General features: G+C 42.6%; 1 protein-coding gene across 10 annotated transcripts; it reads left to right on the forward strand.

The window, feature by feature from the left end:
- Nucleotides 1–522: 522 nt before the first annotated feature.
- Nucleotides 523–86,740, forward strand: Gpatch2l (G-patch domain containing 2 like). Of its 10 annotated transcripts, none has more exons than XM_090344545.1 (10): nt 523–687; nt 36,547–37,218; nt 50,171–50,235; nt 57,470–57,646; nt 60,173–60,252; nt 62,550–62,617; nt 63,855–63,909; nt 65,893–65,978; nt 77,825–77,919; nt 85,322–86,740. In XM_090344545.1, exons 2-10 carry the CDS (start codon nt 36,557–36,559, stop codon nt 85,489–85,491), a joined length of 1,458 nt encoding a protein of 485 aa, XP_090200671.1. In that variant the 5' UTR covers nt 523–687; nt 36,547–36,556; the 3' UTR covers nt 85,492–86,740. The 10 variants fall into 10 exon arrangements, 7 of the variants coding, with proteins under 7 accessions (XP_090200671.1, XP_090200674.1, XP_090200670.1 ...); XR_016537577.1 differs by lacking the exons at nt 523–687; nt 63,855–63,909 and adding exons at nt 34,010–34,097; nt 63,759–63,798 and having other exon boundaries at nt 65,952–65,978; nt 85,322–85,408; XR_016537575.1 differs by lacking the exon at nt 523–687 and adding an exon at nt 34,010–34,097 and having other exon boundaries at nt 65,952–65,978; nt 85,322–85,408.
- Nucleotides 86,741–144,179: the final 57,439 nt, after the last annotated feature.

Raw genomic sequence — 144,179 nt, forward strand, 5'->3', positions numbered from 1 at the left:
CTTGACTAAAGCCAAGGGAATGCAGGATTCTGCCTGTCTTGGTCCTTGGACTCCTAGTTTCTAGAATCTTAGCTTAAATATAGTAAGTACTCAGGACATACTTACCCAGAGGAAGAAGCTGAAAGGTCTTAGAAAGTCGACCGTTAGTGTTTTCCTACTTTATAAGCAATGAAGTTAGGGAGAATAGAGTTTGAAAGAATCTTACAGGACGGTGGTAGCTAAGCCAGAAAGATGGCCCTAAGTGCATCTTACTGCAGGACTGCGGTCTTTCCCCTTTTACCCTTTGCTGCCCTCGCCTTGATATTATATGAGGTGGTGTGCACAGTGAGGCAGAGGCAGAAAGGAGTACTGAGTGAGTACCGAGACCTCTCTCTGTGGCTATGGAGACTAGCAGACACCTCACCTGGAGAAATAGAAAAAGCCCATAGGAAGGGTTCAAGTTTTTTTTTTTTTTTTCCAGATGAGAATCTCAGCAGTGGCCACATTTTTATATCTCTGCTCCCAGCAGACACCTTCCCTGCCATGCTGGATGAGTGGCAAGCATCCAGTCCATGTGGGAGGCACTTGTGCCCAGACCTGGGGCAGCCAGCCTCTCTCAGCCTGCACCGATGACTGCCACCAATAGACTTCTGGGACTCTAGGATGCCTGGGAAATGTAAACTATTCAGCCTGGTTACATATCAGAAGGTAAGAGTCAGAGTTAAACCCAGCCTAATTTTGTATTCCCTCAAATTCACAAATATTAGATAAGTTCTGCCTGTCGTCCCCCAGCCCCTCCCCCATATCCTGCTACAATCCCACTTTACCCAAACACAGTCTTCATTGCTTTGCCCACTCTCCTCTGCCCTTGGAATGGATCCTGGCCTGTACTCTGCTGGACTTGGGGAGATGGCTGACTGCAGCTGGAAAGACTACTGGTGCTCACAGCTCATGGAATCCGGCTGTTCCTAGTAGTTGGAGCAGAAAGAAAGGTGGTTATTTCCTGGGGGCCTCCTGGCATCCGAGGATTTGGAACTAAGTACACCAATCATAAGACTTCCAAAGGGTGTGAGGATCAAGTTCACTGGGGGACCCTGCTTGTTAACAAACATAGAGCTCACTCTGCCTTGTTTTGAGACTAAGCATATGAGCACTAAGTGCTAAACTAAGTTTTTCCCTGTCCCTGTATGACTTTGGGCTAGTCCCTTACCTAATAGAAAAACTGAATGGGTAGAGTATGAATAGTGGACATAATAGAAATGATATTGCCTTTGTAAGTATTTCTGCTGCAATGAGAATCAGTAATGAGTTAGTGAATACGAATAAACCTAGCAGACTGTGAAGTTGCAGTGGAGGGCCAGCTTTTCCTTGTGTTTTCTGTTTCCATCAAGCCTACTGAAGCCACTGGGTCAGACAGATTTCACCACGCAAGTGGTGGCTTTTGGCCTTAATATTATGGTATGCATTGTGTCCCATTCCTCTCTCTTTGTCAGTGTATCGGTCAGCTTTTGTTACTGTTAATAACTACCTGAGGATAGTCATGTTATAAAGAAGAAAGGTTTTGGCTCATGGATTCAGACATTCCTGTCTGTAGTTGGTTGACCCCTCTGCTTTTAGGTCTCTGGTGAGGCACTCCACCATGACAGAACATATGGCAAAGCAAAACCACGCACCTCATGACAAGGCATGGAAAAGGAGGGAACTGGGGTCCTGCAGTCACCTTCAAGGAATACCCCACAGTGATCTGAGGGCCCCCCCACTAGGCCTGCCCTCTTGAAGTTCACCCCCTCCCAATGACAGCACCATTCTGGGAACCAAACCTTATCAGGCAAACCTGTGGAAGACAGGCAAAGGGTAATGTCTGGCATATGGTAGATGATCTTTCTCTGCCCACTTGAAGTGAGGCAGGTTCCTGTCACTAGTGTTGACCAGTAGGTTAAGGGTGGAAGTGACATGTCATACTTCCGGGCTGGAATCTATACTCACTGATACGATGTGAGACCTCATCCTATTCTACACAGGCCAGGCTATCACAGCAACATGGTGGAGAAGGAGTTCTGCCTGCTTGGGTCTGAGTGACTTCTCTGTGAGCAGAGGCTCTCTACCAACTTGCCCTGGAGATGTATCACAGGCAAGAAATAACTCCTCACCTAGATAGTGTTCTCTGGGCCATGTTTCTCAGTTCTGAGATTTTCAGGGGCTGCCTGCCTCTGCATCCCATAGAGCAGGCTTGTATAGAATGCAGATTCTCAGCCCTAGGCTTGATGTACTGCTTCAGGAGTACAATGGCGAGACCCTGGGAGCTTCAAGTCTAATAGCTACAGTGGAATCCCTAGAGACAGCCAGCACAGACCTCAGGCCTGGAGGGTTTGGGGGAGGTCTTTGCCCCTTCTTCCTCTGCATCTATTGCTGTAGAGCTGCTCCATGCTATAGCCTGGGCTCTTCAGCTGCAGGAGAGCTCAGTGCCTGAGAGGTCTCTGCCCCTGGTTTACTGTCACGACTGAGTACCTTTTCCTCCTCTTCCCTTCTACCTGGAGATGCAGCAGATCCCCTGGGCTGGGGTTGGGGGCAGGGCTCACCCAGTAGTGTTGGAGCAAAAGGCATAGAAACCCTGTGTGATGGATTGAAGGAGACGAGACCATTCCCCACTGATGGCTGATGTGTGGCGACAGTGACAGGCGGCGATGTTTGTGCTCTGAACCTGCAATCTCAGTTAATGGGAGAGATTGAGGGGTTCGGAATGCGATGCGTCATGTGCCGCAGCCTCTTGGGCAGACACCAGTGCAGAGAAGCGCGTAGACTCACAGCTTCCTCAGGGTGGGGCGGAGGGTCCAGGCTGCCAGCGTTTGTGCAGGGGGACAGTGAATGCTTCTTCTTGAGGCTTGGGGTGACTCAGAAGGCTCCAAGGGATGCCTCAGCTGTCTGTAGAGCTGACCATGCTGGCAGCTGTGGAGCAGGCCACAGAATGGGCTCCCAGTAGGCACTGTAGCAGGGGCTCTTGCTGCGCCTCCAGAATCTGCCAGACGCTGGCACTGTCCCCGAGTACCCCAATCAAGATCTCCCACTTCACTCTTACTGTGTATCCTCCTTCAAGAGAACCTCGGGGGTTCTCTTAAGAATCAGAATCTGAGACTCAAGATAGGCACTGGAAGCTCACCCCTAAAATCCTAGCTTCTCAAGAGGCTGATATCTAAGGATGACGGTTCAAAGCCATTCCAGGTAGAAAAGTCCATGCGACTTTTAACTGCATAGCTAAAAGTAGTGCTGTGGCTTAAAGGGTAGTGTGCTAGTCTGGAGCAAAGAAACTCAGGGACAGTGTTCAAACCCTGAGTTCAAATCCAAGCTCCAGGATCAGCACCAAAAACAACAAACAAAACAAAAACCCCGAGATTCAGAGAAATGGCTCACAAACCCTCCCATCACTTCCTTTCGGAATTTGAAACCACACCCACCCAGGAATTGAGATCACTGGTGCCATTTTCTACCTGTGTCCCTCCACACGCCACTTGGCCTCTCTACGACTCAGTGCCCTTGCCCGTAAAATCTAGAGGGCATCTTACTTCAAGCGGTAAAGCAGTGCGTCTTGAACCTTATGCTGCCTGTTGATTTCCCAGAAGCTAAAATATAGGGCCTCAAGTCCCATCCCAAGACCTTCTAAGGTTCTTCTGTATCACTACCAAGCTTTCAACAACAGATGCTGCTAGTACAAGGACAGCAGATTTAGTACAAAAGAAGTAGAATATTCTGGCACTTGCCAAGTTCATAGTGTGCACTCAGTGAACCCTACTGTCACGTGATGTTGTCATCATCATCACTATCATCCTCACCATTATCACCACCACCACCATCATTATCATCATCACTTTATTGTCAGTGTACTGCAGATGGCAGACATCTTTCCTTTCCCAGCTATGGTCCTATTCACAGTTTCCCTTGAAAGCCACCTGAACACAAATATTAGAAGGTTCCAAAGTGGGATTCATCCTAAGCCTCATCCCCTAGGGATAACTTAGGGTCCATCACAAAGGACCCATCTGGGAATCTCTAGAGGTTACTCTTGTGGAGTTGGAAATGGCTTCCTGTGGGAGCACTCTCCCCGTCACTGTGAACAAGTCGGCGATGTGTAGAAACCACACTGTGCGCTGTGGAAGACTGGGCAGGACCTTGTTCTGAAAAGGCTTCGGTGTTCCTATGGGCAGGATGGGCTATGGGGAGACCAAGTCAAGGACAAAGAAGACAGGTCCACTGGGCACCTCTGTTCCCTTTGCTTCAGCTAGGCTCTCTTGAGTTCTTGCAAACCACCTTTCTCTCACTTTTCCAGGAAACCCACAACTTAAAAGTAAAGCTCATGCCTGAAATACTAGTTACTCAGGAGGCTAATGTGACAGTCCCTGGTTTGAAGTCAGCCTGAGCAGACATGTCTGTAAGATTCTGCCCTCCAATTTGCCAATAGCTAGAAGTGTCGCTAGTTGTCTCAAGAGGTAGAGTACCTCTTGAGAGGAAAAAAAAAAGATACCTGGTGGTCCTGAGTTCAAGTCCTGTCATAGGAAGGAGAGAGAGAAAGAGAGAGAGAGAGAGAGAGAGAGAGAGAGAGAGAGAGAGAGAGAGAGAGAGAGAGAGAGAGAGAGAGAGAGAGAGAGAGGAATCAAGAAAGGCATGAATTTCAGTATGGAGGGAAAAGAAGGGGGGAAAAGAGGGGAGATAGGGAGGGGAGGAGAAGTGGGGAAGAGAGGAGAGGGAAGGACATGTTGATATGAGGGGCTTATTCAACTCTTGTTGCTTTAGAAAAAATATATCAGGCACACATATGTTTATCTGAGGGCTTTTGTCTGTCTAGGACTATGAGTGAGTGTGTGTGTGTGTGTGTGTGTGTGTGTGTGTGTGTGTGGTATACTCCTTGGAAACACGACAATGTACTTCTTAGTTTGATGTCTGGGGACACTGGGTCCCTCTGAAAGAGGTGTATCTCCAGGTGTGTGGGGTTTGTCGCTGAGCTTGGTGGGGTTTGGCTCCAGACCCCCCCCCACGCACACCCCATGTTGTCCTGCCAGTAATTACAGCAGATAAACTGCTCTAGTTGAGGGCTACTGTCCCCGGCTGGCAGCCATCCGCGCAGCCTGGGGCTGCGCCCTGGGAGTCCATTCATTTTAATAAGAGGTACACCCTGTGTTATTAAGAAGAGTGTTTATTACTGTCGCCACGCGCTGACAGCAACCTCCATCATCGTTAACCGGCAGATGCGGGGAGAGGCGGGGGCTGCGCGCTGCAGCTTTTCAGAGGCGCCAGCCCAGCTGGTGAGGCTGGGGAGGGAGCATCCCTCTCCCTCTCTAACCCCAGCCCAGGATTGTGTGGCAACCCCTTCTCAAGCCCGCCCCTGCTCCTGGCCCCTGCCCCGGCTGGGGTGAGGCGTGCGCTGGTAGAGGAGGGCCGCTCATTCTCCCTTGGGTTTGAGCCTGCTTCCCTGATCCTGTGCGCCTCTTACCCGAGTCCTCTTGGCTTCACCAAGACCAGTGCGACTGGAATTCTGTCTAGAATGTTCCACCCCAGGGATTGCCTGACAGTTCCTTAACATCTTCCAGTTCCAACTGAGTCGAATGTAGCCCAGTGCCTACCCTATCCTGCCTCAGTTGTTCTCACCTCACTGTCTCAGTGGTGGAAGGTTAGGGAGCTGCACCTCTTCTGGTTCATTAACTGCCTGGTCCTCAGCACCCAGAACAGGACCTGTGCCTCCGAGGCATCCACAGATGGTGACTGTGTAAATGCAACCTTCTCACACTCCTTCCCTTCCTGCTCTCTGTAGGCACGTTTGGGTAATGACAAGGGTTGCATGCAATAAGGAAAAAGGTGCTGGAATAGAAGAAAGAGCAGAGGGCTCCAGACTATCTCAGTTATTAGGGTCTTAATAATCTCCTTCCCTCCTTCCTCCCTTCCTTCCTTCCTTCCTTCCTTCCTTCCTTCCTTCCTTCCTTTCTTCCTTCCTCCCTCCCTCCCTCCCTTCCTTCCTTCCATCCCTCTTTCCCTCCCTCCTTCCTTCCCTTTCCCTCCCTCCCACCTTCATTGGTGGTACTGGGTTCGAACTCAGGGCCTTGAAGACTCTACCACTTGAGCCATGCCCCCAGTCTTTTTTATATTTCATATAGGATCTCAAGTTTTAGCCCAAGGTTTGCTCAGATGGAGACCCTTGCACCTCCATCTCCTGCATAGCTGGGGTTTCAGGCATGCACAACCATGTACAGCAGATCTCAGTCATTTTTCATGATGCCTGAGTCTAAAGAAACCGAGCTGAGAGTTTGGCTTAGTGGTAGAGTGCTTGCCTAGCATGCACGAAGACCCAGGTTCGATTCCCTGGTGCCGAAAGCCCAAGAACAGTGCTCAGGCTCTGAGTTCAAGCTCTAGTACTGGCAGAAAAGAGATGACCAGCCCCTGTACTGGCAAAAAGAAAAGAAAAGAAAAAAGAAACACCAATAAGTTGTTTCTATAAGTAACCAGACCTAAACAACTTTAGTATGCATGTCAGAAGAGCAATAAACACATACTTTAAAATATTTTCATGGCAGCTCTGGCTTCAGTTTCACACTAGCGGCATGGTAGAAACCTGTTGGGCATAGCATAGCTTTGCATACCTTGGGTATTGGACACTGTGACAAAATACCTGAGATAATAACCTGAAAGGGGGAAAAGTTCATTTTAGCTTATATTGGAGGTTTCGGCCTTTGATCATTTGGGTCTGACACTGCGGGCCTGTGGCAGGGCAGTGCTCATAACAGGAGCATGTATGTATGTAGTAGAGGAGTCAAAAATAGAGAGAGGGGAAATGAAACAAAACAGGGTTCCAATAACTGCCACAAGGGCATGACCACACTAACCTAACTTCCTCCGTCTATATCCCACCTCTTAAAGGTTTCACCACCTCCTGATAATGCCAAAGGCTGGTGACCATGCATTCAACACATGGCCTTTGGGGGACATTTTACATCTAAACTATAGAAGACTCTCACTCTCACCTCCAGTTCTATTTTAGTTTATTCTTTAACAGAAAACTCTGTTTCTCAAAGATATACTGTCATTGAAAGGGATGCAGCAAGTTCTCCTGTTAAACTTGCAATCTGCCTCAAGGTGGAGGCTCCTGATATATTGATGTATATTGAGATTTGCTTCAATTTTTTTTTGGTTGATGGTGGTGGTTGAACTCTGAGTCTGGGCACTGTCCCTGAGCTTTTCGGCTCAAGGCTATGGCTCTACCACTTGAGCCACAGGTCCACTTTCAGTTTTCTGGTGGATAACTGGAGATAAGAGTCTCACAGATTTTAGTGTCCAGGCTGGCTTTGAACTGCAGTCTTCAGATCTCAGCTTCCTAAGTAGCTGGGATCACAGGCGTGAGCCACTGGCTCTCAGCTTTGCCTCAAATTTTTAAAATGTCCCATGGTACTTCTCTGTGTGGGTTACAGCAGCACCTTGGTCACAGTTGGGAAACTACGACATAGAAAAGCTGGGCTCAACTCTATCTGTTTTCTTGTTTACTTTTTTGTGGTATTAAGGATTCCTCTCAGACCTCAACTTTGCTAGGTGGGCATTCTGCCACTTGAGCCAGGCCTCTAGCCCTTTTTGCATAGTTATTTTTGCCTCAGATCTACTCTGCATCTCCATCTCCATACGTGGAGCCCTCAGTGTAGTTCAGATGTCAGGAAGGTACTACCATTCCCAGCTTATTGGTTAAGATGGAAGTCTCAGTAACTTTTGGCTGGGCTGATCTTGAATCTTGAGCCTCCCAATTTCTTTCACATAGCTCGAATTTTAGATAAATGTCACAGCCACTGGTCATATACACACACACACACATTTGTCAGCAAATACAGTCATGGTACTGACTATGTGCCAGCCTCTGCTCTGAGAGCTTTAAGAAGCAGTATTTAATCATCATAACAAGCTCATGAGACACTTATTCTGTGGTGGTTATTTTTATGTCCTGACTTGGCCAGGCTGTTGTATCTGGTCAAGCAGCAGCAGTCTGGAAGTTACAGTGAAGGTAATTTTAGATGTGATTGACATTTCCATCAGTAGAGTCTGGATAAAGAAGATTGCCATCCAGTGTGCATGGGCTTTGTCTAATCAGAGAAAGGTCTTAAGACTAAGGTTTCAAAAAGAAGAGGAAGAAGAAATTCTCAAGACTAATATGGAGTTCCTGCCACCTGAGCGTCCAGCCTGCTGCCATGGCTTAGGTTAGTGAGTGATCTAGGGCAGGGTTCTGACCTTGGGATTAGAGCACTTGGGCTCCAGTGAAATCTGAGTCCAGGATCACTAAAGCCATCATATGTGAGATGACTCTGAGGGGATGGAAGGAGGCAGCTAAGACTAACTGGCTAAAGTCCAATAGAATTCCATACGAAGCTACCCACCTTTGTTGAAGGTGGGTGTATAGACTCAGAAAGGGGGTGTAGATGGCTAACGGCAGCCCAAGTGATGGAAGATGGGCATGTCAGCTGCCAGTAGCCTAGGGGACCCCAGCTAACATGTGTTGACACAATATCAGGTGGAACCCTTGTTTCTGTGAGGAAAGTAGGGCACCCAGGAATGGAGTGTGTCAACCTGGGCTGACTCTCCACCAGTGAGGAATGTGATTTGGGCTCTATCCCCTGACCCACACCCCCCCATCCCCAAAGAACTTGCACCCCTGGAGGTGGTCAGAAAGAATGATCAGGATGGGCAAGCCTTCAAAACCATGCAACTACAATGTCAGTTCTAGAAACAGAGCAATGATCTCCTCTGAGGAGTATTCTACTCTTCGTGGAAAGATATGATCAGATATAACAGGTGTGTTCAGCCCCTCATGTAGGGGGGAGCTGGCAGTTTAATGATGATGTCATCCTGGCCATAGGGACTGGTTCAAGGGCATACATGAGACCTAAGCCAAGGTAATGGCAGCCCGGTGTATGACTTCTGCTATAGTTACAGGGAAAGAACTATTTCTGTTGTGCACGTGCTGAGCTGGGGACTTAGGCTGGAATTGCCAAGGACCACAGTAGTGGGCATGCATGCCTGCAATTTGGGTGGATGTAGAGAAAGGCAGAACAAAGACAAGAAAGATGTTTGGACTTGTGGCTGCTATACTTCTTAAATCTTGAGCCATGAAATTCTCTTTTGAATTGGATCTTTGCTCCTTGTGATTCTGATACTGAGCCTGGCAAAGGGGCTTCAAATTTTCAAAGTAAAGTGACGATCTCACAAGGATGAAAAACTCTTATCTCTCATCAGCAGAAAGATCAATGGTGGTGGTAAGGGGATCCATATATCTGGGCTCTGGGAGATGAGAAGGACTTCCCTGAGGAGCAAAGGTGCCTGAGAGGCTGTGGCACTCATCTGCGTAGAGGGCACCGTGAAGATTGTTTGTGCATAGTGTGAGAATTGGAACTGAACTAGGAATGTGGCTTAGTGTTAGTGTGCTTGCATCCACCAAAGTACCACATAAACAGAAAAGGCCAGAAGTGTCACTGTGGCTCAAGTGGTAGAATGCTAGCCTTGAGCAAAAGAAAGCTCAGGGACAAAAGAAAGTTCAGGGAGCAAAAGAAAGCTCAGGGACAGAGCCCAAGCCCTGGATTCAAGACCCAGGACTAGCATTAAAAAAAGAAGAATTAGAACTGAACAGGCTCTGGATTGGAGATGGGCTGATTCAACTATAAATTTGTAGTTGCATTTGGTGGGAAGCAAGCATCCAGTAGAATAGCCTGGTGGAAACGAATCTGGAATCAAAATCTCTGGTCCTGCCTCTTACCAGCCAGCCATGAGGACTAGAGTAAGCAGTCAACCCCTCAGGCTTGCATTCTGTCTGCCCAAGTTACGGTTTGCTGTCTGGGGCGGGGTTGTTGGGAGTCTCAAATTAGTAAAAAGTTATGCAGTGTGGGGTTTGGGGAAGTTCACACACCTTCTGGATAGGAGCAGCTGTCTATGGGGTGTGACTGTCAAGACAGAGGGATGCTCAGAAGTGACATCTGGGCGGCAGGTAATCCTGTGTGAGTGTGAGTGTGGGTGTAGATGGATGACATTTTCTATGGAGAAGAGGTAGGGGGTGTCAATGATAGATTGTGAGTCCCCAGAGAGCAGGTGTCTGTGTATAAAACATCGTACAAAGCTTGCCCTGTGCAAGTCTTGCACATCTGAATTTGAGGAAATTCACTTGAGGAAATACAACCAAAAAAGATACCAAGTTGTACCTGTGAGGGTTCATGACCCACGGAACCCTGTGTAGCCGCTGGCCTAAACTCAAGGAGGAGGTAAGGAAGGACTTGGGGGGAGGCTGGTGTTTTATGAGTAAGTGTATTTCAGAATTACCAAGTCATCCAAACTTAACGGTCCACCATGGAAGGGAGATCAGGCTGTATGGAGTTTGGTTCCATTTCTTTTTAAATACCCTAGCTAGCAAAGGACAGGGGACTGACTGGATGGTCATCAGAAACACCAAGAAAGGCCCAGATGTGCCCTACACACACCTGTGAAGCCATCCCCATCAGTATTCTGTCTAGGCAGCCTGTCACCGTGTGTGTGATCCCCTCTGCTTTCCTGTAGAGGGTCCAGAAGGCGCCAGGCCTGCCAGTGCTTGTACCCTGATCTTGTGTAGAAGAAGTTCCCAAGGAAGCTTCTCAGAGAACGTCATCCAGGAGAGGCTAGACCAGGCTTGCTGTGTGCTTCAGGCTGGTCCTCCTCCCTTCTTCCTCCTTCCATTGGTGCTACACAAGCCAGCATCCATGGCCTACCTCCTACCTCCTACCTCCTACCCTCTCCAGGGACATCAGGATATGACATTGGGCTTCCTGCAGAGGTTGCCAGCTTTGGCAAGGTTGATTGGGACCCACATGTCAGCCTGGGCCACTTCCTCATCACCGTAACTCTAAGGCAAATAACAAGACCACAGGAATCTGCTAGCACAGGCCGAAGGAGCACACTCCATTACTCTGTTTTATTCACTCTGGAGATTTATGTGGCCTATCTCCCTTCCCTTTGTCCACCTGCGAGGGCCTATAAGTCATGTCCCTGGGTTGACAGGTCACAGGGCCTGTGCTGCTGGTCTGTCACAGTGAGTGATGCTAAGGGGTGATTAAAAGAGAGGAAGGGTGAGAGGTCAGCAGCAGACGGCATGATGGGAGTTTGGAATGTAATTATCACTCCGGTGACATACTGCTGGGTTGCTTCTCCCCTGTCTCATAACAGACATACACACTTGAGTGCCACTCGCAGAGAGGAGGCTATGGCAGAGGGATGGGAAAGACCTGTGAGAACCGGCTTTGTGTAATGGGCCTCCTAGGTGAGCCTGGGGTACCAGGTACCAAGCGGCCTCCAGATCTCACCTTCCCCAGGACCCAGGAAATGCTAGATGCTATTGTTATTGTCATTAGCCCAGGGGGGGAGCTGGGTGGGCTAGTGGGTTACATGGATCACTCAGGTTTCATACACAAATTGAACATGAACTGGTTGGTAACTGGAAGCCACAGTGAAGTTGCACAAGATGTAAACCTAGGACTTATCCACTTTGGTTGTCTTATTAGAGTTCTAAGCCACCATGGAAAGAAGTCCTGGTTGCTCTGCTAGAGAAATGACATGGGAACAAAAAGGCTCTGGGGAATGACAACTGTGAGAGAAGATAGACTGACAGACAGACAGACAGACAGACACAGAGACAGAAATTCCAGTGTTCCAATCTTCCAGGAGTCAGGCAGGACAGAGCTCATTTTAGATCCTCAATTGCAGAGCGCCTGAGCCCAGTCAAAACACCTGGATCAAAGATGACCCGTCCTAGCCAAGTCAAGCCTCAGAATCATAAGCTACAGCATGATAGTGGTTTGAAATTGTATTGTTTTGTTACCAATAAATCCAGTTCATGGTGCTGGGAGGGAAAATGTGGGAGAGAGTGAAGGAAGAGATGACAATGTCCAAAGAAAAATGAACTACTTGCATGACTTATATAACTGTGACCCCTCTGTACATCACCATTATATAATAATTCTTTAATCCAGCTCATCCTTAGGTTCTTTTGCTCAGTTTAAGGTAGTGATCACACAGCAACAAGAAGTAACATTCAAATTAAACTGTATTGGGGATTATGCTAGAGTATAAGGGATACAGCACACAGGACAGTCTCCCTGAATGCTCGCCAAGAAAGCAAAGAAGGAAACTTAATGTGGTATGAAATGTTCTCTGTGGCCACTCCAGAACGGGGATGGGGTTAGGACATTCTGTTCAGGCACAGGCTGTAGAGTTAGGACATTCTGTTCAGGCACAGGCTGTAACTTAAAGGAGTTAGGTGGTATAAATAGGGATAAACTAGCTTCTCATTAAAGCAAGACAACTTTGTTGAGAAATCAGGCCTTTCACTGTTTGTTGTGCAGGAATAGATGAGTCTAACCTGGGGTTCTGGAGGCCATCCCTCCTCTGGTCTTTGCCTCCTGCTGAGGGGCCAGGTCCAAGCATGGGCTCTTGGGCTTGAATTCAGGACTGCATACTGTTGCTTAGCTTTTTGTGCTCAAGGTTGGCATTCTACCACTTGAACCACTCCTCCATTTCCTGCTTTTTGCAAGTTAACTGGAAATAAGAGTCTCTTGGATTTGTCTTCTAGAACTGACTTCAAATGGGGTTTTCAAGTGCCAGCCTCCTAAATAGCCATGATTACAATGGTGAGCAACAGGGATACCAAATCGAGTGTCTACCCAGTAGTGTAGCAAGGGTGGAATGGAGAATGCCTCTCCCTAACTACAGACATTTAAATCTGAGACTGAAAATCTTGATCAAGGAATTGTATTTTATCACTGGCGTGGTCTACAATAGCCAAAGTGTAATGGTGTAAAAAGCAGATTGATGCTCAGTCACGCTTATGATTGTTTCTAAATTCTTTAAAATGATGCAGGTAATCACCTATGCCTAGTATTGGATTTCTGCTGCTCTTAGTTCTTCTTCATGGAAATAAGAGCTTTGGGAAGAGGTCAAAGATGAGAGCAATACAGAGGCCCCAGCCCTAGGCAGGCAGGACAGAAAGAGTCCAGGGACCTCTGTGATAGATAGAGCTCTTGCAGACAAGATTGTGTTTAATTCTCAGAGGCTCCTGAAAAGGGAAGCAAGGGAGGAGCTCTAGGCCTTACAGCAAGGCAGGGGTGGAACTGGAGTGTAAATACATAGCTTTTGGACTCTGGACTCCAGAATTAAGAAGGCTGGAGGGCAGATGCCTCCCAGCCCCAAAGGCTGGGATACCCTACATAAAGCTGGAGCAGTCTCCACAGAAGCCATGGTAGCCTCTTCCTTAAAGGACTTCAAACGAGATGCAGCTGGGGCTGGGAGTTTGGCCTAGTGGTAAAGTGCTTACCTAGTGTGCACGAAAACCAGGGTTCGATTCCTTGGTGCCACATACATAGAAAAGCCAGAAGTGGTGCTGTAGCTCAAGTGGTAGAGCTCTGGCCTTGAGGAAAGCCCAGGGACAGTGCTCAGGCCTTGAGTTCAGTCCCCAGGACTGGTTAAAAAAAAAAAAAAGAGCTGCAGTTGGGAATTTCATCCCACGGATATGGCTATCCCAAGAGGGAAATATAGCTCCTTCTTGCTCTCCACATTCACCCTCCCCTTTAGCTCTCCCTCCTCCCACTAGTGCCCTCTCACATAAATGTTTGGCATTCCTGTTGGTCCAGTTTTTAGGTATATGTTAATTACTCAAAGAAGTTTCACTGTGATCATTTCACAAATCTTTTGTGTCACTATGACAGATCCCTTTGATTAAATTCTTTTCCTTTCCCATTCACCCGCATTATTCAAGTCTTGAGTGAGTTTCCCTATACCATCTAGATACACAGATACAATATATGTTGCTGTTCCATACCCTCTAACAGTCTCTTTTCCTCTGTCCCTGCCTCCAGTCTTCTCAATTTCACAGTTGCAAGCAGCTTCTCTCTATGTATGTGAATACATTTCTGTATATATGTATACGTTTCTGTATATTTTTATATTGGTAGTGAGGCTTGAACTCAGGGGTCCTTGGGGCAGTCTTTTAACTTTTTTGGCTCAAGGCTGGTATTCTAGCCATAACTCCACTTCTGGTTTTCTTGTTGCAGTTCAGTGGAGAGAACAGTCTCATGGACTTTCCTACCCAGACTGGCTTCTAACCTTGATCCGCAGATGTCAGTGTCATGAGTAGCTAGGTTTACAGGTAGGAGCCATCAGCACCCAGTTATATGTTTGCATTTTAGGCTTAACTTCCACATAGGAGAGAAAACATGTGGCTTTTTCTCTGAGTCTGGCTTACTTCATGTAACCTGATGATCTCCAGTTCGGTCCACTTACTGGCAAACAACATCATTTTGTTGTTCTTTATATGGGAGTAATACTCCATTACGAATATATGCAACTTTGCTTCATTCATTTATCAGTCATAGGGTGTCTGGGATGTTTCCATAGTTTGTCTATCATGACTAATGCTGAAATGAACATGGGTGTGAAAATGCCTCTGTTGTATCTAAACTTACTTTCTCTGAGCTATATTCCCAAGAATGGTATCACTGGGGCTGGGAGTTTGGCCTAGTGGTTAAAGTGCTTGCCTAGCATGCTTGAAGACCCGGGTTCGATTCCCTCGGTACCACATACATAGATAAAAGCCAGAAGTGGTGCTGAGGCTCAAGTGGTAGAGCTCTAGCCTTGAGAAAGTCCAAGGACAGTGCTCAGGCCCTGAGCTCAAGCCCAGGACTGGCAAAAAAAAAAAAAAAAAAAAAAAAAAAAAAAGAATGGTATCACTGGACTATATGATAGTTCTAGGTTTTTGAGGAATCTCTATACTGATTTCCATAGGAGTTACACTAATTTACATTCCTATCTACAATGTATGAGGGTTCCTCTCCTCCCGCCCCCATCCTCACCAGCATTTGAGGTTGCTCGGCAATGGGCAATCTAACTGGAGTGAGATAGAATTTCAGTGTAGTTTTGATTTGCAGTTCCTTTATGGGCAGATATGCTGAGCATTTCTTCATGTATTTTTGGCTGTTTTTTCCTTCCTTCCTTCCTTCCTTCCTTCCTTCCTTCCTTCCTTCCTTCCTTCCTTCCTTCCTTCCTTCCTTCCTTCCTTGCTTTTCTTCTTTTTAAAATTTTAGGTCTGAGACCAAGACTCAAACTTGTTACTTCATACTTTTTCTCAGGCTGTACCCATTGAGCCAGGCTTTCAACCCCTATACTTCTTTTTTAAATTATCTGTTCAAATATAATTGCCCTCATCAATTGAATTATTGATTCTTGGGGGCTTTAATTTTTTTATGCCAGTCCTTGGGCTTGAACTCAAGGCCTGGGCATTGACTCTGAGATTTTTTGCTCAACGCTAATGCTCTACCACCTGAGCCTCAGCTCTACTTTCACATCTTTTTTTTTAGTGATTAATTGGAGCCAAGAGTATCATGATTTTCCTGCCCATGCTGGCTTCGAACCACAGTCCTCAAATCTCAGCCTCCTGATTAACTAGAATTATAGGCACGAGCCACCTGCATCTGGCTGGGGGTTTAATGTTTTAAGCTCTCTGTATATTCTGATTATTAATCCTTTGTCAGATGAATAGCTGGCAGTGATTTCCTCCCATTCTGTAGGCTGTCTTTTCAATCTTGTGACTACTTCCTTTGTAGTGCAGAAGCCTTTAGTATAATGCAATCCCATTCGTCAATCCTTGCTTTTATTTACTGAGCTATTAAAGTTTTATTTTTGCTTTCTTTTTTAAAGAAATTACTGCCTGTTCCTAGATCTTCCAATGTCTAGAAAAGGGTGTTTTTTCATTCAAAGAACTCACTCCCTCAGTAAAAAGAGCTGAGCACCAGTGGCTCATGCCTGTAATCTTAGCTATCTTACCTACTCTGGAGGCTGAGACCTGAGGATTGTGGTTTGAAGCTAACCTAGTTAAGCACACTGCAGTCAGAAGTGGAGCTATAGCTCAAGTGGTACAGCACTATCCTGGAGAATAAATGCTCAGGGACAGTTCCCAGGCCCAGAGTTTAAGCCCCAGGTCCAACACAAAAAAAGAAAAAAAGAAAGAAGATGTAGGGCTGGGTAAGATGGTACAAATGTATAATCCAGGCAGAAAAAAAAATGCAAATTCCAGCCAACTTTGGCTACAACACAGGGAGACCTTATTTTAGAAAGCAAGACTCTGGGATCTCTAGACTCCCAATTTCATGTCACTAAAATTATTTATTCTGAAGAGGTAGGTACATAGCCCTGTGAAAGACTACTTGCTTAGCATACATGAGACCTTAGGTTCCCTTCTCAGCACTATATAGCACACACAATTATTTACTGTCTGCTTTGTTCCTCTAAGTTCTGTGAAGGTAAGAGCCACAGGCGCTCAACACCTAGTAATTAATGGTTGTATCAAAAAAGAATTTCCGTGAGGCAAATGAAATTGGAGCATTCTAAGAGTGTTGCCATCTGTGATCTGCTTAGGTCCATGAGGTATCTACCTTTGGAACCTGTGCATCTTAGACAGTGTGTGTGTGTGTGTGTGTGTGTGCATGTGTGTGTATGCACTGATCCTGGAGCTTGAACTCAGAGCCTGAGCACTGTCCCTAAGTTTTTTTGCTCAGGAATTGTTCTCTATTATTTGCATTACAGCTTTACTTCTGGCTTCTGGGTAGTTTATTGAAAAAAAGAGTCTCCTGGACTTTCTGGCCCACATTGGCTTAGAACCATGTCCCAGAGTTTGAGGATCTCACCCTTCTGAGTAGCTAGGATTACAGGCATGGACATTCAGCTTGGGTAATATAGCTTCTTATTCCCATTGCCTATCATATTTGGAAATACTAGCTCTTTTTTCAGTGTATGTCCCCACCTTGACCCCTGACAAAATTAACTACTATTTGTATTTCTGTTTCCCTCTGACTCTACAGAGCACTTAGCCCTGGTGAACAGAGGCTGTGGGCCATGTCAGTTTTCTCAGTAGGACTAAGGTTTGCTTAAGAAGGATCATATTTTATTGGCGACTGCTTCAGTAAGATGTGGTACTTTCAACCACTGAACTCTGACAAAAGTCTGTGAAATAAACTTTAAGAGTAACCAGAGACATTGGTGGCTTATTCCTAGCTACTCAGAAGGCTAAGATCTGAAGATAAAAATTCACAGCCAGTCTGGGTAGACAAATCCAAGAGACTCTTCTCTCTAATTAATCATCAAAAAGCCAAGCTAGGGGCCGGGAGTTTGGCCTAGTGGTAGAGTGCTTGCCTAGCATGCACGAAGACCCGGGTTCGATTCCTCGGTACCCCACACACATAGCAAAAAGCTGGAAGTGGTGCTGAGGCTCAAGTAGTAGAGTGCTAGCCTTGAAAAAGTCCAAGGAGAGTGCTCAAACCCTGAGCTCAAGCCCAGGACTGGCAAAAAAAAAAGCCAAGCTAGAGGAATGGCTCAAATGGTAGGGCACCAATCATTTATCTTCAAAAAAAAAATCTAAGCAAGAACTCAAGGCCTTGAGTTCAAGCCCCCATACTAGCACAAAAAAAAATATAAAAGAGCGGGGCATAGTGGCTCACGCTTGTAATCCTAGCTACTCAGGAGGCTGAGATCTGAGGATTGAGGTTCAAAGCCAGCCTGGGCACTAAAATCTGTGAGACTCTTAGCTCCAATTAACCACTAGAAAAATGGAAGTGGCACTATGGCTCAAGGGGTAAGGCGGTAGCCTTGAGTTGAAGAGCTCAGGGACAACGACCAGGCCCAGAGTTCAAGTCCCAGGACCGACTAAATAAATAAATAAATAAGAAAGAAAGAAAGAAAGAAAGACTAGCACAAGAAAGAGGGATGGGGAGGGAGAATAAACTACCTCCGAGGACAAGGCCACCCATTATGGTGGCTTCAGAAACAGGAAAAGCAAGTTAGATGTGAGTTTCGGGGGTTGACCAAGCAGCCTTTCTACCCCTTTCCTCCCTTTGCACCCAACTACTCTAAAGCAGAGTAGGTAGCTAGGGATACTGGGTACCAGGTCAGGAGCTGTTCTGCATGCTGGCCGCCCTTTGTCAGGGATGCTGCCCCTGGAATCCAGCACAGAGGCCCTCTCCTCATACACAGCCTGCTTCATTCTTTTGTTGTTGAACTTTTAAAAAAAATATAAGTTTCTTGTTAAGGTGTTTTGCAGAGAGGTTACAATTCCATGAGTCAGGTAATGAGTATGATTTCTTCTTGGTCAATGTCATGCCTGCCTTTGCTTTCCCTCTTCATTCACATTCTAGATCCTTTTTTTTTTAACTTAAAATTTTAATTATCTTTAAGTAGTTGTACAAAAGGATTTCAATTCAGCATGTCAGTTTATGAGTATAATTCATCAATCTCATCCCTCTCATCATTCCCTACGGTCTGTCCCAACCCTCTTCGAGATTCTTTTGCATCTCTCAGCGTCTTCTGTCTAATCCAGGTCTTCCTTGGAGGAGAGTTTTTATTCTCAAACGTCCCTTTGCCTGGAAGGGACAAAGGCAGGCAGTTGGGTGCGAGGCGTCTTCTCTATCTTGAGGGAGGTGGTGGGATGGGGCAGGATACATAAACTGTCACTGAGCTGCAGACCTAAGAACTGGCTGCATTGAAATGAAAAAACGGAAACAAACAAAATGCAAAAAAGACGGTGCCAGTGAGTATCCCTCTGGCTCCTGCAGGCATCCTCAGCCAGCGACCAGTGGGTATGAGGGCTGGCAGAGGCTGGCTAAACCACAACAGAGGGAAGAGGGAGGACTTGGGGAGAGAATCCTCTGAAGCTCCCTGGGAAAACAGAGAGAGGGAGAAGACATGGAGGGAGAAAGAGGCTCAGGCCGGAGGAAGGCGCTGAGCATTGAGAAAACTTTTGCCAAGGCCAGGGATGGAAAGGAGCTGGGCAGAAGCGCCTTGAACTCAGCATCCAGACAGGCAGTGGGTGAGCCAGGCAAGGGCTGAGCCTGGGAGGAGGGGCGGGAAGACAGCGTGACTGCGTCTGATCTACAGTGACGAGTACCAATGTTAACTGTCACCTCTCATCTCCAAACTAAATCACACCTGGAATTGGAGCCACGGAGGAGCTGATAGAGTCAGCCTCGAAGAGGCGACAAGTCAATCAGCGAGGAGATGCACGGGAGACGAGGGCTTCACCAGGCCGGGCGCCTTCATTCATTGTGGGATTTACACTTGTCAGGCTGCTGCCTGGGGGTGGGCAGGAAGGGGGGTGGGCAGGAGTGTGGGGGGGAGATGGGCAGAGGGGCTGGTCTCACTTCAGCTCCACTTAAAATGCTGTGACTGGCAGCTTCTCCCTGGGGCCCTTTCTGCAGGCTGCTGTCCACTTGCACTTGTAGGGCCCTTTCTGGGGCCAGCAGTCAGTGGACTCAAGGGGCAGGAAGAACTTCCTCAGTGGAATGATAAAGATGGGCCATCTCAGGGCTCCAACAGCCCTTGCCCTGGTGGGAATCTGTGGGGACAGGAAGAATCCCATTTGGGGGTAGCAAGTTAAGTGCTTGTAGGAACAGTGGGGGGCATTGTGAGAGACAGATTCAAGTTGATAGGTCTTGATCAGTTCTATTATGATGATATCAACTGCAAAAGATTTTTTCACTCTCATTGCTTTCCTCATTTAAGGAATGATACTCAATCTGGTATTGGGTCAAGTTTATCAGCACAGAGCCCCACCCACTGAAAGCAAGAGAAATGCAGATGTGAAAAAGGTCTCCAGTTACCACCTACTACTGCTTTAGAATTAGTGACTGAGCCCACAGAGTACCTGCCACCCTCCATCTCTCACCAAGTCATCATAATCCTCAGCCCAGCCATTTATAAAAGTGCTTTTCACCTATAAACACAACTGTGCTAAGTGTCATGCCAAGGAAAATGTCCAGAGGTATAAATCCCAGATGGAGGGAGGGGGGAGGAAACTCGAGGTTCCATTGCTGTTTGAACATCTATTTTATTTTTGTCACCACGAAAGCAATAAAGCTTCATTACAGAAAATTTGGAGCAACTGAGAGGGAGAAAGTCACCTACATACCAAGTTAGCATTTTGATGTGTGGTTTTCTTCTGGTGTATTTTTCTTATGCCCTTTTTTCCTTTTTACCATATCTTTCTTGAACTCCTGGAGCACATCCTATGTCAATGAACACAGAGGTGGGTGAAAGCTTTATTTTCTCTTCTGATCCCTCTTCAGACTGGCCCCAAAGGACAAGGCTTCATTCTGCCTGGTGCCTGGGCACAGACATGGTGATACAGGCATTTGGCAGGCTGATCTCTTAATCCAGATTGGTGTAGTCATTTGAAACTGAAAGTAGCTCCTTTTTATGTTGCCTGCTTCTCAGCATTAACTTCTCTTTGATGTAATTTTTGTTTCTGATGCTCTCTCTCTTCATGGGTTAGATTAGTGTGAAATTGGCCTGGCTCCTCTAGAGACTGCAGTGCTAAGCTTCAAATATTTGGTCCTTATTGGAAATCCTTAACCCACATCAGGGGAGAAAAGTGGCTATGTTACTTGGGAGTGTGTGTGTGTGTACGTGTGCTCATTCACGCCTGAATCACCCATGTGCAAGATTTGTTTGACATAGGGAAAGAGGGAGGAGAAAAATGCATCGAGTAAGGGGACAGTGTGTAAATTAAGACAATTCTCTATGTATTAATCAACAACTAGGGAAGATCTGCTAGTCTTACTCTTGGAACAAGGAATCGGAATGCGTTTTACAGAACTTGAAAACTTCCTAAGGGAAGACAGGATTAGTTTGCTAAACCTCCCATTGGAGCTGTCCAAGAGCCTTGGTGCTGAAGAAAAGTTAGAAAAATAACTGCCAGGGAGGGTGACTGAGTTATGTACCTCTGCCTGTACTGCTGGAATTATGCCTATTCCAGATGTGATGTATACACACACACACACACACACACACACACACACACACACACACACACAGAAGATATGGGTACCAACCTTCTGAAATGACTGGAAGAGTAGGTTCCTATGAATAGTTCTGCCTTTCTAGTTTGCTGCCTCCTATGTGGTAAAGAATGATACAGCTAGATACTGGTAACTCACATGTATAATTCTAGCTATTCAGAGGCTGAGAGCTGAGGATCATAGTTCAAAATCAGCCAAGGCAGAAAAGTCCATGAGAATCTGATCTCTAATTAACCACCAAAAAAAAAAAAAAAAAAAAAAAGCCAGGAGTAGACTCCAGTGGTAGTGTACCAGCCTTACGTGAAAAGTAACAAATGAGAGTTTGAAGCTCTGAGTTCACCCTCCTAAGAAAAAGAGAGAGAGAGAGAGGAGAGAAACTTTGTTGGATCAGGTTGCTGAAGAGGTGCTTGTCTGCAGGGAACTCGTTTGAGCACTTGGCTCAGGACAATGAGGAGACCTGCGGAGCCTCCTTCAGTAAATGACTCAGATGGATTACTTGTATTCACTTGCCATCTGAGAACACCCCTGGGGAACAGTCACTATCAAAGGCCATCATGTCTGCCAGGTACCCCAAGCTCTGCATAGCAGAAGTCGTCTCCAGCTCTTCTGGTGGCTTCAGACTCTCTGCTGATGCTTATCCACCAGCCATCATACATGCTCTCCTCATGATTTTCTTTGCATTCTTTCTCCTCACAACTATTTGGTGCCCTCACTTTCCTTCCCACTCCTTGTCTTTGGCTTTCCCATCCCCCATCTCACCCCTTCCTTCCTTCCTTTCTTCCTTCCTTCCTTCCTTCCTTCCTTCCTTCCTTCCTTCCTTCCTTCCTTCCTTCCTTCCTACCTTCCTTCCTTCTCTAGCCTGGGGAAAGCTAGGGAATAGTTCTTCTCCCTTCTGGAAGGGTCCTGGCCCACTTGGACTCAGGCTTGTGTCTCCTTCCTTGTGCTTGGACCCTCCTCTCCCCTTCTAGAGTTCGCAAATCACTCCCTCCAGTGTCAGCCGGCAAATTGGTTTATCCTCCCCCCAACCCGGCTTTCATTACCTAGCCGAAATGAAGCGATATCTCCTCGGTGGAGGCTTCCCGTCCGTGCCGCCGCTGGCATAATAAATGAAGACAAAGTGCCGGCGGCAGAGACCATCTCCCCACCGCACCACCAGCCGCTGCCAGCTTCATTATTCGCTTAAGTTGCCGGAGAGAATTACTTAACCCTGACCCGTGTATTAGGGGCCTGTATTAATGCCTCGACAGGCGCCTCTTACGGCAGAGAACAATTTATTAGTGCCGAAACAGGCTGCTTTTCTCTGTCATTTTTCCAATCTGAGCTTTGAACACACATCATTAAACTTGTCTGACTCTCTCCCCTTCTCCATCATTCCTTTTTTTCATTTTTTTTTAAAACAGAAAGCACGGTAGAGAATGGAGATTGTGCTGAAAAATCTGTTCAGTTCCTTTCGCTCTCTTTTCTCTCTGCCTTCCCCTCTTTGCCTCTTTTCTATTCTTTTCTTTGGGATCTCTGTGTTGGTCTTGGTTACTCTCCTATTTTTGGAGTCAGCATATGTTGGGAGTGAGTTGTTCTTTGGATGTGGGGCTTGCGGGGGACAGACATGCTGGAACCCCTAGCCCTTGAGCCCTGCCTGTAGCAGCTGCGGTCTCTCAGATGCCTTCCCTTCTGCCTCTTTTTATGTCTCCACTTGAAGTGAGGTTGGCAGGCTATGCCACCACCAGGCTGCATAGATATTCACATACATGCCTCTCTTTCACTGGGGCATGCAATGTCACAGGCTAGCTATTCTACTCTCTGGCTCCTCATGTGGCTTTTAGTCCCTGAGTTCACCTGTAGCTCTCACATCTTCCTTAGCTCCTGATCCTGGTTTTCCTGCCCCTGAAAGTGCCCTTGGCTCAGAACAGCACAGAACCATGCCTGGATACTGTTATTCTCCCTGGTGGCCCCTTCTGTGTTCTGTAGTGGGGACACATATGGCCACTGTTTTCACTTATGTTCCCCTGAAGGCAGATTTTGAACAGGCATAGGTAAAGATAGTTTAGGGAGGATGTGACACCAGAAAACAGGAGTGAAAGGTGGGGAAAGTGAGGCCAATAAGGAGGAAAAACAATACAAGACTCTGAGAGCTGGGGTTCAATGCCAGTAGGCCCTTTGAACTGGGTCCAGAACCTTGGAGATTTAGTCATTAACTCTTCCCCTCCCTGCATTGGCTAAGGGGGCATAAATTCTCCTATACTTCTCCCTGTGCTGTGTGTGTAGTGTGCTGAGCACCTTCTCCTTGGAGAAGGTTCTGGGCAAGAGACAGAGATAAGGCTCCTGCCTAAAGCTGTTTGGAGTAGGACATCATGTATATTATGCTTGTCACCAGCACAGCTATAGGTGACAAGAAGTGAGGCCCTCACTGGCACCCACTCCCTCATGCGCCACCTTCTCTCACCATCCCTTCCTCCAACCCCAGCCCCCCACCTTCAGGGCCAGCAGTTTTCAGCTGTGTAGCCCCTGTCTGACTGCAAGCCTATAAATGAGTGAGGTAGGATAGAGGTTGTTTGTTAGTGAGGGGGTCAGAAACTTTGTCCTGCAGACTACTATTTTCATACCAGGGTAGTATCTTTAGAGTGCTGTGACTTTTAGTAAAGTTTCCACTCACTTTTGTGCATTATTCCCAACTCTAGTTAATAGCTTTGGGGATATCTGGACAGTCGGGAGGCTGCGGAAGAGGGGCTGAAGTGGGGAACAGAGAGCAAAGTCAATCTAAAAGGCCAGTGGCTTTTCCCTCAGCACATCTCCTCCCAAATTCCCTGGGCCTCCAGCTGCCTGCAGCCCTCCCTCCCTTAGCCAGATAGCTCTTGAAAAGTTCTCTAATCACCTCTGCTTCCTGCATTAATGAGCCTCTCATCTCACTGATGGCAATCAGAATATTTGCTTATGAAAGGGACACGGTTAATAACACGATTGCTTCCCTCCGCCTCTTTCCTTCCTCTCCTCCCTCTTCTCCCTCCCTCCCCCTGCACACAATTCTCTCAATTAACGATAGGCAGAAATTAATTTTTCCCCTAGATCGAAACAATTGCAGGGAAGCGGATTGCCAGCGTGGCTTTAGATAGGGACTGCTCCCAGCAGAGTGGAGAGAAAGGAGTAGAGATGGAGGAGATAAGCAGGCTCTATCTGCAGGCACAGGACAGAGTAATACAAATGTTATCCTTAGAAATGTACTTAAAGAGGATATGTTTATAATTCGGAGGGGATTTTCAGAGGCACCGCAGTCTCCCTCCCACTCTATACCCTACTCCTCTCCCTTCTGCTTGGCAGAACCCAGAGTTTGTTGGGAATTTTGCTGCTGCTGCCTCAGTGAGTGGTGTGAACCCAGGGTGCGGAGAGAGACCCTGGGGCTTAGGCCCCTACTAACTGCTTTCTTTGTGGCCCAGTGCCAGACATCAGACATGGGGACTGACTGTTGTGTGGCTTTGTAAGTGAAAGTGTGTCACCACCCGTTCTGCACCCATTGGGACTTTCGATGTGATCTTTCCTCCCAATTGAAGTTGAGAGGCAAGGGCCTACAAGGAAGCTGAGATCATCTCAGCAAAGTAGCTTTAGGAATGCAGACTCTGTGGTCTGTGTTTGAATCTCAGCGCAGCTACTGAAGCTCTCTGTGGTTCATCTGTGAAAGGTGGATGGCACCTACCTCATTGGGTTGTAATGAGGATTAAATGGAAATTAACGTGTGTGTCAGCTTTACATGACTGTCATGAAAGACCCATGGTTCGAGGTTTATTTTGACTCATGGTTTTGGAGGCTCCAGTCTGAGATCAGTCAGCCTCATTGATGTGGGCCTCTGGCAGGCACGAATGTGAGAACGATTGCTCACTTGGTGAGCTAGGAAGGAAAGTGTGTGAGAGAGGTGCAGGGAGAGAACCAACTAGGATCTCACAATCCCTCAAGGGCACAAGAAACTTAGGACCCCAGTGACCTGTTATGCCCCACCTCCCAAAGGGTCCTCTGCCTCCCAGCATGCCATCCTGGGGAGCGCACCTGCACACATAGTCCTTGGAGGATATCCAGTATCCAAACTTTGAGTGCTTTAAGGAGTATGTGGCAATTTAGCAAGCATTATTTAAAGGTTTGGCCAAAAAAGAATTGTTTGCAGCAGCCAGAAAGCCGTCACTTCGTCTATTTAAGAAATAGTCACCGTACAACCATCTTGTGAAGGAAGGAGACTTTGTAAGTTACTGGGATTTGAACTTGGGGTCCTGTGCTTGCAACACTGCCCCAATAAATCTCTTTATTTTTTTCAGCTAGGGTCTTGTCTTTTTGCCTAATGACAGCCTCAAACCATGATCCTCTTACCCACAGCTTCCTAAATAGCTAGGATAATAGGCATGTGCCGCCACTCCCAGCTTATTGGATGAAATAAACGCAGATGACTGACTGCTGACCTTACACTGTAGCTTCCAAAAGGATAGGATTACAGCACAAGCTAGCACAGACATTCTAAAGGTCAGATGATGGGCTCCACACTTAGAGTTATACCCAACTAAAAGGTGTGCAGAATTCATTGTATTAACATCGTTGTGTGAAAAATGCTGTGAGATTCCAGCAGGAGGAAGTGGAGAGATCCAGCCAGGCCAATCAGGGTTGGCTTCACAGAGGAGGTGGCTTGTCAGCAGACCATTGAAGTATGTACCAAGTTTTTAGTCCACTGGGGAAAGGCTTCTGCTGGGCAGAGGGGTGGGAAGATGAGAGGATCTCATTGAAATGCCAAGAGGTCGTCTATAAATTTGGAGCAATCGTGGCGGAGCAGAAAGGTTAGACTAGTCCCATCTTCTCCATCCTTCTGTGTCTACCACACCCCCACTCTGCCCAGTTCTCCCCAGTCTCACCATTTCCAAGAAAGATGAACTTCTCTCAGTGCGTGAGAGAAAGTTATCATTAGCCGAGAATTAAAGGAGTGATTAATAATGCACACCTCCTCCCCCTCCATCCTTATCTAGCGGTGGAGAGATGGACAATGGGTGGGTGGGGAGGGGCAAGAGCAGGAGAGGGAAAATGGAAAACAATAAATATTAAGTATAGGAAGAAAGGGAGCGCAGTGCTGTTCCCACTTGTTAGATCGAAGGCGCCTCTCCAGAGGGGCCAAGGCTCCAAATTGCTAATTAGTGCCTCTGAAAAGGCCTGGCTCTGATATGCACTAGGCTGAAAGGCCACGTTAATGAAGGCACTGTGCCCGCTTCTCTTTGACGGCCTGCATCCCTCCTCCATTCCCTCCTCCAAGCCCCAGGCTTCTGGAACAATGCAGCGGGAGCGCTGGCTCCCCCAGGCCTCCCCGGGATAGCAGGGGCAGTGCACAGGCAATGTGGAGGGGGAGATAAGGCCGAGCTGAGGGAAGAGCTCCCTCCCAGGGGCCCAGGGAAAATTTGCAGTTATTATGAAGGCGATGAGACAGATTAAAAGCCCTTGTGTTCACTGCTTTGCCCCTTTATTTAGTGGCTTCATCTTGGAGATGAAAGAAGTTGGAAATGACTTTCTCTGCTTTGCACTGCAAGAAGCTTCATGGCACATTTCTTGACTTTATTCATTCTTTTGTTTCTCTCTTCCTTGCTTTTAACCCCTGAAAGGCGTTTACTTGTGTGACCACAGACACTTGAGAGGTGCAGAAATATGCACTATATAGGAATCTCTCTTGACCAGGACAGCCAGATCAGGGAGGATGAGTTATCTATTTCCAAGGACAGTGACTAGACCAAGGAAATGATGAGCTTACCTGCTTTGGAGGGCTGCAAGAGGAGGCTGGAGGACCCATTATCCCAATATTGGGGGCTCCCAGGATGTGAAAGTGGGAGCAGGGAAGCACAGGGGAGCTATTGCCAGGAAGGGGGTTCCTGTGTTGTGCTCAAGACTCTGATTATTTGCCAATTTACCTATGCTCAAGCCAGACCTCTACCACACTGCAGCACATAACCTTGGGCAAGAGGCTTAATTTCTCTATGCCTCCGTTTCCTGTCTGTAAAATGCGGGCAGATATAATATAGTCTGAATACTACTCCATTTATGTATGTATGTATGTACATATGTATGTATGTATGTGCTGGTTCAGGGGCTTGAATTAGGATGGGAGTATTATCCCTTAGCTTTTTTGTTCAAAGTTGGTGTTCTTGAGCTACACCTCCACTTTTGGCTTTTGGGTAATTAGAGATTTGAGACACATGAACTTTCCTGCCTGGGTTGGCTTCAAATCTTAGATCTGAGCTAGCTTCTCAGATCTCAGCTTCTTGAGTAGTTAGGGTTAGAGTTGTGAACCCCTGGAACTGGCCCAAATACCTGCTTTATAAGTAAGGTGAATTGATTGAGTAGTGCTTCCAGTTTTTTCAGTCTCTGTGTATCTACAGCCTTTGACAATGTCTTTCCATACTCATTCTGGACTTAGCCACATGGTCTGTTGTGGCCAATATGTCAGTTACAACCTTGAGTCAAACACAGTTTTGAAGAAGTGTAAGTGCTGTATGTTTCTGCCTCCTCCTTAACATCCAACCATGTTGTGAGGACACTCCAGGGCTAACTTCTGATCAAGAGAACAGGACTATGGCAGCCTGCTAGAGGCCTGAGGGTAGCATAGGGTTGTAAGCTATCACAGATAAGAACAGTCTAGATCCATCCCCATTCATCCAGTCCCCAGCTGATGAAGAGTTACCTGCAAGTCCAGCCCAAATCAGCCACATCCAGAGCAGAACTCTACAGCTAGCTAATGGACTTGTGAGAAACAACGAATGAAGGTGATTCATCATGAAACATTATTGTGACAATAAGTACTTGATACAAAAATAGATGCTGAGAAATCAGAAGCTGTCATAAACCAATTCACACTAAAACTGCCTAGCATACAAATGTTGGCTTTGGGACTAGAATTAAGTGGAGGCTAAATATGGCAAAGAAACTACTGTAGAAGGGTGAAAAGAAGGTGACCTAGATGATGTCTGGTGAAATAATAATAATTGGCAAAACTGTGTTCTGAGGTAATTTGGAAAAGGAAGGTACTTAATGAACTGATGGTTTTGAGTAATGAGATTTCCAGGTAGCATGTTGAAAGGGTCAGATGTCTCTTGCAAACTAAATTTGATGAGGTATTTGAGAGATGAGCTAAAGATGGAAATGGCCAGTTTGTTAACATGATTTAAAAGGATATTAAAGGGCTCAGAACTTGCCAGATTGGCAAAAATGACTTCGTGTCTTCAGCTGTCTATGCCAGTAAAAGAAAGATATTCAATGGAACCCAAACCTTAAGATGTTCATTTCTGGCATTGCTATGATTTGGACCTGAAATATACTTTCCAGACTCATGTAATGAAAACTTGGCCTACAGTTTGAAAGTGTTCCGAGGTGGACTTGTGGGAAGTGATTGGATTGTGAGGGCTCCTGCCCCATCAATAGGTTAATCCATGGATGACATTATCATTTGATGGGTTACTGGGAAATGATGGAAACGGAAGAGGTGGGGTCGTTATCCCTGAGGAGTATATCTGGTCCCCACCCTCCTCCCCCCTCAATCTCTGCTCCCTAGCCATCATGGGGCTAGCAGCTTTGCAGTACTTTGTGCATCCACTGTGATGCTGTGCCTCCCCACAGCCTCAGAAATAATGGAGCCAAGCCAAACAGGCCTTCAAACTATGAAGTAAAGTAAAATTTCCTTCTTTGCCTTTCTCAGTCATAGTGACAGAAAGCCTGACCGACATAACACTGGTGGAATAACAGCTCATGAATGTGCCTGCCCTACTTCCTATCTTAAGCAATGAAAGGAATACAAACATTTTCAGTCTTAAAGTAAAATTAGCAGTGTCTGGAAAAATAGTAAAAGAGAGAGATAGAGATAGGCAGACAGAGAAATATGGAAGTATAATTGCAATGATACAGACTCAACCAATAAAAATCCAGAAATAACACAGATGAATTAATAAACAAGAATAATAGTGTACCAGTAGGATAGTAGAAAATGGGCTTACAGAAATAAAACAGCCAGGGCTGGGAGTTTGGCCTAGTGGTAGAGTGCTTGCCTAGCATGCATGAAGACCTGGGTTTGATTCCTCAGTACCACATACATAGAAAAAAGCCAGAAGTGGTGCTGAGGCTCAAGTGGTAGAATGCTAGCCTTGAGAAAGCCCAAGGACAGTGCTCAGGCCCTGAGCTCAAGCCTAGGACTGGCAAAAGAAAAAAAAAAAAGAAAGAAAATAGCCATTATAACTCTATTTTGTATGTTTAACAAGAAAACCTGAACATTTAAAGAGAAATATGGAAGATGTAAAAAGAAAAAAAACTCCATATCTAACATTAATACCAATACAATGTCTGGGATTTAAAAAAATTGAATTCATCAAGATGCATTATACTCACAATGTGAGTTATGAGTATGGAATTGAAACTCCTTTATATAACCATATAATAAAAACGTATTGAACATGATAGCAGATTAGATGTTGTAGAAGGTTAGTGGCTCTGAAAACACAGTAATATAAACTAAAATAAATTAAGAAGAAAATACAAGAAGAGGAGAAGGAGGAGGAAGAAAAGGAAATGAGGAGACGGCAGAAGACAGAAAAGAGGATGGAAATAATGGAAATTAAAAAAAAATTTAGAACCACCCAATATATGTGAACAGATGCTCATTGACATGGTGGAGTATATCCCAATAGACTCATTGTGTTTTAGATGCATATAGTACCCTCAGTCTGCTGAATATTATTGATGAGCCTATCTTACCTGAAACACTTACATTAACTTACAGTGGGCACTTACATTAGCTTACAGTGGGCAAAGTCATCTGATACTCTTAAGACTATTTTATAATATACTATTGAAAACATCAGATAATTTATTGAATACTCAACTTTGTGAATACTCAACTTTGTGAAGACAAAGGCAATGTGATATATCTTTGAGCCAATGGGCAGCAAGGACTGATGGCCGAGAGAAACTAGGAGGCAGCAAGGAATGATCCTTTTCTGGAGCCTTTGGAGGGAGAATGAACTGAAAGGGAACAAATGTATAAAAAATATACATTTTTTACATCATATTTCAAATGTCATGCTTAACAAACAAGTATTCAAGAAGGGAAACTCTATATGCAATCACTGGCACATAAATTTTAGAACATAATTAAAATGAAGCTGAGAGTTGATATGTCATAGATACATATCGGTCTATGTAACATTATGTCTATAGAGTATATATCCCATCATAGATTTTCATGGCTATGTAGCTATATTTGTATCTCCAAGACTGTGCCAATAACCTTGGGTACCCGAATATTAGTCATCACTCTTGTAGTGTTTGGATCTAATATCCACATATTAAGAAGACCATGCAGCTTTTATTCCTTTGGTCTTATCTTACTCAACATGATTTGCTCTAGTTTCATCCACTTCCCAGCAAATGCCATTATTTTATCTTGCCTAGTGGCTATGTAGAATTCCATTGTATATATGTACCACATATTTTGTATCCATTCATCTGTAGTGGGGCATCTGGGTTGTTTCCATTACTTGGCTATTGTGAATAGTGCAGAGACGAACATGGCTGTGCAGGTGTCCTTATCTTATCCTCAGTTATGATGCTCAGGGTAGATGCCCAGGAGTGGTATGGCTGGATCGTAGGGAAGTTCTATTTTTAGATTTTTGAGAAACCTCCAAACTGCCTTCCAGAGTGACTGACCTAGCTTACATTCCCACCAGCAATGCAGTAGGGTTCCTCTTTTCTCCACATCCCCGCCAGCATTTGCTGTTGTCTGAGTTCAGAGTATTGGTCATTCTGACTGGGGTAAGGTGGTATCTTAGGATTGTTTTTGTAAGGTTTGCTGAGAAAAAAACAAAACTCCACGCAGTCCAGAAGAAGGGGTTTATTGTGTGAGGAAAGAGCAGACCTCCTGCAGCCCAAGATAGAGTCAGGCAGAGCAAAAGGGCTTAAGGCGGGAAGTGAGGGACTATATAGGTGGAGGGGTGTGGCCACAGCAGAAGTGGATGTGATCTCAGAGAATGGGGAAATACCTCAGACTGGGGGACCTCCCACTGCCCCCAGGCATGCCAGTTACCAGGGTTCCAGGGTGCAGGGGGAAAGAGCCACGGGAAGAAGTTATTTCTTCCAGGTGGACCTAACAGTTTTTAGTTGCATTTCCTTTATGACCATGGATGATGAGCATTTTCCCATGTTTCTTTGCCATTTTAACCCCTTCTTTTGATAAGTCTCTCTTTAGTTCCCTTGCCCGTTTAGTGATTGGTTTGTTGGGTTTGGTGGGGGAGATTAGTTTCTTGAGTTCCCTGTAGATATTGGATATTAAGCATTTGTCTGCTATATTATTGGTAAATATCTTTTCCCAGTTGGTTGGCTGTCTTTCTACTTTAGTAGCTATGCCTTTGTCTGTGCAGAAACTTTTTATTTTTAGGTAGTACCATTTGTTGAGTCTCTCTCCAATCTGTTGTGACCCTAGGACTGTTCAAGAAGTTTTTGCCTATGCCTATGAGTTCCAGTGTCTCTCCTACTCTATTGTGTAGAAGTTTCAGGGAAATTTATATTTCTTAAAGTCAACTGGTTTAGAGAAACTAACATTTCTCTTCTCCTAGAATGTTTGTCCTTGAAATGGATGAACAAAACACTATATACCTTCCTTTGAAGGTCTGCCCAAATAGTCACCAGAGATGCCATAAATAGCAGTAAGTTTCCTTCCAAACATTTTTATGGGTCATGCCTTATTATTCAACCACCTGACATTTTATATATTGGCCCACTTGACTCCTTCCTCTGAAGTCTCTTTCAAGAAGTGGGAAGTCAGGAACTTTTGCCTCTTTGTGGGTGCACCTTTTATATTTAAAATATGGCAGGTATGGATCATATATGTCTTAACTGAGTTAATGTATGGATGTTAATGTAGGAATTTCTTTCCAAAAACATCCAGAAAGAGGAGCAAAACATGTAGTACTGGGTCCAGGAGTTTGGCCTAGTGGTAGAATGCTTGCATAGCATGGTATTCGTATACCTGGGTTCGATTCCTCGGTATCACATACATAGAAAAAAGCCCGAAGTGGTGCTGAGGCTCAACTGGTAGAGTGCTAGCCTTGAGAAAGTCGAAGGACAGTGCTCAGGCCCTGAGCCCAAGCCCAGGACTGGCAAAAAACAAAACAAAACATGTAGTGCAGAGTAGCTTCTGGGAATCAGAGGTCTAGTTCAGATCTAAGGTAATTCATTACCTATTGCTGTACAACCCTATTTTAACCTCCCTGCATTTCAGTTACTGTGTCTGTATAAGGATGATAGCATTTTATTAAAGGATTGATAATTAGTAAGATAGGCTCACCAATAAGTAAATGGTATGGTTTTCTTTGCATAATAGTATATACATAACAATAAATATCTCCTATGTGTGCTATGCAAAGCTGGTAGGCATATACTCTCAATTTGGAGCCATTATAGCTTTCCGAGAGTGTAGGGCTCCTAGAGTCAGTCTTCCTGATTAAATGCTAACTAGTTTTATTTCTTAGTAGGCTATTTAATCCTTCTGTACCTTAGTTTTCTTACCTATGAAATAGACGTTAATACTATTTAGTCACAGAATTTTTCTCTGGAATAATTAACCCATGTCAACATTTAAAATAGTGTGTGATAACTATTGAGTGTTCAAAAAGATGCTAAACACTATTGCCATCATGCATCCCAAAATGATGCTTTGAGCCAGGTGCTGGGGGCTCACCCCTCTAATTCTCACATTTAGGAACCTGAGATCTGAGGATTTCAGTTCAGAACCGGCCTGGGCAGACAAATCTAAGATACTCCTATCTCCAGTTAGCAACCAGAAAAGCCAGAACTAGAAATGTGACTCAAATGGAAAGTGTGGGCCATGGGCCTGAAAGAGCTGAGGCAGATCCTGAGGTCTGAGTTCAAGCCCTTGTATTGGCATACACACACAAATAATGTTTTGGTCCACAGAGAAGCATTTACAAGGTTGTAGCCGTAAGATGAAAATGAAGTTGAAAAATCCTTCATGTGGTTGACATCATAAAGTACAGTACAACAGATTATTCATATGTTTGAGGTGATACTAGCCATATGAAAGTATATCATATCCAATTTTATATGGAACACAATTCTTGATAATGACAGCAAGTAATTGTGTTTATTGTACTGTACCTTTTGTTCTTAGCATTCACTACCCTCTATTTAGAGCAAAGGTTATGTTAAAGGGTATGGCCAGTTATACTGACAGCAGCTTTGTACATCTTCTGTTTACCACATCTCTTGCTTGAGTCATGGGGCCACAAGGAGTGATTGCCCACTTGATTGTGTCAGGGAATTATACAATGTTTATAGAATGGTGACATGCAATTGCTTAAAGACAGCTCTCGGAACACATCCTTGTTGAGAAGCAATACATGGCTGTATTTCATATTATCACCTAACTTAAATCTTTTGTGTATTTCTGGGGCAGGGCTTTGCCTGCCACTCTGGTGTTCCACGAAAGCTAATTTACCTGCCCTTATCTGCTTCTGGTCACCTGCAAAATTAGGTCCAGATACTCTTTTTATGTTCTCCAAAGAATTCCATCATAAAGTCTTGGTCCAGACCTCTGAACTTCACTATTAATTACTTCATTTCCTGTGAAGTCCCAAAACCAAACTCTTCCACCCAGCAGAGAAGGTTAAGTGATCTTGGCTTGGTTACTTTAGGACAGCATTACTTTGTGCCTCTGGGGTACTGGAGGAAGCTCTGTTTTATTAGCATAGTCTTGTCTTTGGGGAGGAAAACTCACCCCTACCCACCTCTCACTGGCAGCTGAAGAAAACGCTGTAATCAGGATCCCAGGAAGTGTTGGAAGAGTGCCAAAGGAGTGGGCAAACAAGGAGAACATCTGACACTGATCACCCCAACTCCCAATAGTTGAACTTTTTTGAGACGCTCCCCAGGAAAGTCCTCTACTGGCACGGGGGTCCGGGATCAGCGTCCCCCAGGGGAGCGCCTGTCTGCCGCCTGGCTCACCCGGCCTCTGGGCAGTTTTCCCCCCCCCCGTGGCTCCGCCCACCACGGGGGCGGAAGTTGGTGGTCTGCGGGGACGGAAGCGCTGGGTGTGGGCGGGCTTTCAGCGTACTCAGCCCCACCTACTCCACCCACGCCCCGCCCCTCCGGCCCAGACCGGAAATGAGGTCAGACAGGGAAACTCCGGCGGGGAGACTCGGCCCCCAAAGCGGCGCCCGTTGGAGCTGGCGGCGGCAACGGGTGAGGGGGAGGAGTGGGTTGAAGGGGCCGGGGGTCCCAGGCTCGTGGCAGAGGGCATGGGGGTCGTGGGCTGAGGTTGGGTGGCAGAGGGAAGGGCGGCGCCGCGGGCGGGAGCGGCGAGCGTGGCGGGGCCTCGCGTTTCAGGGCCCGTCCCTCATCCCGGGCTGTGAGGTCGCCTCCGGGCCAACGGTCCCCTGGCCTGCCCCGCTCTCCGCCCTTCTGGCAGGCGGCCGCTGAGGGCCGGAGGGCCCGAGCGGAGGTCCTCCGAGCCCTCGGGGACCGGCCAGGCCAGGGCCGGGCAGATGAGAGTCTTTGGCGACACGGTTTTCCTCCCTCAGTGGCCATGTTGCCGGGACTTGATTTTAGGCGGTTTCTGCCCCGGTGGCGCTCACCCCCTGCGCCGAGTGAACCCCGACTCCCCAGCTCCCAGCTCTCCCACCCTGCGACTCTCTGAACTTGCTTCCACTGCGTGACTCGGCCTTACCCCTCAGCCGGGGCCTGGCGGGAGGGAGTCCGGGGAGCCCCGAGCGAGGCCGGAGGTGTGGCAGGCCGAGGGTTCGTCTGTGACTTCCTTTCCAGTAGCAGCCTTAGACACCAGAAAAGATGCCGCCGACTTCCTTCGACGTTCAAGTTTGTGCAGTTGGGCCTGAGGTTTTGGGTGTAGTGAGGCTTAATCATGCTGCTCCCACTTGTTTACTGTGGTCGAATCAGCTACTGTAAACTACTACTTATGGCTTAAAGGGTTGTGGCATTGTGTGTGTGTGTGTGTGTGTGTGTACGTTATGAGTAGTTTTGTTTGGTAGTTTTGGAGCTAGGTGTGCCCACCAGTGTCACATAAACGGGAAGACTGTGTGTCTGCCTTTGAATTGAGTGACATAGGAACAGTGTAAGGAGGTTTCAGGAATGACTTTTGAACAGGATGCCAGTAATCGTAGCTACTTCAAAGGCAAAGACCTGGAGAGTAGTAATTTGTAGATTTGGGGCAAAAGTCCTGGAGTCTCCATCTCTAGTTAACCAGCAAAACCAGACTCGAGGCATGGCTCAGGTAGTAGAAGGCCAGCAAGCAAGCAGGGTGGCAGGCCCTGAGTTCAACCCCCAGTACTGCACACATGAAAGAACCTTTTATGATGTTTAAGCTGTATAGTGTCACATAGAACTTTAAGCTCTCATTAGGGTCCTAAATACGGTTCAGGTTCAACAGGGTTTTAGAAAAGTACTAATTAGTATACATTTTGTTAGCTGTGGTACAGACTATATTACGTATAATGAAAACTGCCTCTACTATTTGTGTGTGTGTGTGTGTGTGTGTGTGTGTGTGTGTGTGTGAGATGGGGCTTGAACTTGGCCTGAGTGCTATCCCTGAGCTCTTCAGCTCAAGGCTACCTACCACCCTGCCCCTGAGCCATGTCCCACTTCCTGTTTTCTAGAGGTTAATTGGAGATCTCAGGTCCTTTTGTGCCTAGGCTGACTTTGAACCTTGATCCTCAGATCTCAGCCTCCTGACTAGCTAGGATTACTGGCATGAGCCACCTACCCGGCTTTGCCTCTACTATTCTTATTCCTTGAAATTTTTGTCACTGAATTATAATAGTTTGAGAAGAATTTTTGTAGGAGATGAGTAGGATATTTTAGAAAGCAACTAAGCCAAAAGTCTTAGACTTCCCACGTCTCTGTCATTATTTTTGTGTGATTGTGGAACCCTAATGCACATAATTAATAATTGGAGTGACCGAAAGAGACCAAAAATGGCTAATTATTGACATTATGTAGGGTTCTAATCTACTAGGGTGTTATCAAACTTGGGTTTTTTTTCTGTTCTATATACAAGCTTGGGTCACAAAAGAACTTGAATCACTAATACTTCAAGCCACCTTCCCCAAAATGTATCACTGAGTTCTTTTTCTCTTCTCTGCTGTGTATGTTTCCACTAGTTAACCTTGACACCAGAGCAGTGTTTCATCAATGGATGGATCCCACCCAGTTATCCCAGCTTTCCTATGGTTTTAGAGCTGTGTGATTTCCTGTTCCTGTCTCAGCATTTCCTCATCTTTTTTTTTTTTTTTTTTTTTTTTTAGCATCAGCTAATTCACTGACAAATTTAATTGGAGGAAAGAGAAAAATCTATTCCCTTGAGTTTGTTTTTGCTAATATTGTGGTTATCTATTAAGTGATTGACTTTGTGTACTTCAAAGCATGTTGACTTCAGGCATTTAATAAGAGCCAGAACCTATTTTTAGTGGCTTAAGAGAATGTAAGTGGTAGGAAGAGTGTGTTAAGTGTAGTCAGATGAAAGGTGTCTATTTTCTGTATACTAGGAGGACTCTGCAATGCCATGATTGTTTTTATAAAATTATTGGAAAACACAAAATCCTATTCGGGGTTTCTTCTTCACCTACGAACTTTCCATTTATTTATTTATTTATTTATTTATTTATTTATTTATTGGCAGATGTGGCCTCATGGATGAGCTGGTACATGATCTAGCCTCAGCCTTAGAGCAGACATCTGAACAGCATAAGCTTGGTGAGCTGTGGGAGGAAATGACCCTGAGCCCCCGGCAGCAGAGGCGGCAGCTTCGGAAACGTAGAGGCCGGAAACGCAGGTCTGACTTTACTCACCTGGCAGAGCACACCTGCTGCTACAGTGAGGCCTCTGAATCAAGTCTGGATGAGACCATCAAGGACTGTCGCGAAGTGGCCCCAGTTACCAATTTCAGTGACTCAGATGATACCATGGTGGTCAAACGACACCCAGCTCTCAATGCCCTAGTTAAGAGTAAGCAACATTCTTGGCATGAATCTGACTCCTTTACTGAAAATGCACCTTGTCGACCACTCAGACGCCGGCGGAAAGTGAAGCGAGTGACATCAGAAGTGGCTGCCAGCCTTCAGCAGAAGTTGAAGGTGTCTGATTGGAGCTATGAGAGAGGCTGCAGGTTCAAGTCTGCTAAGAAGCAGCGTCTGTCCCGCTGGAAGGAGAATACTCCCTGGACCTCATCAGGCCATGGGTTATGTGAATCAGCAGAAAGCAGGACTTTCCTAAGCAAAACAGGAAGGAAAGAAAGAATGGAGTGTGAAGCAGAAGAACAGAAACAGGGCTCTGATGAAAACATGTCAGAATGGTGAGATCTCCCTTCCTAGGTCAAAAGTTTTCTTACATAGTTTTACAAAATGTATAGTTTTGTAATGAGTCCCACTTGATTCCAAAGCATTCACTCTAGTATTACTTTTGTAGCTGCCTTTAGTCAGTCTCTTCTAGAATTGATTTCACTATGTGTACTAGGAACAATTTGATTCTAAAAATGACTTGAGTATGTACTTCAAATGTATAACCAAGAATTTTATTTATTTTATTTTATTTTTGCCAATCCTGGGCTTGAACTCGGCATGAGCACTATCCTTGGGCTTTCCTCAAGGCTAGTGCTCTGCCACTTGAGCCACAGCACCACTTCTAACTTTTTCTATGTATGTGGTACTGAGGAATTGAACCCGGGTCTTCGTACATGCTAGGCATGCACTCTACCACTAGGCCAAACTCTGGGCCCAAGAATTTTATTTTAAGGAAGAGTTTACTGCTGTTTATTCTATATAGTTCATTCTTACCTATGATGCTATTCTTTAGAACCAGGGAGAAATGCATACGTGCCAGGTCTGGCAGTTTATAAATAAAACCATCTTGGTAAGCTGCCTTTGCCCTTTAAGAATGAGTCATGGCTTTAGATATTTTTGGGCTTCAGTTCTGTTCTCTTAATACGTGTAATTTGACTATATTGAGTGTATTTCTTTTTTGTTGTTATTATAAAGGTGATACATAAAGAAGTTCCAGTTACATAAGCCAGTTTGAGTACATTTCTTTTTGGAAAATGTCTCCTTTTCCCTCTCTCCCAATCTTTACCTTCTGTCCCCACCCACAGGTTGTATATAGTTCATTTTCAACATAGTGTGTACTGAGTACCACTTTATTGAGTGTTACTTCTTATGGTAGGCATTTAGATTGTCTAAACACATGATGGACACTGAAGATAACTATGTTGAGTCTTGTTAGTCTTAAACCAAATGTAATCAAGTCAGAAAAATGTTGTCTCTAGTGGATGTATATTTAAAATGTTGGTGTAGTTTAAAAAAGTATTGGTTTAGTTTTTTCCCTCTTGGATAGTCCTAGGAATATTGGTAGTTTCCAGCTTCATACTTTGGTATTAATTAATATTAATATGTGGTGTCTCTTTCTCAAAGGATGTTGCTGGTATTTGGGACAGCTCTTTGTGGGTCAATCACTACAGGATATTTAGCATCTCTGCTTTGTTCCCCTTTCATTGTTTCAACCCAAATGCCTCTAGAGGTAGCCTCTAAATAAGTTTTGAGTGTTTCTGGTTGAGACTATTGTAATCTATTATTTTTAATAGTAGTAGGTGTTTGTTAAGCACTATGTGAGGTTTGTATATGTGTGGCAGGCACTGTTTTGAGTTATACTTAATAATCTTTTTTTTTTTTTTCCAGTCTTTGTGGGCTTGAGCTCAGGGCCTGAGCACTGTCCTTGGACTTTCTCAAGGTTAGAGCTCTACCACTTGAGCCTCAGCACCATTTCTGGCTTTTTTTTTTTATATATGTGGTACTGAGGAATCGAACCTGGGTCTTCGTGCATGCTAGGCAAGCACTCTACCACTAGGCCAAACTCCCGGCCCCTTAGTGAATAATCTTACTTAATATTTACAGATCCACTATTTATATTTTATATAAGAGGAAACTGAAGTTAAGAGAATTTAGACAGGCTGGGAGCATAGTCTGGTGGTAGAGTGCTTGACTAGCATGCATGAAGCCCTGGGTTCGATTCTTCTGTACCACATACACAGAAAAAAACAGAAATGGCTCTGTGGCTCAAGTGGCAGAGTCCTAGCCTTGAGTAAAAAGTGTTCAAGAACAATGCCCATGCCCCGAGTTCAAGCCCCAGGACTGGCAAAACACACACACACACACACACACACGAGAATTTAGACAAGTTATCCAGTGACCATATCAAGACTCAAATCTGATTTCAAAGATAATATTTTATTGTGTTTTGCTCCTCATGCTTTTCCTTGACCCTTTTCTGTCTTACCTTTTTTTTTTTTTTTTTTTTTTTTTTGGTCAGTCCTGGGCTTAAGCTTAGGGCCAGAGAACTGTCCTTGGATTTTTCTCAAGGCTAGAACTCTACCACTTGAGCCTCAGCACCACTTCTGGCTTTTTCTAAGTATGTGGTACCAAGGAATCAAACCGGGGTCTTCGTGCATGCTAGGCATGTACTCTACCACTAGGCCAAACTCCAGGCCCTGTCTTACCTTTTTTTTATGTTTATTTTACAAAACAAAAACACGTGAATTTCTTTTTGCTTTCTATTTTGTTCTTCAGTTCTTTACCAACCAATCCCTCATGAGTTCTGAAGAACCAAAAGTGTGTATGATAGAATAGTTTTTTAAATATCTGCATAAAGATCAAACTATTTAATCTTTTTCTGTATATGTGAATACTCTGATGGTACTTTGTAAAATTAGTATTGGTTAGAAAATGTAATCAAATTTTTCTGACTTGTGGCTGTTGACTAGGTGATCATAGCCTGATCATAGCTCTGTTCTTCTCTAAAAAAACTGCCCTAGTAAAATGTAGTTCTGGGATTTTTTCTTTTGTGAGTGAATTGGTTGGATGCTTGGCCTGAAAAGCCACATCTAGGAGCCTTCCTAAGGTGATGTATTGGAGGCTGATGGCACAGGAAAGAAACTATTCCCTTCTCTTGGAAGGCAAGTGACAGAGATAGAGTGCTAAACCTCCCCCCTCCTTCTCTAGCCCAGGCTGACCTTCTGCGGCCCCTTGGTGCCTCTTGTTTTCTTATTTTTATAGAAAATCAATGTCCCTTCTGACACAAACAATAGCTCAGATGCAAGAATAAATGGGAGATTGCTGAGATCTCTGTCCATCACCTCTCACTTTAACTCCCCCAAACTCTTTAATTATGAGTGTGCTTGCTTCAGGTGTTTGTGACAGTGAGATTTCTAAATGAGGACCATTTTAACCAAAGATTGGGTAATCAATAACATTCTATAACAGTAGCTTGTTGGATCAATAACATTCATTATTTCATGGTTAAGGTAAGTAGCCTCCTTTGCAAGTGGAGGTCATTAATCAGGGGTTACTGGAGCTGTAGAGAAGAATATATGTGGTAAGTAGAGCTGTTGACTCAGAGTGTATTTCCTATTATTGCAATTTGGTAGTATTCATTTAAGAGCATTGGGAGGTAGCATAGTGTGCTTTTATATATACATTTTCCAAGTTCTGCTCATATATCCTTAAGTACACTGAGTGATGAATACCCTATTTGAAAGTCTCTCTTGCAAAACTTGTCCACCATTTGAAAGTTTCCTCTTTTTTTCCCTTTATTCTTTTTTTCTTTTTGTGCCAGTACATTGGTTTGAAGTATGGGCTTTATGCTTTCACTCGACTTTTTTCACTCATGACTGATATTCTACTTGAGCCACACCTCTACTTCTAGCTTTTTACTGATAAATTGTAATAACAATTTCTTGGATTTGTCTGCCTGAGCTGGCTTCAAATTTAGATCCTTGATCTCAGCCTCCTGAGTTTATAGTTATGAGCAGGAGTGACCCACAGTAGTCTTCCTCTTAAATGTTAGGATTATTCTATGGCTTCAGAAGAAGAAGAACCTAGGACCCAGATAAAAAGTACAGAGAATCCAGTGGTGCTTTGAAATAAAAATCTAACATTATAAAAACTAGAACTCGTAAGAACTGGAGTGAATGTGATGACTTTAAGGTGATCACTGAAGGGATTCAAGCTTGAGCCTGAAAACACTGACCATTTTATAAAGAGTTGATAAGGGTGAACTAAAACCATTTTAAGGATTCTTGCAACATGAGATCTTCTTGCTTCTTAACAGTTAAAACCTTTCTCCAACTGGATGACATCTTATGTTAAAAGACATTTGATAAGCAGCTTTACCTACCCACTAGAAAACTTTGGAAAAACTAAACATTTGCATATTCACGTCACCAGAGACTAGGACTGGGTTGGCCTGTTGCCAAGATCGCCTTACACCACAAGGCTGATAGTGCTGAGTTGTCAATTGCAATTGGAGGCTGATGTTGGCAGGGCTGATCCTACCCCAAAGGGCCCAGGCCTCATATCCTTTCTTCACAGGCAGTTTTTGGTTCAGGCCTGTCAGAAAATTGCATAGCTTAGCTCCACTCTGTGTAGAATGTTGTTCCATCTTTCACTTCCTATGTGGAGGTCATGATTCCCAATATATTCTTGGATAGAGAGGGATAGTGTTTCTTTGTGTTTGGAAATAGTAGGCAGTTATGGGATATTGAGTCCTGGAAAGTAGAATGAGTCTTACTATTAGGGTGACCAGTAGACTGTTTTATATGTCTCTATTTACTGTTGACTCTTAGAATGAGGTCAGAATCAGGCCATAAGGATTAGGGGGGATGATCTGATCTCAGTCTCAAACCTATATGAAATAAGAGCCTTCCAGCAATACGGACAATTACTTTATGACTCTGCATGTCCTTTTGGCCATTTGTAGCTCTGAGAAGACCATGCTCCCCTTATCCATGGGTGCAGAGAATAGAACCAAAGGTTCTAACCTGTATACCCTTTCCATTGACAAATATGAACAAGAGACCTCAACATATTCTGCAAAAGCAAGTGGAAGGGAATGTCCTGAAAGTTGAGAGGAAGAACAAACTTAAGAAGATGATTGGAAAAAAAAAAAAAAAAAGATGATTGTCACAGGAAACAGAAAGTGTATTCTAGGCCGGCAGTGGTGACTCACACCTGTAATCCTAGCTACTCAGGAGGCTGAGATCTGAGGATCCCTCTGTTCAGTCAGCCCCAGCACTAAAAAGAAGTATGTGAGACTCTTATCTCCAATTAACCACCAGAAAGCCAGAAATGGTGCTGTGGCTAAGGGGTTAGGGCAGTAGCCTTAAGAGTTCAGGGACAGCACCCAGGTCAAGAGGTAGGGCTGGTAGCTTTGAGCTGAAGAGCTCAGGAACAATACCCAGGTCAAGCTGAAGAGCTCAGAGAACAGTGCTCAGGCCTAGATTTTAAGTCCCACAACTGACCAAAAAAAACCCAAAACTGTATTTTAGGAAATCGTCGTCAGGATATAAAAAAGCCAGTCATGATAAGACTCCTAGCACTTGGGAGTCTAGAGCAAGAGGATTTCAAGCTCAAGAAAAAAAAATGATGAGAAAATGTAAGATGTGATTAAAATAGTAAAACAAAGGATAATTCCTTCTGTAGAAAACTTGGTTGATGATGTGGTAAAATTTGGAAGCTTTCCCAAGAAGCAGGGAAAAAACAAGTGGGAGAGAAGATTAGGTATGTATTACAGAGACTAGAGGCCCACTTTGTGAGTAAATATCCCAAGGAAGAAGCCAAAGTGTTGGAAAAACAGAATTTAAAAAGATAAAACTGAGCCCCATGCAGTGGCTCTCACTCCTATAATCCTAGCTGCTCTTGAGGCTGAGATCTGAGGAGTGCAATTCAAAGCCACCCAGGCACTAAAGTCTGTGACACTCTCATCTCCAATTAACCAGCAGAAAACTGGAAGTGGCGCTGTAGCTCAAGGGGTAAAGGTAGTAGCCTTGAGCTGAAGAACTCAAGGACAACGCCCAGGCCCGGGGGTAGAGTGGTAGCCTTGAGCTAAAGGGCTCAGGGACAGTATATAGGCCCAGAGCTCAAGCTTCGTGACCGACCAAAAAAAAAAAAAAAAAAAAGATAAAACAAAAGAGGGGGAGTGGGAGGGAGATGGAGTGAGCGTGAGCACCCCAAGCGCCTAAATATTGGGATGGAGGGTCAGGTTAGAGCAAGTTTGAAGAATAGTCTGAGCAGATAAATACAACTATAAATACAACTAGCATCCAGTATTAAGGGTGAGGGGTTACATTTGAGGGTTGCTTCCTCCCTCATCCTGAATTTTACATGTAGTAAGATGTACTTCATGTGTAGAGGCATGAGGAAGACATTCTCAGAGATGCAGGGCTTAGAATACATGCTCATCCACCTGAGGTGAATGATCTTTAGCTCCAACAATAGGTAAGTCTTAAATGGATTGGTGGACTTCTCTGAGTTGAGTCCTCAGTTCAGAGACAGAGACCTGAAGAAGATCTTAATATTGGTAAAGTATGCCTGGCTGTATTAGTCACGTTGTTGAACCTGTAAACTAGAGAAACTTCTACCTTTGTTCATGGTATCATCTGAATGAAATGAAAAAGGAAATTTTCTTTATCTGTTCTCTTACCAAATGGGAATAATTTTGGAATTGAAGGAGAAATTTCTCTGAATGACTAATTGGTCTTGTGTACTATTTGATATGTACTATTAGAACTTTGATTATATATGGTTACAAAGGTTTTACTTACATTCTGCAAAAAAAGATTAGGAAAACAGAGCAGAGATATCTGTAGATTGTAACTTTAGGGTGATATTTTACCTTTTGTTTTTCTGAATTCTAAACAGTTTTTAATTTTGTTATATTTTATGTATTTGTATGTATTTGTTTAGGCAGGGTCTTGCTGTATAGCAGGCTGGCCTCCAAGTTTTAATTTTCCTGCTTCAGTCTCTTGAATACTAGGATTCAAGTGTGTCACCAGTCTGTGTCACACACACACACACACACACACACACACACACACACACACGATAGACGTAGATATAAATATATGTAAAAGATACCTTTTATTAAGCTCCTTAGTTAATAAAATTTAACGTGTGAAGAGAAACAAACCAGGGCAGTAGCTTTCTAATACCAACTTTTGATTAGAAGTGGTAAATGAATTCTCTGCCTCTTTTTTGTAATTGAGGCAGAATAAACTATCCTTACTCAATTCTAAATAATGTACATTGACTGCTGTGGTTTGGAGTAAAAAATGTTTAGTTAGCTTTGGGGTCAGAGGAGGAGCTGAGCTTTCCTTCCAACTGTGGGAATTTGGAGGGATTTGTCTTGTTGAAACTAGAAGCTACTGTGTAGAAGTAGAAAGGAAGGAATTATTTTCAGAGTTATTATTTTCAAAAGTTCTGAAAGACACTGTATTACCTATTGTTGAGAAAACTCGTGCCCCAAAATGTCATTGCTCTGAACAGTACCTGTTTATTATCTTCTGCTACTTGAGGTCAGGTGTCTCAGAGTGGTTGTCTGGGTGGTTCTATTGTCTGATGAAGTTACAGTTCCACAGTTGAGGGTAAGGGATAAGGAGATGTAGTTCTTTCAAGCTCAGCTAGTGTTGAAGACTGTTCCAAGATAACTCAACCTGCTGTTGGCAGATCTTAGTTCCTCACAAGGTTGTGGGACTGAGAATCTCAACTCCTGTTTACTTAGGTCCCTTCACAGGATTGCCAGTGTTCTTTTTTTTTTTTTTTGCCAGTCCTGGGCTTGAGCTCAGGGCCTGAGCACTGTCCTTGGACTTTCTCAAGGCTAGAGCTCTACCACTTGAGCCTCAGCACCACTTCCGGCTTTTTTCTATATGTGGTACCGAGGAATCAAACCCGGGTCTTCATGCATGCTAGGCAAGCACTTTAACCACTAGGCCAAACTCCTGGCCTGGATTGCCAGTGTTCTTAAGACATGTTAATTGACTCTCCTTGAGAAAATATGTGAAGAGGAAGTATGTGAGAGGTATGTGTACAGGGGTGGTAACATACTAAATGGAAGTCACTAAATTTCACAAGTTTCATGCAGTTACTTCTGTCCTTTGGCACCATGTTAGAAGGACTGCAACACATAAAATAACTGCAGGTTAGAGGCTGGAGACAAGAGGTTAGTTACCACCAGCTATTAGCTGTCTGAATTTTTTTTTCCCTTACTACATTTAGTAATAGAACAGTAGTTCCTTGTCCCACCTCTATCTTCATTTTTGATGATACATTTTCAAAACTCTTGGATGATATATTATACTGAACTCTACATACATGTTCCCACTGTGGTTTTTTTCTGTACATTGGTACTTATGATAAATTTTGTTTTGTTTTCATTACTCTAGGTCGGTTTCTCAAGTTGGATAGCACTATTGACATTGGGTGTAGGTAATTCTCTGAAGTATTTAGCAACATCTCCAGTTTCTGTTCATTAGATGCTGGTAGTTTTTATTAATTCCTCCTTAACCTATTCAAGTCATGACTATCAAAAATGTTTCCAAGGGCTTGTGTGATGCCCTAGGTTCAATTTCTTACACTTCAAGGAAAGCAAAACAAAAAAATAAGCAAAAAATAACTATTTTCTAGATATTACCAAATGACCTCAAGAAGACTATGGGAAATTGCCTCCAAATCACTGTCACTGAATTTTACTTCCTTGTCCGAGTTTCAGATTGAGAAAACTTAGATTACAATATTGATCTTTTCTTTTTTTTCTAAATATTGATCTTTTCTATAGAACAAATACACATATTGTTAAAACAGATGTTTTTGTTTATTTGGAAATGATAACCTTCTACTATCCCTGAAAAGAGAAAACAGTTCATTTCAGATCTTGAAAAGATAATCTTAGAGATGAAAGCATTTCAAGTCAGTACCAGAGTTTGTAATGTTTGGTTAACAGTGTTTGTCCTGAATTAGTTCAGTGGAGGGGTTTGAGTCATTTTATTAGGCTCAGTTCCTAATGTACTTATGTGCAGATGAATACAGTGCCCAATCATCTGGTCCACTGAGAGTTCCTGTGATGACAAAGATGCTCTGGTGGGTAGATGTATGCTAAAACAAAGGAAGCAGATGTTACTGGCAGAATGTAAGTGATGGGGGTGTGGTGTTAACTTCTTTAAACTGTTTGCTGTGTTTGAACATTTTTCATAATGAACCATTGGCAGGAGGATCAGTCTATAAAACTGCTAGTGGAGTTTACTTTCTTTACTTTTCTGTTACTTTAATTACATATAATTCAGTTGCTTTTCTAACAGTATTGGAAATAGATAATATAATTAATAAATCAAAATTGACTCTAATTTTGTGTTTTATTTAAAAGTTTTTGGTTTTTTTTTTTTGCCAGTACTGGGGCTTGAACGGAGGGCCTGGGCATTATCCTTGGACTTTCTCAAGACTAGAGCTCTACCACGTGAGCCACAGCACCACTTCTGGCTTTTTTTGTGTGTATGTGGTCCCTAGGAATGGAACCCAGGGCTTCCTGCGTGCTAGGCCAGCACTCTACCATTAGACCATGCTCCTGGCCCTAAATGCTTTTTTTTGGGTCATGGGACTTGAACTCTGGGTCTGGGTGCTGGCCCTGACCTCTTCAGCCTAAGGCTACCACCCTACCCCTTGAGCTACAGTGCCACTTCCCGTTTTCTGGTGGCTTGGACTTTTTAGTGCTCGGGCTGGCTTTGAACCATGATCTTCAGATCTCAACTTTCTGAGTAGCTAGGATTACAGGCATGAGCCACTGCGCCCAGCCTGTCTTATAACTCTTAACATATCCCTCCCTCCTTCTCTCCCTCCTTCCCTCTCTCTCTTCTTCTCCTTCCCTTCCTTCCTTGCTTGTAAGGGAAGACATTTCTTTTTTTTTTTTTTTTGCCAGTCCTGGGCTTGAGCTCAGGGCCTGAGCACTGTCCTTGGATTTTCTCAAGGCTAGAGCTCTACCACTTGAGCCTCAGCACCACTTCCGGCTTTTTTCTATGTATGTGGTACCGAGGAATCGAACCCGGGTCATCATGCATGCTAGGCAAGCACTTTAACCACTAGGCCAAACTCCCGGCCCCTGGAAGACATTTCTTTGTTTTTTAAAAAACTATCATAAAGGTGATATACAAAGGGGTAGGGATTCCAGTTACATACATCAAGTAAAGAGTACATTTCTTTTTGGACAGTGTAACCTTGTTCTCTAAGTTTTCCTTCTCATCCCCACTCACAAGTTGTATAGTTCGTTTTCAACATAGTGTCCGGTCATTACCACTGCTAACAAATGCTTCTTATATGACTAAACGAAGGTCTAGGAGGAATAGTGGGAGAGATCATTTCTCCTAATAAAGACTTCAAATCCTCCCAATCTGAGATCAGATTTTCTGTTTTTTTTTGGGGGGGGGCAGTCCTGAGTCTTGAACTCAGGGCCTGAATGCTATCCCTGTGTGTGCTTTTTTTTTTTTTTTTTGCTTAACACTAGCACTCTATCACTTGAGCCACTGCTCCACTTCCTACTTTTTGGTGGTTAATTGGAGATAAGAGTCTCAGGGACTTTGCTACCCAAGGCTGACTTTGGAACTGGGATCCTCAGATACCAGCTTCCTGAGTAGCTATGATTATAGGCATGCGTATCATGCCCAGCAGGATTGAATTAAAAAAATAATAATGGATAAGTTATTTGCAAAGTTGGTAGTTTTTTTCCATGACAGTGTAGAAATAGTGTAGGAAGATTTTTTTTTTTTTTGCTCAGTTGTGGGGTTTGAACTTTGGGCTGGGGTGCTGTCACTGAGCTCAAGGCTTGTACTCTACCACTTGAGCCACAGAGTGTTGCTTCCGGTTTTCCAGTGTTAAAACAAAATGGTCTTCATTGAAAAGTTTGAGCTTATTGTGAACAGAATATTGAATTAGTTAAATTAACATTTTTATACTGTCTAAATTATTTTTTAAATTCTAAGACATTCTGAGACAGAAATGAAAAAAAGCTAGAAACCTGTAGCTAGATCAAGTTGTACCTACTATTTGTAGGCAGGCATTCCATAAAGCTCCCACTTTTGTGTGCTACATGTGATCACGTTTAAAAAATTTTTTATTTTATTGTGGGGATAATGTATAGATGTTACATTAGGTAGTAGGTACATTACTTCTCACACATTGATACATTTTTAAAATGAAATTTATATTCTGAGGAAATAGGATTAACAAATGACTTAAGAATGCATTTGTTTCTTCATTTAGAAACAATGGCGTTTGTGTTTTTATGATGAAAATACATACCTTCCTAGCTGTGTCTTAAAGTTTTTCTGTGATATCATTGACATTACTTTAATTAACTGTATGTAGGTACAGGTTCAACCTAACATGTTTTAAGAACTCTGAATTCTCTCGAAATGCCACGAATAAAACAATATAAAAATTACATTGACAGAGTGCTTGCTTCACCCAACTGATATTCTTTGATCCTGTCCATTTTATGAATTCCAAATTTAAAAAAAGAAAGAAAAGGTAAAAGGGACATCAGTGGTTCATGCTTGTAACTAGCTACTCAGGAGACTGAGATCTGGTCATGCTTCAAAGCCAGCCTGGGCAGGAAAGTCCATGAGACCACCAATTGCCAAAGAAGTGGCATTGTAGCTCAAAGTGGTAGAATGCTAGCCTTTAGTGAAAAAGGGGGTACAGCATCTGGGCCTGGAGTTCAAGCCTCAAAAAATAATGAAGTAATAGTTGTAGACTGTTTGCTTAGTATGTACAAGGCTGTGTTTGATCAACATGATAAAATGATATAAACTTTTTAAAAAATTAAGAAAAAGTAATGAACAGTAGTACTGTGTGAGTAAGACTTGGTAAAGTTAGGCCACTTTCTTCAGATTTGCAAAAAATACAAAACATCATCATTGAGTTTAGCAGCTCAATGAACACAGCACCTTGAATTCAGAAGCAGAAGAATATAGTTCTCGGTGAGGATGTCTTCTGAATTCCATTGAAGAGCTCTTTGAAGATTCTAGTAGTGTAGCCGAGAAATGACCTTTTGAGAATCTTCTGATGAGAAGCAGGGAATGTGGCTTAGGGGTACAGTGGTTGCCTAGCATGCATGAAGCCCTGGGTTCAATCCCTCAGTACCACATAAACAGAAAGAGCTGGAAGTAGTGCTGTGGCTCATGTGGTAAAGTGCTAGCCTTGAGCAAAAGAAGCTCAGGGACGATGCCCAGACCCTGAGTTCAAGCCCCAGGACTGGCAGAAAAGAAAAGAAAAGGACCTACACAGACATAGTGTATAAAAATAAAAATCTTGTTGTGTCGGTTTTCTTGTATCTGTTACCTAAAGACAAACTTAAATGAGGAAAGCACTGTGATTAACTTCAGCAGCTCTTAAGGACTACTTAGTGTTGGCAAACTATTTGGAAATGTTGCAAAATATAGTATGTTTTTAGGTTTTTGATCCAGGAATGTAAATTAGGATTTTGCCAAGCTCGTTCCTTCTGTGGAAGCGTGAAGATGCTTTTTTATCCCTTTGTATTCTTTCATCTTCAAAGAAATTGACTAGCTTAGAAGGAAACATTCCCAGTCATGGATAATTACTAATATCATAAAAGTTAGAGAAAATTTTCTTGAACCAAACAAATGAGATCCAATGACAATTGGGTATAAAAGAACAATGTAAGAAGAAGCAGGATCAATTATTAGAACAAAAGTTTTAGTTCAGTGAATCAAAATGAAGTTTATTTGTTTGTTTCTGAGACCAGGACTTGAATGTAGTACCTGATGCTTTCATTCATTGGCTAGTGCTGTACCAACTGAGCCATGCCTTTTTCATAATGAGTCTTGTATATATGTTTGATATTAAGATGTAGAATTTTAGAAAATAGAACTTTTATCATTTTTCTTGTCTTTATGAATTTATTTGCTGCTTTGTAAGTAGAAGAAAACGAGGTACTCGGTATTTTTGAGGTCAGGGGTTTGAAATCTATTCTCTCTCACAACCTATGCTTGCTAAACATGCCTTTCATCACTTGAGCCATACCCCCACTCAAAGTGCTACATGTCTTGTGGTTATATAACCTTATTTGAAAGTGATTCTTGGCAATATTTAGGAATACAGTTGTTTCATAAATTTGTTAATCAAATCAGGTTGAGATTACTTATATTTAATATCTTATTCTAAACTAATAGGGTAACTTTAGATCTTTTTAAGTACATTGAAATATACTGAAGTAAAACTTTTAGATTTTTCGTCTTACATTTCTTTGATGTGAGGGGAAATAAGCTTTATTCAGTTTCCCTGTGAAATCTCCTGAGTGACTAGCATGCTGGATTGAAATTAAAGAAGCTTGGGCTCTTTCCACTTGAAAAACAGAAGAGTATATAGTGGTTTTTGACTGGAGTTGATACATTTTCTTGTGTCTTACTCTTTTTTCAGTGAAACCAGCAGTGTGTGTAGCAGCAGTGACACTGGGCTCTTTACCAATGATGAAGGCCGGCAAGGTAATCTTGACCCCAGCATTGGGACACTGATTCTAGTGACTACAGCAGTGACTTACTGAGAATACGATGGCCATCTGTAGCATTGAGGCATATGAGAGCCACTTGGGCATTGTTAAAACTACAAATTCCTGAACTCCTAGCAGTCAAACTTCCTTTGGAGTCTGCAGTTTTATATGCACCTGAAGTGGTAGCTCAGCTTCTGAGAATTGTTGGTCTAGAGTGTCTAGGTTAGTACTTGGAGAAGTTCTTCTTCTTTCTTCTTTCTTCTTCTTTTTTAAAGAACCAAATATCCTCATGCATTACTCTTCTTTCTCTTCTTTGCTGGTGGGGACAGAGGGTGGTAGTGGTGGGGGTGGTGGTTATGTTCTTTTACCAAGGGAGAATTTTACCTTATTTGTAAGTGATTATACTGTTTTGGTAAATATATTAAGTAAATGTCTTCTTTCTTAAAACTTTTTTTTAGGAGGAGGGGCATTACTGAAGTTTGAATTCAGGGCTTGTCATTTGATAAGCAAGTCTCTCTACTGCTACACTATGCTTCCAGCATGCTTTTGTTTCTTTCTCTAGTGCTGGTGATTGAGCTTAGGGCCTTGAACATATGAGGCAAGTTGCTCTACCAACTTCGCCACGTCTCTAGCCTGAACATTAGAGAGTCTGTGAGTAAGACATGTATGTGCTGATTACCAGTTCTTTATTTTTACTACCTAAATAGTAATTTGAAACTTTGTATTAGTGTATATAAGGGCATTTAACAAAATTATTATCCTCTATATTTGTTCAAGGTCATAATACTTGGTACCAATAAGAATTTCCTAAGTTCTCTTAGCCTACGTGAGAAATTCAGACACCTCTAAAATCCTTTTATTTTTGTTATGGGAGAATTTTACTTATATGTAAGTGATTATAGTATTCTAGGTGGGTGTATTATATAAAATTGCCTTTTTTTTCTTTTTTTTTTTGCCAGTCCTGGTCCTTGAACTCAGGGCCTGAGCATTGTCTTGGGCTTTCTCAAGGCTAGAGCTCTACCACTTGAGCCACAGCACCATTTTTGGCTTTTTTCTATGTAGGTGGTACTGAGGAATCGAACCAAGCTCTTCGTGCATACTAGGCAAGCACTCTGCCACTAGGCTAAACTCCTGGCCCCTAAGATTCCCTTCTTTCTTAAGTTAAAACTTGGTTGTTGCTGTAATTTTTCTCCAAAAGTTAAGAGATTACACGGACAGAGGAGGCAGTGGTCCTATGTCTAGAATGATCCAGTTAAGTTCCTCAGAACCTGAGTATTCAAATCCTGAGGGACTGGTTGGAGGGTGCTCATGTATACCATAGCATTGAAGCCAAGGAGACAACTTAATCCCTATAGAGTGGTCGAGCTTCCTAGTACAATGGTGGTTGTTTTGTATTGGAAACAAGTGTACAAGTAGGTTCTATCTCAAGTTCTTTTCTTTTGTCTTTCCTTTTGAGATAGAGTCCTGCTATGTATTCTAGGCTGGTCTGGAATTCTCTACTCTTCTGCCTCTTGCCTCTGGAGTGTTGGAATTGTGGATATGCACTCTTATGCCTGGCTTCTAGTTATCATCTTGATTCTGTTATTTCATGCCAAGAAAGTCTAATTGTCTTCCATGAAGACTCTAGTAAATACCATTCAGAATTACTGATGTTTACCTCTTTCCTTGATTTTACTATAGTGCTGTGTCACCTTTTAAAGGTTGTGGTGCACAATTGCATAGAAGTTTAAGAAAGTCTATACCTATTCCAGCAAATCAAGTTTTTAACCTTTGGAAGCTGTAATAATGGTATCTTCATTTATCGTGAAAAAGTATAGAATACTCTGTAGCCTCAGCTCTTCTCTTTTTGTTTCAGTTTTATACATTTAGATGATATTGAGATGATAAGAATTTTCTGCACAAAGCTGTTATTTCCTGCTTCGGTTCCTTTGTTCATGTTGGTCTCTAGGTGAAATCTCATCTATGCCTTTTTTAGGGTGGGTTGTCCCATTCTCCAGCAGTCCCTTGTCCCTTTTGCACAGGGCATGATTATGATCTACCAATGTGTTTTCTTACACTCTATTTCATACTGGGTTTGGCCCATAGGAGGCAGCAATAAAATTGGAGAGAAATTAATTTGATTTTTATGAGTCTCACGTTTTTATTGTAATAGTACTGCTTAAAACCCTCAGATTTGCAGCGGTTTAACTACATTTGTTTCTTACTGTGAAGGTTTGCATTGACTTGTAGACTTCTAGTTGCATCAAGTTATTATATTTTATGTTGGCTAAAGGAGTAATGTTTACACACAACATGGACTTTTTTTTTCTTTTTTCTTTTTTTTTTTTTGTTGGTTGTGGGGCTGAACTCTGGGCCTGAGCGCTGTCCCTGAACTCTTCAGTTCAAGGCTAGTAGTGTTATACCACTTGAGCCACAGTGCCACTTCTGGTTTTCTGGTAGTTAATTGGAGGCAAGAGTCTCATGGACATTTGTGCCCTGGCTAGCTTTGAACCACAATCCTCAGATCTCAGCTTTCTTAGTAGCTAGGATTACAGGCGTGAGCCACCAGTGCCCAGCTAACATGGACTTCTTATGGCAGAAACATAAATGCCAAATTATCAAACCAGACCCTGCATGTATATTTAAAAACTTTTGCCTAAGTCACAACTGCTAATATTCTGCCACCTACATACAGCAAGTCATACAGACAGGCCCAGTGTCAGTAGCATGAAGAAGTGTGATTTGCCTAAGGGGGAAGGTGCTATGGAATTGAATAGCAGAAAGCAAAGTGTGGATGAATCATTCTAGTATAGAGAGATGATAATGGAATAATAAAGCAATCTACCACATTGGATTAAAGCTCTCTCTGAGTCCCCCCCCCTTTTTTTTTTTTGGCCAGTCCTGGGCTTGAGCTCAGGGTCTGAGCACTGTTGTTGGGCTTTCCTCAAGGCTAGTGTTCTACCCTGAGCCACAGCACCACTTCTGGCTTTTTTTTTCTATGTATGTGGTACCGAGGAATCGAACCCAGGTCTTCTATGTGGTACCGAGGAATCGAACCCAGGTCTTCGTGCATGCTAGGCAAACACTGTACCACTAGGCCAAACTCCCAGCCCCAGAGTCCCTTTCTTTTAAATTTTGCTCTTCTGTTGAAGACCACCTATAGCCTTAGCCTAAAATTGTAGTTGCTTCCTTGGCTCTAATAACCATTCTTTCCTTTTTTCCGGGTGTAATAATGGTAAAAACTCAGTGCTGTGCTGACTCTGGGCTTCTGCCTCCTTTGGTAGTTTCCTTGTTCTCTACACCTGTACCTTTATAAGTAGTCACATCATTAAAGTGTCCTTGTATCCCATTTAAGTGCATTTTTCGTGAGAGACATTTTGACTGACAGTCCCTACCGTGTGTGAGAGTGTGTGTGTGTGTGTGTGTGTGTGTGTGCGTGTGTGTGCGCGCGCGCGCATGCTTTGTGGTCTCTTGTATCTATTGAGTCTTTTTTTCCCCTTAAACTATCTATCATATTATAGGTATTGTTTAGTGTTTTCCACTGAAACTTTCCAAAGGGAGGAATTATTTTATAACTATGATACCTAAGATATTACCTGCTTTCTAACAAGCTCCTAATAAACAGTGAGAAACCACAGTAGGAAGAACACTGTTCTTTTCTCTCCAGACAAAAATTGTACATAGAATCCCAAATTATAAGGACAACTGAATATCTGGTTACATCAAAATGATAGAGGAACTAAAGGTGGAGGGCCTTTTTCCTTATTTTCTGGCAACACTCTTTTTAAGGAGTTCCTGCATCAGGCATTGTAGGGAATTCATGTTCAAAACTACTGGTCTTAGATCTCACAATGTTACCTCCCCCTCCCCCTTTTTAATAGTTGATACTAGATTATAAAGAGGAAGGATTTAATTTCTACATTTATAATGTCTCCCAATGAGTTTCACTCCCTATTTATCTCTCTCCTTTTCCAGAACAATTAAAATAAATTTCATTAGTCTATTTCCTTTTCTTCTTCTTTATTTCATCTTTTCTTTCCTCCCTCCCTCCCTCCATCCCTCCCTCCATCCTTCCCTCCCTCCATCCTTCTCTCCCTCCCTTCCTTCCTTTCTTCCCTCCCTGCCCTTTTTGTTCTTTTTTTTGGGGGGGGGGTTATGGGGCTTGAATTTAGGATCTGGGTATTGTTCCTGAGCCTCAAGACTAGTTTACACTCAACACTAGTGCTCTACCACTTTGAGCCACAGCACTACTTCTGGTTTTCTGGTAGTTAATTGGAGATCAGAGTCTCACTAACTTTATTGTGTGGACTGGCTCTGAAGTAGATTCCTTAGATTTCAGTTCCTGAGTAGTTAGGATTATTAGTCTTATTTTCTTTGTTGCAAATATCTTGACTCATTGAGTCCTTTTTCTACTATTGGATATCATGAATGGATACTTGAGAACTAAAAAAAATCCAAATATAGTTTGTCATTTGTCATCAGAAAATATGATCTAAGTAGTCTGTTTCAAGAAATGGCCTCAGGAGAGTTTCTGCATAAGAAATGAATGAACATGAGTTGGGAGCGTAGCCCTGGTAGAATGTTTGCCTAGCATGCACAAAGCCCTGAGTTTGATTCCACATACACAGAAAAAGCCCTAAGTGGTGCTGTAGCTCAAGTGGTACGATGCTAGCCTTGAAAAAGCCCCAAGGACAGTGCCCATGCCCTGAGTTCAAGCCCTAGGACTGTCTTAAAAAAAAAAAAAAAAAACCCAACATGGAAGTGCAGAGAAAGAGAAAGTGATGGTGATTCATCAGTAGTTAATGAGATGTTTTTAGGCTAGTGGGTTTACGGCTGGGAGTGTAGCCTAGTGGTAGAATGCTTGCCTAGCATGCATGAAACCCTGTGTTCAATTCCCCGGTACCACATACACAGAAAAAGCCGGAAGTGGTGCTGTTACTCAAGTGGTAGAGCACTAGCCTTGAGAAAAGCTTGAGGACAGTGCTCAGGCCCTTCCTGAGGTCAAGCTCCACGAGTGGCAAAAAAAGAGAAAGAAAAAAAAGAAAGAAAAAGAAAGAAAGAGAAAAGTATAGAATAGTGGATTTAATCATTGTCTCCAGATCAGCTTAGTTTAATGAGAAAGCTTGTTTAAAATGCACATTTTTGATCTTACCCAATCCCAAATCAGAAATGGGGGTAGTGCTCAGTAGTCTATATATTCTGTACCATGTGTTGCAACCCTTTTCTGTCTCCCTCTCATTTTCCCCTCTGTTTTAATGAGCCCTCTTGGTGTTTCTGGTACAAGGTAAAATTTGAGGTATTTTCTGGAGAGATAGTTGTTGGTAGTTTGTGTTTATATTGGACCACTTTGAATAACTTGTTCAGTGACAATATCTGCTGCTGTTCACCAGATTGCTTCTTTTACTACCCCTTTTGGAGGTTTTCATGCTGATTTAAGACTTTGCCTATCCTGGGTTCGAGTGGCTTTGTGTGACTGTCATGTCCTGAGGGGTTTCTTTGGGGTCCAGTATATATTAGAGAATGAATGTACTGTGGGTTTCTTTATATGTTCTTGTAATTTCCTTCATCCTTGCCCTTTGAAAGGGTGATGAGGCAGTCCTAGGCCTTGAAATCATTGCCTGAACACTTTCCATGGGCTTTCTCCAGGCTAGAGCTCTACCACTAGAGCCACAGCACCACTTCCTGCTTTTTCTTCATCTTTGGGATTTTGAAAGGGTGATGAGCCAGTCCTGGGTCTTGAATCAGGGCTTGAGCACTATCCTTGGGCTTTCTCCAGGATAGAGCTCTACCACTTGAGTCACAGCACCACTTCTGGCTTTTTCTATGTATGTGATACTGAGGAATAGAACCCCGGTCTTCGTGCATGCTAGGCAAGCACTCTACCACTAGGCCAAACTCCTGGCCCCACCTTCCTTATTCTTACCTCTCTTATTGGTAGGAATAAATCCTAATGGAAACTGAGAAGCTGTTAATGTAGCTAGTAGGAAGACGTTTGAACCAAGAGTCTAGATACATGGGTCTAGTTGTAAGTTTATCATGAACAGTGTAACTTTGGGCAACATGGCATACGTTTTTGAAAATCCTAAGGTAATTATATTGTTAATTTAATGAGATAACAAGGATTAAACAAGGTAAGGCAAACATTATGATAAATGCAACTAAGAAAAAAAAGCACACAACACTGAAAGACAAGTCACCTTCAGCAGGAATAGCTAATTTTGGACAAGAGTGAACTTGTGGTTGTGAACCCCTAAATTTGTATTTACCATGGACAATTGTAAGGAAGACATTTTATTTTTCATGGAAAAGATTCAAGCTTTGTTAACCTGGCTTTGGGTTCAAATTCTGGTGTTATCTTTTACTAACCTAACCTTGACTTCTCAATGGACATTAGAAACTGTTACAAGTTGGAATTAATATAAGGATTTGAAGATAATATATATTTACAGATTTTTAGAAAGGGCTAAGTGAGAGCCTTTCTAGTTTTCACTATTAGAGCAGTCCAGTCTAACACAGAATAGCATTCATGTGAAACTAATTGAGTGTCTCAGTTTTCATTAAAATATTTATCAAGAAGAGGGACAGTTCAAAATCTAAATTTAGTTTGAAAATCTAATCAAACCAGGTGCCAGTGGCTCATTCCTATAACTCTAGCTATTCAGGAGGCTGAGATTTGAGGATTACATTTTGAAGCCAGTGCAGGCAGGAAAAGCCCACTAGACTCTTATCTCCAATAAATTACTCAGAAAAAGTAGAAAATGGCAATATGGCTTAAGGAGTAGAGTGCTATCTTTGAGCACAAAGAGGCTCAGGGATAGCACCTCTGTCCTGAGTTCAAGTCCCAAGACAGTCAAAAACAAAACAACAACAACAACGAAATTGAAATCTAATCAAAACTGTTATACTGATGCTGGTGGCTCATGCTTGTAATTCTAGCTACTCAGGAGGCTGAGATCTGAGAATCAAGGTGCAAAGCCAGCCTGGCACAAAAGGACCTTGAGACTCGTATCTCCAATTAACCTCTAGAAAATGGGAAGTGGGGCTTGGCTCAATAGCAGGGCTGTGGCCTTGAGGTGAAGAGCTCAGGGACAGCTCCCAGGCCGAGTTCAAGCCCCATGACACACACACACACACACACAAAACAACAACAACAACAACAAAAAAAAAAAACCCAAAACTGTTGCACTGAGAAGACATCCTCCTATTGAAATGTTGAAATTCTAGCTTATGACATGACCTGTTTGCTTTAGGGGATGATGAGCAGAGTGATTGGTTCTATGAAGGAGAATGTGTCCCAGGATTCACTCTCCCTAATCTTCTACCCAAGTGGGCTCCAGATCACTGCCCTGAAGTAGAAAGAATGGACTCTGGACTGGATAAACTTTCAGATCCCACATTCCTTTTACCTTCCCGGCCAGCTCAAAGAGGTAAGTTTGAAGGAGACTAAAATACAAAATATAGGGCTGGGAGTTTGGCCTAGTGGTTAAAGTGCTTGCCTAGCATGCACGAAGACCCGGGTTCGATTCCTCGGTACCACATACATAGAAAAAAGCCGGAAGTGGTGCTGAGGCTCAAGTGGTAGAGCTCTAGCCTTGAGAAAGTCCAAGGACAGTGCTCAGGCCCTGAGCTCAAGCCCAGGACTGGCAAAATAAATAAATAAATAAATAAAATACAAAATATAGTTTATACAAAATATAGTTTATGCTTTTATGATTGTCTTTGGCAAAAACTGTCATCCCATACTCAAACATGTCTCTAAGCATACATCAATATCTGAATTGTGTTGCTATGATAGGGATTTTCTAGAGGATTCTTGAGTTTCAAAGCTTAATTTCCAGTCTTAGCTAATTCAATCTATAGAGATTCTTGAGACATTTATTAGCAGGGTATTCCTTAGTCTATTGCCAATTTGTGGCAGATTTAGGAAGCCTAACATGTCGTGGCTTTTCATCTTTCTGTATAGATGATAGATTATTGAGAACTCATTGAAAGCTCAATGAAAGATTGCTTCTTGTAAAGGAATAGATTATCATAAGAAAATTCACATACAAGGTATAATGGTATTTTTAAATGGAAAAATTAAAAACAATACTTTTTTGTTTTTTTGGTCAGTTGTAGGACTTGAACTTTGGGCTTGGGCGTTGTCCCTGAGCTCTTCAGCTCAAGACTATCAACCTACCCCTTGAGCCACAGCACCACTTCTGGTTTTCTAGTGATTAATTGGAAATAAGAGTCTCATGGACTTCAGTGCCCAGGCTGGCTTTGAAATGTGATCCTCAGATCTCAGCCTCCTGAGTAGCTATGATTACAGGTGTGAGCCACTGCACCTGCCTAAGGACAGTACTTTTAAAATCATATTAATGATCCTTTTGTCATACACTTTGACACAAGTGAATATCTTTCCTTTTTGCCTTGTTCTTTAATTGTAATGTAGCAAAAAAAAATGGTAAAAGAGCCTAAGGAGAAGTAATGGTCTCCTAATACAGTCTATTAGCTCTGTGGTTGGACCAAGTAACTTCATTCTCTAGGGATGTCAGGGTCATTGCTTAAGACATATGACATTGAACAAGACTATTTTACACATTTCTTTAGCTTAGTAAATTTATAATTCTAGGAGTCTCTGTAATCAGTAATCAGCCAGTTATTCAATTACCAAGTATTTGTTGAACATTATAGATAGAATTATACTTAAACTTCTATATAGGATTTAATTTTTATTAATTTGGATTGATAGGCTTTAATGCAGTTGGTTCTTGGTAAAGACTACTGTTGTCTGAGACATACTGTTGGCTACCTTAGTAAATTTTATTTTATTTTTTCCAGTCTGGGGCTTGAACTCTGGTCCTGGGTGCTATTCCTTAGCTTTTTTGCTGAATTCTATTTCTACCACTTGAGCTATAGCTCTACTTCCAGATTTTTTGGGGTGGTTAATTGTTGATAAGTGCCTCATAGACTTTCCTGCTTGGACTGGCTTTGATAAGTCTTGATCCTCAGGTCTCAGCCTATGAGTAGCTAGGATTACAGGTGTGAGCCACCAGTACCTGGCAATAACTTTCATTCATTCATTCATTCATTCATTCATTCACTTGCCAGTCCTGGGGCTTGAACTCAGGGCCTGGGCACTGTCCTTGGGCTTTCTAAAGGCTAGCGCTCTACTATGTGAGCCTGTGCATCACTTCCAGCCTTTTCTGTATATGTGGTACTGAGGAATTGAATCCAGGGCTTTGTGCATGTTAGGCAAACACTCTACCACTAGTCTATTTTATTTATTTATTGAACATTTCAATAAATATTTCTGTAAGTTCTTTATAGACCATTTAAACACAGAAAAGCAAGAGCGTCAAGAGGAAACTGGGAGTGACTATAATCTCAGTTTCAAAGATCAAATTATTAATAGTTTTTTTATGTCTCTTGTTCTTTCTCTGTGGAACATACATAACAGAAAATGGTAACATTCTGTTTTCCACTATTATTTCATGAACTAGAACATTTTTGAGATAATAACTAGCATTTAAAGGTAAAAATTGTTAATTATACCTTATAAATTTGCTGACGTCAAAGGCAAATGGCATGCCTAATATTGTAGTGTTAGTAACATATATGGGAACAATAATAGATAGTGCAAATGGTTTTGCAAAGAGCCTGGGGTAAGGGCTCCAGTAGACTAGAAGAATCTGACTGCTTATGAACATTTGTTTTTCTCTCCCCTCCCCTCTTCTCGCTTTTCTCTTTCTTCACCCCTCTTTCCCATCTCCCCTCTCCATCCCTCCTTTATCCCTCTTCTGTTTCTCTCTCCCTCCTTTCCTCTCTCCTCCCCCCTTCCTCTCTCCCTTCTTCTTCCCTCTTCCTTTTCCTGCTTTCTTTTGAAACAGGAACACTCATACAGGCATTGGCCACTGTGCTGCTTATTGATTTTGTGTGTTTGGTAACTGAGACATTTCTTCTTTTTTTAGGGTACCATGCTCGTTTGAACCGCCTGCCAGGAGCTGCAGCTCGATGCCTTAGGAAGGGGCGAAGAAGACTGGTTGGGAAGGTGACAGCTTTCATGGTTTCCTAGGTGCTATGTGAAGGTGGCATTCCCTATGGAATTTGTGTGCCCTGTGAACAGTTAAAGGTGCCACAGAATGCCTAGAGTTAATGAAACCAATTGAATGGTTGGGGGAATGTATGTATAAACAGCAATATATAGGACTTGAGAGCCTTCTACTTCTGTGAAAGTGAGTCAGTTCCTTTTGAAGGCTCCCTTTAGCATGTCTGCAAGGATCTAGAATATATTGGACATGCCTGTAATGATTTCAAATAAATAGGATAATGTTTACTTGTTTAATTCATCTTCATCACCTTAAAGGAATATTTGTCATTTCTAGCAGAGGTCACTGCTCTTCTCCCTGCTTTCCCTCTCCCCTATTTTTCTTCTCTTTTTCTAAATTGTAATAATAAATAATGAGTTTCATTCACAGCTCCCTGCCAGTGAACTGCTAATTACGCAAAGTACTGCTTGTAATTTGCACAGTAATAAACTGTAAATTTAAACATTACAGCATTTTAAGTTAATAATTTTTCTGCTGTAACAAATAGCTCATTTTTCACCCATCTTTCCCCTTGGCTCCTCTACTGTTCTATGTCTGTGACCAGGAACTACATCCATGAGGGATAAGAAATATGAAGAATATAGCGTGTGAGCCCTTTTTATTTAGCTCCATTTCCTTCCAGAATCTGATCTCCAATTATTTTGTCTATACTGGTAGTTCTGTTAAAATGTGTATCCTAATGTTTAGGCTAATCCATACACATAGATGAATACGGTTAAGAACATTTGCCCCAAAACAAATGAGTTTTACTAACAGTCTTGACTTGCTTGACATTTATGCCCATAATTTACATTCTTTTGTTGTTATACTTCCTCATATGTGCATAACTCTTATTTATATATGGGTTGGGATGTATTCTTAGGTACTGTGATAGATATTCATTATAAATGTGATCAAGTTAAATGAAGGGTGAGTGTCTTCTGGCACTTTCCAAATTTCCCTTCTTCCCCTCCCCCCCCAGGTCATGGGGCTTGAACTCTGGTCTGGGTGCTGTCCCTAAGCTCTTCAGCTCAAGGCTACTGCCTTACCTTTGAGCCATAGCCCCACTTCTGCCCTACCTTTGAGCCATAGCCGCACTTCCGTTTTCTAGTGATTAATTGGAGATAAGAGTCTCAGGACTTTATATTGCCTAGGCTGGCTTTGAACCTTGATCCTCAGATCTCAACCTCCTCAGTAGCTAGGATTATAGTCTTGAGCCACCTCACCACCTTGCTACCTTGCCACCTTGCCACCATGCCCGTCTGGCTTCAATTCTTTTGGAGATTATTATTATTATTTCTGAATTGCTTATGGTATTATGGGTAAGCTTTCATATTACAGTCTTGAGAACCCTGAATTTACGAATCACTTATATAAGCTTTTATTTTTATTTTCAGGTGATGTATAAGGTACAGAATGTAGAGTGATAATTTTTTGTAGATCACAAATGTCCTTCCATGTATATACATTTATTCAACAGATACCCAGTGTTTTTATACAGCATAAAACACATATAAAGGTATTCTTAATAAAAGTGACCTAAATAGGTAAGACCTCATAGAAAGGCTGTGAGAGCTATACTCACATAGCTGATGAGTCTTGATATGCTGGCCTGTTTAAAATTGGCTACTGTGGGTATAGACAGATGTACTGTATCCCAGCACTTAGGAAGCTGAGGCAGGACGATTCTACTTCTGCATACATACGCACACACATACACAAGCATGCACCTTCACATATATGCATGTGCTGTTGGTTTTAAAATTGACATTTGACATAAAGGGAGCAAAGTTTCAGCCCAAGCTGCTTGTGTCCAGAGACCAAGCATTTCATTCCAGACTATGAGTTGGTAGGGAAAACTGAGTGTTCTGGGGAAATAAGAGCCAGAAGCTCACAGGTGGGGCCTGTTTTCTTTGTTAATGTTGGCAGGGTATTGTTGAGATCATATAAAGGGGGACATTTTATACTGTCTCTATAAGGACTCCTCAGGTGAAATTCTCTTAAGATCTTATTGAAAAAATTATACCTCTTAAAGCAACCAAAAAAAAATAAAATTTACATTTGACATAGTCATTTGAAGTCTGCACAGCTGGCATAATTACTGGAAGTGTGAGCTGAGGGCATGTATATGTATGTGTGTGTATGTTCCGTATATATGCACGCGTGTGCGTGCGTGTATGCGTGTGTGTGTGTGTGTCCATGTCCCGTATATATTTGCTTCTGCAGTTGGCTAATATTCTTGCCCTTCTCTTAATTTTAGGAGACCAGCATTAGCACGCTGAGTACTGAGAGGATAAGCCATATCATCAGTGACCCCCAACAGAAAGAGTAAGTCCTTAAGTAATTCTGGCTGTCCTAACCTGTACCTTGAGGGAAGGAGGCAGAGGAGACTTTTATGAAGTCTTAGAAACTGAACTTCAGAGCTGAAAGAGAACTTAAAGACTTAAAGATTTTTACTTTGTGCTGGTTAAGATAGCTAATGTCCTAAAATCATGGCAACAATTTTCCTTTCCAAACTAGTTTTTATTTTCTTTACTTTTTTTTTAAATCTCTAGGTGCTATGTTAGTACAAATCACTAAGGATGTTATATTTTAAACTAATTCCTTTTGCTCTCTTGTGTGATTGTGTGCCAGTCCTGGGGCTTGAACCCACAGCTTAGGGCTCTGTCTCCAAGCTTTTTTGCTTAACTCTGTTACTCATCACTTGAGCCATGGCTCTACTTCTGGCTTTTTGCCAGTTAATTGGACATTCACCTGAATCCCAGCCTCCTGAATTGCTAGGATTACAGACATGATTGTTCAAGATAGGTGGTTGCCTATAATTCCTATTGTTTCCCATTTGTAGGCCTCTTTGTAGAGAAATCTTTCTACCTTATTATGTGAGGACAATGGCAAACCTTAAATAACTGCAGAAGAATCATCTGCTCCTTGTTATGACAGCTTGTCCCTACATGACTGGCTTTCTGATTATTGTCCAGCAATCTTAGACAAGTCCTCACTGGGAAAAACCTAATTGCCTGCTAAATAAATACATATGTCAAAGTAATTCTGTGACTTACAAAAATTGTTAGCTTGTATTTTGTCACGTATATAAATGATGGAGATAACCCAATCTTGTACTCACCTAATCCAGTGTAATTTAAAATTTTCCAACTAAACAAGATGTGCATGTCATTTATGCACTTGTGGAGATAGTCTTCTTGTCACTACACAGCTGGAAGTATGCTGCTTTCATACTGTAATCTTGAGTTCATTTTAGCTGGTCCAATTATTTACACTCAGTTGCAAGGCTTTCTCCTTTAAAGAACTACTTTTAGTGCAGATTATACATAGTATTTCTATCCTTTTCTAGTTGCATCTTTTCCTATTTTCTTCTATCTTTACTCCATTATTCTTTTTATCTTTTCCCCTCCATGAACTTCCTACCCTTTTATTGCTTTCTTTCCTGTTATTCTCTCCCTTTCCTTAGCTTCTGGTTACTATCAGCTGGGAAAAGAGAAAGAAATCAGGTAAGATCACTTTTCTTTGTCATCTTTATTTTATCGTTTGGTTTCCTTTTCTTTAGAAAGAATAAAGCGTTGGCTTCTGATTTTCCTCACATTTCTGCCTGTACACATGAGGTAAGGGTGTCTTCTCCCCAAGTTAATCTGATATTCTTGGAGGACCACTTTCCAAGAATATTCCTTACTGATAAGAACTGAACCCAGTTCCCCTCATTGGGTTCAACTGTGATAATCAGTTTCTTGCTTACATATTCAAGAAAATCCTTTTTTATTTTTAGTTTTGACCTTTGCATCAAGAAAGCAATCTACCTTCTTACCTGCAATATGCCTATCATTTAGTTCAACACTAGAATTGTGTGCTGAGAGCTACTTTTAAAAAAACTTTTTTTTTTTGGCATTTGTGGGGCTTGAACTTAGAACTCTGTTCCTGAGCTCTTTTTTCAAGGCTAGTGCTCTACCAGTTTGAGCCATAGCTCTACTTCTGGAACTGTGATCTTCTAATCTCAGCCTCCTGAGTAGCCAGGTGTGAGCCACCAGTACCTGGCAGTTACCTTTCAAAAGTTCCTTTAGTCTTAAGATAAATAAACTGGGGCCGGGAGTTTGGCCTAGTGGTTAAAGTGCTTGCCTAGCATGCATGAAGGCCCGGGTTCGATTCCTCGGTACCACATACTTAGAAAAAAATCCAGAAGTGGTTGCTGAGGCTCAAGTGGTAGAGCTCTAGCCTTGAGAAAGCCCAAGGACAGTGCTCAGGCCCTGAGCTCAAGCCCAGGACTGGCAAAAAAAAAAAAAAAAGATAAATAAACTGATAAATTTTTAGAAAAGACTTTATATTGGGAAAAGCCAAAGCTAGGAAACATAAAGTGGAATGCGCATATATATATTTAATGTGTATATGTACATATATATATATGTACATACATACTTGATCTTTATGGTCTTTTTTTTTTTATTCTTTTGGTGCTGAATATTGAGCCCAGGGTTTCCTGCATGCCAAGCATCAAGTCTACCACTGTACTGTACTCTTACTCACAACCTTCTTTTGAAGTTAATAGATGACTTACAGATGAGAAACTGAACTTACTTAATAACTTGATAGCAGTATGTCAGTCAATGACTTATAAAAGAGGGAGGACTCTGTAGATAAGTAGAGTAAAGCTCAGATGTATAAGTTTAAACATATGACAGTCCTGTGATAAATTGGGATTCAAATATATAGGTATTCTAATTCTCATTGTTTTGTTTTTTGTTTTTTTTTTCTTTTTCTTATGCCAATCCTGGGGCATGAACTCAGGGCCTAAGCACTATCCTTGAGCTTTTTCAAGGCTAGAGCTCTACCAGTTGAGCCACAGCCTACTTCCAGCTTTTTCTATGTATATAGTACTGAGGAATTGAACCCGGGTCTTTGTGCATGCTAGGCAAGCACTCTATCACTAGGCCAAACTTCCCACCCTCTTGTCTAGTTTTGATTTTACTGTATGCTATGTCATTGGATTGTGCTAGCCAGTTCTTAGAAATATTTGCCAGGATAAAGGAATGAAAAAGTAATTTTGTTCTTAGCTTTTTAGGAGAAGGGTTTGATAATCATTAAATATAAGTTTCTATCGTATCAGTTGGGAGAGTATTGTCTTTCGTCATTTAAGTCATTTTTGTATTTTAGGAGTTTTTGGAGTTCTTGTTATTTAACAAGAAATGGGCTTGGGCACTGTCTCTGAACTCTTCAGCTCAAGGCCAGCACTCTACCCCTGAGCCACAACACCACAGCGCCACTTCTGGTTTTCTGGTGATTTCAGGGTCTTTTGTGCCTCAACTGGCTTTGAACCATGATCCTTATATCCCTGCCTCCTGAGTAGCTAGGATTTCAGGCGTGAGCCATTGGCACCCAGCCCAAGGAATAGTTTTTTTGTTTGTTTTTTTAATTTGTAGTGTGCCATATTCATGGTCACAATAAAAAAGTACAGCTTTATTGAATGGTATATATGTGTTTAGTACAGAAGAACAGAACAGCTAAAGAGAAAAGTAGGCAAATAGTAGGCTACCCTTTGTTTGGGAGCATGTCTGGTCCTTTAAACTTTATTAAAATAATCTTATTTATTCCCACAGTCTAATCCTCTCTCTCCCCTTTACTCCCTGGATGTTCTTACTGATGCTTCTCATCGAAGATGCTCACCAGCACGCTGCTCTGCCAGGTAATACTTCCAATTTATGATGTGTGTACAGGATCCAGTATGATCCTTACCATCAAAGGTAAATAGATGTTGTGCAGATGGAGAAACAGGCTTAGTGCTGAGTAGTTTCCTATGGTCACACAGCTACTGTGTGATTGTCTCAAATGTGGCCTAAGTCTTCTGGCTCATATTTCATATTATTTCTGCTGCTGAAAGCCCATTTTCAAAGAACATTATTAATGTCCCTTGCCATGACCTGTAAAACCCTGCATAATCTGATTTTCTGCCTACATGGCCAGCTTCCTTTTATATTTCTTCCCCCTTCTCTGAGGGAGAGATCCAGCTCCTTTAAGGAGTACCATTTTGTTCTTCAAAAATAGCCATTTTTTTTTTCCTGCCTTGGACTTTCACTTTACATCCTTTGCCTAGAAACTTTGTAAGCTGCTGCTCACTTCAATTTAAGTGTTACCTTCTTGTTGGAGGACAGCTTTGACCATTCCATCTAAACTGCCATCTGCAGTACTCCTGGCTCACACGGTTCATAATAAATTTGTATATTTCTTTGTCTCCCATGTCTCTGTCACCAAAATATAAACTTCAAAGTGCAGGGGCCTTGAATCAGGAGCATAGCCTAGTGGTAGAGTGCTCGCCTAGTGTGCATGAAGCCCTGGGTTCCATTCCTTGGTACCACATACACTGAAAAAAAGCCGGAAGTGATGCTGAGGCTCAAGTGGTAGAGCACTAGCCTTGAGTAAGTCCAAGGACAGTGCCCAGGCCCTGAATTCAACCCCCAGGACTGACAAAAAAAGTACCGGGGCCTTGTCTTATTCCCCAGTAAATCACTAATATGTAGACTGGCATTTCTTAATGCATTTACTATCTTTCAAATAAATGAAATTTAGGTGATAAGTAAATATGGTTTTAATAACAGCATTCTTTTTTTGTTGGTTGGTTGTGGGGTTTGAACTCTGGGCCTGGGTTCTGTCCCTGAGCTCTTCAGCTCAAGGCTAGTGCTCCATCATTTGAGTTACAGCATCACTTCTAATTTTCTGGTGGTTAACTGGAGTCTCATGGACTTTTGTGCCCAGATTGGCTTTAAACTAAGATCCCCAAATCTCAGCCTCCTGAGTGGCTGGCAATGACAGCAGTCTTTAGCAAGGCTGTAGTGTACAAAAGAATAGTTAATAGAAGGGCTGGGAGCATGGCCTAGTGGTAGAATGCTTGCCTAGCATGCATGAAGCCCCTGGGTTACAATTTCCTGGTATCACATACATAGAAAAAGCCAGAAGTGGTGCTGTGGCTTAAGTGGTAGAGTGCTAGCCTTGAGAAAGCCCAAGGACAGTGCTCAGGCCCTGAGTTCAAGCCCCAAGACGGGGGTGGGGGGGGGAAAGGAGGGGGAAGAAGAGCTAATAGGCTGAACAATAGAACTGTTCTGGGGTCTGGATGGGTGAATAATGAGACTACTTGAGTCATAATCAAAAATGGAAAAGATGTTTTATTGAGTGAGAAATGGCTGATGCATCAGGATGACACCCAAGGTGGGGACCTCAGAATGCCATGCAAGGCTGTCTCTTTGGGCTCCTTTTAACCCTGAAAACCACAAGAATTTTCCCTCCTGCCTAATTAGAGTATTTGAGTGTTTTACTTATTTCTTGGAAAACTGGAAAACAAGGCAGGAAACAGGTCAGAAACTATTTGGTAGCACAGTAGAAGTTGCCTCCTGCCCCCCACTCCCCACACCCCTGCTTCAGGTATGAGCGAGGCAAGATAAGTTCAGCCACTACAATCACTACAGGCCAGGCTGCATGAAATCATAGAACAGTAAAACAATACTAACTTTTTCTGGTAAAGGGTATGACTCATTACCTTCTGAAAAATACCTAGTCATATACAGCCAATACGGGTCATACAGAGCAAAAAATTGAGAACCAGTTCAAACCAAGTTTAACAAAGATAGCTACAGAGCTTTATGGTAGTGGCTAGCTGGAAAACCTGTAGCTTCCATCAATAAAATATTATTGGCATTACAAATAATATTGGCAATACTAAAAACTGGAACAAATTAAAACTAACTTGTTTACTCCATTTCAGAACTGTAATTATTTCTTGTAGGGAAAAGAATTTCTGAGGTTCTAATAATTTTTTTTCTTCCTAATAAGTAGATGCATTCATAGATTGGGGGTACAGGCTATCCAAAGAAGTTTTCTTTTTATGGATACATTTAGTACCACAACCTACTGCCATATGTGTCTACAAGACAAGTAGTATTTCAGTAAAGTAGTTTTCTGGAAGAAAAAAAAAGACCATCATAGATGGTGTTACTACGAATATAGAAAATTCAGACTGGTGGCATGGCTTGAGTAACAAGACTGGATATTCAGACTTTAGCCCCACCCAAAGAAAAAGAATGGAAAAATGTGGGGTGATATAAACTAGCACTTAGAGGCTTTTTTTTTTTTTTTTTTTCCAATCCTGGGCTTGAGCTCAGGGCCTGAGCCCTGTCCTTAGACTTACTCAAGGCCAGAGCTCTACCACTTGAACCTAGGTACTACTTCCGGCTTTTTTCTATGTATGTGGTACCGAGGAATCGAACCCTGGGGCTTTGTGCATGCTAGGCAAGCACTTTTAACACTAGGCCAAACTCCAGGCCCCGAGGCTTTTTTCTTTAGTATTAATGCATATTTAGCATTTATTCATTCAGTTTTCACTGACTCCCTACTAAACACTGGGCCTTTTGTTTAGGAATTACAGCCTCAGGGACAGGCAGGTATGGAAATTGACAGTTGTAATAAAAGTTTACTCCCTAATTATGTGAAACACAGAGGATGGGCTACTAACTCAAACTCCGGGGAGATTATCTTAGAGATGGTGGTATTCAAAAAGATAAGACTTCAGTCTGTGGAAGGCTGTCCTGTAGCTTTTTGTTTTGGCACCAAGGTAGTCCCTGTAATTCTCCTTTGGGAAGATGATATGAGTAAGTGCCTGTCAGGTCCAATGCACAAATAATTTGCCCTCCTCTTTTTACCTCTACTATGTAGACCTTGGTTGTGCTAAAACCAGTACCTATGTTTGTCTCAGATTTTCCCCTCAGAAGCCTCACTTGGTGGTTAGACTCGGTGACAACAGCTTGTTTCTTGGTGTATCTCGTTATCCACATCATTACTGTCCTTCTCTTACCTGGTGGTGTTTGTGACTGGACTTGGAAAGCTTAGGAAGTCTCAGCTGAGCTCTGGTATCCATGGCACCAGGGAAATACTGCTGTTGATGTAGACAGTTGATAAAAGAAAGAGAATGTAGACCATTAGAGATTTTTATCTTACTTCTAGACAGCATTCCTGGGATAGTGGACACCAAATGGTTGCATTCATGAAATGTTTTAAACTTAGCATTTATTTATTATCTGCTTGAAAATTTTGTCTGTTTTATTATATTAGTGTAGTTTTTATTTATTCATTTTGCCAGTCTTGGGCTTGAACTCGGCCTGAACATTGTTCTTGGACTTTTTCAAGGCTAGAGCTCTACCACTTGAGCCTCAGCACCATTTCCAGCTTTTTTCTATGTATGTAGTACAGAGGAATCAATCCTAGGTCTTTGTGCATGGTAGGCAAGCACTCCACCACTAGGCCAAACTCCTGGCCCCCATATTTATATTTTATGTGTATATATTATATATGTAATAGATGTTTCTTCATATTTTTAATCAGCGAAGGTACACATCAGGTTTGGAAACCACTCTTCTGTAGACAGTTTAGGTGGCTTGTGTACATTTTAGAAAATACGAATCAGGAAGCACTGATCTTTTAGGGCACACCCTTGAAATAGGCAAAAGGTCCTTGTTAGTGAAGGGTGAGTGGACAAACTCAAATTCTAGTGTGGGAGAATATTGAAATCCGATTAGGAACAAGGCAGTGAGTTTTGCAAATGTGAACTATTTAATAATAGCCTGGGTCCTAGGAGAAAATATAAAGGAACCAGGCAGTGGTGGTAGAAAAGCAACCAAATGCCTTATTAAAAAAACGTTTCAAATAGAAATTTTATCTTTTTCTTATTTCATTTTAATTGTAGTAGGAAAAGATTTCTTTCAAAGCATCTGGGCAGCATTGGGCATTTTTACACCCATCATTAGAACAGCGTGTGTGTGTGTGTGTGTGTGTGTGTGTGTGTGTGTGTGTGTGTGTGTGTGTGTGTGTGTGTGTGTGTGTGTGGTGACTATGTTATCATTAATGGTATAATTTTATTTTGCAAAGAGAAAAGTGTTTCCTGTTTTATCACAGCTTTCCCTGAGGAGGCCTGGTGTATTAATTTGCTGTATTGCCTCCTGGCTGTTCCCAGGCTGTTTTTCCTCTTCATCATGGAATTTTTAATGGCCCTCATTCCTCTTGGGAAGCATGTGAGGAAGAGTTCCTCAGGGAGTGCTTTCCTTTTTTCACATGCCTATAATTACTCTCCTTTAAGAGCACAAAGAGTCTGATAATCATGCCTGAACTATGAAGGTTCCCTCCTGCCAGGGTACTGAAGGGAGACTGCTTCTTTCCTAAACACTGCCAGTTGCATTCTATTCAGTGCCTGGAGTCTGCATGCCAGCAAGGCCTCCACAAGAGTCACATACAGCTCATAGGCCAGGACAGGGCAGTCTGTGAGTGACCTTAAGTACTTTGTTTTGTATTTCAGACTGACATAGTTTGACCTATCATACAGCTAAGATGGCAGAAGGGGGAATTTTGTGACTTTTGTACCTCTAATGGATTTATAGATTTAAGTGTTTTAGAGACACTGCTCTAGAAACACTTAAGTTTGGTGGATTTCAACCCTGGTGTGCACTTCTGGAGAAGCTTTAAAATCCGTCCACATTGCACCCTACCTCTAATATTCTGAGTTAGTTGGTTTGGGATGAGGCCCAGCATTGACATTATTTTAATTCTCCTCAAGTGACTAACATGAAGCCGGGGTTTAGACCTGCCTCCGTAAGTGCATGTGGTTTTGTAAGTGGTACTTGGTGATGGGCTTAACAGGGACTCTGGTTTCATAATTGGCACTGGTTCTAAGCTTCTATATTTTGAGCGCAATTCCTCAGTTCCTCATTAAGGAGTAGGGGGTGTTGGGAGAAGCTGCTGCTGGTGAAGTCTAGTGTTGCTGTTTGGCACAGTGTCCAGTGTGTACTTATTGACACACCGGGAGAGTCAAGGTCACTGGGGGATGTGGACAGTTGCAGAATTGGCTGCATGTGTGGATAAAGTTGGTCAACCAACTTTTCATTTTATTGTTTTGGTTGCTGGTTTGGAATTACTATGAGTAGTTATACTCAGTGTTAAGACTTGCTGCTGCTCCAACAGCAGATGGTGTGATTGGTGTTCTGACAGACGGGAATAGTGTTCAAGGGCACAGATTTGTGATGAGACTAGAGCTATAGGCAGCTTTCCAAAAATGAGAGATTGATTGTGAAGAATAGCTTTTCTTACCATTATCGCCTATAAGAAACCGTAGCTAGAACTTATCATTTGCTACATCTCTCTGTGTATTGTACAAGTCATGGTTTGTGTTGAGTGTTTTTTTGGTAGTTCTGAGTTTTCTCAGTTTTTTATGATATTTTCTGTATTTGGTAATGCACTACCTTTTTCTGTTTGTACTTTTAAGTTCTGAAATATCAGTGTACTTGTTAGTAGCATCTTTTCATACAGATCTTTTCTTTTATATAGGTAACTCTTTTTCAATTAACAAACTTTATTTTTGATCGGGAGTGTGGCCTAGTGGTAGAGTGCTTGCTTAGTATGCATGAAGCCCTGGGTTCCACTCCTCCGTACCACATACTTAGAAAAAGCCAGAAGTGGCATTGTGGCTCAAGTGGCAGAGCACTAGACTTGAATAAAAGTGCCCAAGGACACTGCCCAAGCCCTGAGTTCAAGCCCCAGAAAATAAAAAAAAAATCTTATTTTCAATGCCAATAAGGATAGCAGGTACAATCTAATACAAATATTACATATTTTCTTTAATGAATAAATAAAAAGTCTTGTGGTGTCTTCTATTTTTTTATCCATGAGTTGTTGGCATGGATACTAACATGAAATGGACCCACAGAAGAATCTTGACTTTACCTGGGCAAAACTTAACCTCTCCATTCCTCAATTCTTTATGTTTTAAGTAGAAAACTTTTCTTATTGGACTAATGGGGACCAATATGAACTAATGTATATAAATATTTTAGCAAGACTGGTAACAAGTATTATTTTGTGTCATGTAGTTATTTCCCTCTTCCGTCCTTAGGATGATGGGAGTATGGAGTCATTTGTTAGTAAGATGTCATACAGATTATTGAGGGTTTAAATGGCCTCAGATGGACTGTAAGAGGAGTCATTTGGACAGTGTTTCGGTGAAAAAGTGAGACCTTCCTGTCCATTAGAGAGCTAATAAATGATAGACCTAGCTCATTGTAATTCATTTTATCTGTTCACAAACGTTATGATCTGCATATCAGAGTTGGGTGCCCAGCTGGCTGTGCCACTTGACAAGGAGTTTCAAAGAGCAAGGAGAAGACTCAATTCATGCTATTAATTTTGACCTTTGGAGCCATAATAAACAGCCTCAGGTTTTACCCCAGGGCTTGGGGGAAGGGACCTTTTATTAGTCCTCTCTCTGGTGGGGATGCTGCCATGCACAGCAGCTTTTACTCACCTCTTTGGTGTCTTAGTTTAAGCCATGTCTAAGGAAGCGCTTTCACTATAATGTCTGTAGGCTTTCTGAACCTCACATTATATGGTCTTTTGTCCTCTTTTGGAAGGTCTTACGATATAACAGCTCTCAGCTGACCACGTCTTACTGCTTGTGTGGAACAATAAAAACATTTCCTTCCTGTTTTTTTTTTTTTCATTGTAATAAACTCACCTTTCCAAGTGATTTGAGATGATTCTGCTCCTGTGAGTGGCATGGCACAGATTCATGATATCCTTTATACCTTGGCATAACTGAGGGAGATAGATTAGGGTGTGCTTTGAGTTGGAGCCATTAGAAGTGACAGGGCCTCTTCCTGCTAGATAAACCACCTTTGTTTCTTATGGTAATTGTGATATTCAGGTTTTCTTTGCCTCATATTCCTGGTTCATAAGGTCTAGATATTTCCCCTCATGCAAGTCTATAAAAGTCTTTCCCCTACTAGATGTTTAATAAATGCCAGTTAACCTTGAAGATAAAAATCACAAGTGAATGAGGGGTTTCTCTACTTCTTTAGGTTTAATTCCCTCCTTTTACCCTAGCATTTGTCTTCTCTTTGATTACAGTTCACTGTCTCAGATTATTGGTTTCCCATTTGTAAATCAGTCTTCTTGCCATGCTACCTCTTGGGGCAGGGTCAGTCTTGGCTTATTTGTCCTGTATTTACCCTATTCTCATCCAGCACAGTGTTTTACATGGGACAGGTCCCATAAATTTTTGTTAAAAGTAATTGAGGTGAAAGAATTAGTTATTAAAGAAATAACTATAACATATAAGACCTTATAACATATAACTTATATAAGACCTTTGGTTCTTAGAAACATCTATTTCCTCCTGTTACTTAAAAAAAAGTACAACAAATAAATGTCTTCCTACATTGTTTGATTCTTAGTTCATACAAAAAAAAAAAAAAAAGAACTTTTCCATAGCTGTAAAGGAGAGATTTTTGAAGGTGAACTATTCCTTCAATTGCTTGCTATTGGCATATAAAGCTTTTCATTCCTTAGGAATAACTCTCAACATGTTTTTTATAAACCAAAAGCAGTCACTTCAGTTACTTTCTGCCAACATTGGTTCTATTAAACATGCATTTATTACTTGAAGTAACTTTTCCCCTAAAAGTACATTCCTGCCCTAGGGACATAGTGATCTGCTGAGTTTCCTAAGTAACACCACAGTTTGAACAGCTCACCTGATCTTTCCCTTCCCTGCAGTAAAAGCTCAGTAAAAATGTTATGCATTGATTTAAAGAATACACTTTCAATTAATAGTTAATCTTCAGCATTCACCTTCACACAATAAAAGTTTAGTGACTTTCTAAAGGAACTTTTTTTTTTCTCCCAGTCATGGGGCTTGAACAGAGCCTGGGTTCTGTACTTCAGCTCTTCAAATCAAGGCTACCGAGCTACCCCTTGAACCACCGCCCCACTTCCCCTTTTCTAGTGATTAATTGGAGATAAGAGTCTGACTTTCTTTAGTGCTTGGGCTGGCTTTGAACTGTGATCCTTAGCTCTCAGCCTCCTGAGTAGCTAGGATTACAGGCGCGAGCCGCTGCCACCTGCCTGGCCCTAAAGGAACAATTTTTTTTTCTTTGCCAGTCCTGGGGCTTGAACTCAGGGCCTGAGCACTGTCCTTGGACTTTGTCAAGGCTAGAGCTCTACCACTTGAGCCATAGCACCACTTTTGGCTTTTTTTCTATGTATGTGGTACCGAGGAATTGTGCCTGGGTCTTCTTGCTTGGACTTTGCCACTAGGCCCAACTCCCAGTCCATTTTTGTTTGTTTTCTTTAACTCAGTAATTTCATTAGTAACTAGATGTCATTAGAATTATCTGAGAAAAAATGTTTTGTTGTTTGGTTTTTGTCCGTCATGGTTCTTTGTCAGTCTGGGCCTGGGTGCTGTCCCTGAGCTCTTCAGCTCAGGCTACTCAGGGCTGGCTTTGAATCTTGATCCTCAGATTTTAGCCTTCTGAGTAGCTAGGATTAGGGACAAGTTCTTTGTTTTGTTTGTTTGTTTTTGTGGGTCTTAGGTCTTGAACTTTGGGCTCTTTCCCTGAGCTCCTCAGCTATAAGAGTAGGCTACCACCCTACCCTTGAGCCAAGCCCCACTTCCTCTTTTCTAGAGGTTAATTGGAGATAAGAACATCAGGTCCTTTTGTGCCCTGGCTGGCTTTGAACCTTTGATGCTCAGATCTCAGCCTCCTGTGTAGCTAGGATTACAGGTGTGAGCCACCGCCCGGCTTAGGGACAAGTTTTAAAATAAGCATTTTATTGATTCTGCTCCCACTTTTGCCCAGCCTATTAAATAAGGATGTTGGTGGGGCATGTATGTTTTGTAAACACTTCTTAAGAGTCTTAGCAACCATTTGCCACCACAAATGAGGGTGATACTTTAGACATTGGCTTAATTTGTACAATATACTTAACACTAAATAGCTAAAAAGCTCTTCTGAAGCTCTTACTAGTATTTCATTTCTCAAATGAGAAAAACATATCTTTTTAGGTTGTAAATCTGAAACCAGAAAAAAGTCCTATTGGTATTCAGTCCTAATACTTGAGAGTCCAAGGTAGAAGAACGGAGAGTTCAAGGCCAGTCTGGGATACATAGTGAGTCCAGTCTCAAAAAAAACCCCAAAAGCAAAAAACCCAACAACCAAAAGTAAACAAGAAACAAAACCAAGAATTATATCTTTTGTCTTATTTGTGCACTTTGAATGTGTGTCTTCTCTATATCTTAATAGGGTAGGGTAGAAAAATAATATTCAATCTAACATTCAAATGTACTCAAACTCTAAAACATGTTATTCTGACCACTATGAAATAGCTTTCCAACGTAGAAGTGGCCTTAAGAAATGTTGGAAGAGGAAAGCTTTTTTCTTTTCTTTTCTTTTTTTTGCCTGTCCTGGGGCTTGAACTCAGCGCCTGAACACTGTCCTTGGGCCTTTTCCTCAAGGCTACCACTCTACTTGAGCCACAGCACCACTTCCACCTTTTTCTATGTATGTGGTACCAGGGCCACACTCTCGGCCCTACCTTCCTTATTCTTACCTGTCTTACTGGTAGGAATAAATCCTAGTGGAAACTGAGAAGCTATTATTGTAGCTAGTAGGAAGACATTTGAACTAAGAGTTCAGATATATGGGTCTGTCTAGTTGTGAGTTTTCTAGTGGTCAACTGGAGATGACTCTCATGGACAATTGTGCCCAATTGGCTTTGAACTGAAATCCTCAGATCTCAGCCTCCTGAGTAGCTAGGATTACAAGGGTCAGCCACCAGTACCCGGACAATGACAGCATTCTTTAGCAAGACTATAGTGTACAAAAGAATAGCTAATAAGGAGGCCAGGAACATGGCCTAGTTGTAGAGTGCTTGCCTAGCATGTACAAAGACCCGAGTTCCATTCCTCAGTACCACATACATAAAAAAGCTGGAGGTGGTGCTGTGGCTTAAGTGGTAGAGCTCTAGCTTGGAGACAGTGCTCAAGCTCCAGGACTGGCCAAAAAATAAATAAATAAAAGATTATTTAGATGAAGCTTGCTTTTTTTTTTTTTTTTTTTTTTTTTTTTTAGATGGGTCATAGGGCTTGACAGGGCCTGGGCACTGTCCCTGAGCTCTTCAGCTCAAGGCTACCACCCTATTCTTGAACCAAGCCCCACTTCCTGTTTCTAGAAGTTAATTGGAGATAAGAGTCTCAGGTCCTTTTGTGCCCGGGCTGCCTTTGCACCTGGATCCTCCGATCTCTGCCTCCTGAGTAGCTAGAATTACAGGCGTGAGCTACTGTGCCCGGGGTGGGGTGGGGGGGGGGCTTTTCCTTAATGAAGAAGGTGATTGGAATGATATGGTCTATGCAGTTTGTTTGCTTGTGTGGCTACAATGAAACTTGAAATTGTTTTGTGAAGAGAGCGGAATGAAGGAAAGTGACAGAAGAAGGTTGATGGAGAAAAATAAGTTTATAGGCATTGAAATGCCATAGTGAAATTCATAGGTGTTGAAAGGCCATAGTGAAATTCGGTAATAACAATTGTGATAAAACATACTTAATGTTAAATTTGGCATTTTAACTACTTTCAGTGTTTTTCAGTTGACCATTTGATTTTTAAAATTTTTATTTTTACCATTTCTGTCCAACATGTACCTAATGAGGATCATTGTGCTTAGGTTGGTAGATAAGAAAATTATAAAAGAAGTGTAAATATGGTTCCTGTTCTCAAGATTCCTGTTCTTAATCTTAAGGAGATTAAGCCCCATTAAGGAGGTAAGATGGATGTACACCAGTCAAATAATGATTCATGGGAGGTGAGGCTTCAGGTGTTCAAGGAAAGCTTTGTGTAAAGGTGAGACTTGAATTGGTCCTTAATCAGGGAGAGATCTGTCTAGTTTGTTATTCAGTTAGTCCATCATCTCTCAGAGAATCTTTTACTTTTCCAACATTGAAGATTCCAGTGTATTACATGTAGCTGAAAAGCAGAAGCTGTGTATTGTTCAAACGATGCAATGTATTAGCATGTAATTAATATTTTTATGGTTATTTGTGTGTGTGTGTGTGTGTGTGCGCGCGCGCGCGCCAGTCCTGGGCTTGAGCTCAGGGCCTGAGCACTGTCCTTGGACTTTCTCAAGGCTAGAACTCTACCACTTGAGCCTCAGTACCACTTCCAGCTTTTTTCTATGTGTATGGTACCGAGGAATCAAACCCAGGTCTATGTGCATGCTAGGCCAAACTCCCAGCCCCGTGGTTAATATTTTTAAAAGTCACAATTACTTTGCTTGTGATGTAGACTGGAAGAAGGGTTAAATTTCCTATTAAAGTTCTATGCAAATATCTTTCTTCATGGAGCATTAAACTTTTTAGTATGTCATCACTTGGAAGTAGATATTTCATTAGTGAGTTTAGAACAATTTTGGTTATAGTTTTTCTGAAAAATAATTGTGCAAAAATCAGCATGTGATGAAACACACTGCATTAGTTTTGAATGTTTACTCTGAAATCAGGTAAAAAGTTTAGAGTGGTGGTTTTTATGGATTATGATTAATTCTGATATCCATGTGTCAATACTCTGTGGCTGACATTGGTGTCCTTTTTGTTAGTATATGTATGCGATGAACTAAGGAGTTCATCTGGGAGTCACAAAGTTAAAACCATTTTTTTTCTTCTCATTTTTGTAGACAGGGAAACATAAACTGGGGATCACCATGTACACGTGACATCAAGAGGAAACGGAAGCCTGTGGCTACAGCATCTCTATCTAGCCCTAGTGCAGGTGATTATTTGCAGCTTGAGCACCTACTGTGTGCTGGAAGCATAATTATATCTAAATTATATCTTTTTGTTTATTTGTTTACTCTGGACTAGGCTTTTTCACTCACTGCCAGCACTATAACTGCCACTGCTCTACCACTCTACCCCGCCTCCAGTTATGACCTTTTGCTGACTTATTGGGGATAGTGATCTTGAGAATTTGTCTGCCTCTGTTCTTTAGTTCTCAGCCCCTGAGTAGCTAGGAATATAGGCTTTGGTCACTGGCACCTGCCTTGTTTTATGTAACCCTTTTGATAAGGTAGGTTGTTTTGTTTCCATGTTACACAGGAAAATTGGGCTATTAGAATTTCCCCAGTTCTCTCTGACCCTAAAATCTCTGCTTTTTCCACTTTGTCACATGGCTTTGTAGAATTTTGAAACCTGATATTGTGTCAGCAGTAGCTGATAGTAGCTCTGCCAAGAAGATAGGTCTGTGTTAATGAAAATCAAACTCATAGGCAGTTTGGTTAGTAATCAAGAAATCAATGTGGGTTATTTTTTTTTATTAACTTGGATAAGGAGGTTTAATTGACATCTAGTTAATAGCTGATATATTACTAAACAGCTAAACATTTTATTTTCTTATTTAGTGAACAGTGTAGTATTTCACTGGACATGATATTTTGAATTTAGAAGTCAGACTTAATTCTTTCAGTTTTCTGTGCAAAACTAATGCTATTTGGTAGAAGCTGAAATGATGGGGACTTTTTGGTAGGAGGTAGTAACCAAGAGCGGACATAACAAATTTAGATTGCTGGAACCATTCATTTCATGAACTAGATGGGGCTTCCATGGCTGTTTACACAGGTAGATTTTTTAGTTATACTGTGAAGATTTATGTACTTTACTGATTGTGTGTCATCAAGGACATGAGTAGGTATCATAAATTAGTATCATAGATTATTTTCCTTAGAAATACAGAATGGATAATCCTGATCAGAAAATCCAGAATGCTTCAGAACCTGAAACTTTTTTTAAATTATATTTAAGTAGTTGTATGAAACAATTACCATTTAACAAATCTACTTATGAATATTATGTATTTTGATCAACATTACTGAAATCATTTTTTTTGGTCGGTTGTGGGACTTGAACTCTGGGCCTAGGAGCTGCCCCTGAGCTCTTTAGCTCAAGGGTACCACCCTCCCACTTGAGCCACTGTGCCACTTCTGATTTTCTAGTGGTTAATTGGAGATAAGAGTCTCAAGGACTTTAGTACCTGGGCTGGCTTGGGCTGCCTTTGGCTTTGAACTGATCCTCAGACCTATCTTCCTGAGTAGCTAGGATTATAGGTGTGAGCCATCACACCTGGCTTCCTTTTATCATTCTTCCTCATCTCTGAAACTTTGTACAGCATGTGAAATTGTAAGTGTAAAATATAATACCTGGACTACATATAACAGGTTGTCACTTGCAATATGAGAACTGGAGCAGTAAAAATATTGTATAAAATTATTTGCAAGCTGGGCCTGGAGTTTTGCCTAGTGGTAGAGTGCTTGCCTAGCATGCACAAAGACCCAGGTTCGAGTCTTCAATACCACATACATAGAAAAAAGCCAGAGTGGTGTTGAGGCTCAAGAGGTAGAATTTTAGCCTTGAGAAAGTCTAAGAACAGTGCTCAGGCCCAGAGTTCAAGCCCAGGACTGGCAATATATATATATATATATATATATATATGCAAGCTGTATTTATGAAACACAAATGAGAATGTTGTATTTGAACTTGGGTCCCATCTCAAAATAATTCATTTATGCAGGTATTCAAAAGCACAAAAAAATCCCCAAATATGAAATGTTTCTGGTCCAAGTATTTTGAATGAGACATACTTGTACTAAGTATTATATATTTCTTACCAGTTGATAGTAAGCCTCAAGCAGATATGAAATCCATCCTCCTTTCTTTTGTTTAGTGAATTATAGCATATTCTGAAATTGACCTCTTTGAGCTATGTTTGGGATGGCTGCGTAATGGGGAATCATATTAAACAATCTTGATCATAGTCCTAGTAATTATTACATATTTTTGAAGTACTGTGTGAAAAGTACTACATTTTTATACTTCATTATTTTTCATGTAAAGCAACAGATTTATTGGATTAATGTTTTTTTTTAAATCCCATTTACAGATAAGAAAAAAATGAAGCTTAAATTAGTTTCTGAATGAGTTTACTTGTTGATAAATCCTAAGGTTAAGATTAGATCCAATTCTCTATTCTAGAATTATCCTTTTGGGGGGGCGGGGGTTCATGGGGCTTGAACTCTGCCTGGGCACTGTCCCTGAGCTCCTTAGCTCAAGGCTATCGCCCTACCCTTCAGCCAAGCCCTACTTCCCATTTTTTAGAGGTTAATTTGAGATAAGAGTCTCACGTCCTTTTTTTTTTGTGTGTGTGTGTACTGGCTGGCTTTGAACCTTGATCCTCATGTCTCAGCCTCTTGAGTAGTTAGGATTACAAGCGTGAGCCTGTATAGAATTGTTCTTTTTATGCTAAAGATGTTCTGTGTTTTTATCTACAATGGAATTGATCAAACTGACCCCTATCCAATTTCAGGATCTCATCCAGTTGCTGATACTAAAGCGTTCTTACCTTTGTGTTCTTTTTCCTCCCTTAATACCTAGCCTTCTACTTTTAGCTGCTCTTTTTTTTGGGGGGGGGGGATTTTATAATGTTTATTTGTATTTTGATCTGTGTCAAGGTATCTTCAAAGAGAGGATAAGATTCATGATAGAGAATCTATATTAATAATAAAAACAGCTTAGATTATACATTTGGAATTTGCTTATAGTGTGAAACAACAAAGTCATTTTAAAATGTTCCTTGTTATCGATGCATAAAATTTATGTATAATAAAAGTTTTTCCTTTTCTTTTCCGACTTAAAGGAGTTGTAACTGAATTTTGACCTAATGCCTTAATATTAACATAAAATAAGAATCACCTCTGTCTGATCAAACTTTTGCATCCAGTTGCTGATACTAAAGCATTCTTACTTTTGTGTTCTTTTTCCTCCCTTAATACCTAGCCTTCTACTTTTAGCTGCTCTTTTTAAAAAAAAAAAAAATTTTCAGTAATGGAATACATGTACATGCTAGGCAAGTACTCTGTCCTTAAGTACACCAGCCCAGTTTTCCATTCTTTATAAGAAAAGAACCATTGGGAAGAGTTTAAAAGGCGTATTCCATATTAAAATTTTTAAAATGTGCCAGGGAGCGGCATTAAAGAAGACATTAGCTTTAAACATTTTCCCTGTGGCGCTAACTCCTCCTCTCTCACTTGTTGACTAGGCCCTGCTACACTGAGCATTTTCTTTCTTTTTTTCCCTCCCCACAACCTAAGTGCCCCGAGGAGGTGAAGGACATAGCCTGAGCCCGTGCCATCAGTCAGTAGAACAAATGGGCTTGCTCTGCCTAACGTCGGGCCATCTCGGATTCCACCTCTTTTATAGAAATGAGTGATGAAGAGAGGTGCGTCCTGCTTTGCCGCTGTATTAATACACATCAGGGGCCAGCTCCTGGCAGTAAATCACGCTGCTGCATACATCTGTTATCAGCTCTTCACCAGTGTGATGAACAAGACTGCAGATAGAGGCTTCCTTGTGTCATTCTTTATAGGATTTTCCTAAAAGAATAAATAGCTCAGATCTCTGCCAACACTCTGCCCTGTCATTGTGATGAATTCAGCTTCTTTCTTAAACATGCAGCCACAAATCTTTTATCTTTCCCCTTCCCCCATTGGTAGAAACTTTTGAGTGGAAATTGAACTGAATTTAAAAAATATTAATAAGGAATAGAGAAGAATAGGAAGAAATGGTGATAATGTCTTTGTCTTTTTGTTCTAATAGTAACAGAAGGCCAGGGAAAAGAACCCCTTCATTGAGTCACTAAGTAGACCCTTCTTAGAAGTATAGCACCTTATTTTCTTCTTCTAATCTCCTCTTTCCTCCCCTTTATGGCTTAGCATGCAAGTGTCTAGTGCATAGAGCTATGCTCTGGATCTTAGAGAATAAGTGTGCAAATCTGCTTCTAAGAGGGATTTTCACAGCAAGTCTGTACCTCAGGATGTAGTGAACATGCTGTTTGTTCTTTTAGAATGTTCAGAGGTTGGTAGCATAGCTCAGTTGATAGAGCATCAGCCAATGACTGAAATGGTCAAGTACTGAGTTCAGGTATTGGTCTCAGACCTGAAAAAAGAATGCACTTGGCAAAGAATAAAAAGAAAAAGACTTTCTCCAGATATTGAAGCAAAGCCCCTGTAAATAAACACATGGATTGCAGATGGAAACTGGAGATCTTGAGATAATTTTCTTCATCAGATGATAGATCTGAACCAGTTCTTCATAAAGTAAGCATAAAGCTTTGAGTATAGGGGAATTGGGACAATCAGAGATTCTATTAAGAGGCTAGATTATTTGGGGGTATTCCGTAAAGCCTTTCCTCACGTTCCTTTCCCTGTGATAGGATTTGTGACCTTAGAGTGTCATTCAGAAAGATTCTTAACAGTTAATCTGTTAATTAGTCACCCCAGACTCTGAACATCAGGCCAATGATGTTAGTTAGGGGTACGTTCAGAAGAGCATAGTTTTCTTCACTGATAAACTCCCACCATGTTACAGAATACCTAATACATAGAGCAGGTTCCCTAGATATTTGCTTTTTAGATAAACTAAAGTTGAAACAGCATTCCTAGGTGTATTATTTACATGGGAAATCCTGAGTGACTATAAAAGAACATATAGGAGATATATGAGATGTAAAGAGAGTCTAGGTAATAGCCATGTACCATTTATCTACATTAAGGGGGGAAAAATACTACTTTAAGGAAAAAAAAAATAGGGCTGGGAGTTTGGCCTAGTGGTTAAAGTGCTTGCCTAGCATGCATGAAGACCCGGGCTCGATTCCTCGGTACCACATATAGAAAAAAGCCAGAAGTGGTGCTGAGGCTCAAGTGGTAGAGCTCTAGCCTTGAGAAAGTCCAAGGACAGTGCTCAGGCCCTGAGCTCAAGCCCAGGACTGGCAAAAAGAAAAAAAAAATACTGGGGCCGGGAGTTTGGCCTAGTGGTAGAGTGCTTGCCTAGTATATACAAAGACCTGGGTTCAATTGCTTGGTACCACATACATAGAAAAAAGCTGGAAATGGTGCTGAGGCTCAAGTGGTAGAGCTCTAGTCTTGAGAAAGTCCAAGGACAGTGCTCAGGCCCTGAGTTCAAGCTCCAGGACTGGCAAAAAGAAAAAGAAAAAAAAGGGAGAGGGGGGGGAGGGAGGGAGGGAGGAAGGAAGGAAGGAAGGAAGGAAGGAAGGAAGGAAGGAAGGAAGGAAGGAAGGAAGGAAGGAAAGAAGGAAGGAAGGAAGGAAGGAAGTGTTAGGGTTTTTAGCACTCTTTGCCTCCTGACCAGCAGGAAGGGTAAAGAGAACACGCCCCGACTAAGACTAGACCAGGAAAGGATAGGACCGGCTCGCTGCCTTCACCCAGCCCTCCCTTCTCCAGAGGGAAGACACAGACACACCTGGGAGAATGTCGCAGCAGACTTGTTTAATGGGAAAACACCAAGGGCTAAAGTAAGAAGCAGGACTGTCCTATTAGCATAAAAGTAGGCAGGACAGGGGGAGGTAGGTGCTGTCAGAGAGGGCGGCGGGGCCAATCCATGGATTCGGTTCTAGGTAGCCTTATTTTACATCACCAACCACAGCCAAACCTCCCAACCAGGAGATTTGGATTTGCAAAACCAGGAAGTGAGCACTGGGCCATGAGGTAGGCCTTTTACCCTTGATGTGACATGCCCCACAAGGAAGGAAAGGAAAGGAAAGGGAAAAGGAAAAGGAAAGGGAGAAAAGCAAAGCCCACTATGTTCATTGTTTTTGTCCTGGTCCTGGGGTTTCAACCAGAGCTTGAGCACTGTCTCCCTGAGTCTTTTCACTCAAAGCTGGAGTTCTTACCACTTGAGCCACAGTTCCACCTCTTTTTTTTTTTTTTTTTTTTTTTGGGTGGTTTGTTGGAGATAAAAAAAATTCAGGAAACTCAAGTGAGCCAGGCAAGGTGGTTCATGGATTACTACTCAAAAGGCTGACATCTGAGAATCATGGTTCAAAGCTAGCCTAGACACTAAAGTCCTAAGACTCTTATCTCCTGTTAATCACTAGAAAACAGAAAGTGGGGCTGTGGCTCAGGGGTAGGATGGTAGCCTTGAGCTAAAGAGCTCAGGGACAGTGCCAGGCCCAGAGTTCAAGCCCCATGACCGCCCCCCAGAAAAAATATTGTGGGAACTTTCCTGCTTGGGCTGACTTTAAAAAAAATTGTTACTGTAAAGGTGATGAACAGAGGGGCTGCATTTAAAGTCAGTAGGTTAAGATGAAGTAATAAGCACATTTCTTTTTGGACAATGTCACCCCTTCCCTCATATCACCCAGCTTTTCTTTCCTAACGAATCCATTACAATTTGGTGTAGCCAAAACAGAGCTCAAGAGTTAGCAAAGATGTGCATTTCTAATAGGAATGAAAAATGGCACAACACTATAGAAAACTCTGGCAGTTCCTTGGAAAAGTAAATATAGAATGGTATATGATCTAATAATTCTGCTTCTCCATAAAGAATGAGAAGCAGAAAGTCAAATAGATACTACTATACCTATATTCATAGTGGTATTATGCACAGTAGTCAAAAGGTATAGACAACTCAGATGTCCATAGACAGATAAATGGATCAACAGAATGTATACATACACAGTGGAATATGGTTCATCCAGAAGACCTATATTACTCAGAAACCTGTTCAATGCAAAGAAATTCATGTTTGTATATGTTTATGGCTATGTATGTAACTCTGAAATGAGCTCTGGGTCTGCTTTTAGATTTTCTGAATTTTTTTCTTCTGGTTACATTCCTGGGAGAAATATTGGACTACAGGGTAAAATCTGAGCTTTATTATGTGCCACTACATTTTAATGCATGTTTATTCTTAGCAGTGAGAAGTAATGATGGTGGTTTGTACTAATTACTGCATCAGGGTCATTTGGAAATGTGAAGCAAATGTTTGGTAGTGTGGCAAGCATGAGGCCCTGGTACTGCCGAAGGCGGGAGGGGAGGAGCAGGGAAGAGGAAGGAGAAGCAGAGACAGAAAAATCTGGTGTCTAATACTGTATAGTTGAGCATGTGAATGCTCAATGAGTGAGTTTTTACTGCATTGTGAATTTGTGCTACTGGATTTACTGGTTTTCTCAGATAGTGAAATGCTTAAAATTTGCCCCTGTTTTTATAAAGAAAAAAGAAGAACCACTTGTATGTGAACTATTAGGATTAAGGACATTTTAATGTTACATGTCTCTCCTAATTCTTTTCTCCCGGTTTTCCTTCTATGTTGACTGCTATACCCAGTTCACATGGAAGTGATGGAGCCAGTTCCAGCAGCCCCACCAGCAGTGCAAGTCCCACCATCTCCAGACTCTGAGTGGTTGATCAGGACTTCTGCCATCAACAAAACCACTGACTCAACTACAGCTACGTTTTTTAAGACACCACAAGAGAAGGGCCCTGGATGCAGCTAGAGACACAGTCACCACAGGACCTGAGACTATGTGTGCAGTCTCTGCTTAGCCTGGCTGTCCCATTCTTTCACTTTACTCATGGCTGAGGACTTGTGCACTGAAGAGAGTCAATATTGTGGGAATCTTTCTTTATGTCTTCTAATTAGTAAAGTACTGAGGCCACATTTTTTTTTCCCAAGAAGGGATGCCTATGTTATGTCATGTTTGTTACATTAATGTTATCCCTTTACCTACAGCTGCTTTTAGAGAGCTGTTGCGTTTTTGCAAATGTTGTTTGTTATTCCTGAAACACTAGAAGAGGCTTTTACATATATTTTGTATAAAGCTTTTAATATTTGAGGAAGTCCCAAATTTTCTGCCAGTTTCAATACCTAATTCTTGAATGGAGCTGTGATGAGGCTTGCTGTTGTTAGACCTTGGTTTATGCCAAGTGCCAGTAACATATGTAAATCAACGTCTCAGTTTGTGTCTGCAAAAGAAAAACTAGCAGCATGGCCTTGGGAACTTCATGTGTGCAGCTGGTCTAACAGGACCACCTGCAGCTGCATTGCACCACCCCTCATCTCCAAAGTTGTGTTCTACTGAAAGAGGACGTTGTCTATGCATACCCATTGCTGTAATGACATGGAGACATGATTTAGGTGGGCAGCAAATTTAACATAGTGGATGATGTCTTATCTTTCAGGTCTCAGTGTAAGCCTTATGTCCTTAGTGGAACTTCACTGTTACTTACTGTTAGAGATCAGCAGAAATGGACACTTTTATTTTAATAATGGTTTTCTGGGACCATGCTTTGGAGAGGAAAAAATGTCTTTGACATGCCTTTCTACTTGGTGTGTTCATGACTGCTCAGCTGCATGTAGAGTTATATATACAGTCGTGCCTGAAGTTGGATGCTACTTTGTCAAAATGAGGAATAAGTGACTGCTGGGAGCTGCTGGAGAAAAGTGACATGCTTTCTCAAAAGTATTGTCAAGAGTGTCATTCAAGGACCTGGTTGACAGAGGGTTCTTTTTTTGTATGAACTGAATGCTTTTACTCTGAAACACATGGAGACTGTTAAATGCTCACTGTTGTCATCACCTGGGAAAGGAATGTGTGCATGCACACTTGTTTTAATGTAGGTGTGGGTGGTACCGTGCTTCCGTTCCCCAGAGTGGGATTGTCCCTCCTGCGCAGAATGTAATTAATGGCGTGTTGCTTTACTGTGTTCTCTCTTTTAAAATTACAGAATTTCATTGTCAATGAGGTGATCAGGTGGTTGGGTATGACTCTTGTCATTGTTGGCCCTCACAAGGAATGTGGTGGAGGCTGGGGCAGAAGGAGAATATGGGGTGGGAGAACAGTGGTAAAGCCCAAGCATCTTCAGAATCACCTCGGGCCTCATGAAGGAGGTCCCGTACTGGTGGGATGTCAAAATTCCACTTTTCTTTCCTGTGAGCTATATCCACAGAGGTACTCCTGTGAGCTCTACTGAATTGTCACAATAATGAAGGTAGGTTTTGTTGTTAAATGAATTCCCACCTAATCCCCTATTGCACACAGTTCTAATAATCTTGATTGGATTTAAGGAAGAAAACAATGAATGATTCTGGTTTTCTTTGTGTTAAAGAATTTCTGCATTGGCTCATGCAGAAATTGTTCCTCTGACCAAGGCCTAGTACAAAGGTGTTCCAGCATCTTTATGTCATGTTACCTAGTCTGGTTTCCCATGATTTAAAACCTTAATTATGAGCCAAGAGGGTGGCCTAATCGTAGGGTGCTTTCCTAGCATGCACAAAGAAATCCCTGGGTTTGATTCCTTGGTACCACATATACAGAAAAAGTTAAACGTGGTGCTGTGGATCACGTGGTCAGTACTAGCCTTGAGAAAGCGCAGGGACAGTGGCCAGGCCCTGAGTTCAAGACCTAGGACTGGCAGAAACAAAAATACTTTAATTACATTTATGTATCTCTGTGAAAATATGCCATTTTATACGATGAAAACAGAATTGAGTGATTTGCTCAAAAATCACATGGCAGCCAGGACTGAAATCCTAAACTTTCAGACTTTTCTGCATTTGGGTTATAATCTGTTATTTTTTTTTTTTTGGTAGATTTGAGTCAGTCTGAGACCCATGTTTTTGTGGGAGCTTTCCATAAATGCTTATCTTTCTTGAGCATGCTTTTCTATATATTTTTAATACTTTTTAACAAGGATTATCCTCAGAATGCAACATCGAGCTGTAATAAATGCAAATAAAATTAGTTGCCTGAGAGACTAGAATATTAAAACACACAAATACCAACCAATTCAGGGTTGTAAATTATACTTATCATTTTAAGGTGCTAGATGTTAATGCTTAAGGAATTATTAATCAGCCTTGTTGATTTTTTGTATTAACTATTTCCAGAGGCTAAGTGTACTTAAATTTTTCAGTTTCTTTTTTCTAATGGCATGGTGATTAGTGTCATGAATTAAGAAAAGTGAGTTACCTTTCAAAAAAAGGTATAGCTTTACAATCAGGCTGTGTACCCATTGTTGAAGAAACTGATGGTGTTACATACGTAGAGGATGAGGGTTGAGTTCAAGTGTTTGACCTGCTCAAAAGTAAAACAAACTGTGTTCTACTGTATTTCTAGTTTTTTTATTCATCCCAGGTGACTAAAAAAAAAGTGTCCACATCCTACTTTTGTGGATTTTTTTCCACAATGGAATAAAGTCAAGACAATAATGGCTTACATGAAAAACTTTCATAAGTTAGTTTTCCTTACCAGTTTAAGGGGAAGTAAGATGATTTTTCAGGGCTGGGAGTTTGGACTAGTGGTTGAATGCTTGCCTAGCATGCATGAAGACAAAGGTTCAATTCCTTAGTGCCACGTACATTAAAAAAGGCTGAGAGTGGTACTGTGGCTTAAGTGATAGATCTCTATTCTTGAGAAAGTCCAAGGACAGTGCTCAGGCCCTGAATTCAAGCCCCAGAACTGGCAAAAGAAAAAAGAAAATATTTTTCAAATGCAGCTTTCTAACAGGGCAACTTCATTTGTTTCAAAATTCTTGTATTGTGTTTTGATAGCAACAGAACGGTTTAGTGGCTATTTATGTCATTAAATTTGAGTGGGGCAGAGTAACTTTTTGATTGGAAGATTAGAAAATAGTTCATACTTTCAACTGAGTAACAAAAATCAATTGCAGGGCCGGGAGTTTGGCCTAGAGGTAGAGTGCTTGCCTAGTATGCATGAAGACCCAGGTTCAATTCCTCAGTACCCCACATACATAGCAAAAAGCCAGAAGTGGTGCTGAGGCTCAGTGGTAGAGCTCTAGCCTTGAGAAAGTCCAAGGACAGTGCTCAAGCCCTGAGCTCAAGCCCAGGACTGGCAAAAAAAAAAAAAAAAAAATCGCAATGAAGGATTTCACATGACCTTGTTCTACTGGACTGTGAAATAGGATCTAACCATTTGGCTGCAATAGCATTGAAATAAGTCTTATCTGCTACACTTACCAATGGTACCCTTTGTTAAGTATAGCTCAACATGTAAGACAAGTAATTAGGTATGGATCCTAAAAGGATTAAGATTAAGATAGAGCTTTGCTTTTTGAGATTTGAGACACTGTGTAATATCTGCACATCCTCCACAGCCTATGGTAGTCACTGATGCCACTTAGATTTTGGGGTTTTGGGGTTTTTGTTTGTTTGTTTTGTGTCAGTCATGGGACTTGAACTCTGGGCCTGGGCATTGTCCCTGAGTTCTTCATGAAGCCGCTGTGAGTTGAGAAGGTGACAGTTGTTGAGATGAAGGAGCTGGTGTGATTGTGTCTGACTCATTTAAGATCTTTGCTTTAACATTATGGCTGTGGTGTGAGCAACCCTGGGGAGGAGGGAAAGACTGTGTAAAAAACAAAAACAGCTTAGCCTTGAAGCTCTATTCAGGGTCCTGTGTATTTTGTGAAACTTGTTTCAGCTAAAGTGTGGCCTGCTCTAGCAGCTGTTGATAAAGAGTTGGAGGTGTATTTCAGAGCATGTTGTGGCTCTCAGAGTGGTGTGAGGGATTGTTTAAGAAGTTTGTTCTTGTCAACTGCTTCCTTTGCTAATGCTGGATCTGCTAATTGTACTTGACTACTTTCTTCTCTTGTTAAGACAGCAGCATTTACTGCTGATAGTAACAAATCAAAATGTTTTCCTATATCCTTAAAAAAATTTTAAAACAAAACAGACAAGTTAGGTGCTGCTGGCTTACACCTTTGTTCTAGCTACTCAAGAGGCTGAGATCTGAGGATCGCAGTTCAAAGTCAGCGGGGGCAGGAATGTCTATGAGACTCTATCCAATTAATCACAGAAAACAGGAAGTTGAATTGTGGCTCAAGGTGGTAAAGTAACTAGCCTTGAACAAAAGAGCTTAGGGACAGCCCAGGCCCTGAGTTCAAGCGCCCGGACAGAAAAAAGAAAAATCAGCAAAGTTGAGTGTGGTGGCTCGCACCTATAATCCTAGCTAGTCAGGAGGCTAAGATCTGAGGATCGAGGCTCAAAGCCAGCCGGGCACCAAAATCCATGAGACTCTTCTCCAGTTAATCACTAGAAAACTGGAAGTGGCTCTGTGGCTCAAGGGGTAGAGCCAGTAGCCTTGAGCTGAAGAGCTCAGGGACAGTGCCCAGGCCCAGAGTTCAAGTCCCATGACCAACAAAAAAAAAAAAAAGGAAACTTTGAAATAGCACAAGATGGCAATGGTAGGTTGTACAGCTGAATGCTAAGTGTGTTGAGATCTGAGATCTATGAAGATTCTCAGCCTAGAAGCAACAACATGAACAAAAAGATGCGCAGCGTAATTAAAGAGTGGAGTTTAAGGTTGCTTGTAAGTTCAGTGAATTAATTATGACTAGAAGAACCTATTTTCCTGGATGTAGACAAAAGTACCAGAATTGAGGACTAAAAAAGTTTCAAGTACAGTACTGAAGAGGGAAGAGGTACATGAAGGAAGCAACCTTGGTGAGGCTGGGAAGTAGGAAGTTAAAAGGAAAAGAAAGGACCAGGGGTTGTCCCTGGTCCTGGTGGTCCCCTAAGCTGTCAGCCTGCTAATCCAGAGATGGATATAAGGTAGAGGAGACCCGGCAAACGTGTAACAAGCTTTCCCGGGTATTGGTTATAGACACTGACCCACAGTTAGAGATGTATTAACAAGCCGGTATCATCCTATGGTCCGGTGGTGTGATAGCTCCTCCTGAAGTTAAGTCTTTTGTATATGACTCTTTGCAAAAACCATTAAACATCATTATTTCGCAGATTTTCCCTTGGCAGAATTCTGAAAGAGTGGAAATACTGAGAAAGGATGATGTATATAGTGGTAGGGAATGATTTTTTTAATGGGTAGACATGCTAATGATTTTTTTTTCCTTTTTGCCAATCCTGGGGCTTGCACTCAGGGCCTCGGCACTGTCCTACGGCTTTCTCTCAAGGCTAGCACTCTACCTGAGCCACAGTATCACTTCTGGCTTTTTTCTGCATATGTGATACCTAGGAATTGAAGCCAAGGCTTTGTGCAGGCTTAGGCAAGCATTCTACCACTAGGCCACACTCCCAGCCCCAGCTAATGAATTTTTTAAAATTACCTTGGGGTACATAGCAGGTGTACAGTAACTCCAGTTGTACTCATGATACTCTGTTGACAGTGCTTCTTCAGAATATGCTACCTTAATCTTAAGAGCTTTGAAAAAAAATGGCATTTCATTATCTGTTACTGGACTTGTTGCCAAAACTTGTGGAGCCAAGTGTCCACTTTCCTTCTGTATTGTGAGTATTGTGATATCTGCCTTCACTTTATGGTGGCTTTTGATTCTTATTTCAATGTTAAAAATACCTCTAGCCCAAGTTCTATCAAAATGCCTTTTAAGCCAGGCGAGGGTGGCTCACGCCTATAATCCTAACTACAGGTGGCTGAGATCCAGAGAAACTTGGTTCTAAGCCAGCCTGTGCAGAAAAGTTGGATTGACTTTAACCTCTAAAAGGCTGAGCTGAAGGCATGATTCGAGTGGTAGCCAATTGAGTAAGCAAGGGTTAAGGCCTGAGTTCAAACGTCAATATTGCCCCCACCCACCAAAGAAGCCTTTTTAAGACACTGTTAATTAACATTTTCTTTCCTCAAAAGTTCAGATGCTCTGGGCACGGTGGCTAACGCCTGTAATCTTAGCTACTCAGGAGGCAGAGATCTGAGGATCAAGGTTCAAAGCCAGCCTGGGAACAAAAGGACCTGAGACTCTTATCCAGTCAACCTCTAGAAAATGAGAACTGGGGTTTGGCTCAAGCTTAGGGTGGTAGCCTTGAGCTGAAGAGCTCAGGAACAATACCCAGGCCGAGTTCAAGCCCCATGACTCCCCCCCCCCCAAAAAAAAAAAGAAAGAAAAAGTTCAGACCCTTGCAAATTTCTCAGATATTTTCAGTTGAAAATGAAAGAAAATGTCAGAATGTAAATATGGCCATTTCATCATTATATACATAATATATTATTTGGGAGGTCTTTGCCCCGTGGAAAGTACATTAAGACCAAGTAAATTGATGCCACTCCTAAAATCCCAGTAATAACTAGAGTTTCTTGATGTTTATCTCTGCCAGTGCCTCTTCTGATTTCAGCAACTTTTGCAAACTGGTCATTCTAAAACCCTTGCAAGCCCCACCTCGCAACCCCAGCAACTAATGTCACTTCACTGGGGCCCATAAAAGCCCTTGGTAGAACTTCCCACATTTACAGATCCTCCCATAAATACTGCCTCACCTCTTTCTTCTTATAAGCTTGAAAGAATCCTATGTCCTATCCCCGTCCTCCTCAGTCCGTGCCATGTACAGTCTAACTACAGTCTCAGTCCTGTCACATATAGTTTTGCACCTTAACATAGTCCAAGCCATTCTCTTCTGCCTACCATTGAAGTGTACTGCCTTCCCTCCACTCTTGTCTCTTAATTCTGCAACCCAGTGAAGCAGTGGTTTTTAACCCTGGCTACACATTAGGATCACCTGGGGAGCTTTTGAACCATCTCCATTCCCAAACTGTTCCACAGAGCAATTATGTCAGCTGAGGGAGGAGTGGGCTTGAGTCCTTTGAGAACTTCATCAGAGCAGGAAACCCACCCTCTATCCTCACTACCACTGAAGTTGCTGGGTTCAACAGCGACTTCCAGCTGCCAAAATTTAATCCTTGATTTGATCTTTATGATACTGGGATTGTGAAACCACTTATTTTTTTAAGTCTCCCTTTTCCACCCCTGATTTGTCTCTTTTTTGTTCTTTGTTTCTACATGCAGGCAGATTGGTTTATAGGCCAGTCCTGCACCACGGACTACATGTCTTTGACTCTACTCCATTATTTCAATTAACATATGCTAATAAGTTCCTTTGACATACTATCTTAATACAGTAGCTTGAAGGACAGACTTAGAGTGAAGCACTCCATTAATAATTATTGTAAACACTAAGGACAGCCTACTCAAGGCCTCTGCTCATACATCCTTCTCCTACAAACCCACTAAGAGAACAGATACTGCTAATCAGAATCCAAGATGGATTGCCCTGTTGACTAATGGGTAGAGCTGCCATTCACAGTCAGTCAGGCTTGTGCCATGGATCTTTCTCTTTCCCAGAATCCTGAACTGAGAAGATGATCCCAAGTGCATTTCTACATAAAAAGGCCTTCCATCAAATGTGTTTTTTAGCCTTAACTTTGTGTGCCTGGATTTGGCTCTAGGTGATGAGGCAGATCCACTTTTTCACACTATTTTGGTCTCTACATTGGATCCCATTTTTTTTTTTTTTTTGCCAGTCTTGGGGCTAGAACTCAGGGCGTAGGCATTGTCCTTTGGCTTTCTCAAGGCTAGGGCTCTACCACTTAAGCCACAGTCCCACTTCCATCCTTTTCTGTGTATGTGATACTGAGGAATTGAACCCAGAGGTTCATGCATACTAGGCAAACACTCTACCACTAGGCCACACTCCCAGCTCCAGATCCCACATTATTAAGAAAACTTTGTTGTTTTAGGCACTGGCCTTGCTACTAATAAAGTACAACTTCATTTCCCACCTCACTGTCAATCACTGCTTTGCTGCCTTGGCTCTGGATATGTGCTGTCTCCTCTCAGAAGGAACCACTAGTTTCTGATTTAAAAATTAGGGCAGGAAATACTGTTGTATGATACTGTAGGAAGAAGCAAGACGGGTTATCTGAAACTTCTACTGGGGGGTTGGATAAATTCCTTCAACCCAGGAGCATACTTAAGGTGCTAGTCAGCCAGTATAAAGAGCAAAGGTCCTCTAGAGCCATGGCTCTAGTCGCTAACATTCACTGAACCCTGACACTGAGCCTGGTTCCTTCCTGGTTCCCTCTCTAGGGGAGAAGCTAGTTGCACTAAAACAAGATATTTAGGTCCCTTACATGTACTCTTTGAAACCACTAGGCCTTTTCACAGTCCCTAATAATGATCATGAATGTTTACAAAAGGATTATTCTGTGCTATCTGTAAGCTCTTCAACAAATCCAGGGTAAGTGCTTTAAGCAAAGGACTATGCTTACAGTGAAAGATTAACTTGCTCATTGTTGCAGAGGTAATTCAAGTCTGCATTCAATTCATGATGTCTGATCTCAGCTAGAGTCTCTTTGCATAATGTAAGTGAATTGGGGGCCATGCAGATAAGAACAACCCCATGGGTTACTGTGCAAGGGTAAGGCCAGTTGTCTGGTGAAAGGGTTTATCCACACATCCTTGTTCCTAATGTGCTGTTCCTCTGTCCAGCAGTTGAAGGATGTTCATCCCCTCTCTGGTCTATATCATCAAAATGAAATCAGAAATTTCTGTAATGTCTTCTTACAACAATATGCATTGTATGTAAAAGTGAGCAGACCAAGAAAAAAGTCAAGACAAGTTTCTAAACCTATGGCAGTCAAAATGCCTTGTCTCAACTTGTAATCACAGCACTCAGAAAGCTGCGGTAAAGCCAGGCGCTGTGGCTCCATGCCTGTAATCCTAGCTACTCAGGAGATTAGGATCTGAGAATCACGGTTCAAAGCCAGCCCAGGTACCAAAGAACGTAAGCCACTTATCTCCAGATAAATACTAAAGAGTGGAAAGTGGGGCTGTGGCTCAGGAACAACACCCAGGTCCAGAGTTCAAGACCCAAGACCCATGAAAAAGAAAAGAAAGCTGAGGTAAGAGGATAGTGAGTTTGGGGCCAGCCTGGACTACATAGTGAGACCACAAGGTTTTACCATTTGTTTGCAGGAAAATGTGTTTTAAGTTATTACTGGCAGGTGATGGACTGCTTTGAACATCTTGCTAATCTTTGCTAAGCAAAGTACTCTCTTGATAGTGTTGGCTTTTAGGTATACTGGACTCAGTAGATGGGTGTAAAAGACATTTATTGCCAAGATCTGCTAGGATCAGTGAAGCAGGTAAGGCATTCCTACTGTCATGAAGTTCATAGTCTGAAGAAGAGACGAGAACAGCTTTGTGGGGTGATAACTTTAGGGTAAGGATGTCTATTTTGGCAGTTCCTGGAAGATGGGCAGAAGTTAAGAAGATAATGCTCTCCAAGAACAAAAGAGCATGGTGGGTTTAGACCACTGAAAGCTAAGCATGCAGAGGAGCAGGGAGAGGTAAGTAGGAGACAATGTGAAGGTGCTGGTATATTCTGGCTTATTTGATTTGGAGAGTTATTGTCCATTGAACTCGGGTGCAGTCATGAAAACTCTACTACATGGGCCCATGGTGCAAATAGCTAGAACTGACATGTGAACAGGTTTACATTCCTATGGTCATATTTCCTTAGGAAATTAACCAAACCCACCTATTTGTAAGAGCTACTGACTGCTTCAGAGTTGATTCAACTGAATTAAAAATAACATTTCTGCCCAAGGCTAATGCATTCCCTGAGGCATGAGATCAGTCTGATTGGTTCCTTCATGCTCTCTTCTTGGGAGAAATGGTACAGGAAATATATGGACTCAAAATGTACAATATTATGGGCCCCAGTTCCCAGTACTGCTCATTAGTAACCTGCCAGAGAAGCATTTTGTTTCTCAGTGGTAACATTCTGTTGATCCAGTCATACCTTTTAACTGAGCAGCTTTGTAATTTGACAGTGCCAACTGGCTCACACTAAACTGGCCTCATGGTTGGAGTCTCATGAATACAATGTTATACTTGAAGTTTGCTAAAGTGATATATGTGTGTGAGTTTGACCATTTTTCTTAAGCAGCGTCTAACTGATCAGCATTTTAAACCGGTAGCTTTTGTGAGAAATAGGTAAGTGACTTTTCATGTTCTGTTACTAAAGAAAGTGTTTTTGTAGAGAACAAAAGTATATAAATTCATCATTGCTTATTTTTGAGAATTAAAATATATTGACTACCTAGCTACCAGTGGCTCATGCCTGTAATCTAAATACTAGCAGACTGTGAGTTGAGGATTGAGGTTCGAAGTCAGCCGAGGCAGATAAACCCAAGAGACTTTTTTTTTTTTTTTGGTGGGTTATGGGGCTTGAACTAGGCCTGGACACTATCCCTGAGCTCTTCAGCTCAAGGCTACTGCCCTACCCTTGAGCCAAGCCCCACTTCCTGTTTTCTAGAGGTGAATTGGAGCTAAGAGTCTCAGGTCCTTTTGTGCCCAGGCTGGCTTTGAAACTTGATCCTCATATCTCAGCCTCCTGTGTAGCTAGGTTTACAGGTACCCAGCAAATCCAAGAGAATTTTATCTTCAGCAAAGAAGCAAAAAGCCAGAAGAGAATGTGTGGCTCAATTGGTAGAGCATTAACCATGAGCAAAAAAAAAAAAAAAAAAAGCAAAGCTGGACACCGGTGGCTCACATTTGTTATCCTAGCTACTTAGGAGGCTAAGAACTGAGGATCATGGTTCAAAGCTAGCCCAGGCAGGAAAGTTCATGAAATTATATTCTCTAATAAACTACTCACAAAAGGCTTGAAGTGGTGCTGTGGCTGAAGTGGTAGAGTGCTAACTGGAACAGAAGAAGCTTAGGTAGGGATAGTACCCACGCTGAGTTCATGCCCCAGGATCAGCAAAACAAAACAAACAAAACCCAAAACAAATAAAAACAAGCAAGAATGGGATCTCTGAGTTCAAGACCTAGTATTTGACATGCACACGCAGACACACACACATATAAAACTTATCTAATATAAAATATATATAAATATATAGATATTGGCTAAAGACAGCAAATTTATAAAGTGTTATTTGAAGAAAAATTAAGACTCCTGATTATCAGAAAATATACATGTATATGCAACCAAACTACAAAAGTGAAAAATTAAAACCATACAAGAAGACCAAAGATATTTGTCACATTAATAAAAGTAAATAAATGTGTGTGAAAATAGAAGACATGTCAAATGAACTCTAATTCCATATTGTCTGATTTAGAATCCAGACAAATTGGGCAAGATAATCTAAGCAAAACAAATAAGTAATGAATTGCACTTATGAAAGGAAAAAGAAAAGAGAGGCACTAAATAGTAGTAAAGAGTATACAAATAATAGACTAGCCACTTACATTAAACTGTAAATCTCCCCTTAGTTGGAGAGTTAATGCAACTGTCAGTTTATGAAAGAGCAAGTGGATAAAAAAATTAGAACATGAAAAGATTTAAATAAAGTAGAGCTAGTTTATATATATATATATATTCTAAACATAGCACCTGCATTAGATTATTTTCAGCTGTCCATGACTGTCCATGAGAGCATACTGAAAACATCCTCACATTTCAGAATAGTGAACAATAACATCTAATACACATAATAAACCAGAAAACAATACCAGTCTACAATCTAAAATGTTTTTAAGCTTTTTAAGTCCTTTTTAGTTGAGTAGAAAATACAAAACACTTTTAAAACATTTTTTTCCTGAAATGTATACTAGTTCTTGTGAGAACTAGTGCTTGGGGGAAAATTTATAGCTCTAAAAATTGTCTATTAAAAATAACTACAACAAAGATTAGACCACTGAAGGTAGGAAAAGGACAGCAAAATGTTTTCATTAATTGTTCTCTTTTTACAATTTTAAGTAGTTGCCATTCAAAGACACAGCTTATGAATACAATGTGTTTTGATCGATGTCACCCTTGTAAAATGTCTTTTAAAGCAAACAAAAAGCTGAGATAAATCGGTTAATTAGAAAAATGGGTTACACAGAATTCACTTAAAACTATAGCATATAGGAGCTGGGAGTTTTGCCTAGTTTTGCACGAAGACCTGTGTTCGGTTCCTCAGTACCACATACATAGAAAAAAGCCAGAAGTGATGCTGTGGCTCAAGTGGTAGAGTTCTAGCCCAAGGAAAGTGCTCAGGCCCTAAGCTCAAGCCCAGGAGTGGCCAAAAAAAAAAAATCTTTTTGCTAAGGCAATGAGAAGACATGAGAGAATCTCACTGTAGATCAGTGAGAAGGAAGCAAGAGGAAATTATCTTTTATCCTGAATTTGTGTGTATCAGAAGTAAAAAAGCTATAACCTATGAGCCAAACCTGGCCCAAGGTCCACTTAGGGACTATTATGAGCTTTGAGTATATTTTGTACTTTTAAAGGATTCAATTAAAAATGAGCAAGGAGATTACAAGATAGCGATGTCACAGGGTTATAAACCCTAAAATATTTACTCTCTGACTTTCACTTAAGAGAAAGAGAAAAGTGTGGGGATAAGGGGGCACATATTAAGCGCATACGTGTCTGTTATCCTAGTTAATAGCTTGACATCTGAGGATCCTGATTCAAAGCCAGCCCAGGTGGGCAAGTCCATGAAACTCTTATCTCCAATTAACCACCAAAAACCCCCCCAAAAGTGGAGGTCTTGCTTGAGTGGTAGTGTTAGTGTTGAGTAAAAAAGCTCAGTGATAGCACTCAGGTCCAGAGTACAAGCCCTGTTATCAAACGCACAAATAAACATACGTTACTCAAGTTTCCAAGTGGTTAGTTGGTTCAAAGAGAAACCCAAAGAGTAGATAGTCTTATCTACTTATCTATAGTTTAAAACAAAAGGAAACTGAGTTATAAAGCGGGTAAGTCTTCTACCTGATCACAAGGATTAGTAACTAATGATGCTGGGAGTTGAATGCAGTCAGATTGCTGGAGATAAAAGAGTAATTCACCATGACTAAGTGAAGCTTATTTCAGAAATGCAAGGATCATTTAATATTAGGAATAGCTGGGTGTTTCCTTAATATGATAAAATATATTTATCTCAATCTAAAGCCAGCATCGTGCTTAATTGAGAATACCAGAAGCAATTTCATTAAAGCCAAGAACAAGACAAAGATGTCTGCTAATCATCACTATTATTTAAAATTGTTCTGCAGGACTTTGACAAAACAATTAGACAAGAGAAAGAAATTAGAGACATAGAAATTAGGAGACAAGTGAGGATAATTTGCAGATAGTATGTGTAGATAGTTCACAGAGAAACTGGAGAGAACGAACCAAAATCTTATCAACAAAAAATAATGTTAATTTTTAAAAATCAATGATCTTTGTATATACAATGTCTGATTTCATGCCACAGAGTAGATTTGTTCTAATAACAGAATTAAAAAAGAAAAAAATCAGAAATAAATTTATTTGAAGAAAACTTGAAAAATGCTAATGAGGGACATACAAGACCCCAAACGGAATGACATGCCATGTTCTCTCACAAGGATGATCAGCCTCACGTCTTAATCTTCAAGTTTAATTCAATAAGAATACCAGTGGATTTTCGGTCTGCCTCATACCTGTAATTCTAGCTTCTCAGGAGGCTGAGATCTAGAGATTATGGTTGAGATTTGTTTCCAATTAACCATCATAAGTCAGAAGATGTGGAGCTAAGGTATACTGGAACTTGGGACCCTGGCCCTGAGGTCAAGCCTCAATACACACACACACACACACACACACACACACACACACACACACACACACACACTACCAGTAGATTTTAACAAAAGATTTACTTAGACAATTCTAAAGTTAATATGGGAAATATGGAAAAGGGACAAGGATAGGGGGAGACTAACTCCATTAGACATTAAAATATATGCATTTATGGCAAACCAGTAACAATTTATGAACAGTCAAAAGTACAAACTAGAACAGTTCAGAAGTAGATCCAAACTGAGTGTGGTGGTATATATCTGTAATCTCAGCACTTAAGAATCCGAAGCAAGAACAGATATCAATGTTTGTGAATTAATGCACCATCTATCTGACAAATATAATGTAATGCTTCTATTAATTACAATAAAAATATATTTTAAAAATTCATGTGGATTTTTGAACTCAGACAATGACTGATGCTAGCGGGATTGTGGAGAAAAAGGAACCCTACTGCACTGCTGGTGGGATTGTAAACTAGTTCAGCCACTCTGGAAAGCAGTATGGAGGTTTCTTAAAGAACTGAAAATTAACCTTCCCTACAATGCCACCATACCACTCCTGAGCATCTATCCTGAACATCATAACCCAGGATATGATAACCCAGATGCCCTACTGCAGATGAACGGATACACAAAATGTGGTGTGTATATATATATATATATATATATATATATATATTCTATATAGCCAACAGACAAGATAAAATAATAGCATTTGCAGGAAAGTGTATGAATCTGGAGCAAATCATGTTGAGTGAGATGAGTCAAGAGCAAAGGAACAAAAAGCGCATGGTATCCTTTATATGTGGCTATTAGATCCAAATAGTACAAGAGCAAGGACTCAATAGTTGCATACCCAATGCTATGGACATGGTGTTGGAAATATAAACACAACTACATAGACATAAACATTTATGACTCTATAGACATAATCTTTTATTACATAGATTGATATGTATCTATGACATACAAACCCTCAGCCTAATTTTAATTATGTTCTAAAATCTAAGTGCCAGTGATTGCATATAGAGATTCCCTTCTTGAATACTTGTTTGTTAAGTAGGTCATTTGAAATATGATGTAAAAATCAATGTTAATTCTTTAATAATAAAAAAAATTCTTGTAAAACTTAAAATCAGGAAGACCTTGCAAAATATGACACAAAGCCCAGAAATCATAAAAGACTGCTAGATTTGATTTTGTAGAGAAAAAGTTTTTATGACAGGAATACTATACACAAAGGCAAAGGAGAACCTAGGCAAATGTTTGTAACTCCACTAAGCTGAGAGACTAAAACAAAAAGTCTATTACAAATAAAAAAGGAAAAAATAAATAATCCAATGTAAAATTGAACCAAGTGAATGGACATATTTCATAGAAGAAATAATACAAATGATTTAGTTTGTTGGCCAGTTCTAGGGTTTTAACTCAGGGTCTGGGTCCCTGGACTTTTTTACTCAAGGTTAGTATTTTGCCCTTGAACCACAGCTCTAATATGTTCATTTTGGATGATTAATTGGATATGAGTCTCACAGAATTTTCTGCCTGGGCTGGATTTGAACCATGATCCTCAGATTGTGACCTCCCGAGTAGGACTACAGGTGTGAGCTACAAGCACCTGTTAAAATGACTCTTAAGCAAGTGTTCACTAATCAAAGCTATCAAAAGTCATCAAGATTATCAAATGATAACTTGCTTTAAGGAGAAGCAGGTTGTTAAGTGAAGATTCTCACATAGAAGTTAATAAAAACTATAAAGATTGGTAGTCAAAATTATTGACATTCAATCTTTCAATTTAACAATGCTAGGGATTTGTTCTGCAGGTGCACTCATATCTATATACGTGAAATGACACATGAATAATAAGATTAGAATTCACTACAGGCACATCAGGTTCTATTTTTAACTCAAGGGGAAAGATTACAAAATTCTTTGTCCCCAGAAGGTGGAGGTCATTTGGGTTCATCTTAAAGAGGCTGCCTATTGCATGAATTGTTATTTTTTAATGTGCTTTTTTTTTTTTAAGGGAACTTTAGTCTGATACCAAAATGAAAAGAAAGTACCAAAATTCCCATGTCTTTCACTGTATACACATATCAGCCATAGTATATGTAAGCCAAGAAGCCTTAAAGTCCAGAGGGCCTTTAAACAAAAGTGTGGACCTACCAGGAGCCTATAGTGTAGTGGCTCTAACATTAGTCAGAAAAAGTTAAATCTTATATGATCTGGAAAAGGCGAAACTAGGGGGACAATAAAGAGTTCAGTAGAGACTAGGTATAATGATACATGATTATAATTCCAGCACTTGAGAGATGGAAATATGATGATTTGAGTTTGAGGCTAGCCTGGACTACATGGGGCTACATAAAAGGCCCCATGGGAGAAGCTGGCTAATACGGCAAGAAAAGAAAAGAAAAAGCTACAGACAACAATCTGTCCTTATTCACAATTGATATGAAGCTATCAATTCCAAAATAACCTATGATCAATATATTAAGCTTATTAGAAATTAGTAAGTTTAGTAAGGCCAAAGGGTTCAAAGTTATACACACACATAACACATGTCATATATACGTTATATATATATATATGACATATATATAGAATGAATTCTTGTGCCTCTACCATAAATAATTCAAAAATGAAGTTTAAAAAAGCATCACTTTACAATGGCATCCGTGACATAAAATACCTGAGAATAAACTTTGAAGATGTGAAAAGCCTTATTCAGAAATGATTATACAGGGGCCGGGAGTTTGGCCTAGTGGTAGAGTGCTTGCCTAGCATGCATGAAGACCAGGGTTCAATTCCTCGGTACCACATATATAGAAAAAAGCCAGAAATGATGCTGAGGCTCAAGTGGTAGAGCTCTAGCCTTGAGAAAGTCCAAGGACAGTGCTCAAGCCCTGAGCTCAAGCCCAGCACTGGCAAAAAAAAAAAAAAAAGAAAAGTGATTATACAGGCCAGGAGTTTGGCCTAGTGGTAAAAGTGCTTGCATAGCATGCACCAAGACCCAGGTTCAATTCCTCAGTACCACATATATAGAAAAAAATGATTATAGAATAAAAGCAAAGGAGTGATCTATTGTGTTCCTGATCCGAGTCTTAGTATTGTGAAGATATTCAGGGGAGCACAGGGTAGAGCAGAGATGTTCTTATGACAAAAAAAAATAGAAAAAGAATCCACAAAGAAATGGAGGAAAAGTCAGTAAGTCAGGGTGCAATCCCTAAATCTCCTTGTGGACATACCTCCCAGCATTCTGCCTTCCTTTCACTGGGTCTCATCTCCTGCAGATTCCACTGCTCCTTCAAAGCATCCCAGGCTGGAGACCAAGACTTTGGCATAGGAACCTTTGAGAAACTACTAATACCCAAACTATAAAAGGCCTAATGGAAAGAAAGTACATCACTGGGGAAGGTGGGGTGGGGAAATGGGGGCAGGAATGGGTGCCACTTGGATTGGATACTGAGCCCCCATCCCTTCTTTCTCTTTTCTCCTTTGCCATCATGAGGTGAGCAGGTAAACTAGGGAGCAGCTTCTGCCACATGCTCTTGGCACAATGAACTCTGCCATCACAAGTTCAAAGCATCTGGCCAGCCAACCACGCACTGAGACTGTGAGCCCAAATAAACCTTTCCTTCTTATAAGTTGTTTGTTTCAGGTATTTTGTTACATCGATGGAAAGTTGATTAACAACAAGCAAAACTGCACATAGCTGTGATAAATGAGGATCCTTCCATATGTAGATAGGAACAGTAACTAGAGGCAGACAAAGGAAATGGAGGTAAGGTCCTGTAGTCTCATGTAGTCTGCATATACCCCTTCAAATAAATCTATGTGTTGGAAACTTAAGTCCCCAGTGCAACAGAGTTGGGAAGAGGGCCTTTGGAGGAGTTTAGACCAGGAAAGCGTTGCCCTCCTGAACTGATAAATGCCCTCATCAAAAGGGATGGCAGGACTGAGATCATCCTGTTCTGCCAACCACCATGTGAGCAAGAAGGTCCTCACCAGATGCTGCCACCTTGACTTTGGAGGTCCCAGTCTCTGAACTGTGAGTGGTTATTTACAAACTACTCTCAGGTATTCTGCACAAATGGACTAGGATCTCCTTGTACAGAACACGGGTGGAGCTACATACTCAAGATAGTGTGTATTCCTGAAAGTAAGACAAGGTAAGGGTAAACAGAATATATATATATATATATATATATACATATGTATATACATATATATATATATGCCCAGATACATTTCTGAGTATATGGGATGGATGCTCTAGTGCCTGGTCAGGGCATTACAGACTCACTTTCCCTTCTTTGAGCCAGGACCTGACTCACCTGGGTCAGGCTGGGGTTCTAAATTCCAGTCGTTGTCGTCATCAATTCTGCTTAGGATAATGTTTTTCCACACTGAAGCGCTAAGCAGCTGCGCATGGATGCCAGTAGCTCAGAGGACCTAAGCACCTATGCAGCCATGCCCAATAGAGGAAAAAAGTTGTGTGCCATGGAAGTGACACCAACCCCAGAGCATGGGGGGAGAGAGGTCAGGGGTAGAAGAGATTGCAGCCAGCTGATGGGGTAGAACCCAAAGTTGGGCAGACACAGTCTCAAGGTCATGTGAGGGTATTCACATTCCACAGCTGCTGTGGCGGCATCCTTACCAGTCATTTGTGAATTGAATAACATAAAATGTCATCATGTTTCTGCTAAGACAGAAGCTTTTAAGGTATTAAAAAGTAGCTCATGTTCTTAACTTAGACACAATCTTACATATTTAGAAATGCATTGGAAAAACTATTACCTATGAAAACTCTAGGAGAATTAATGTTTGCCATTGGGTTGTGTGCCAGTTTATTTTTCATGATTATCATGAAATACCAGAGGCAGGCTAACTTTGTCAAGAGAAGTTTGTTTTGGCTCTCAGTTCTGGAGGTACAAGGTCAAGAAGACACATTTAGTGATCACCTTCTTGCTGGCAGAATCCTGAGGGCATGCAAGATCATTTGGCAAGATATGCGTGAATGTGGATCTGTGTGTGTGTGTGTGTGTGTGTGTGTGTGTGTGTGTGTGTGTGTACAAGAGGAGAGGCTGTTTTTCCCCCTCACTTCCCTGCACAAGTCTGCCTCTCACACTGCACTTGTGACTGTTGGCACAGTGCCAGGGGGCACGCAGTTTCTAGTCTGTCAGTTTTCCAAGGTCATCCTTTGAGACTGGTGGACTGTTGGATGCATCTGTAATGATTCATAGGAAGGTCTGTCAGCTGAGGTAGGCTGACCCCTCCGATCTGAAGTCTGAGGGCAGCCAGCCTGTGGACTGTTGAGTTGATACAGATTCCTAAAAGAAAACCAAAGCAGAGTCAAATCATTCCTTTTGCCCATTTTCCTCTCCTCTTTCTGTGTTCTTTGATGAGGGAGAGAGGATGGGCAAAGTCTGGTGGGAGAAAGGGAAGCAGTGGCCTGTGGGTTGGAGAGTAGAGAGAGGTTATCCTGGGATGGAATATCAAACCATATCACATTGATTTCCCCGCTGGGGGACCCAAATATCACATCCTTCCATTTCCCTCTCGCCCCCTGCCTGCCATCGACAGGGAAGCATTAATGGGGGAATAATCAATGACTCTCTGTCCTGAAAATAAAAGGCTTGTCATGTCTCTCCATTTGGTGGAATGGATGTGGGACCAGGGGTCATGTGGCCGCCTCCATCTGTCTCCTGACAGAGGCTGTGACTCAGACACGCTCTCTACCCAGAGGGCTGCGGCTCACAGCCAGGTGACCGCAAGTTCTCCATGGGCATCAGGAAAAACAAGACTTCACTGGCTTTGAACTTTTGTGTCAGGAGCTTGGCTGGATATTAAACATGGCAGCTTGGGAAGGGCTTCTGTGAACTTGAATTCCTGAGCTTTATCATGGACAGACGTTCCCCACAGTGCTGGCTGCTGCGTGCACAGAAGCACAAGGCCGTGTGTTCGTTGTCTCATGGAAGAATCACAGAAATTCAGAACATATAGGGACTTCAATCTGTGTCCCCCCATCTGATATGTGAATCCACTGCAGTTTGCAGCTCTCTTGCTTGGTGCACCCCACTACTGCCTCTAATATTACTTCTAATATGACTCATGTCTTGTCAGAAAGCTGAATTCTCTTGTCTTTTTTTCTTTCTTCCATTCATAAAGTTTGAACTCTGGGCCTGTGCTCTGTCCCTGAGCTCTTCAGCTCGAGGCTACCACTCTTCCACTTGAGCCACAGAGCCACTTCTGGTTTTCTGGTGGATTATTGGAGATGAATCTCATGGACTTCAGTGCCTGGGCTGGCTTTGAACTGCAATTCTTAGACCTCAGCTTCCTGAGTAGCTGGGATTACAGGCGTGAGCCACCAGCGCCCGGCTAGAAAACGCAATTCTTTTTGTTGTTGTTGCCAGTGCTGGGGTTTGAACTCAGGGCCTGGGCACTGTCCTTGGACACGTTTTGCTCAAGGCTAGTGCTTTGCCACTTGAGCCACAGTGCCACTTCTGGCTTTTTCTGTGTATGTGGACAGAGGAATCCAACCCAGGGCTTTGTGCATGCTAGGAGAGCACTCTACCACCAGACTATGCTCCTGGCCCCGAAAGCTCAATTCTTACAAGGTATTTTCCTCCTCCTCCTCCTCCTCTTCCTCTTTCTCTTTCCTTCTTTCCTGTTCCTTTTCTTCCTACTCTTCTTTTCTTTCTCCATCTCTTCTGCCTGCACCTCCTCTTCATTTGTTGCTTTTTGGGGGACAAGTTTCATTGTGCACCTAGGGAGAGTTTGAACTCATGATTCTGCTAACGTCAGCCTCCCGGGAGTTGGGATGCCAGGCATGCTCCAGTCTCCCTGGTCCAGATAGTTATTTTCTCAAGCTTGGCCGTGATCTGTTTTATTATGCTTCTGGTTACCACCTACTTCCTCCCTTAGATCTAGTTCTCCTTGGCTCCTACCTCCTCACTCACCCATTCACAATCCTGTTGAGTCCTTTGAGATTTAGTGCTTCTATCAGATTGCATGTTAAACTCTGGGGCTTGGAAGCACTTGGGGGCTCTTCTTTCAGCTCCTTGAGCAACCTCCTGGCTCCAGCCTAACTCCATAAGCCTTCAGCCCAGAGATACCTGGAAAAGCCCATTCTGTTTTCTATACTTGTTTATACACAGTAGAAAGTCCATTTAACTGGATTTGGAAGATATCCTTTGGATATGTTTTGAAATAATTATCTAGTCTAAAATATTTATTTTTAATCCTTCCAGTTTAGGGGATTGAACCCATGGCTGAATGCAAGGTCAGCAAGTACTCTGTCACTAAGCCACATTCCCAACTGTCTGCCTTTCTTTTCTTTTTCCTTCCTTCCTTCCTTCCTTCCTTCCTTCCTTCCTTCCTTCCTTCCTTCCTTCCTTCCCTCCTTCTTTCCTTCCTTCCTTCCTTCCTTCCTTCCTTCCTTCCTTCCTTCCTTCCTTCCTTCCTTCCTTTTTTTTCTTTTCTTTCTTTTTCTTTTTTTTTTTCCTGGGCCTGGGTCTTAAGTTCTGGGCCTGGGCAGTGTCCCAGAGCCTCTTTGTACTCAAGGCTAGTGCTCTACCACTTGATCCACAGCACCACTTCCAGCTTTCTCTGAGTAGTTTATTGGCGATAAGAGTCTGGTGGACCTTGCTACATAGGCTGGCTTTGAACCGTAATCCTCAGACGTCAGCCTCCTGAGTAGCTAGGATAACTGGCATGAGCTACCCACACCCAGTTTTGTCTCTGTTCTTTTGACACATGCTGCAGTTGAAGCCACACTTTCCTAACTCTACTCATGTGGTTGGTTTTTTCTGAACTGACAGGAAGAGCCAGCTAATGGTCATGGATTACACTTTATCCTCTAAGATCAGTTTGTTGACCTATCCTCTGGGACTCATTTTAAATCAGGTTCTGATTCACAGCTTTTCATTCACATTTTTTCATTCACAGTTTTGATTAACTAGGGAATTTGGTAGCATATCTTTTCCATCTTGATCTCTCCTGACCAATATGAGAGGATGGGGGACCAGAAGACCCAGATGGCAGCACTATAGCCTAACAGAATTTGGAGTTTAAGAGTGCAGAGATGGGGGGAGGGAAATAAGGTATCAATGTTTGTGAAGTAATGCACCTTCTATCTATTAATTACAATAAAAATATTCATTCAAACACATTAAAATAATATTAAACCAGAAAAAAAAGTTCAGAGACCAACCTGATGGTAGCAATAGCGAACCTCTTCCATTCCTTACTGTCCTCCTTCATTCTCTAACTCAACCCTGGCTTCATTGTCTTGTGGGAAGAATGCGTTCCTCCCTGAAGTAATCCCCTCCCCATATTACCATGGCCCCCAGAAGCAGAGGTTATCCTAATCGATTGCCCTGTTTGGATCCTACCAAAGGACCGGTAAGGTGATCCATTTACCATAGTTCCACTAACAACCCTTTCTCTTTTTGAGATCGTAATCTCTTCCACTCTTGCTTCATAGGCTTAAGTGAAATCTCTCCTCTTCTCTTCCTCTGAAGACAAGGGTTAAGCATGGTTATATGAGCTAAGTTTCTTTAGCCCCTCAATGAGACAACTCTGAGTAGCTCATTTCAGTGAAGGACAAAAGCCTCTTATAACACTTAAATATGTTAATGAACGTGCGAATTGAAATATGTAATAGAAGACCCAGGAAGTGAAAAAAATGGAATTTATTGCATCATTCAGTGTTGAGTGGGCTGATGTGCTTGACAGCCTACCACATGAAATCATTCAGTGCAATGCCTCGATGAACAACAAGGTACAACGACCTCCCACTGCTGTGTTCTAGGAAGGCTACATGGGCAATGATGAAATTGCCATTTTGAGGTACCCTGAGTTGAAATATGTACTTTTTTTTTTTTCAAAACTTACCAAAGAGTAGGCTGAACTCTAGACTGCTGGATGCAAACCTGGAAACGAACGTGCACGTAGCAACGTCTTTAGTACCAGCTAACATCAATGCTCCACCAGAGAAAAAGCAATTCCCGCCATCGCATGAAGGGTGAATTAATCAAATGTTTGGCAAAGATAGCAGGCTACTATTTCCTGTTAGTCATTTCGATGTTATAAATATCCACATGGCCCTTAGTAGAATAGAAGTTTTTCCATCCCTGCACTAAAGCATTGGGCCTTGAGCTGACCTGTTGGGTCACTGTGCAGATGAGGCCACCTGGGAGATTTTCTTGCCCTCCACCCTTCTGGACAGTGGTCATACTTGTTCATAGCCCCTCTCTTCTCTTACTAGTGTTCTCCTTGCCACCTTCCCTCTTTCACCCAGGTGTCTGTCAAACAACCGCTGTCAGAATATGCCATTTAATGTTTTTGTTGTACAAAGAGGAAGAGAAGACTAGCATAAGACTGCAGATGAATAATGGAAGACTTCCTCACAGCTGTTCAGGGATATATATTTTTTTCAGCAGTGAAGCGAGACGGATTCCCATCACAGCTCAGGGAACATGTTCCATGAAGCCCCTCATCTGTCATGTTCTGGGGGTCGGGGAGAGGGCAGTGGAGAAGTGTCATGGCTGTAACTGGGCTCAGAAGTCAAGGTTGATACTACAGTCCTGGCATAGCTGTTGGTAGAAGGGTGCCTGTGAGGCCCTACAGGCCAGTGGAGTGGCTTCCTATCAGTTCTACTCTGTGGCCAAATCCCAGTTCCTTTCCAATGAGACTGTCTTGGAGAGGGAATCGGATGGATACCCTTCCCCCAGGCAGCAACCCAAGTAAATACCCTGACAGCTGGGAAATCAAAGCAAACATTAGCTCAGTGTTTGCAACCAGCCTGAACCAAATGCATTTAGTTATCTCTATGTTTCTTCTCCTGAAGCCACTGGCCCATCCTATCAAGGACTTCAAGAAGAGCAGAAGCTGAGTACAGCCAAGTCTGTTACATGATGCTGACAGGGAAACCTGCATGAGCCTCAGGTACCTGCAGTAGGCATCCCAAACTGATCTTATTTCCATGCAAGGATAGACACAGGCACTAGACCACAGCTTTTCTTGCCACTCCCCTTTCAATGCCACAAAACAGCTTGTACAAAGAACATTTCAGCCACTAACAGCTGCTGGGGTCATAAAATTACTTAAATTTTTCTTTGTTATTTTATCTGAGTTATTGTTTAAAAATTGTTACATTCAGAAGTCTGCTGTGAAGATCAATTCAGTAATGGTCTTTAGAAGGACGTAGTGCCTTATAAATTAAGTTTTGAAAAGGCACTTCTCTTGTGGGTGCTGGTGTTGCAGCTTGATCTCAGAGCATGGGTGCTGTCTCTGAAGCTAGTGCTTCACTACTCAAGCCACAGCTCCATTTCCAGCTTTTTGATGGTTAATTGGAGATAAGAATCTTTTCGACTTTTCCTGCAATGGCTGCCCTCAACCGCCATCCTCAGATGTTAGCCTCCTGAGTAGATAGGACATGAGCCACTCACTGGTACCCTGCTGAAAAGACACTTTTACAAAATAAACTTCCCCATCTGCCTCCATTTCTCCCTCTTCCTTTCTTCTCAACCTTCTTCTTGAAAGCACACCAGACATTATTCACGTTGCGGTCTCAGGGAACTGGGCTGTGATGTTGACTCTTCAAGTACCCAGCAGTGTCACTGCTTTGTGTCCTGTCTGTGTAAGTCCTGTGATGTTGCTCATGCACAGACAAGAGCAGATGGAAATAAATATGCAGCCTCACTGTGTCGCTATGTTACCATTAAATTACATGCAGTGAGTCAGGGGAAGGGAGGTTCTAAACCAGTGGGTCTCAAACATGAGCACATGTCAAAATCTCCTGAAAAGTTTGCTGGGCCTGGCCTGGAGTTTCTGACTTAGTAGGTGTGGGGAGGCTTGAGAATTCACATCCATTGGTTTCTAGGTGGTACTGGTGAGGTCTAGTGACCATACTCTGAGAACTTCTGTTATAAAGAAATCTCCCTTTCTTTCCACTTAAACCAGTCACTTAAACCATGCTAGTCGAATAACTAGCATTGTCCATTGGGGAGTTTTCATCTCATGATGAAACAAAAAAGGTTTTTGCCTTTATCTGGACTCCAACCAGAAACCTGTGTGTGTGAGGCTGAGAGTAAATAATATTGGGGTCAGAAGGAAGCACATATTTCAGCTTTGTAGTACTGGATTTTCACACAATTCTTTAAAAACTGTATTGTTATTATCAAGGTGATATACAGAAAAGTTACAGTTAGATTAGTCAAGTAATGAGTGCATTTTTTTGCAGCATGTCGCCCCTTCCCTCGCCCCCTCCCAGTTTTTCCCTTTTGTCCCTACCCACAAATTGTGTAGTTCATTTTCAACATAGTGTCTGATGAATACCAGTGCTTATTTGGTCACCCTTTGTTGCACCTTTTCTGGGCCCCCCTTATCCTCTCAAAGACAAATAAGCTACCAAGCAAAACAAGAGGAAAAGACAACAAAAGCAGCAGCAGCAGCAAATATCTGTTTCCATTTCTTGGAGTTCATTTTGAAAAATAAATTTTATGTGATCACATGCACATGAAATAAATTTTATGTGATCAAGTGCACATCTAGCACTTGGGAGGGGGAGATAGGAGTGAACTACATAGATAGGTGCTGTCTATAAAAGAAGGGAATGAGAGAGGAGGGAGGAGGAAGAGAGTTGGGAGGGAAGGAAGAAAGAGAGAGGGAGAGAAAGAAGGGAAGAAAAGGAAGGAAGGAAGGAAGGAAGGAAGGAAGGAGGGAAGGAAAGAAGGAAGGGAGGGAGGGAGGGAGGGAGGAAGGAAGAAGGGAAGGAGGGAGAGGGGAAGGAAGGAAACATTCTTAGGATTCAGAAACCATTCTTTACCTGCTCTGATTTAGTCAGCAGCCCCTTCCAGGTTCAGCACTGTTATTACTTGTAAGTGCATGGATGTTTTTAAACCTCATCAAGTAGAACCATACGGCATGTGCTCTTTTGGTTGGGTTGTTTACCTCTCGTGTGTGAGAATCCTTCAAGTGTGTTGCCGGTGTTAGTAACTTGTTCATTTCCCTGACCTAGAATACTTGAGCGTGTGCACATAGCACAGTGTACATATTCAGATTACTATTGATTTGCTGTTGTTGTTCCAGCTTGCTAAGAACATTGCTCTTTACCCTCTTGGAGAGTGTATGTATGCATATCTAGGGGCTGGATCAATGGTTTATAGGGCAGGTACACACTTACTTTTAGTGTGTATATTGTCAACACATTTCTTGCATGTGGTCTTTTTATTCCTCTTTGTATTCCCCTTAACCTATTCATATTCCTTGCTGTCCTGCCATTTTTGTGGGGGGGGGGGTCATGGGGCTTAATCTCAGACTGGGCGCTGTCCCTGAGCTCTTCAGCTCAAGGCCACCACCCTACCCTTGAGCCATAGCCCTATTTCCCATTTTCTAGAGGTTAATTGGAGCCTCAGGTCCTTTTGTGCCCAGGTTGGCTTTGAACCTTGATCCTCAGATCTCAGCCTCCTGAGTAGCTAGGATTACAGGCGTGAGCCACCACGCCCAGCTTTGTCCTGCCATTCTCTATGAGAGAGTCTACTTTGTACACAATGAGTGCATAAAACATACTTTATCATACCTATGCTTGTATCATCACCTATATATACATATAATTATGTGTACATGTGTACACACATATATGTGTGTGAGTGCCTACCCCATATAGATATATATATATAGTTCATATGTGGTTACATGCATGTGTGGAATGTCTATGTTTGCATGTGTGTGTATGTAAATGCTCCAGGCTTTATGTGATAGAATGAAATGTAACAACCCTGTTGAGCCAGTTGTGCTTGGGACCTAAAAGGTTGTTGGCTGGGAACCCTCACCTCCCTTTGAGATTTGGCTCACTCACAGTGTATTCCAGTTGTCTTTGGTTTGAGTTCTGGAGGTTGTTAGTTTATGTACTTCTTGTGGCATTTGACAAGTTGTAAGTAGGCATTTAAAAGGAGTGGTGTTGGTAGCTACTGGATCTTCCTCGGGGCCGGAACAGAGGCAGGGTGTGTCTTGTGAGGCTTCTTGGAGAAGAGGACGGGGCGTTTGGTGTGAAGTCGGGTAAAAGCTGCCAGGTCAGCATCTTAGATAAGGGTGTTGGATTTCTTAGACCTACTCTTGTTTCCGAAAGCCTTTTTCTGCATGCTTTTTCTTTCTTCAATCTTTAGGAAGAGCTCAGGTTGTAAAGGGCTATGAACACAGCTTTTCTCACAAAACCAGCATCTTCTTTCAAGATTTCCATGCAAGAAAACATTACGGTGTTGGAGGACATTTAAAAAAACAAAACAAAACACAAGAGAACTGTAATATAGCCATTTGTTTCAGTGTTGATTTGACTCACGGGAAAAGTTGATGCAGTTAAGAAATCTACAATTTCCCACAGATGATAGAATTTATAATATTAAGCTATTACTAGCTGGGAACTCCATATGCTCATGGAAAGATCCAGAATTCATCTGTGACTTTCAATAGCCACCTCTCAGGTACTTGTTTCATTTTTTCCTTCTCTTTCTTGTTTTTCTTCTCTTTCCCTCTTTCCCTTTGTCTGCCTTCCTTCCTTCCTTCCTTCCTTTCTTCTTCCCTCCCTCCCCCTCCCCCTTTCTCTTTCTTTCTTTAAGGGATTTTTTTTTTGGTAATGCTGGCTCTAGGGCTTGAACTCAGGGCTTGGGCACTGTCCCTGAGCTTTTATGCTCAAGGCTAGCACTCTGCCACTTCAGTACAGCTCCACTTTCTGTTTTTTTTGTGTGTGTGGTTAACTGAAGACAAGAGTCTCAGGAACTTTCCTGCGTGGGTTGGGGCTTCCAACTGAGATCCTCAGATCTCAACCCCCCCGCCCCAAGTAGCTAGAATTACAGGTGTAGGCCACCAAGACCTGGCATGAGGGATTTTTGGGGTTTTTTTGAGGCAATATCTCACTGTATGGCCTAACTTTCCCTTGAACTCATGATCTCCTTCCTGTCTCCCTGTTGTTAAAACTGCGGGCCTGTGCCTTCACATCTGTCCAGCTCTGACAATACGTTCTAATAGGGAAAAAGAATTCAGTAATTGCAATCCAGGGACTCTGGACAATGAAACTGAATGAATGGAGAAGGATAGGTCTATGAGTTTATCTTTTATCACCAAGCTATTGAAGACTACCATTTAAATGGCAAATAAATCTCAGTCTTTAAGCCAAGTAGTTAGAAAAACTAGATATATGCACATATATATCAGAAAACACTATAGGATCCCTAACTGACTGGATATTTTTGAAGCCAAATCAACAGTAATCAATAATTTGAAGGAAAGAATGACAACTATGGAAAACCCTGAGCCACTGCACCACACTGACAATCAGTGGTGTGTGTTCTGAAAGCTGTGCAAATTCTGACTGCATGCAAGTGTGTCCAGAAGGTTCCATGCCCATGCCAAGAGCTGCACAGATGCCACATGGCACAGCAGACCCTGCATTAGAAGTCCCCAATCGACTCGAGGAACCCTTGTAAGCTTATGAATACAAAATTCTCTAATCCTTAATAACCTTCTTGAGAGATTACTAACATGAACCCCTTTGTCACATGGGGTTTCCTGACAGTTGTTGGTCCACTGGGAGACCCTAACAGCTCAACTGTGGGATGTACGAAGACGTTCATTGAGAGTGAAATAGTGGAGGTCCTAATGCTGTTTGTACAGGCTGCTTCCCTCTTCCTACAGGTCTTCAGGTGAGCTAAAAGGGCTCAGCATGGAGGAGCAGCCACAGAGTGAAGGGCTAAGCCATTGCCAAGCAGACAGGAAGCATTTGCCTCTGATTATGTCGTTTGACACTAGATTGGTTACCATGCTTGTCATGATGGGGATGAAGGTGGGCATGAGAAAGGCTAGGTTGGGTGCTGGGAATGTGACTTACTGGTAGAGTGCTTTCCTCACATACATGAGGCCCTGGGTGCCATTCCTCAATACCACATAAATAGAAAAAGCCAGAAGTGATGCTGTGGCTCCAGTGATAGAGCCCTAGCCTTGGGCAAAAGAACCTCAGGGACAGTGCCAGGCCCTGAGTTCAAGCCCCGGGACTGGCAAAAAACAAAAATAAGGCAGGCCAGCTTGGTGTACTGATAATTGTTCTAGTTTCTTTACAGAAATACCTTGGATTACATCATCTGGTGCATATATATACACATATATGTATATATGTATGTATTGATATATGATTACCTCTTGTGGTACACATGTATATGTGTGTATATATATATATTTATATAATCACCTCTGTGGCACACACACATGATTTCCACTTCTTGTAGCACATACACATATGATCACTTCTTATGCATATACACACACACTTAATTTCCAGATAATTGCCTTAAAATTAATCATTAATCCAGGAATGTATTTGTAGCTGAGATCAGATTCTAGGCATGCCATTGCTTGCTTCCAAATATATATTTCAAAGCTCTGCATGTTCCATAGAACCACAGAGAGATCAGAACACATACATAGAACAGATCTCATCATTTGTGAGTTTGGTCAGTTACACCATTTCAATCATCACGGGAAAGTTGATTGTTCTACAAGTCTTATGTATTTGTCCAAATATAAACGCTCTTCAAACCCCCAGGTGCTCTGTTGCCTCTTGTTTTCAGCTTCTTAAAATAGTTTGCCTTAGTTTCCACCTTGATTTTCTTAGTTTTCAATAGCTAAACATTACTCTAACCAGATTTCCAGTTGATTATTTTTTTAAGTGAGTGTGTCTCTACTTGTGAAGGCAGCTTATAAAGATCATGGTACATCCTGAGTTCCTGCGGGACATCAAAAGGCAGAATTAGGCATGAGCCTCTCCCTCTGTGCGCCCCGTGAAAAAAATTAAATGGGACGGAGACCTGAGGAAGGTGCAGAGACATACACCTTTGTAGTTGTGTTTTTCTACGACATCCTGGGGATCCACATTCATTTGGTAGAATATTTTTACAAATGTGTTTATTGGCTGTGTTTTAGAAAGGTAGGTAGACCTGTGGCTTCTTCTGTGTTCGCTGCCAGTAGGTTTAGGATTTCCTGCCTGATGTGTTAACTAGGTGTCAGGAGCCTGTCATACCGAGGAAGCAACAGAAGGCCCCCAGAACCTGAGGACATGCCTAGCACACAGGTAGCTCTGCTGCCTCTGATTTCCTGGCTGACCTGTTGACGTATCAAGTCAGTCTTAAAACAAAACCAGACAAATTTAGAAAGTCTATTTTATTTCTGTGGTTGCTGTGTCTTTATTCTTCATTCTAAACTGATGCATACTATCCCATCAAACTCATTTTTTGCATCCTGGTGTGTGTGTGTGTGTGTGTGTGTGTGTGTGTGTGTGTGTGTGTGTGCACTCGTGTGTGCCTGTGACCCCATGTGCATGCAGATATTGGAGCTTTAACTCAGCACCTGGACACTGTCTCATAGATTTTTTTTTTTTACACAGGCTGGTGCTCTACCATTTGAACCACAATTCATTTCTGCTTGGAGGTGAGAGTCTCACTGACTATCCATCTCGGGCTGGCTTCACACCATGATCCTTAGATCTCAGTCTCCTGAGTAGCTAGGATTACAGGTTTAAGCTACCACACCTGGCTGGTAAGGACAGCAGTTGCCAAATGCCTCATGGTTATTTTTTCTGTCTCATATAAATGGAACTTTTAAACAGAGCTGGTTTAAGCGTGAACCTTTTCTGTAATTACTATTCTTGTGTCTTCTCCCTTGTAAATGCCCGGGGCTTTCCCAAAGCTTGATTGAAAGACATACTTGGTGAATGGAGTTCTCTTGGGAAGGCAGGTGGGAGTGAGAGTATTTAGAGTTGGAGAGAGAAACCAGAAATGGTGTAATGGATGACATTGACTTGATGAGGGAATCAAGTCCTGGGAGAGCTGAAGCAGGTTTGAGGTTCAGAGCATAAGCGGCATTTAAGGCCTCACTTTGCAGCAGAGAGGATTATGGAAGGTGATACAGGGATGCACCTTGGGGCAGAGAGGAGTCTGGGAGGTAGGGCATTGATGAAAGCCTCTCATGTTCTCAGTGGCCATGGGCCTTTTCAGGGACAGAAGAGAGCAACAGTTACAGGGGTATGAAAAGGAGCTGAAGAAGAGGCAACAAATCTGAGCTAGAGAGGAAGAATCTGTTCTGGTTTTCTGTAGCACAACAGAGTAACTACTGGTTACAACAGTCTATTATATATTTAAAAATTGCTAAAGAAGAATACTACAAAAGTCTTCAAAACATAAAACTGCCTAGTGTTTGAGGAGATGCAAGTGTGCTTATTTTCTGCACACATTGTATACATCTGGATAGTTCACCATAAAAATGGTGCATTATACTTACAAACTGGTACATTGAATACTAACCTCTTTGGATAACTATGAAATGATAATTTAAAACAAACAGGCAAGGGCCGGGACTTTGGCCTAGTGGTAGAGTGCTTGCCTAGCAAGCACGAAGACCCGGGTTCAGTTCCTCAGTACCACATACATAGAAAATAGCCGGAAGTGGTGCTATGGCTCAAGTGGTAGAGCTCTAGACTTGAGAAAACTCAAGGACAGTGTTCAGGCTCTGAGCTCAAGCCCAGGACTAGCAAAAACAAAACAACAACAAAAAAAACAGGCAAATGCAACAAAATTAGACCCATACATATTGCTTTGAAAGGCATTTTCATGGAGGAACTTTCTACTTGATTTGCTCTGTTCTAGAACTGGGTAGGGCTGGAAAAGAGGAGACAGAAAGACTGCAAATGTCACTATTTCTGTGTGTTACACAGGATATTTATTCTTGCCTCTATTTCTGCCATTTGAGTGACTCCTTGTTTATAGAGGTCTTTATGTTCCTCACAAATGGAGTTTTCTATGTGTTTCTCTGCATTTTAGTAGCCAAGCATCCAGAAAGATGATGAATTAATTAGTGTTATTGATTTCCTAGAAGGGTGAGCAGTTCATCTCAAAGAAGCTTGTCATTTTCTAAAGCAGAAACAGCTCCTGCTCTGCAAGCATTCAAACCCGTGAAATGTGTAATGCACAGGACCATTTTGAGAAAGTTCAGCAGATTCATGTGGTTCTGTCATATATCTCATCTAATGACATTGGCCAATGAGACCAGCACTCTTCCCAGCTCCAGAACCATTGATATAGAGGATGACATAAAAATCCAATGGCACACATCATCTAAGCTAACAGGGTACCAAGCTCCTCTCCTCCAACCTGCCTAACTGGCAACATCCCTCAGCATTATAGTCAACAGCACCAGCAGTAACGATGCATTTGGGCCTCATTTCCTCTCCTACTCATTTTCCCTCCCCACCCCCTTCAGTAGCAGGGGTTGAATCTAGGGCTTCACACTTGCTAGGCAGACACTCTAACTCAAACCAGCCCTGTGTTATTTATTTATTTATTTATTTATTTATTTATTTATTTATTTATTTATTTATTTATTGTTGGTTGTTGGGCTTGAATTCTGGACCTGGGGTGCTATCCCTGAGCTTTTCAGCTGCAGGCTAGTGCTCTACCACTTGAACCACAGCGCCGATTCCAGTTTTCTGGTGGTGAATTAGAGATAAGAATTTCATGGACTTTCATGTCTGGGTTGGCTTTGAACTGCGATCCTCAGATCTCAGTCTCCTGAGTAGCTAGAATTACACGTGTGAGCCACCAGTGCCAACTTTATTTATTTGTTTGTTTATTTATTTGTTTATGGGTCATGGGCTTGAACTCAGCCTGGGCGCTGTGCCTGAGCTCTTGGGCTCACCCTTGAGTCAAACCTCACTTCCTGTTTTCTAGAGGTTAATTGAAAATAAGAGTTTCAGGTCCTTTTGTGGCCGGGCTGGCATTGAACCTTGGTCCTCAGATCTCAGCCTCCTGCGTAGCTAGGATTGTAGGTATGAGCCACCGCATGCTGCCTTTGTCTTGTTCTTTTTTTTAGGTAAGATCTTGCTACCTTTCATCAGACTGTCCTCAAACTCCCGATCCTTTTGCCTCTGTCTCATGGTTTTTTCACTCAAAGCTGGCACTTTACTATTTAAGCCACAACTTTACTTCTGGCTTTTTGGTGGCTAATTGAAGATAAGAGTCTCATAGACTTTTCTGCCCATGATGCTTTTGAGCTTCAATCCTTGCTTGGGTAGCCTCCTGAGTAGCTAGGATTACAGGCATGAGCCACAGGTGTCAGCCTCTACCTGTTCTCAAGGGAATATTCTGGGAACTAGACAAAAGCAAAATATCCCATGGGTAGCTTTCAGTGAGAAAGAGCTCCTTGGACACAAACCTATCAGTAAAGGGAGGGTCCTTCTTGTGACAGGATTGCTTCTATACACTTAGCAAACCTCTGCTCCTTGTCCTTTCATCCCTACAACCCTGTCACTTGCCATACTCACTGCATGGGAAGAGGAGGAGCCAGAGCAGACATAACTAGTTTTGACCTTGTTTATTTATAGTGTGTGTGTGTGTGTGTGTGTGTGTGTGTGTGTCCCGTCGTGTGCATTCTTTATTCTCTTTGCATGTACCTCTAATTGATCTTGAAAAGAAGGGACAGTTAAAGAAGACGTTAAGGTGAAATGAAGCCATAACTGCAGCTGGAGACTTTTATTAACTGTGGCAAAGTTCTCTGGGCTGCGCTGAAATTGTTTATTGATTTTGGTATGGCTGGGTGCTCGGGAGTAATCGCCCAGAATGCTGCTGCACAGAGCGCCTTGTTAGCTCTGCCTTCGCTCTGGAGCCTGCCTCTTTAACCTGTAAATAAATACCTGGGTTAACCCCTGAGGTGCCTCTCCCCCCCCTGCCAGGGTGTGCGTCCACGAGTCATTAAAGCCCCTCAGGGGTTGATTTCATCCACTGGAATGTGTTGACTTGAAGAAGAGAGAAAACTGGGTCAGGTCTGAAGTGAAGACCCCTGCCACTTTTCCATCTTAAATGGATATTTGCTTTTATTTTTTTTCTCATTTCCTTTTAGCAGTAAGGCTGGAAGTTGAAGAAACTAAGTAAACTGAATTTCCTTTCCCCTCGGTGATGACTTAGCCTTTCATTTTCTTCTTCCTGTGTCTTGATTGGTGTTAGGATTTGGTGGGTACTGGGGATTTCTTTTTGACTTTTCCCATGTCTGCCATTGTGCTCTCTTGGGATCTCCATAGAGGCAGGGTGGGCCATGGATGCAGCCTGGGTTTGCACCAGGCTTTTGTCCAGTGAGTGGCCCTGTATAGAAGCTGGATGGAGTGTATATGACTGTGCCCTCATGACAGAGAGCAGGTGGGAAGGAAGCCTGGCACCAGTATCATCCAGTGAAAGGCAACAGTGGGTGGGAAGGGAGCTAGTAAGTTTGAGTCAACTGAAAGACAGCTGGTTTAGAATAGGACATCCTACTCCAAAGATGACTACCATTGGTGTCTCTTGGGGGTCCCCAGACTGACTAGACTGAGTCACACCCTAATGCTATCTTGCTTCAGTTAGGGTTGGTAGGAGGCACACCTTTAGTGTGCGTGGATTTTGTTCCATGCTAGCCAATGAAATACCTTTATTGTGGTTCTTTCTCTGCCTCTTGAACTCTTCCATAATTTCCCAATATGCAACTTCCATGCCCACACAGCTGCCAGGCTGCTCACAACACAGTACAACGTAGTTCCAAACCACAGAGCTACAGAGTATGTGGGAACAGGCTCCTGCATTAGTCCTTAGGAACGAGTAGCTATTCAAAAGCCCCTTCTCCAGGAACTGTCCCTCTAGTTGTCCTTCGGCAGTCTCTCTCAAGATGCTATGTCCTTTGCAAATCCCTTGGTATTCACTTCCTCCATCCTGCCTTGTATTTGCTCTTGAAATCAAGTAGTAGCTTATTCGGACCACAGTGAATTCTTTTCCCTTGAAGGAAAAAAAGAGATTCTTTGAAAAGCATTGCACTCTGAATATTTCTGTAGCTTCCCATCTCATATGATATTAGTTGTGCCCAGTGTGTCAAGGAATACTAGCATGAGAGAAGGAGTACCGATAAACAAAGAAGATACAGAATACTTAGAATTCACCCCAAGTGACTAGAGATCACACTTTCATCTGTGTCTTCACCTGGTGCCATTTTCTGTTACCTGACCAAATAATTTAAAGAATAGTGGGTTAGGCTGGGTGTTGATGGTTCACACTTATAATCCTAGCTACTCAGGAGGCTGAGTTTTGAGGATCGTGGTTCAAAGCCAGCCGGGGTAGGAAAGTCTGTGAGATTATTTCCAATCTTGAGCAAAAGAGCACAGGGCTAGCACTCTGACTCAAAGTTCAAGCCTCACAACAACGACAACAAAATACAATGGAGAGTTATGCTAGCGATAGACTTTTAGGTTGGGCACATGCTGCCAACATCCATTAGGCATTGAATCTGTGTGCCACATCATGACGACAGAACAAAACACTTCAACTTAGTTCTCTTTTTCTCTTCAGTTGCGGGCACAGGTCTCACCATGAGTATCCCATTTGATGACCTTGTTTAACCTTCCAAAGGCCCCACCTCCAAATATTGTCAATGTATGAATTTGGAGGCTAAGGTTACAAAATGAAATTTGAGGATGCAGTGGGTCTTCTGCATCTCCGTTGCTTTCCACCTCTCTCTTAGGCCCCTGACAGATTTCCTTTTTTTGGGGGGGAGGGTCACCCACCAACTAACTGGTCAGTGTTATTCAAGACTAAGGAAGGAGCAGATATTAACAGCTATAGCCAATGCCATTCCCCTGAAATCTCAGTAGAACTCAAAGCTTTCTGCGAATCTTACTCAGCATCAGAGATGAATTACATTACAATGAGATTTTTTTTTTGTCTGTGTGTGCCTGTGGTGGTGGGGGGGGGGAGGCATGGGATTTGAACTCTGGGCCTGGCTGCTGTTCCTGAACTCTTCAGTTCGAGGCTACTGACTACCCTATTTTTTTTTTGTTTGTTTGTCTTTATTGTTTGGTCATTGGGCTTGAACTCAGCCTAGGCACTGTCACTAAGCTTTTGTGCTCAAGGCTAGCACTATACCACTTTTTTATAATTGTTGGGGTAATGTATAAAGGGGTTACAGTTACATTCGCATTACTTTCCACACATTGATACCCCTTCTCATGTTTTTGTCCCCATTTTTCTCCCCCATCCCCTCCCAATCATCTTGTTTTCCTTCCTTCCCTTTCCTATTTCAAATAAACAAATAAACATGTATATAATATACAAGGTAACAAAGTCAGATACAGTAACAGTATGAAATTAACCAAAGGGCAAAAAAAAAGAGAAGAGAAATAACATAGTACATTAAGAACAACAATCACACAAGATAAAGCTGTTGTTTCCATGTCCTAGAGACCCTTTCACTTAGTCTCATCCTATATGACCTTATATTCTTAGGTTTTGAGCTATTGTAATCCTCTGCTAGGAGAGTCCTAGATGTGTACTAATTATTACAAATGAGGGAAACCATTGAGCTATCTTCCTTTGGGTCTGGCTTACTTCACTTAATATGATTTTTTTCCAAGTCTTTCCATTTCCTTACAAATGGGGTGATATTCTTTCTGATGGCAGCATAGAATTCCATTGTGTATAAATACCACATCTTCTTGATCCAGTCATCTACTGAGGGGCATCTGAGTTGTTTCCATATCTTCACTATGGTAACTAGTAGCACTCTACCAGTTTGAGCACAACTCTACTTCCAGCTTTTAGGCAGTTAATTGGAGATAAGAGTCTCACAGACTTTCCTGCCTGGGCTGGCTTTGAACCACAATCCTTAGATCTCAGCCTCCTGAGTAGCTAAGATTGCAGGTGTGAGCCACCAGTGCCTGGCTGCAGTACTATCTTGGAATCTAATACTGAACAAGTTATAAACCCTTCTGAATTAAATCTGCTGTATATAAAATGAAGACAAAGGAATGAACTAAGACTTTATAGGTTATAAGTTGACAAACTTATTCCTCTAAAGGCTAGATCAGAAATATTTAAAGCTTTTGGGGCCAATGCCTACCACCATTAGTCTCCGTTTTACCGTTGTAACAAAATTGCTAAAGAAACACGTAAGTGAATGGGTACCATGTTCCAATAAAATTTCATTTATTAAAAATTTTAAAAAAAGAAGCCAGGCACTGTGGCTCAAGGGATAGTGCAGTAGCCTTGAGCTGAAGAGCTCAGAGACAATACTCAGGTCCAGAGTTCAAGCCCTATGGCAGACAAAAAATGAAAAAAGAGCCAGGCGCGGTGGCTCACATCTGTAATCCTAGCTACTCAGGAGGCTGTTCCAAAGCCAGCCTGGGCACTACAAAGCTGTGAGAGTCTTATCTCCAATTCATCTCTAGAAAACCGGAGGTGGGGCTGTGGCTCAAGGGTAGAACCTTAGCCTTGAGCTGAAGAGCTCAGGCCCTGAGTTCAAGCCCCATGACCCTCCCCTCCTCCACCCCTCCAACCCCCCCCAAAAAAGAAAAAAGAAACAAAACCAAGCTGAGCATGGTGGCTCATGCCTGTAATCCTAGCTACTCAGGAGGCTGCTGACATCTGAAGATCGTGGTTCAAAGCCAGCCCAGACACTAAAGACCTTGAAACACTTATCTCCAATTAATCACTTGAAAAGGGGAAGTGGCACTGTGGCTCAAGGGGTAGGGTGGTAGCCTTGAGCTGAAGATCTCAGGGACAGCACCCAGGCCCAGAGTTCAAGCCCCATGACCACCACCCCCCAAAAAATAAAAGAAGAAGAAAAGAAAGCCAGTGGTTGGATTTGGGCACAGTTTACCCTGGTATATGTAAACTGCCTGGCCAATGATTTGGCATTCATAAGTTCGAAATTCCTACCTTTAGAAAAGCTGGGAAACAGACCATATCCAATATGAAACAGAGCATATCTAGTATGAAAAGGGGATTTATTAAAAATCCAAAAAATTGAGCTGGATACTGATGGCTCGTGTCTGTAATTTTAGCTACTCAGTAAGCTGAGATCTAAGGATTGTGATTCAAAGCCAGCCTAGGGAGGAAAGTCTGTAAGACTCTCATCTCCAACCACCAGAAAACCAGAAGTGGCCCTGTGGCTCAAAGTGGTAAAGCACTAGTCTTGAGCAAAAAGAGCTCTGGAACAGGTCCTAGGTCCTGAGTTCAAGCCCCATGACCAACCAAAAAAAGCAAAAAAGAAAAATTAAAAAATTGTGGAGTAGGTCTTGTTACTATGTTACAGTCCATTGGAAGTTCCTAGTTACTGATTTTTATTTTTGTTTCTTTTCTTCCTAAGGTTATATCTCAGATTTCATTTTGACCTTCTCTCTCTCTGGTCTCTGATTTGGCATGGGGACACCTTGTCTTGTCATTATTTCTCTGGCCCACGTCTTTTACAGAATTTAGAATTCTTGTTAGAATTCCTCAGTCTGTTGCCTCCATCGGAAAGAGTTATTTTTGACCTACCCTGACCCTGTCTTGAACAACAATAAAATGGGGATTGGGAGAAACGTGACACAAATCAATAGGTTATCCCAACAGACGTGATCTTTGAAGCTGGTTTTTTTCTTGGACACTTGCAGCAGTAACAAAGATAAATAGCAACTCCCTCACATTGCCATCCGAGCAGTAGGTAGCTCAGCGAATCACATCATGACCCCCAGGGCGGGCGAGCAGCAGGTCTGAGTAGGACGAGGACAGGGATGAACTGAGATTCTGGCCGCCAGGAGAGAAAAGCCAGACACCAAAGGGCACTTGGCACCTCAGTGTCTCTTTATACTTGTCAGTAGCACCTGGGCTTCCTACTTGCCTTTCAGTTTGCTCAGTTGACTCGCATCCCTGTTCCCTTGTTTGATAACTGCTCAGTGAACAACTACCAAGCACCTATTGTGTGCAGGACATGGGCATGGGAAGACAATGTGAGCCTGTACCGTGGCTCCAACATTTCCCTGGTGTGATTCTTTGCTCTAGCAGATTCCCAGACCCTGGGAGAAGAGAGGGGGCGATGAGCCCAATGGCTTCCTCTTCCATCTTCCCTGAATCACCCCGCCCAACTGGTGAGCAGTAAGGCAGATGGAATAGATGGCTCCATTCTCGTGTATCAGAAGAACAAGAGCATGGGCGAGGAAGTGCTCTCCTATCCACATATCTTCTCCTGCTCTGAAATGTACTAGTTAAGTGGACTGATAATATTCTTTAACATCTCTGAGCCTTGGGGCTCAGAAATGCTTGAAAGCAACTATCTGAAGCGTTAGGGCAGAGATGACAAGAGAGCTGCCAGCTGCAGCTGTGCACGTGGCTCAGCCTGAAAGGGATGCACTGCATGAAAAAGTGCTGTGTAGGGCTGCGTGGGCAAGGAGGAAGGGCCATCCTTTGTCCCTGGGGTGACAGGAAGGACCCTTTCCAAACTTTTCTACTCAGAGGGAGTGTCTTTTATTTTTTTTTAATCCATACAATGTCAGCTAGAGTCATACTAGAGATGTGTAATTTCTCACATTCAGAAGTACCCTATTCAATGAATAGTAGTTGTTAAAATGCAGATTGTGTCAGGAAGGATTCTTGGTTGCAAGCAACAGAAATTGGCTTGGGATACAGGGGCTTTTCCAAAGGGATAGCAAAGGCTTAGGAGACAGGAAGGCCAGGCTCAAGCATCTCCAGAACTGAAAATGAAGATAGGGGAGCTGTTTTGAAGACTGACCACTGGGAACTTCAAAAGCCACTTAAGCAGTGACTAGCTGTCCGCTACCCTGGGGTAGCTACTGAGTTAAACATGGCCTCCGGCTGTCCTGCAGCCTGTCTCAATCCAAGGAGAGAGTGTGTGATTGTCTAATTTAGACTCATGTTCTGCCCACTGTGGGGGATCATTGAAAGATCTTACTCTTTACCACCTGTGGCATAGCTCGGTGGTATGGCGCTTCTCTAGTGTGGAACAGGCCCTGGATTCCTAGCACTGCAGAGAGGCAGCGGGGAGGAGAATGGACGCTGGCTTGATTAATGAGCGTCTCTAAACTCACTCAATGGGGGACTCCTGATGGCAGTGGACAGCCATCCATTATTGTCCCCTCAGTGGGATTTCCCAATTGAGATAGAAGAAGGGAGGCCAACAAAGCCACCACTTAGGTCAGTTTTGAGGAGGGAAAGATTGTCTAGTGTATGCCAGAAGAGCTCATCACTTTGTAAACTGAGCCTCAAAAATGCAGGATCCCCTAAGCCAAGTCTTTGCTCAAGTTGACAGAGGGACAAAGAGTCTCAGAGAGAATTGGGGCACAGTGCCTCAGCCTTGCTACTCTGATATCTGGAGAAACACTCACTCACTGTTATGCTTTGTAAATGTTGAATCACCCCAAGAGATACTATTTGAACTCAAGAAAGCTGCCTGAAAGCTTCAGGAAGACTTGCTCCTCGCACCGGCTGTTAGCAGAGTGGAGGGAATGCGGTGGAAAGAGTGAAGATCCTGGTGATGATGAATGTCGCTTGGCAGGTGTTCTGGGCTTTCAGCTTCAGCTTGGAGGGGCTGCAAGCCACAAGAGCACCTGATACAAACCATGGGGGAAGCTGTGGGGCTCCGGAAAGAAAGCAAAAGTACTGTGTGAAAGATGCAAGATGACACTTTTCTGGAGGAGCACAGATACCAGGGAGCATGTGTGGCATAGAGAGGGTCACCCTGGAGTGAATCTCGGCCTCTGAGTGCAGGAGCTACTGTGAGTCCTATGATGAGGTGAAGAAAGAAGCTCAGAATGGCCATATTATTTTAACGATTCCAACCAAGACTAAAGGATGATGCCACGCATTTGAGAACCAGACCAGAGACTCTGCTCCACCCTGCATTTTGATCACTTTATGCTCGTTAGTATATCAGGGCCCCTGAAAGAGGTTGAGGGAGGAGGGGTCATGAAATTTTCTCCTCATGCTGATGACTGAGCATGCCCAGAGCCTTGCGCTGCGCTGTTTCAGAGGAGTCAAGAGAAGGAGGATCTAAGTTGGTGAGAGCTGCCAATTCTCTGCTGCCTTTATCCTATCTGTAGGAAAGCAGAGCAGGAGCAGCCAACAGGCCCGGGCTTATCTGCTCACCCGCTCCGTGAGGGGTGCCCCGCCCCCTTTGGATTATGAATAGAAGTAATCAAAGTTTCCATCCACCCTCCCTAAGTTTTTTGTGGTCTGAAAAAATGCCCCCACGTAGAGGCTAGCACACCCTAGTTTACTGGAAGATGGCCAAGAGTATTTGACAACTAATCCACCTCCTCTGCCGAACTTCTGCAGCCTCCTTGCCTCTTTGAATGTAATCTAAATAGCCATCCGTTCTCTCTCCTTCGGTCTTTGCCCACAAGTATTTACTAAGCACCCATTCCGTTCTGTAGCAGGCCATGCTAGGTCCTGTAGGAATGGAGACCATCTCCTGACCTCACACTCATTCTGCCTGGGATGCCAATCACTCCTTTGCCCAGTGTATCCACTGTCTGCACCACCCCTGCTAGTCATGTTAGTCTCGCCTCTGCTATTAGGTCTACTGTTGTAATACTGCAGTCAAAGGAACCCTGATGGCTCACGCCTGTCATCCTAGCTACTCAGGAGGCTGACATCTAAGGATCATGGTTCAAAGCCAGCCCAGGCACTAAAGTCTAAAGTCTGTGAGACTCCTTTTTTTTTGCCAGTCATGGGGCTGGAACTCAGGGACTGAATGCTGTCCTTGGGCTTTCCTCAAGGCTAGAGCTCTACCACTTGAGTCACAGCACCACTTCTGGCTTTTTCTATGTAGGTGATATCAAGGAATCCACCCCGGGTCTTCTTTTTTTGTTGTTGTTTTTTTTTTTTTTTTTGGTGCCAGTCCTGGGCTTGAGCTCAGGGCCTGAGCACTGTCCTTGGACTTTCTCAAGGTTAGAGCTCTACCACCTGAGCCTCAGCACCACTTTTGGCTTTTTTCTATGTATGTGGTACCAAGGATTGAACCTGGGTCTTCTTGCATGCTAGGCAAGCACTCTACCACTAGGCCAAACTCCCAGCCCCTTGTGAGACTCTTATCTCCAGTTAAACCACCAGAACACTGGAAGTGAAGTTGTGGCTCAAGGGGTAGGCTGGTAGCCTTGAGCTGGAGAGTTCAGGGACAGTGGCCCAGGCCCAGAGTTCAAGCCCCACGACCCCCCCCCACAAAAATAATAAACAATTAAAAAGAAAAAGAAGCACTGATCTTATTTCATAATAAGCCTAAGCTCTAGAATAGTCATTTGGATCATTTACATAATGATTCTTTTAAGGGGTCAGCCCATGTTTTTAGGCATGCACAGTGGCTCTTTGAACATATCTATGGAGGTCAGTGGGTGAACGACCATGAGTGTCCCCATGTTGTATTTGTTACACCGTCATAGGAAACCAGGTGGCAAGTGGCAAAATCCCACTGGCACTTGGGACTGCAAGACCACAGTATTTTAGATAATCCCCAGGCATTTCAGGAGCGCCAGCCTGAATCCAGTCACTGCTTCTCTTGATGGCAGATCTTTGCTGCAAGGAGGATCTGGCTGTCTGGTGGTGCCCTGCTTGGTGAGCACACACCAGCCTGCAAGAATTGTCACCAGCCTGGCATGTTAACCGGGAAGCAGCCACGCCCTTTGCTCAGCAGCAGATTTTGCATCAGGGAAGTTAATCGAGATCTACAACCCTGCTTCCCATTTGCTTTCATAAATAAATATATTAAATCAGTGAGCTAAAATTTATTTCTGGCAACAGCTTGCAGGAGACACCTCTCTCTCTCTCTCTCTCTCTCTCTCTCTCTCTCTCTCTCTCTCTCTCTCTCTCTCTCTCTCTCTCTCCCCACAGCTACTCAAGCAGCCCCAGCCTCTTCCACCCCCAGGCATGACTTTCTCTCTTAAAATTTTATTTTTAATTTGTTATGATAAATGAGTGGCACCTCTGACAGCCGATTGCCAGAGATTAATAGAAACGACACAATATTTACGTCGGCGCTACGAACAATTATCCTGCCATCTATCTCTGAGATTATCTTCCTGATTGAAAACTACTCATCCGTGTAATCGGAATTATTTGGAATTAGAAGGGAATTTATAGCCCCCCTGGAGCTTGCTGTCTTCCCTCGCCTCTATTCCTCGGTCTCCATCAGTCTCTCGTCTCTTGTCTGGGTCTTTGGCCTTCTCGTCCATCCTGGTGATGAGACAGAAGAAAATTCTCTCCTCTTTTGGAGAGCTGCTTGTCAGGACAGGGAACATCTCTTTGGGGATATCCTAGCGGTGCCCAGAATGGGAGCTGGGAGTAGAGATTGGTGGTGTTAGAGAAATTAGGGGTCAAGGAGGTCATCTTGTGAGGGCAAGGTAGATACATATAGTCTGGAGAGAGAGGTTGAATGTGAAGGTGGAGAAGAAAGGTGACTTTGGAAGGCACAAGGAGTCAGATGGTGACAGGAGTAAGCAATGTAAAGGGCCAGCATGAGATGGTTCCGTCAGCTCAGCTCAGGTGACAGTTGTTGGCTGTGAGGGCTGCAGATTGGCGGCCAGGGGCCATGCGTGTCAGTTCCCTTGTTTGCAGATGGCCACCTTCTTGGCTTCTCATGTGGCAGAGGGAAAAAAAGGGAGGAGAGAGGGAAGGAGAGGAGAGAGAGGAGAACAAAAGCTCCATATTACAAGAGCTTTACCTTCCGGACTGAGTTAGGCCCCAGTCTCCCAGAAGCTCTATCTCAGAATACTATCACCCTGGAAATGAAGATTAACACATGGAGTTTTCACGAAGACATAAACATTCTAGGAATTCTTATACTCCAGACGGGGCACTGATTGGGAGTTCTTACGTAATGAGGTGTTTTGGAAGGTAACACTTTGTTGATGAGTTCCACAACATTCCAGTTGTTAATTCCTAATCAGGTCCCTTCTACATAGACTCAAGAGTGGAAAGTTCATCAAAACTAGAAGGTGCTAGGGAGAGGCAGAGGCAAGATATTCTGAAACAATGTCTCTTTTGCATCAGGTTTTGTGGTACTAGGCCAAACCCAGTACTAGCTAATTTACTCATTCATTTGTTGTCACTTCAGAGCTCATGTTACAAAGGACTGTGATGTTTGTTTTGCTCTTACTGCCTCCCTAGCTCTCTTTGGGTAGCTTACTGTGGTGAAGGAAGTCACCCTATTGGGAGTTGTCCTGTAGAGAGGTATAGAGGAGCTAAGGGTGACTTTAGGTCAATAGGAGGACTGGAGTCCCCCCCCCCCCAGAGTAAGTCTGGAGTGGGTCATGATTGAGTCTGGAAGTCGGAGAGGAAAGATGGAAACCCTGGATGCATTGACTGAGAGGTGGAGCCAGGGGACCCAGCCAAGCTATTCCCAGAATCCCAGCCCCTAGCAATGCTGAGATCAGAAGCAACTGAGTGGGCTAATTTGTTTCACAGCCACAGATAACCATATGGCAATAAACAGCCCAGCCAGGAGCAGTTGGCATGACACATGACACTCAGAGAGAAATGATCAGAAAAGGATATGCCGGGGCAAACCAAACCAAAGATTACATTCGTCTGAACTTTCTCTTTTTCCCTCTCATATCTTCATATTTAGGTAATAAGCTGAGCAAAGACAACATTTTTTTGCCATTGATCTCAAGCTCATCTTATAGAAATGAGATTTTCAGGGGCCGGGAGTTTGGCCTAGTAGTTAAAGTGCTTGCCTAGCATGCATGAAGACCCGGGTTCGAGTCCTTGGTACCATATACATAGAAAAAAGCTGGAAGTGGTGCTGAGGCTCAAGTGGTAGAGCTCTAGCCTTGAGAAAGTCCAAGGACAGTGCTCAGGCCCTGAGCTCAAGCCCAGGACTGGCAAAAAAAAAAAAAAAAAGAGATTTTCACAGCTTACTGGAGATAAGGAGTCTCATGAACGTTAGTGCCCAGGCTGGCTTTGAACCGTAATCCTCAGATCTCAGCCTCCTTTTTAGATAGGATTACAGGTGTGAGCCACCACCCCTAGTCATCAGAGCTTATTGTAGATACCCTGCTTCCCTCTGTAGCCAAGTCCCTATTCTGACCACCCGTGTCCAGGGCATGGACTGGCAACACCAGCAGGACACAGGAAGCAGTTACTAGACAGGAAACACAGGCAGTTTGGATGCAAATAGATGATTCTTCAGAGGACCAGGGCAGGGCTCCGGGACAGAAGCTGAACTTTATTTAAAAATGACAGCGAGATGTCTGTATTTGTTTGGAGTGGGGAACGAGGGCAGGGGGCACTGCAGTGAGGCATGTGCTGTTCTGATGGGAACTGAGAACAGAGCAAAGGAGGCCATCGGAACCGTGTCTTCACAAGCCGAGGGGCCTGAACTTGCTCATCTCTGAGCAGCATCTGATGCAAGAGGAGTCTCAGTCCCAAACCAGGCCTCAGAGGGCAGCCTCCTCCTTAGAGGGGCCATGGGGCATGTGGAGAGCCGGTGGGAGACCCAATCTTAATACTAGCAGAAGATGAGATGGGAGAGGGTGCGTTGTGTGGGGGTGGAAGGGGAGCCTGGGAGAAGGAAATGATTGCAGGAGAAACAGATGCAATTGAGCAAGACTCCTGGAGATGGATTTCCCTGCCTTGGTCCAAACTCAAATCCCTGTGCTCAGATTAATTAGCAAGGAAATATTTTCCTGTCTGCAGAAAAAGGCTGCAGGATTGCCAGTGGGACACGAGGGTGGGCAGTCTATCAAATAACTACTAATTAGGTTACTTCCCACTGCTGTTGACTTGCTGGGGACATGCTCCTGGACCAAAATAAAAGGGGGAGGAGGGGGGAACAGAGGCAGAGATGGAGAACGCACCATGGTCTGCTCTCCTCATTTTAAAAAATCATTGACAGGGATGAGGAAGGAGAACCAGGACCAAAGACCAGAGAGGAGAGGACAGGAGAGAAGTTGTGCCTTGGTTAGTGGACACCAGGGCTGGGATCTGCATTGTGTGCGTATGCACGTGTGTGCATGTGTGTGTGCATGTGTGTGTGTATGTGTGTGTGTGCGTGCATGCGTGTGTGTGTATGTGTGTGTGTGTATGCTTAGATGTTTTCCATAAATGATCTAAAGACTTGTTCAGTAAAAGTGTCAGTCCTGGGACTTGAACTCAGGGCCTGGGCACTGTTCCTGAGCTTTTTAGCTCAAGGCTAGCTTTCTACCACTTAAGCCACAGCTCCAGTTTTGGATTTTTGGTGTTTAAATTGGAGAGAAAGCATCTCACAGACTTTTCTGCCTGGGCTGGCTTTGACCTGCACTCCTTAGGTCTTAGCCTCCTCAGTAACTAGGATTATAGGCAGGAGCCACCAGCATCTGGCACACTTTTTTTTTTTAAATAAATAAACAAACTGGAGTTCAGAAAAGTGTAGTAATTTGCCCTTGGTCACACAGCAAGTAAGAAGCTGTAAAGCTGTTTTGAACTGGAGTTCTACCTGACCCCATTTTATCCTTAACTTCTGCTGTGTAGGTGATAAGTGTGTTTGCCAGTGCACATTCCCTTTCTTGCTTGCTCATGTGCCTAAGTTTCCTGACTTTTCAGGGTCTCTTCTTCAATATGTCACCTGAAGAAACCTTTACTGTTCTAGTAAGGCACCAGCATTTTCTCCACGGATCTGATACTGACCCCGAGATGCCATCATCTTGTTCTTCCTCTTTATCCAGGACTGAACTTGAATCATGGGAAACTAACAAGCATCCATATTTTTCTGCATCCATGTTTCTGCAAGGGAAAATAGAACTCCACTCTACTGGCAACCCCACATGCCAGCTTCTTTGTGCCTGGGCGGGATTTGTTTCCTTCTTTTTGTCTTCCCTGGACACCAGGCAGATGCATGAGCTGCAGTGGGCCTCAGCCATTCCTACTCCTGGGTAGCCGAGTCTCCTCTCCCACCCTTCCCTTGAGCTCAGAGTGGTCCATAGGTCATTCCACGCTGTCTATGCTGAGTATCCTTGCCAGTGAGTTCTATTCTCCACTGCTATCTTTTTCTACAATCAAAATTTTCTTGAAGGGCTCCCTCTCCTGTTAATGCAGCTTTTGAAGCTTCAGCACCAGCCTGTGCATTTTTATTTTTGAGGGCATGGACGTTTTCCTTACGTATCTTCTGATTAGAATCGTCCCTGGGTCAAGAGTGTCCAAGCACGCTGGATGGCAGCAAATTCCTTATCAATACTGCCCGCCTCTAGATGTCCTAGTTTGTAACATTGGCAGTGGACCCCACCCCACGTGAAGGATTGGGGTGTCTGGCTATCTCACGGTGCAAGCAAAGGCAAGGTATACTCAGGCTCCAGTGCAACATGGCAAACGCAGACACCGCGTCCAGAAGGGGATGCTCCTGCCAGACGGAATAAGGGCGCTGCCCCTGCTGATCTCAGACCTTGAGAAGACAAATCCAAGCTCGGAGGCTGGATCGGAGGCTGCTGAGTGATGGGAAGGGGAGACAAACCAAAGAAGCTGGAAACGAAAGCTCCAAGAACCGGCCTCCTTGGAACAGGTCCTGAGTGAGCAAAAGAAATATCTCCGTAGAAGGGTGAGATGGCAGAGCCAAGTGGGTTATTTAAAAATAGCAGAGCTGCTTTCCCACAGTGAGGGGCTGGCCCTCTCTCTTCATCTGGACTGCTTGGTGCACATTGGCTTGTTTATGAGAGTCAAAGAGAAGAACTGAAGCATCCACCCAAAGACGGAAATCTGCAGCCTCTTCTCCCAGGAGCAACCAGGCAGGTGGGCAGAAGGCACAGGAAAACCCTGATGGCACACAGGCCTGGGTGGGACATGGAAAGACTGGCATATGGGGTGCTCCCTTAGCTGGCATCATGGCAGAGGTGGTGATGAATGACCCTAACCCTATCATGGAGGTTACACATACTTGTATGTAGATGTGTGTGAATGTATTACTCTCTAAGAGAACAAGAGATACCATGTAAATCACCTGGCCTGGTGACAAGTGCTTAGCAAACGGCAGTCAAGTAGGTAGAATCTGGGGGATGGGTCAGGAGGAGGCAGGGAAAATGGAATCCAATGTAATGTGACCACAGTGTTTTTAAAACAGAAGGATGGATGGACTGTGCTAAGGAAGCCCACATACAAATCATCTACCACAGCTCATGTTGTAATACCAAGCCAGCTATGCACCCTCTGAGTCCTCATTTTGTTTTTACAGTCCTCATTTTTCTTAACTTTAAGAATGGAATGGGTGCCGGGCCTGGTGGCTCACGCCTGTACTCCTAGCAACCCAGGAGGCTGAAATCTGAGGATCACGGTTTAAGGCCATTGTTCAAAGCCATCCCGGGCACTAAAGAAAGTGAGACTTCCAATTAAATTCTAGAAAACGGGAAGTGGGGCTTGGCTCAAGGGTAGGGCAGTAGCCTTGAGCTGAAGAGCTCAGGGACAGTGCCCAGGCCAAGTTCAAGCCCTATGCCTCCCCCCAAAAAAGAAAGGAATGAGCCTGAAAAATAAAGAACAAAAGGGGTTGGAGGCCTGGCTCAGTCGGTAGAGTCCTAGTCAATGCGCAACAGAATCAGTTACTGAGTTTGAGTTCCAGTCTCAGCTGCCCCCCACTGGAAAAAAAACAAAAAACAAATGTCAATAAGCTGTGCCATGGTGGTTCATGTCTATAATCCTTGCTACTCAGGAAGCTGAGATGGGACAATCATGGTTCAAAGCCAGATTAGCCCCCTTCTCCCCCCGCAAAAGAATGTCTATGAGGCTCTTTTCTTCAACTAACCAGCTAAAACCAGACATGTGGCTCAAGTAGTAGAATGCCAACCTTGGATAAAAAGCTAAGCCAGAGGGGCTGGTAATGTGGCCTAGTGATAGAGGGCTTGCCTAGCATGCATGAAGCCTTGGGTTGGATTCCTTGTACCACATACACAGAAAAAGCTGGAAGTGGTGCTGTGGCTCAAGTGGTAGAGTATTAGCTTTGAGAAAGCCCAAGGACAGTTCCCAGGCACTGAGTTCAAGCCCCAGGACTAGCAAAAACAAAAAACAAAGCAAGAACATAACATTGGGAGTTTATGCCCTAGTACTGACACAAAAACAAAAAAGAATGGGAATACTGGTACTATCTCACAGGGCTGCCTGGATTAGGTGCAAGAACTCGAGAAACTCAAGAACATTCTTTTTCTTTTTCTTTTCTTTCTTTCTTTCCTTTCTTTCTTTCTTTCTTTTTTTTTTTTTTTTGCCAGTCCTGGTGCTTGAACTCAGGGCTGAGCACTGTCCTTGGGCTTTTTCCTCAAGGCTAGCGCTCTACCACTAGAATACTAGACCACAGCACCACTTCAGTATGTGGTACCGAGGAATTGAATCCCAGTCTTTGTGCATGCTAGACAAGCACTCTATCACTAGGCCAAATTCCTGGCCCCCATTATTTTTCTTTTTATCATTAAAAAGCATCATGAACAAGTGGGGCGCGGTGCCTCTCGCCTGTAATCCTAGCTACTCAGGAGGCTGTAATCTAAGGATCAAGGTTCAAAGCCAGCCCAGACACAAAAGGACCTGAGATTTTTACCTCCAATTAACCTCTAGAAAATGGGAAGTGGGGCTTTGGTTCAAGAGGTAGGGTGGTAGCCTTGAGCTGAAGAGCTCAGGGACAGCGCCCACACTGAGTTCAAGCCCCATGACCTCCTCCACAAAAAAGTATCATGAACAATGAAGACTTTTTAGATGAATAGGTAGAATCTTAATTATGTATCTTCTAAGGCGTTAGAACCCAGTCAATGTAGAGAACTCCTAAAACTCAACAACAAAAACAATATCCAAATTAAAAATGGGTAAAAGGCCGGAAATGGACATTTCTCTAAAGAAGATACAGAAATGGCCAATAAACCCACACAGAGATGTCTCACACCATTCACCCATCATTAGAGAAAGTATAATACATTGGAATTTGAACGAAGAGGCTCGGTCATCAAAAGATACCACTGAGAGTGAAGAGACAGTTTGAGATTAGAAGGCTATATTTGCAGTATTCTTTGACAAAGAGATGAATATAAAACTATAAAAAATCTTAAGAGAAAAATGTAAGCAACTACATTTAGAGATGGTTAAAAACAATTTAAGGGAGGTGCAGATAGCTCACACTGGTACTCCTATCTGGAGGTTGAAATTTGAGGTTAAAAATCATTCCAGGAAGACAAGTCCGAAAGACTGACCTTTAACTAAACATCAGAAAGGCAGAAATAGAGGTATGGCTCAGGTAGTAGAGCTCCAGACTTGAGCAAAAATACTACACACAAGAGCATAAGGTCAAAAGTACTTGACATTTCACTCTTTGGAGAGAAATGCTTGCCACTGTAGTTTAGAAATAGAATATTTCTATTACCCTCAAAAGACTGTTCCTTGCCCCTTTGCCCATCTTTCCACTGGCCCTGTACACCTACCAATCTGCTGTGTGATTTGTTTTTGCTTCTCCTAGAACTCCCATTCAATGAAGCCCAGGGTAGATACTTTCCTGTGCTAGACTTAATTCATTCAGCACAGTGTTTCTGAGACCTGTGCATGTTGTATATGTCTGCAGATGAACCCTTTTTATTACTGAGTGGAATTGGATTGTATCACCATACCACAATTGATCCCTGTATTAGTAGACATTTGGGGTTGTTTCTAGGCTTTAGCTGTTACAAATAAAGTTGCTATAAACACTTGTATTCAGAGTTTGCTCAGCATGTTATCAGTTAGCTTGCATGAATAAAAGTACAATTATTAGGTTGCTTAGCAAATGTATGTAATGTAATCAACTAGCAAACATTTTTCCAGGGTGATCAATCATTTTGCATTCCCATCAGCAAAATATATGGATTCGGGCTATCTACACCATCACCAAGGTGATGGGGGATATCAAGATGTTTCCAAAGAACTCTCTTTCCTATGAAGCTGTTCTGGAAGCTCTCCAAACCACCCCCTCCCTACAGCATTTCAACTTATTCCACCTTCTATTACTCTTGATGGGAGCATTAGCCTGGTATAGGTTAGCCCATCACAGTCCAAAGCAGAATGTAGACAACACTTGTCTTTACAGTCTTTAGAACTGTCACCTAGACTCTGGCCCATTCATATATCTTCTGGGCCTTTTTACTGATTGTCTATGTTTCAGGCACTATTCAGGTGCTGGGGATAGATCAGTAAGCAAAAAGCAAAACACAAAACAAAACAAAAACAACTTTGTTGTTTGTGTGGTACTTAGATAATCAATGTGTAATTAATAATTAATGCAGGATAATGAATGTATATGGTATGTTAAGTGATAAAAATGACAGAGGAAAACAATCAAGAAAGGAAATGGAAAATGTTTAGGAGAGTGAATCGTAATTCTACCTAGGAGAGCTGATAAAACACCAAGGGCCATGAAGCAGGACACAACCAGTACACTGAAGGAACAGCAAGGAAGCCAGTGTAGTCAGACAGACACACAACTAGAGATTGGCAGAAGTGAAGGCTAGAGGGGAAGGACCTTGGAGGCCCTTGAAGGTCACGGTAAGGACTTGAGCTCTTCCATGATCACTGAGTGATGAGCAAGTCAGAGCAGGACAGGGGAAGAAGTAGAGAGACTTTAAAGGCAGTCAGCTGGGTACAAAGTTTCTGAACTGGAGAATAAGAAGAAGAAAAAGTAATATTGAGCCAAAAGATCAGCTATGGGGTCAGAAAGAGGGAGGGTTCGGAATATCCCAGCGATCATGATAGAACCAGTCGGAAGAACGAAACTCTATTTACTGGGCGGAGCAGAGCAAGTTTAGGGAGGAAGGACTGGGACTGGGATGGCAGAAGCTCAACTTTGGACATAAGGAAAGGTCACAGTCTCAAGTTCCCACCACAGAAGCCCACAGCTAAGAAGTTCAAGCTTGATTAGACTAAGGGATAGCTGCTCACAAACTTGTCACAACCACGCGACAGGAAATTCACAGACCAGGTTCTCTGAACTCACTTCCTACCTGCAGCAAAAACAATCAACCAACCTGTTCCATGGGCTCAGAGGTGTCCTGATTCTAGATGTCCCCAGGACAAGCACCAAGATCCCAGGGGCAGGAATTCTCACTACTTTATAGCCCTCCCAGCAACCAGAACTTCCAAGATTGCACCATTGCCTGGCTACTTCAGACATTAATGGATTCTTATACTCAGAGAGCAAGAAAGAGGTGGGGGAGGGGGTTGGGGGAGTTCTAGCCATTTTGCCTCTCTCAGACAGTGTTTAGACTCAGTTCTCCATCAGCAGACCCTCAGCCAGTCGTCTCTCTCTAGTATAGGTATTTTATGTGCAGATGAGCCCCAAGGAATACAAAACAAGGAAGAGAAGACCACAAAAGGTGGGAAAGTAGAGGGCTCTGTGGGAGGTGGCTGGGCCCCACCCATCTGAAACACCGGGCAGAACACAAATCAAGATCTTTCCACCACCACAGGACCTGTCCCTGCTGGTTGAGGACTGCCCCTAGGTTGCCTGAGAGCCTCTACTTTGAGCAGAGCAAAGTAGAGAGAAACGGGCAGAACTGAGGACAGACACAGATGCCAGGTGAAGGGTGATTGGGGGGGGGGGGGGAGGCATGTCCCCAACATCTCTGACATAGACCTTTCACATAAGTATTTTTAATATCATAGTGAAAGTTCACAGACCACTCATTATCAACACACATCCATTCATGACACTTGCCTTGCTGCTGAGACTGGCATTTCTCCTTGACGTACACAGGGATAAGAACCACTGTGACTCTAGGCCTCCGTCTTGTGACTACCCTTGTCCATGCTGCCTGTTTTTTGCTTCTAAGTAAGGTCTCTTAGAGGAGCTGGCCATAAAGCTGAGCCCTTACTGACAAGAAGCCAGCTGGCCAGGGTCCAGAAATCACTTTAGACCCAGAGACCAGCTTCTGCCACTCCCCACCCTCAAATCTCTGCAAATCTTAGTGCTCACTTTTTCACTCATGGCTACTGTTCTACTACTTAAGCACAACCTCCAGTCTGTTTTTTTGTCTGTTTGTTCTTTGGAGGAGGGTGTTTGTTGTTGGTGTTGGTGGTTAATTGGAGAGAAGACTCTCAGGGCTTTGAACCTCAGTCCTAAATCTCAGCCTTTTGAATAGCTAGGATTACAGGCCTGAGCTAGCAGCCCGCTCTGTCTTTTGTGCTTTTTGTTGATTTGGTTGAAAGATAAATTTGAATCTTTCGTTCTAATATCCTTCCTCCTCATAAACCCTCAAGTATTCCAATCAGATCTGATCATTCCAGGCTGTCCTCCTCAGACTGGGTCTATTATGTTGTGCTGCATTTTGTCTTTCCATAGAACAGTGATGGTAATACGTTAATTTCTCTATCCCTTCATTTCTGGCCCTTCATCCAAGGCCTGGCTCACAGTAGGTGCTCTGTGAAGCATTTTTTCAGTGAATGGGACCAGCAGGCTACTCAAGGATGGGGAGTCAGTCCAGATCACAGGCTACAATTAACTCTTCCTCTTTAGTAATTTATCAAGTCCTCCCGCCCCTTGTGAAGCCCCTCAGGGAAGTCCAAGGAAGTCCAAGGAAGGGAAAAGTTAGTGTCTTAACAGAAGAGACATTCTTCTACCTGCTGAGCTCAAAGGCAGGTCTTAAGGGCTATGCTAGGGTGAGATGGGCCATGGCTGTGTCTACCCTCTCCATTCCATAGTTTAATGTGTAACTTGTCACCTTTCCTGAATGCCAGTTGCATGTAACATTTTCTTTCACCTTGCTGGGTCTCCTTGATCATGGTGTGGCATTCCCAGAACTGCACCCAGCCCTGCTGCCATTATTCCATGTTGGCTCCTAAGGCTCTGGACCCTTGTCTCTGGCCCAGAAGAGCCCAACCTTGTCTTCTAAGACTCATGGACTCTCCCAGGGCGTGACCATCCTGCTGTGGGTGGAGCCCTGATAGCATCAGTTGTTTCCAGGGGCCATCCTGAAGAAAGAGGCCTGTCTGGGCCTCTTAGGAAGCCTTGGACATCAGAGGTGCTCAGGGGTGCTTGGAGAATTATACTGAATTATGCTATATTATTCCCTCTCTTACTGAAGGCCAGCTGTTGAGAACGTGAGTGCTCCTTCTTCCTGCCTCCCGTCCTCCTTTCCACCCTCTCTTCTACAAATGTTTATTGACACCTGTCGTGGCCGGGAATTTCAGGTTCTCTCTTACAGAGATGACTTTAAATGGAGACACATCAACATGTCAACCAAGTGAGCTTGCACAATTAGGGGTGGATGGGGGGGGGGAGGGACTGCCAGAGGAGGGGTCCAAACACCAGAAAAGCACAGTTAGTGACCATGCTATAAACTTCTTTTTCTTAAGAAGAATCTGCAGCTAAGGACATAAGGTTAATATTTGTTCAGAATGTGAGTGGCAAGGACATGTGTGTTTATACTCTTCACTCTTATCTATACTAAATGGGCTTCTGTGCTTAGTGTTTTCTGCATCCAGTCATCTAATTTAATATATATATATATATATATTTTTTTTCCAGTCCTGGGCTTGAGCTCAGGGCCTGAGCACTGTCCTTGGACTTTCTCAAGGCTAGAGCTCTACCACTTGAGCCTCAGCACCATTTCTGGCTTTTTTCTATGTATGTGGTACCGAGGAATCGAACCCGGGTCTTCATGCATGCTAGGCAAGCACTTTAACCACTAGGCAAAACTCCCCGCCCTAATTTAATATATTTTTAAAGTCCAAATGAAGGTTATTTGCTTATCCTACAAATGAAGAATAACCATTTTGGAGCATCACTACTTTACCCCTGAATGACTGACTCTCTGACCTTTATCTGGAGTCCACCCTGGACTTTCTTGTTTTCTCTTCTTGGCAGACTCTTTCTCATCCTTCAAAACCTAACTCAACGATTGCCTTACAGTGAAACCCTCCTTTCCTTCCTCTCAGAGAACTTGGTCAACTGATGTTGACCAGACCACTGTCTGTATGTCTTGAATAAAGGCTAATCTATTGCATCACAGTTGTTTGTATGCAGCTTCTTACCATCTCTAGATTCTTGCAGAGTGCTGTCTGGATCTTCTTCATCTCTTTACCCTCAGCTCTGAGCAGAGAACTCACAGTGGCAGGCAACAGACTCTCAATGACAGTTCTCCAGGATGCCTATTGGGGGTAGGAATGAATGTTTAACCTTCAAGCAATAAGCCTTCAATGGAGTATTAATAGAAGGTATTTGTATACAAGGGCTGTGCTAATTAAATTAGTTTTATTTATTCATTCATACAAACTCAGCAAGGGCTCCATTTGGCTGCCATTAATGTTCACTGTGATATACTGAAAGTACTGGAATGTAAAAAAAATATTTTTCTTTTAAAAGGAAAGCCACAAACCCTCCTGGTTTTCCCCAGCCTTCTGTCCATTCACTTGGCTTAGTAGGGCTTTATTTTGGCTTAGGTCTTTTCCTGGGGTTTACAGGCTGGTCTTGTGGTAATTTAATTACCTCTGAATCTGTTGAAGGCAAATACCAAGCTGTCTAGGGGGAAAGGTTGTGGAGTTGCAGGTTACTTATTAAGTGGGCTCATGTGGTCCTTATGGCTGTGCTAGTGGCCTGCCCGCCCTGAGGTATCAAGGCTTGTGACAGTTTGCCAAGAGAAGGATGACAGGGTCCTCAGACAAAAGCAGAAGGCAAGGAGCCCTTGCTGGGCACTAGCCTTCTTCCTGAGGGGATACTGAGTCACAGCTGTCCAAACACTTCTGGACAGGAAAGAGTTGCCCATCCCAAAGCCAGCTGTGGGACAGTGTGTCTGGAACCAGAGAGACTTTGCTGCAGGCAGAGCGAATACTATGAAGGGTTCTCCTTGGGGCCTCAGTTTCCTTGTCTGTAAAGTGGGGATAGTAACGGAATCTCAAGGCAAAGTGAGCCTGATAAGAAGCGGTTGTCAGTGGATCTTCGTAGGACAAGGCTTCTCACTTGACTCATTCCTGGGCTTGCTCCTTCCTCTGTGCCCTCTGCCTGGAGCCACTCTAACTTAACTTAGTCAGCAGTTATTATTGTTTTGCTTTGTTTTGTTTGTGTCGGTACTGGGGTGAGAACTCAGGGCGGGGGCACAGTTCCAGGAAAACTGGGAGTGGACTATAGGATAGACAATCCATGGCATCTGCCAAGCTTGCTGAGTTCCTTCTTCACAATCCTTCCCTATGGTCCCTTTCCCAAAAGTCTCTTCCAACTCAAGTGTGAACTGGCAGTTGGCTCTCTTCTTTTTTTTTTTTTTCTCTGTACAATGATCTGCCCAGATTGTGATCTATCTGCTTCTATAGACCACCAGCCATAGAGAAGCACCTTCTGGGATTGGAAGGTTCATAACTTTCTCATCTAGTGCCCTGTGAGCCATTTCTAACTCATCCTGTATGAGCCACTTACCTCACACTTAATCCTCTTACTCTAGGTTGTTTCATTCACTCTTTCATTCATTCAACAAAGATTTCTAGTTCACTAGTGTACATCAGGAGCTAGGGTAGGCTTTCTAACCAGTAAGTTAAGTATAGTGATATATATATCTGTAATGTTAACTTTATCAGAGCTTTATGTAGGAAGATCAAAGTCCAAGACTGGCCTGGGGCAAAACAGGAAACCCTACATGAAGGAAAGCAAAATGGTTGTGAATGTAGCTCAGGTAGAAGAGTGATAGCTAGCTTAGCAAGTGGGAGGACTTGAATTCAAACCTTAGTGTCATCAAACAAAAATCAAAAACAAAAACAAAAAAACAAGTATCTAGTGATTCATGTAGAGTGGTGTAAAAACTGGCTCATGCCTATAAACCTACAGCTTAGGAGGCTGAGATCTGAGGATTATGACTCAAAGCCTGGAGACAGCACCCAGGACTTGACTGGCGCGCACACAATGGTGTTGAGAGAACTGGACATCCACCTAGAAAAGAATGAAATTGGAATTTTACAATATGACCAAAACTCAATTTATAATGGATTAAAAATGACATGCTATGCTCTGCAACTAGGAGACGTGTGAGGGAAGAGCTTAATGATATATCTGGGAAATGATGGCCAAAGGATGAGCAACAAAAACAAAATTAGACAAAATGTGTTGAAATAAAAATCTGTATAGCAAGTGAAACAATCACAAGTGCAAACTGTAAACAAGAAGAAAGTATTCACAAATCCTAAATCTGATGAGGGACTAATATCTAATACATATAGGAAATGACTATAAACCTACTGCTAAAAACCAAACCAGCCTGATTTAAAAACCAGGCAAAGGGCTTGACGATTATGCAAATGATGCATGAAAAGAGGCTTGGCTTCACTAATTATGCAAATCAAAGCCACAATAAGATACACCTCACATTTATTAGAATGTCTATTACTCAAACAAGCAAAAATAGCAGAAGCACCAACATGTTGATAAGCATGGAGATATTGGAACCCCCTGCAGTGTCAGTAGGATTGTCAAATGACACAGCCACTATAGGAAGCAGTATGACCATTCCTAAAAACATTGAAAATAGAATTACCATCTGATTTAACAATTCCAGTGTGGAAGAGAGAAATCAAGGCCTCACGAAAAGATATATACACTTCATGCTTGTTGTAGTATTCACCACTGTCAAGCTAAGGAAACAGCCTAAATGCCTATCAATGAATGAATTAAAGAATGTGGTACAATATATAAGGGAATGCTACTCAGCCTTAGAAAGGAAATTCTGCCAGCTTACTGGATGAACCTAGAAGGCATTATGCTAGGGGAAATAAGTTGTTCATGGGATGATAAATGCTGCAAGATTCCACCTATAGGATGTATGTAAAGTCGTCAAATTCATAGAACCAGACTAGTTGCCAGAAGGTAGAGAAATGGGGCACAGTATCACTTATATAAAATGACTAAATTCTGAGGATCTAATAGGCACTGTACCTATTGTTAGCACTACCACTTTGGGCCACAGTGCTACTCCAGTTTTCTTGCCTGGGCTGGCTTTGAACCTTGATCATCAGATCTCCACCTCCTGAGTAGCTAGGATTACTGTCGTGAGCCACCAACACCTGGCTTAGATATCTTATTGTGTGTCTTTATCACCATAAAGCCAAAATCAAACCATAATATCCTCCATGCATGTATGGAAGTGGTTTGGAAGAGAATAACCCATTAGGAGATAATGAAGAGGTAATGAGCACTGAAGATAAAGAAAGACCTGCAAAGAATAGGTTCAAGTTTGACCATGTCCTTGTGATTAAAGTTGGCAGCTTATGAGCTGTGGTGGTAGAAGGAAGATATGGATGGCAGTGCCTTAGTTAAGAGGAAACATGGGCACCCAAGTATCTGCACAGGAGATAAGTTTAATGCTACGACTTTCTTAACAGCCTAGAGCCATGCAGACACTGTAGCCTAGGTCCAGGGGGTCACATCGTAAGTGAAGGACAGTTGAGGAGAAGGCAGGATGCAGTCTGCTTTGTTTTCAGCTTTAGATGGAGGAGGTTCTAAAGCATTTTGATAGCTTCTGCAGAAGGAGCTGTTGGAGAGGATTAATGATGGGAGAGAAGGAGGAGAGAGTCCTGGAGCGGCAAAGCCAGGCCCAGATGGTGTTGTTAGCTGGGGGCAGGAGGAAGAACAGTAATTAATCTGAGATGGGGAAGGAGAGGGCTGCCATTAATCTCTCTTCCCCCCTAAAAGACCCATAAGCCCCCCCTTCAGATTTTTTTGATATGGCAAATCCATATTCCCAAGAGTCCTGAGCATTTCTTACCTTTAAGATTTGGCGCCCAGCATCCACTCCTTTTGGACAGGAATCCATCACCTTTCACCGGAGGAATTAGTACTTTTCTCCCAGTGTAGGTAGTCTTGTGGAGGAGCGGCCAACCCCTCCCACCTCTCATCATTTTAAGGTTCATGTGATCGAGGCTGACCCAATCAGCATTTCTCCTGGGGCCTGTGAGCAGAGTGCAGCTCGTTCATTCTGCTGTTCATTCATCTTGATGGTGGTGACCCCAAAGAATCCACCTCCCAGGTCTAGCTGTGCTCCTCACTTTCATTT

The sequence above is a fragment of the Megascapheus bottae genome, chromosome 14 (genome assembly GCF_031878675.1).
Source record: "Megascapheus bottae isolate mThoBot1 chromosome 14, mThoBot2.hap1, whole genome shotgun sequence".
Classification (NCBI taxonomy): Eukaryota; Metazoa; Chordata; class Mammalia; order Rodentia; family Geomyidae; genus Megascapheus; species Megascapheus bottae.

Excerpts from the sequence above, each read along its gene's own strand:
- Gpatch2l (XM_090344545.1), top strand. The coding sequence starts at position 36,557 with ATGGATGAGCTGGTACATGATCTAGCCTCAGCCTTAGAGCAGACATCT. Across the intron at positions 63,910-65,892 it reads TTTCTGCCTGTACACATGAG|TCTAATCCTCTCTCTCCCCT; the intron begins GTAAGGGTGTCT and ends TTATTCCCACAG. Across the intron at positions 77,920-85,321 it reads TCTATCTAGCCCTAGTGCAG|TTCACATGGAAGTGATGGAG; the intron begins GTGATTATTTGC and ends TGCTATACCCAG.